Here is a 132,583-nt window from a genome sequence, read left to right as displayed (position 1 = left end):
AGGAAAAGATTAAAACGAGCGATAAAGGGCAAAATCGGAATACGAGATTTTTTCTCTTTCCTACTTTTTATTATTTTTCTTAGGTTATTATATAAAGTAAACATCATAAATAATGCCAACCCATATGAAGACCAAGCAAGGAGAGGAGAATATGATAGCTCCATGTAATAAAGAAACAAGGGCTTTGTCCCATGTCCATGTTGGTCTCACAAAACAAACCCTTTCCACCCTCCCACCTTTTTCCCTATACATTTCAATTATAATCTTCAAAAGGAGGGAAAGATTTCAATACAAAATGATTGAAATAAAACCAGAATTCATATATTTCTTGTTTTTTCAAGTATAAAGTGGAGTGGAGCCATGATCCTCTGAAAGGGACTCCACCCCATTGTCTATGAGGCCTTGCTCTCTAAATCCTTCAAAGGGTCAATTGGATCCATGATGTGGGTCATGATTGTCCATTATTAGGTGAAAAAGATGAAAAAAATTTGGAAAAATCACAGCGAAGATCACGCCCCAGCATGGAGGACATTGTAGAGGATGATCCCTCTTCTTCTGACTCTTCTCTGATATAAAATTTGTCTGAATCCGCCATTTTTGATTTGGAGCTCCATCGAAAAACACTCTCCCCTTCTCGATTCGATACTGGGTCTCACGTATTGTATCGTTTTAGGGATACCCTTTTGCGATACGATTGTTTGGCACTTGTTTTTGGTTGAAGAACTACTGAAGGAATCCCTTGTTTTCTTTTTTTTAGGGTTCTTTTTTTAAGATCCTTTGTGGGGTTTGGATTTTGGGGATGTGGGTTTGTGTGTTTGATGGAGCTTCTTCGTGGACATGGTGGAGTGACCCTTCTTTTGCTGGTTTCGTGTGGCTTTTTGATCGTTTCCAGGGTTTGATATCGTCTTGGCTTTTGGCTTAGTAATTTTGAGGTTTGTTTCTAGTTCTTCGTTTGATTTCTTACCTGTTCTTATGAGTTTTCTTTTGTTTGCATGATTGTTCATCAAATATCTCTCAAATTGTTGAGTATCCATGATGGTTTTGGACTGGCATGGGTTCGTACTTAACTCCGATTGATTGATACTTCTCTGGATAGTTAGTTCATCTTGATCTTGATATTAGTTTCATGATATTGTTGTGGATCACTGACCATAATCTGGATTTTAGTTTCATGATCTTCTGATCTTTTGTTGATTGTTTTGTTTGGTGGGAGTTTGGTAAGTTTTTCGTGCTCGGTCGAAATGAATGATGGGGTTATGAACATGTGCAGCCATCTTTCTATGTTCTTAGAGATGATATAATTCAGGATTTGAGTGGATTGGATGTCTCTGTAGCTGTGAGTTGTTCGTGCGTTGTTCGTTTGAACATGATGTTGATTGTTTCTAACAGGTGTGATTTACGTCGAAACTGAAAGGTATAATGGGTGTGAAGGATCGTCAAATTGCGACGAACTCGCCTAATGCGAAAGTAGAAGTAGGAGAGATCGACACTAGTGCACCGTTCCAGTCTGTTAAGGATGCTGTCAATTTGTTTGGTGAAGGTTCTTTCTCGGGGGAACGAGTGATTATGAGGAAGGCGAAACAACCTCATTCTGCAGAGGTGGTTATTTTCGTGCATTTTAAGTCGTTCGTCTAGTAGATTTTTGTTTGAGATTTTATTATCTTCCGAAAGTTTGGTGATTTTTTCGGGTTCTTGTTGGTTACAGAGAGTGTTTGCAAAAGAGACTCAACTTCACTTGGCCGAAAAAGAACTGAACAAACTAAAGAATCAGCTAAAGAATGCTGAAACGACCAAATCTGAAGCGCTCGTTGAGCTCGAAAATGCTAAAAGAGCTGTTGAGGACTTGACCAAGAAGCTACAATTGCTGAGGGAATCGAAAGAATCTGCCGTGAAGGATTCGGAAGCTGCCAAGGCTCGAGCGAAGCAGTTTGAGGAGGCGAATGGAAACAATCATTCGGGAAATGATTGTGGTTGGAAACAAGACTTGGAAACGACCCGAGATCGGTATATGGTTGTGATCGGAGAACTAGATGCTGCAAAGCAAGAATTGAGGAAAATCCATCAAGATTCTGATGCGTCGTTGGAAGCAAAAGTAGCTGCTTTGAAACAGGTGACGGAGGCCGAGGAATCGGTCGAAACACACAAGGTGAAAGCAAATGAACTTTCTAAGGAAATTTTAGCTGCACAGGAATCCATTGAAAAGCTCAAGCTAGCATCCCTTCAAGCACATAAAGAACAAGAACAGATATTTGTTGAGAAAGATGTCCAGAGAAAGTCTTATAAAGCAGCTCTTGAAGAGTCGGCGAAAAAATTGTTTTCGTTACAGAAGGAGATCGACCCTGATGTCACGAGGAATCTTGAATTGCAGTTGAGCGAGACGATGAATGAAATTGGGGAACTGCAGAAACAAATGGACGATAAAAAGGCGTCGGATTTAGATTCGGTGAAGAACGTCACATCGGAGCTTGATGATGCAAAAGAGTCCTTACAAAAAGTAGCTGAAGAGGAAAGATCTCTCCATAGCTTGGTTGAAGCTTTGAAGTTGGAACTCGAGAATGTGAAGAAAGAGCATTCCGAACTCAAGGAGAGAGAAGCGGAGGCCGAATCTACTGCTGGGAATTTGCATGTCGAGCTCCGAATGAGAAAATCTGAACTCGAAGCGTACCTCGCAGAAGAATCTAAAGCAAGAGGTGCTTGTGAAGATATGCTTTCAACTCTCAACCAGCTATCGTCGGAAACGGAAAATGCGAGACGGGAAGTGGTAGAGATGAAAAATAAAGCCGAAGAGTTGAGGAAGGAAGCGGAATCCACCAAAATAGCATTGGAAGCTGCTGGGAAGCAGCTGAGAGTTGCACTGGAAGAAGCTGAAGAAGCAAAAGCAGCCGAAGCTAGGGCCCTTGAGCAGATTAAGGTACTGTCGGAGAGAACCAATGCTGCACGAGCTTCGACTTCCGAGTCGGGGGCTAACATCACTATCTCCAGGGAAGAGTTCGAGTCGTTAAGCCGGAAAGTCGAGGAGTCCGACACCTTAACCGAAATGAAAGTAGCTGCTGCATTAGCTCAGGTTGAAGCTGTGAAGGCTAGCGAAAATGAAATTCTACAAAGGTTAGAAGCATCCCAGAAGGAAATTGAGGACATGAAGACAGCAACTGAGGAAGCTTCAAAGAAAGCAAAGATGGCTGAAGCAGCTAAGAAGGCCGTGGAAGGAGAGCTAAGACGGTGGCGCGAGCGAGAGCAGAAGAAAGCAATGGAAGCTGCATCAAGAATTTTGGCTCAAACGTCGGTGCCTTTGGAATCACCTCCAAGCCACAACATGATTCAAAAGCAGAGCACATCAATGAAAATGGTGTCGAAAGACAAAACCTTCTCAAAGAAGGTACTCTTACCAAACCTTAGCGGCTTATTTGTTAGGAAAAAGAACCAGGTCGACGGTGGATCGCCGTCGTACCTGCCCGGCGAGAAGTCTGTGTGACATTTTCTTAAAGTATTCAGGTGAGTAACATATAATCATTGTGTGTACATTTGTTGCCTGCAAATTTGTGTTCAGGTAACCAGAAATGATGGGTGATTTTGTATATGGGATGGTTTGTTAGATCATCGATCGAAGCATATCGTATCGAGATTGTCTATCAGCTATCATTCGCTTGGTTTGTTGTAAAATATCTTATCCTCTTGGACCATATGCACTTGGATGTTCGATTCATGAATCTTTTAGTTTGAGAAATCAAAATAAGAACTTCGAATATCATTTCATTATATGGCCATCTCGAACAAGACCGCTTAAGTGTGTCGGGGAACCAATGACAGGAGATGGTGTAAATAAACTTTACATTAGATATGTAGTAATAGCACAGCAAGTAGGGTTGTAGTTGCCATATTCATAATTCTCCATTGACTTGATGAAGGCCATTCATGGAATAGCTGAGTTCATTGTGATTTTCGAGCTTATGGAACTCTGTTTCTATGGTTTTGGCAATTTCTAGATCTCTTGGATCTGGTTCAGGGAAATCCACATGAAATGATCCTTGTTTGATTGGTACAAGCGGCTCCCTAACTGCACCTTGCTGCTGAATGTAACTGTAGAGCTGCTGATGAAATGCACTGTCTAAGGAGAAACAGTTTTCTGTATTTCCATTCTTGGCGTGTCGAGATGATCCCGACCTTCCTTTACGACAAAAATGTGGTAGTGAATCCATTACCTGCAGATAGTTGCAAACATTAAAAGAAAAAACATTGATGTAAAGGATGAAATTGCAAGCTTGTGTATTGACTGATGCTGACTGTAACATAAGGGAAAGGTATCGATGCAAAAAGATCATCAAGCCTCAATGGAATGGGTCTAGCAAAGTATGGGATAGTCGTTCCACTAGGCTTCCCCACCGTGTTGATGGGTGCCCCCATAGCTGCTTGGGGTGGGGTAGCATAAATCCTTTCCTGTGAAGGAGCGAGTTGTTCTTGAAGAACGAAACAACTTGAAAGGTATTGATGCAAAGATTATCGAGCCCCAATGGTGGGATAGCCGTTCCTCTAGGCTTCCCTTCCATGTTATGGGCATCTCCACAACTACTTGGGGTGGGATAGCGTAAGTCCTTTTCTGTGAAGGTGTGAGCTGTTCTCGAGGAACAAAGCAACTTGAAAGGCATTGATGATGCAAAGATCATCAAGCCTCAATGGAATGAGTCTAGCCAAGTATGGGATATAGTTGTTCCGCTAGTTCCCCGCAATGTTGATGGGCACTCCCACAGCTGCTTGAAGTGGGGTAGCATAAGTCCTTTCCTGTGAAGGAGTGAGCGGTTCTCGAGAAACAAATCAACTTAACTTATAGTTTACGAGGGGATATCCACAGTTGATGATCGAGAATATAGATCATGGAGTAAGAAATACTATGACGATCCATATCATAGTGGGGAAAAGTAAGAACAGAGAAAGCAAGCTTGCCTTTAGTAGTTCATCTCGCCCACAATTCTGTAGCACTTTGATTTTCCTCCTTGTTCTCTCTTGCAAAAGAGGTTTTACGACCTGTCAGCAAGGACAATAAATCATATTCATATTCCCTGCAGATGGCTTGATAATGCAAGTATATTGAGAATACTTCTACAATATGAATTAAAATAGGCACACACCGTCCAGCATGCAGAAAATACATATGGAACGTTTACGATGTAGTAAGCATCGGTCTTCTCGGGATAGTTTAAGTCGTCAATGGTCGATATGACAGTTAGAAGCTGCAGTCACCAAAAATAAAAAGAAACAGGTGCCTATATGTCAAACTTGTGAGCATTTGATTCCAAAAACAGTGCTGAAGGACCTAAGAAGTACCTTCACTTGATTTAATGCTGAAAGCTTTAACCCAGTCATATCCAAAACCTTGAGACAGGTGCCTATATGTCGTCCATGCTTCTTTGTCGCAGCCGGCTACAATAATCAGATTATGTTAGATTCTAATCTTGCCGGTATTTTTTAAAGGGTGTAACGACCCAAATCCATCGCTCACAGACATTGTCCTCTTTAGACTTTCCCTAAAGGTTTTTAAAACGCGTCTACTAGGTAGAAGTTTTCACACCCGTATAATGTTTTGTTCTCCTCACCAACCAATGTGAGATCTCACAATCCACCCCTATTTGAGACCCAGCGTCCTCGCTGGCACTCGTTTCCTTCTCCAATCGACGTGGGACGCTCCCAATCCAACCCCCTTCAGGTCTCAGCCTCCTCGTTGGTATATCGCCTGGTGTCTGGCTCTGATACCATTGTAACGTCCCAAGCCCACCACTAGCATATATTGACCTCTTTGGGCTTTCCCTTTCGAGTTTCTCCTCAATGTTTTAAAAACGAGTCTACTAGGAAGAGGTTTCACACCTTTATAAAGAATGCTTGTTCTCCTTCCCAACTGATTGTGAGATTTCACAAAGGACACCGAGCATGTGATATTAAAGAACATTTGTAAGTCACAAGAATGATTAAACGGTCTTAAACACTCACCAACACAACGCGATCCCTATATTCATTCATTTGGATGTGTGACTGCACATAATAATGAACCTAGAACAAAAGAACCCATGTAAATATCTTCCGCACATAATAACAGATGTTTTGATTATATGCACATCGCACAATGTAATGAATTTTGTCATACATGAACACAGTTACAAAAAGCTTCAAACCTGCAATCTGATGCATTTCATCTGAGCATATTATTTGATCATGTCTAAGAAGTTCAAGACTAGGATTTGTATTCTCAAAGCTTTAAGAAAAGGGCAGATAGAGATGGAACACAAAGAAAAGAAAATCCTTACAGATGCCTTGTCAAATGTGCTTTGACCAACACCAACAGCTATCACAGGAAGACCCTGGAAACAATATGTATATTAATGAGGAAGAAACAAGATAGCAGCTTGATCTAATTTTTGGAAGCAAAATATAATAATACGAAATATAAATGCATTAAGGATCAAATGATGAAGGACAACATGATTCTATTTATGAACCTCTTTTGAGTATCCACACAGTCCCACCAGCTGAGAGTCTCGCACTGATCTGTATAACTCGGGGGGAACTATCGGTTTCTGCAATAATACCAAATATAAATTAAACGTTGTAGCAAGTGCGAAAGCCAAGAGTAATGTTCAGATCTCAATACATAGTAGTGATGAGACATATTGTACCACCTCTGCTTGCTGTTGTCAGTATGGTTAATTAAGACTCGAGTTTAGATACTATTACTCGTCCATGGTTTATAGAGAGATATAGCTACAATACGAGCCTAGAGCATCAGAATTATCAAAAGATCAACTGAAATTTAGATTATTGCACGGTAAATGTAACAACTCAAGCCCACTGCCCACTGCTAACATATATTGTCCTCTTGTTGTTCCCCTCTCTAACCGATGTGGGATCTCACAATCCACTCCCTTCGAGGCCAGCATCCTCGCTGACACTTGTTCCTCACTCCAATCGATGTGGGATCTCACAATCTGACCTCTCTTTGGGGCCTAGCATCCTCGTTAGCACACTTCCTGGTGTCCACCCCTCTTCAGGGCTCTGCGTCCTCGCTGGCACACCACCTGGTGTCTGGCTCTAATGCCATTTGTAATAGCCCAAGCCCACCGCTAGCATATATTGTCCTCTTTGGGGTTTCCCTTTCGTCATGGTTTTTAAAACACGTCTGCTAAGGAGAGATTTCCATACCCTTATAAAGAATGCTTCGTTTTCCTCTCCAACCGATGTGTGTGGGATCTCCAAATCTTCGGGGCCAATATCCTCACTGGCACTCGTTCCTCTCTCCACTCGATGTGAGATCTTAACTTCAAAACAAAACAGGAAACAGACAGACTGCTATCACAAGTGCTAGCTTCTCCATTTTAAACTTATTGAATAGGGGCAAACAAGATGTACGACACCTCTCCTCCACCTTCCTGGCTTCTTTTTTATTCTATTTGTAATGATAATTTCCAGAAACATGACCACCTTTTAGCTCTTTATACATAGTTTATCATTGCCATATGAAGTTATAGAGGCATATCTTGTAATGGTTGTCTCTACGGAAAAGAAAGAAGCAGCAGCAGAAGAAGAAGAAACTCACTGCCAATATGTTGTCAATCTCATTTTGTATCCTCCAATTTAGACAATCCATTAACTGAAGATTCCAAAGCAAAACAAACAAATAGTGAGACAGAGACAAAATGTTAAGGGAATTTTAACCAAAATTTGAAACTAGTACACTGATCTAACCATTTTATGGGCTTTAGATACATTCCAGTCCCTCGCCTTCAGAAAGCGTTCCAAAGTTTCAGCTGGATGACCTTGATGCATATTCTGGAGATCATAAGACACTCAATTTAGTAAGTTATTCGATTGTAGTTGTAACGACTCAAGGTCACCGCTAGCAAATATTGTCCTCTTTGGGCTTTCCCTTCCCCTCAAGGTTTTTAAAGCACGTCTGTTAGGGAGAGATTTCCACACCCTTATAAAGGGTGTTTAAGGGTATTTCATTCTCCTCCCCAACCGATGTGGGATCTCACAATCCACCCCTCTTTGGGGCTCAACGTCCTTGCTGGCCCTCATTCCTTTCCCCAATCGACATGGGACCCCCACCAAATCCACCCTCTTTCGGAGCCCAGCATCCTTGCTGGCACATTGCCTCCTATCCACCCCCGTTCGGGACTCAGCCTCCTCACTGACACATCAACCGGTGTCTACCTCTGATACCATTTGTAACGGCTCAAGCCCACCACTAACAGATATTGTCCTCTTTGGGGTTTACCCTTTCGGGCTTTCCCTCAAGGTTTTTAAAATGCGTATGCTAGGGAGAGGTTCTCACACCTTTATAAAAAGTGTTTCGTTCTCCGCCCCAACCATTGTGGGATCTCACAGAAGTACAACAGAAGTACAACTAAATACAGAGAAATTAGCTTGTAAACCCACCCAGGAATCAACAAAACTTCATTGGTCCAGGCATTTAAACTAACAACAATTTGATTTTCAAACCAACTCATAAGACTTGATCTGAGATGGGAAGTTAATGACAGAGCAAATAAGTGAACATCCCATATCAAACGAATCATGATGATCTTGATTCAATAAAAGAAAAATAACAAACAATCGGCAGCCCCATTTTCTACCAACAATGATAATAAAATGTTACGAAATCTCAGTCTCCACAGCCAGAGAAAATAGATTCAAAATAGTGGCATCACAGAAACAGATCTAAGACACAGAGAAATTCTCATAATCCAATCGAAAAACAGATCCAGCAGTAAAGATCAAAATCGAAGAACAAACCTCAAATGAGTTCATCAGTGATCCATCGACTGTTGAGCATCACAACGGAATCAGAGAAAGAAAAATGTTAGCAAGCAAATACACATCAGAGAACAAGACGAAATCGCAAGTAAGTGAGATCACCATCATCCATTAGCAGCTGAAACTGCTTCAACGCCTCCCGATTGGCAATACCCATTTTCGATGAACACAAAATCAAGTTAACGAACACAGAAAAGAAATTGAAATATGAATCTCACTCCAAGTAATATTGAGATTCAGAGTTCACCCAAATGTGGGGCTGTGAAGGGAGGGAGAATCGGAGATGGAGGATCAAAGTAAGGGCAACATTTCTTGAATTGAAGATGAAGAAGAGTGTGAGAATAATGAGAGGGGAAATCAGTTCGAGTGAAAAGTTCTACAATTGGGTGTCTGTTCTAAGCTTAAAATTGAAATTTCAACAGCGGCGTTGGTTCAAGAATCTAAAATTAAACACCTAAATCCTCTGTCCACCAATGCTGGATTGCTCAAAACGGAAGCCGCTGAGATTTAAACAAATAATAGTAATTATTTATAACAATAAAAGATTTAAACAAATATATTTTCAATAGGTAAGAGTTGTAATTTTATAATTTTTTTTTGTTAAAAGATATCTATCGATATTAATACTGGGTGTACATCTAACCTGACATCCCGGACCAACCCAACCCAAATTATAGGGGTTGGGTTGTTTTTTCTGAACCCAAAGTAACTCAGTTCGGTTTCCGGTTTATAAGATAAAAAACTCGGGTTGACCCGAAATCGAATAAAACTTATAAATAACATTAAGAACACTGCTGTGTTTTAAGGTCTGTCAAGGTGCCAACCCAAGTATTACTAAAATACTCATGCTGTTCGACTTGAGCCGAAATCTTTCTTTTATAATTTTTTTTTATTACTTTATTATTTTTAATTTATTTATATTATATTATTTATTTCTATTCTAAATATAAAAAATTCCTAATTTTTTATTAATATTTTTTATCGAAGATTATATGGAATAATTATGAAGGGTGAATAAATACAAAACTTTAAAAAGAAGTTACCAAACAAGAGAACCCAACCCGAGAATAGAGGGTTGGGTTGGATTGTGAAAATTTTTGGTAAAATTAGCAACCAGAGAACCCAACCCGAACCCAACCCAAAAATAGAAGGTTGGGTTGGGTTGGATTGTGGAAATTTTTGGGTTGGGAACCAGAACTTTTGGGGTGGGTCAAAAAAATCTCCCAACCCAACCCGGACCATGTAAGTTAATTTTTTAATTGATATTTTCATAAAATCGAGACAATATTGACATTTAAACTTTATACGAGATGAGTCTCTTTATTTGTCAAGATAATAATTTACAAAATAATGATAAAAATAAATTTGAAAAATTAAAGTTTTAATTTTTATTTGATTTTTTTAGTTTTAAAATAATATAATTTTCGAGAAAAAGAAACACCAACAAACTCTTATTTCTAAACTATATAAAAAAGACACTTTAATCGTCGAAACGTCTTTCGTGTTTCTTTTGACTATTAATTGACCTAACAAGATGTTGACGTAAGTTTGTTGAATTTTAATGACATATAACAAATTTCTTTACGGGATTTTCGACGTTTCTTCTCCTTCTCTTTTCCTCACTTTTTCTTTAGCAAACTTCGTCGCCACCGTCATGTCTTAAGCTTCATGATTTCATTCTAAATTTGGAACGAACAAGTACGCATTTAGTTCCAAACTTGAAACCTCGAGACAGTGAGACAACGGTGAGATACATGGTCTATCTAAATAGGAAAAAGAGAGGTGGGAACCCACAGCTTAACTTTCCATAAGCTTTTGATTTTAGGATTTTAGAACTTTGACTCCCAATTCGGCTTTCATTAATTTGAGTCGTGGTATGTGTATTATACGTTTAGTTTAGGGGTAAGATAAGGAACGAAATTGCTGAAGAACTCGAGGGTGGAAGAGCTCTGTATCATTCCAACCAAGAGAGAATTGGAATTCGGAAACAGAGTAAGTATCATTATCGAGCAACCTACTTTGACTTATTATATCTCGCTCGATTATGAACTAAATGAGCTGAAACCAATCTTAAGTGATCCATGGTGTGTAGGACTATAACTTTCGTGGAAGAATCGAGTGGAAAAAGCCCCTGTATTGTGCAAGAGAGCTCGAGTTTCAAAGGGTGAAAATTGCGTTATTGCAAAAGGGAAAGGAGTAGAGGTTGAAAGACAATGACGTGGTGCCCTCTAAACCTTTGACCATTGTTTTGATTGGTTCAGTGGAGGCCAACTCCCTAGTTCTCAACTTAAAAGCAATGTGGGACAAAATTTCCTTTCCTTTTTTCTGTTCTAATTTTTTTTTTGTACCTTTACACGTGTTGTCTATGGCCGCATGTCAAATGTCCCGGTCATGCTTGACCATGACATGTTTCTATGGTCACATGCCTGTTCCAAACCCCTTCTACATGTTTTCATCTTAGATAAGTCTTTACTATTTCACGTTGTGTCAATATGAGAGTGTATACAAAATCATATCTACACCCTTCAAGGCTAAAATGCACCAAAATATACTATAAGAGGATATGACAAGTTGCCACTTCTTCCTACCCGAGTTATGTGCTATAAAATTCGTTGTTGCTACCTAATCGCTTTTATCTTATAACATTACTTTAAACGTATTTTCTCGTTCACGTTTTCTAAAACATTTCTTACAAACGTGACTCGAGACTCGAACATATGCCAACATTGTCTATGAATTTCAAATTTCTCACGGATGACTTATTCGCTAGATTAGAACAAGTGTCACACAATTATTGTCCTGCTGTCCCAAGAGTGTTATTCTGACACTTCACACGTATTATATTAACTAATATTTAATTTCAAATGAATTATAGAATTTATATTAAATTTATTTATATAATTACTCGATGGATATGATACATTATCAAAGATTTATCTACTAAATATATTTATATTAAGTGACAAATTTAAATAAGGTAACAATATTTGTTTATTTAAAAATAATTGCAAATATAATATTTTTTTAAATCGCAAATTCTAGAATACTTAATATTTTTAATTTTGACCTCTAAATCGAATATATATATATATTTAAGTATTTTATAATATTAATTTTGTTCGATCATTTTGTAATTAAATTTCAAATTAATTTCTAAGTTCTTTTTAATTAAATTAAGTAGTTTAAAAATTTTATCAATTAATTTTTTTTTAGTTCGATTAAATCTCACACGTCATTATATATATATATATATATATATCTATGTTTATTTACTGTACTTGCCCCTAAACTAGTAGTTAATACATTTCTAGATATATATATTTATTTATTTATTTATTTATTTATTTATTTATTGTACTTACCCCTAAATTAGTAGTTAATATATATATATATATAAATACATAAATATATAATTAAATAATTAATTAATTATTTATTGTACTTACCCCTAAATCAGTAGTTAATACATTTCTATATATATATATATATATATATATATATATATATATATATATATATATATATATATATATATATATATATATATATATATATATTATTTATTTATTTATTTATTTATTTATTTGTTTATTTATTTATTGTACTTACCCCTAAATTAGTAATTAATACATTTGTAGATATATATATATATATATATATATATATATATTTATTTATTTATTTATTTATTTGTTTATTTATTTACTGTACTTACCCCTAAATTAGTAGTTAATACATTTATATATATTTATTTATTTATTTATTTATTTATTTGTTGATTTATTTATTTATACTTTATTGTACTTACCCCTAAATTAGTAGCTAATACATTTCTAGATAGAAATTATGAATCCTTCATATAAAAACAAAAAGTTAAAACACGACCATATATGTTAAGGATTTGTTTTGTATTGCCTTTTCAAGCGTCGAAATAATAATAATAAAAAAAAGAATTATTTTTCTAAAATTTTCTTTATATGGCAACCATTAAAAATAATTTTTTAAGAATAAATAAGTTATTTGGAGGGTAAGACTTATAATCTAAATTATAAAAAATAAAAAAAAAAAAGTATTTTTGAAAATAACTTCTTTCCAAATTTTTATAATACATGAAAATGACAAAAATACCCTCACTCTACCTACACTTTTCAACCGAAACTATTACCAGAAATTGTTAATGATATTTAGTTATAAATTATAGTTTATCATATATATTATATTTAATCTTTATTATAGAAAAATATTTAGATATTTCCAGGTTGCAACTTAGGTATCATATTTACCAGGCGGACTGTTAGCTAGTGTGTATCACCCTACGAGAATCAAGTATGGTATAGATCAACTGAAAGAGGTATGCATAAAAGTATTTGCCGCAAGGATAAACTCTAGAATTCCGTCTGTTTTATGAGTTTGGAAAAGTGCTGGTTTTCCGAAAGAAAATCTTATGATATGTTGAGAATTTCTTATGATAATCATCCACATCGATGACCCTTCGGTAAGGATTATATTGCCTCCAATTTTTATAAAATACATTAAATAATACGAAACTAATCGACAACTCAAGTACGGAATGAATTAGACAATTTAGGGTAAAAGATTCAAATTTTTGAGCAATGAATTGGACATACAGCTCTTCATTTCCAAAACAGAGTAAGAACATTAATGAAGAAGAAGAATGAAAAGAATTATTAAGAGGATGAACTGTAAAACAGGCATTTTGGGTATGATTAGTAGTAACAACAAATGGGTATTCTAAAAATGGAAGAATCATGGTCAGCCATTACATGAATTTCTCCGAAAAGCTCTGGTTTTGTTAGGTACATAGAGAGTGGTATAAAAAAGAAGGCTCTGAATGGAACAATTTGGCAGTGAGGGAGATTTCCATTGAGACAAGGGTGGAGGAGGGGAAGAGATAGCATTTGGGTTTCAAAATTTGAGCGTTATGACCGTCGATGGGAAGAACAATTTTTCAAGTTTCTCCATTGGTAGCGGCGGTGCAGAGGAGGAAAACGACTGTCCGATCGAGGAGGTCCGGCTGACGGTTCCGATCACCGATGACCCGACGGAGGCGGCGTTGACGTTTAGAACATGGGTGTTGGGGCTGATGTCGTGTTGTCTTCTGGCGTTTGTGAATCAATTTTTTGGGTATCGGCAAAATCAGCTGTATATTTCGTCTGTGTCGGCTCAGATTGTGGCGCTGCCTCTTGGAAAGCTGATGGCGGCCACTTTGCCGACCAGGGTTTTTAAAGTTCCGATGTTGAATTGGTCGTTTACTTTGAATCCTGGGCCGTTCACGTTGAAGGAACATGTTCTTATTACCATCTTTGCTAGTTGTGGCGCCGGCGGTGTTTATGCTGTTAACATTGTTACCATTGTTAAGGCTTTCTACCGCAGGAAACTCCATCCTGCAGCTGCTTTGATGCTTTCTATGACTACTCAGGTCAGCCTCCTAATTCCCCTTTTTTATCCTCCTTTACTTTCAATTTTTTCGTTTCGGTTCCGGGTGTCAGTGTCCTTTACGGTATAAAATATATTTTTCATTCTTGTCCATGTGGTGGATCGGAGATCGGGAAGCTTTCTTCTGTCTCATTTATCTAACGGCCAAAATTCTCTCATCCCAGGGATCATCTCTAACCAATGCAAGATCTTAGAAATGAGTCGTTCTAGGGATCATCTCTGACCAATGCAAGATCTTAGACATGAGGGATCATCTCTGACCAATGCAAGATCTTAGACATGAGTCGTTCTAGGGATCATCTCTGACCAATGCAAGATCTTAGACATGAGTCGTTCTAGGGATCATCTCTGACCAATGCAAGATCTTAGACATGAGTCGTTCTAGGGATCATCTCTGACCAATGCAAGATCTTAGACATGAGGGATCATCTCTGACCAATGCAAGATCTTAGACATGAGGGATCATCTCTGACCAATGCAAGATCTTAGACATGAGTCGTTCTAGGGATCATCTCTGACCAATGCAAGATCTTAGACATGAGTCGTTCTAGGGATCATCTCTGACCAATGCAAGATCTTAGACATGAGTCGTTCTAGGGATCATCTCTGACCAATGCAAGATCTTAGACATGAGTCGTTCTAGGGATCATCTCTGACCAATGCAAGATCTTAGACATGAGTCGTTCTAGGGATCATCTCTGACCAATGCAAGATCTTAGACATGAGCCCGTTTACAAAAACAAGTTTCTACACCTTTTCATATAGACTGATTCGTTCTCCTCCTGAACCAATGGTGAGATCTTACACATGAGCCCTCCTAAAAAAGAGGTTTCTACACCCTTTCATATAAAATGATTCATTCTCCTGAATCATTCTCCTCTCAACCGATCTTACACATGAGCCCTCTTAAAAAGAATTATTAGTTCTCCTCGTCGACAGAATTGAGCCCTCCATAAATGGGATCTAATCTATTAGAGGTGGTGTCATTTGGTTCATATGAAAAGGGTAGGAATGGTCACGAGTCTTAACACTACCCTTATTTATTTCTTACTTTTTATTCTTTATATTATCATCATATTACCATTAAAACTCTAAATTGGTTCGGGTTAAGCGAAATCAACCTGAAGAACTCAACTCGACCCGACCCCTAACATAAAAATTTGGATGTAACAGATGCTTGGGTATGGATGGGCTGGAATATTCAGAAAATTCCTAGTTGATTCTCCATACATGTGGTGGCCTGCAAATTTGGTTCAAGTTTCTCTCTTCAGGTACTTCATGTTCCATGTTCCATGTTCCACCAACTTTGTACCCAATTGTGTGCTAAAGCTTGTCAAAAACCATGTCAAATCTTAACAGGGCCTTGCATGAGAAAGAGAAGAGGCCAAGAGGAGGACACACAAGGCTACAGTTCTTCCTCCTCATCTTCATCTCAAGCTTTGCTTACTACATCATCCCCAGCTATCTCTTCCCCTCCATAACTTGCATCTCTATTGTCTGTCTCATTTGGAAAAACTCCATCACTGCCCAACAAATCGGTTCCGGTTTCTACGGCCTCGGCATCGGCTCCTTCGGTCTCGACTGGTCGACCGTTGCCAGCTTCTTGGGCAGTCCCTTGGCCACTCCTGGCTTTGCCATTGTCAATATCTTAATTGGCTTCTTCTTGATTGTTTATGTTACCCTCCCTATTTCCTATTGGTCTAATTCCTTCGACGCCAAGCGTTTTCCGTTCATTTCTTCTCACACTTTCGACTCGTTAGGCAATAATTACAACATTTCTAGAGTTCTTAATAGCAAGACTTTTGATCTTGACCAAGTTGGGTATGATAATTATAGCAAGCTTTACTTGAGTGTCTTCTTTGCCTTTTCTTATGGCTTGAGCTTTGCCACTTTGACTGCCACTATTTCACATGTTGCTCTCTTCCATGGAAGGTAACTAACCATGCTTTCAATTTTTTGAGTCCATATAACATAACACGGATTCTTCTCTCACTCGACTTGCTTGTTTTTGTAGATCCATATGGCAACTATGGAAGAAGACTACGTCGGCGACCGAGCTCGGAGACGTGCATACGAGGATAATGAAGAGGAACTATAAAGAAGTGCCTCAATGGTGGTTTTCTAGTATTTTGGTTATAATGGTTGCTCTTGCCTTGCTTGCTTGTGAAGGTTTTGATAAACAGCTCCAATTGCCATGGTGGGGGATTATGCTTGCTTGTGGAATTGCACTCTTCTTCACTTTGCCTATTGGGATCATCCAAGCTACTACAAATATGGTATGTATAACGGCCCAACCCCATTGTTAACAAATATTCATCTTGTTAGGGAGAGGTTTTGTAACGGATCAAATTGATCGTTAGTAGATATTGTCCTATTTGGGTTTTCTCTTTCGGGCTTTCCCTCAAAATTTTTAAAACGTCTCTGTTAGGGAGATGTTTTGTAATTAGGCTTTACCTTTCGGGCTTCCCCTCAAAATTTTTAAAACGTGTTTGTTAGGGTGAGGTTTTTAACAGCTCAAATCCACCGCCAGTAGATATTGTCCCCTTTTGAGCTTCCCCTTTCGAGCTTCTCCTCAAGTTTTTTAAAACGCGTCAGTTAGGGCGAGGTTTGGTTTTGTAACAGCCTACATCCACCGTAGTCCATTACAGTGAGGTTTTCACACCCTTGTAAAGGGTATTCCGTTCTCCTCCTCAACTAATGTGGGATCTCATACTACGAGTTGGGGAGGGATTTGAGCTAACTTTTGAAATGATTCGGTGTTGCAGCAACCAGGATTGAATGTCATAACCGAGCTAATCATAGGGTATATCTACCCTGGAAAGCCCCTAGCAAATGTGGCTTTCAAGACATATGGTTACATCAGCATGTCACAAGCACTAAGCTTTGTTGGTGATTTCAAATTAGGACACTACATGAAGATCCCACCAAGAGCCATGTTCACAGTTCAGGTATTATTATACTCATATAATACTTTTATCGACTCGAATAAAAAACAACTCACACCGACCCCGCTCCAGCTCGTAGGAACGATAGTATCATCGAGCGTGTACTTCAGCACAGCATGGTGGCTACTAACAAGTGTGGAAAACATCTGCGACCTAAGTATGTTACCAGAAGGAAGTCCATGGACATGTCCAGGAGACGACGTGTTCTACAACGCATCGATCATATGGGGAGTCGTCGGACCGCTACGAATGTTCACAAAGTACGGGGTCTACGGAGCAATGAACTGGTTCTTCCTTGTAGGGTTGCTAGCCCCAGTGCCTGTGTGGCTTCTTTCTAGGCAGTTCCCTAATAAGAGATGGATCACACTCATAAACATGCCTATCATAATAGGAGCAACAGGAGGCATGCCACCAGCAAGATCAGTGAACTACATAACATGGGGAGTGGTTGGGATGTTCTTCAACTTCTATGTGTACAAGAAGTACAAGGGGTGGTGGGCGAGGCATAACTATATCTTGTCAGCCGCTTTGGATGCTGGGGTTGCATTTATGGGCATTGTTGTGTATTTCACTTTGCAATCTAAGGATATTATTGGACCAGACTGGTGGGGTTTGGCTAATGATGACCATTGCAGTTTGGCCAAGTGCCCGACAGCTCCAGGCGTCGTGGCTAAGGGATGTCCAGTTCTTTAGGATGAACCGTCAAGCACAACTTCGAACTTGTACAGTTTGTTAGGTATCTTATCATAATAACGTATTTCGGTTTAAGTTGTTAGTAAGATTAATTTGTTAGTTGAAGTTTTATCCTTTGCGTTCTAAAACTTCAAAAAAAAAAAAAAAAAAAAAAAAAAAGTTGCTTATGAGTTTCTTTCCATTTGATGAACTATGTTTAGATTAAATTATATTAATAAAATTTGATTTAAGATATAAATGTATGTTCATATTGTGGTGTTCTTAATATCAAATTTTCATTTTTAACGGTGGAATCAGCTAAATCCAGTTCAAAAAGTGTAAGAATATGATATTTATCTTGGTTAACTTATTTAATTGAAGTTGATATTGCTGAAGGTATTGCTCACGCCAAGACAATTCAAAAACTGTGGGTTGATCTTCTCAGTCAATTCTTACAAAAGAATACTCCAGCAATTTTTTGGATACAAAAGTTGATAGTGATGATGTCACACGGAATCATTATATTGTTAGCATATTTCACCAGTTCAAAGCACTCTGAGATGAATTGGAAGCGCACTGCATACCATATTGACCAAATGGTGAGATCTAACATATGGGTGATGACTCCATTACCTAATGTGAGACAAGCCTATTCACTACGAGCAACGCCAGGTAACTTCTAAATCTACTGTGAGTCGTTGTTGTTACTCTCTTGCTTTCTTATATAATGTCTCTTTAAAAAATCTCTCTTTTGAAAATCTCTCTTTGCCCTCGTTTTCTAGAAAAGAAATAGGAAATAATTTTTTTTAAGAGTTGAAAATTATATTTCATACCTACAATTATATATTGTGGGGGACTCTAACAGGGTCGTTCAATGGAAAAAGTAAGAATAAGAAAATGAGAGTGATCCAGATTTATCACAGCTATAATAGTCAGACTGTATGTACGATTTATCTGATCTTATAACTAGTTAGAATTTTTTTTTCTAGTAAATCATGAATTTGTCTCGGACAAACGATATTGATAGAAATATAATTTTGTCAATATCGTTCAACTGAATCATCATTTGCAAATACATCATCCTTCATTTTCTCGTTTTAAATTTTTAACTGATCAATTGTATCTTACTAGCGTTACTCTTTTTCATAACCATAATATTTGACATACAATCTCACAAATTCTTTATCAGGTGTGATGTTAAATTTTGTGAGATTTTCCTTTGATCAGTTTCACAAACTTTGACATTAACTTCCTCAACTCCCATTTTACAACTCTATGATTTTCTGTCTTTCGTCAAATTTCTTCACATTCTATTCATTCTCCAGATTCACCTACTAATTCTAATCCTATCTCACCTAATACATCAGTTTTACTCCGAGATTCTACTCGTACCAAACATACTCCAGCTTGACATAATGATTAGAAGATGTCTTCTGCAGCCAATCATTTAACCTCTAAGTCCCAGCACTGGCACCAAGTCTTCTCTTCATCATTATCTTTTATTCTATCGTTTTTCTTCTACTCAATATGCTTTTCTAGCTCTTATTATAACCTAAACAAAACTTAAAACCTATGATGAGGTAGTTGGCGACCCATTATGGCAGCAGACTATGAATTCTGAAATTGCAGCTTTGGAACGTAATCATACTTTCTCTCATTCCTCTACCAACTGGCCTTAAAAGCCATCGACTGTCGTTGGGTCTCCAGCTTGGCTGACAGCAAAGGGATATACTCAGGTTGAAGATATTGATTTCAAAGAGACATTTTCTCCTAGCGAAACTTACTAGACTTCGTTGCTTACTCACTATTGTTGTTCGAAAATGATTCACTCATCAGTTGGATGTTCAAATGATTCACTCATCACTATTACGAGAAAGTCTACATGTCCTTACCACCAGGTCTTCGACGATAGAGGGAGAATATAGTATGTTGGCTTCATAAGTCTCGTTATGGGTTAAAACAGGCTTCTCGTAATTGGTTCTCCATATTCTCTACCACTATACAAAATGCAGGCTACACTCAGTCAAAAGTCGATTACTCTTTATTTACTAAGAGTAGAGGTACTTATTTCACTACAGTTCTTATCTATGTTGATAATATTCTGTTGACAGACAATGATCTCAAAGAAGCTTTCTTTAAGACACAAGTCGTACCTCTACTCTTCAAGACATTCTTCAAGAATGTATTTTAGACATTCTTCAAGACACAAGTCGTACAGGACCACATACAAAAAAATTTCCTATGGAGCAAAATTTGAAGCTTTCTTTAATAGAAGGGGAGAAGTTGAATGTTCCAAGCAAAAACAGATAGATTTATTATTTAACTGTTACCATACTTGACATAGTGTATTCAATTCGTATGTTTAGTCAATTTATGCATGAACCAAGAAACCCATATTGGGAGACAGCTCTTCGAGTTCTAAGATACATCAAAAGTACTCCGAACCCTAAAGAAATGGTCTAATATAACTCTTCACCCTCCCTACGCACACTACAAACTTTTATCATCTAACTTCTTTCTCTTACTGTCTGATACATGAACTTGACCAATACATCAAAAAACTCGAAAATAATCAACATTAGATTTTATGTCACTCCAAGCCTCCTTAGAAGTTATGTCTTTTATTACCATTGTAGGACTTCTATTGAGCACGTGCATTGTCCAGTTTATTGCTTATGGCAAAAAATTCTTTGAAATTTTCTTCTCTAATAATATATTTCTAACCATGTTTATGATTGTTTTGTTCTTGTGCTCGTTCATGATTGTTTTATTCTTGTGCTCAGCTGCACCATTTTGTTGGGGAGTGTAGGCTACATTAAGCTGTCTACTGATACCATTAGTTTTGCAAAAAATATTGAACTCGTGAAAGGTGAACTCTCTGCCCCTATTTGTGCACAGACAACGAATAGAATCTCTAGTCTCTCTCAAAATTTTTTTTTGTAGTTCTTGAGGTTAGTAAAGGCTTTAGATTTTTCAGCAAGAAAATATATCCACACCTTGCGGCTCTAATCATCAATAAAACTTATGAAATATTTGTTCTCACCGTTGGAAATAGGTTTGATGGGTCCACAAATGTCTGCATGTACCAATTGCAACCTTGTGTTGCTCTCCATAAACTTCTCTTTGGAAATGCATCCCTATGCTTTCCCACCATGTAATCCTCCCACCATTTGCTTATGTTGCAATTTTCTCAAACATTTGAAACCTAGATACCTTATGTTGCAATGTTCTCAAACATTTGAAACCTAGATACCCCAGTGCCAAAGACAAGGGTTGTCTTCTATAATTGTTTGGAAACAAGTGGCTAGGGGTGTACACCCAACGTGAAAACCTGAGAACCCAACCCGAAAACTCGAGAACCAAACCCGACCCAACTCAAAATATAAGGGTTGGGTTAGGTTGTGTTGGATTTCGGATTTGGGTTGGGTCCATTTTTTTTAATCCGATCTGATTTGGGCTAGGTTCGGGTTTCAAAAGAAAATGATTGGGTCAACTCGACCGAACCCGAAAATATTGAAAAAAAAAAAAAGAAATTGAAGTCCAAAGGCCCAAAGTCAAAGCCTAATAATCCATTGCTACAATCTTGTCTTGTCTTTGACCCCTTTTACAAAGCGCAAGCAAAGCCCAATAATTACTCAATGGGTGTAAAGAAATTTAAAATAACAGCTTCAATTACCAAAAAAGCCTCGTTTCTCAAATTGTGAGTCAGCTGAAATTTCTCTCCCTCGTCCTCTTCATAGTCGAACTCTCTTTATGTGCTCTCTCCTCTCTCCGTCTCTCTATTCTCTCTCAGCCTCTTCTCTCTCTCTCTCCTTCTCTCTCAGCCATACAAATTTTTATCTTACCATCTCAGCCTCTTCTCTCTCACGGCCTCATTGCCTTTTTCTCTCTTTCGACACTTAGTCTCTCACAAGGAATTTGATCTCAATAGCATTCTCTCGCGTTCTTTGTCTTGTGTCTCTCTCGCACGTCGTTTTTTCTCTCTTTAGTCTCCTGGAACGCCATAACAGGTAAGTTTTTTCTCTTTTTGTTATATCCTCTTGCAAAGACTGATTGTATATTTTAACTTTGATGCATCCTATGGTAATTGCTCATATTGGGTTGAATGTTTGAATCATAATAGTTCTATTTTACTTTTTTATAGATGGAAAACAATAGTGCAACTAGATGTGCAAGTAGCTTTAGTAATTATAATACATCGAAGCCATCATTGGCTGCACAATCTGAATTTAAGAAGAAGAAACCTAGTAAATAACCGTGTGGGATCACTTTACAAAATTTAGAAACAATAACAAGAGGTCAAGTGCAACTATTGTTGTAAGGAGCATGCTTGTGATACTAATTCTTGTGGAACTAACACCTTATGGAAGCACTTAAAAAATCAGTGTAGAAATTACACATATAAGGTGGAGGACAAAGGACAAACCACCCTAAGTTTTCAACCTCCAATAGATGGAAATGGTGGTAATAATATTGTTACTTCATTATTTAGTCAAACATGATGTAGAGAGTTGTCATTTAAATTTGTAGAGAATGAGAGTTTCAAATTGCTTTGTAGTATTGCATGTCCTAAGTTTGACCCTCCGTCAAGATAACCACTGCTAGAGATATATTTCAACTCCATCCAGAAGTAAAAAAGAGGAGTTGAAAGATTTTTTAGTCCGTCATTCCAAGAGGGTTTGTCTTACCACCGACACATTGGACTTCATTACAAAACATTAATTACATGGTAATCACCCTACATTATTTAGAATCTAATTTGCATAAAAGAATTCTCAACTTTTGTCAAGTTGCTAACCACAAGGGAGAGACTATTGACAAGATTATTGAGAGTTGTTTATTAGAATGGAGAATCGATAATGTTTTCTCTATCACAATTGATAATGCAAGTTCCAATGATATAGCTATTTCATATATTATTAGAAGGCTTAAAAGTTGGAATTCACTTGTCTTAGATGGAGAAATATTACACCTGAGGTGTTGTGCTCACATAATTAACTTGATTGTGAATGGAGGGCTTAAGGAAATGCATGACTCCATTTATAGTGTTCGCAATGTCGTGAGGTATGTTAGATCATCCCCCAAGAGATTGACAGAATTTAAAGATCGTGTTGAACAAAAAAAAATTAAATGGAAAGCACTTGTTTGTTTGGATGTGGCAACTCGATGGAATTCCAATTATTTGATGTTTGATTATACCTTGAAATTTGAAAAAGATTTCAAAGTATTAGAGGAAGAAGAATTAGATTATGTTGATTACTTCAAATAGGGGATCATGGAAACAAAAGAATAGGGCCACCAACCATTGATGATTGAAAAAACGTTGCAATGTTTGTAAAGTTTTTGAAGGTTTTCTATGATGTCACTACGAAGATAAGTGGTTCTTTATAGTGAACTCTGTTTTAAGTAACATGAGTTGAAATATGAAAGTTAAGTATGACAAATATTGGGACTCAGGGGAAAGAATTAATAAGTTGATATTAACAGCAATAATACTCGATCCTCATTACAAATTGGATTACACATCATTTTGCATTTCGAATATTTATGAAGATGCTATGGCTGGAGTGATGGTGGATGACATAAATAATTATTTAATTCGTTTGTATGATTACTACAATTTTATGATAATGCTCAAGATCATCATCAATCTAAATAAAGACTCACTTCTAAGTCCATGAGTATGGGGATGGACACAATTGATGAAGTGAATTTGAGTGGTTCAATATTAGTATTATCAAGATACAAACGAAGAGAATAGCAAAATTCACTCGAGTTAAAGAATGATGTGAATCGATATTTATTTGACCTAATGAAGAACTTATGATAATTTTGATGTTTTTGCATGGTGGGAAGTAAATGAGTTTAAATATAGAGTTTTATCGAAAATTGCCCAAGATGTTTTGTCTTCTGTATCAACATTTAGTACGAGTAGGAGGATTCTTGATTCTCTTAGGAGGTCTAGAACAGTGAAAGCTTTGATATTTACACAAAATTGGAGATCAGTATGTTAGATCTTCCTCAACAACTTGAAAATTTGGAGATTTGTTCCAAGATTGAGACAAGTAACTCTAAATCTATTTATTATCTATTTGGTAAGATGTATTCTATATCATTATATCACAATTTATATTTTATTTTTCACCTGATTTAAGACCCTCAAGTTCCACCAATGTCATGCAAGAATAATATATAATTATTTTTTAACGTAATAAAATATTTGAAGTTACAATATACTTTCTCAAGCAATCTTAAAATCCTATGTAACTAACTTTCAAGATGTTATTTTTCTTTTGTAGGAATTAAGAAGGCAAGTGGGATAGTTTTAAATTTTTAGGCATTTTGTTGAATGTTGTAAGTTTGGAATTAATTTATTGAATATTCTTTATATATTTATAGATGAATTTTCAGACATTTTGTTGAATGATTATATATATTGTGAATATAGATAATTTAATTAGATGTAGTAACTTTGGAATTGATTCTTTGCATATTATTTACATATTTACCGGTGATAATATAAATGCAATAGAGAGTTTGATACTTTTAATCTACTAGCTTACTGGTGGTAATTGTTTTATTATTTTAGGTCATACAAATTAAATTTTTAAATTTTTTTTTGGACCAACCCGAACCCAACCTGAAAATAGAGGGTTGGGTTGGGTTGGGTCGGAAAATTTTTTGGGTTGAGTTGGGTTGCCAATCCAACCAACCCGAACTTTTGGGTTGGGTCAAAAAAATTAATCCTTCAACCCAACCCAACCCGAACCATGTACACCCAAGTGGCGGTTTGTGGCATGATCATCCTATTTGCAGACATTGTTGTTTGCATAATAAGCCCATTCTTGGGGAAAATAAATACACCTCTCTTTCTTGCAATTGTCCAAGACTTAATAGGTTATTTTTCAACCCAGTTTTTCAACTCAGGTATATAGAAAACACCACTAAAACTCAGGTATATAGAAAACACCAATTTTTCAACTCAGGTATATAGAAAACACCAGTGATTACCTGAGTGACTCCAGCAACTTGCAACCTAATATTACATTTTCCCAACACAAATTATTTCCAAGCTTCACAAATTATCGGAATTCCTCATCAAGATCTAAGAACCATTCTTTGTTTGTATACATATGATTGCTACACCCCGAATCAAGGAACCAAATATCTACCCTCCTTGATTGATTGAACTCCACATAATTTGTTTCCTTCTCCCATTGGACACTCATATCTAAAGTGTCCTTAACTGATGACACTTATAACACTCAACTCAACTGTAGTTTTGTTGACTGATGACACTTATAACACTCAACTCAACTGTAGTTTTGTTGAATGGATGTCTACCTCTTCCCCTTCCTCTACTTCTTCCTCAAAAAGCTTCACGAGCTCGATCCCCTCCTCTTCAACCGATTCTATTATTGTATGTCACCTTTAGTACTTGTTCATCACCTACAAGGTCCATTTAGTCTTTGCTCATGTACCAACAAGCTGTTTTGCTATTCAACGATAGTTAAAATGTCTAAGTTATAGAAATCTTGAGGTCATTGATCTTAAGATCTTTTCAATAATAACCACTTGTTTCATGTTTTCACCATTAATTTTCATCTTATTTTCAATGGTGAGAGTTCGAGCAAAATATGCATCAACACTCTCTCCCTCTTTCATCTATGGGACTTGTATGAAGTCTGTGCTCTTTTGACTTCATAAATTCCCAAATTTGTTTGAAGTATCTTGTTTGAAGTATCTTTATTAAGGATTGTTTCCATAACAGTTGGATGGATCGCGAACAAATAATTATTGACCAGTTTTTCACCTCTTGGTCTGCAATTATTTTTTGTTGTGCTTCAATAATCTCAAGTCTTTCACCTTCTGGTCTGCAATTGTTTTTTGTTGTGCTTCAATAATCTCCACTTTTTTTGTTGCGACAGGGGTTTCGGTATCCACCAAAGACCAAAATTTCTTTGAGCGAAGATAATTTTCCATGTATAGACCAATTATCATAATGGCCATCAAACTTAAGAATTATGACAGTTGAATGAAATTGGTTTCAGGTGCCATATTTTGAATCTCTTCCAACTCACGTTTCTTTTTCTTAAGAAAAAAAAAAAAAAAACTACCGTTTCTTTTCTTACAATCAGGCCTTGTGATGTTCTTTGATACCAAATGGTGTGAAAAGACACAAACTAACTCAAAATAAAACTCTTAACTCAATTGGATTGAATAACAAAATAACTTGGTTTGGCTATTATAGGCCTTACAACCAGATAAAAATAGCAAACTCCAAAAAATAAAAATTAACCACCCACCAAATGATTTGGTCGTTATGACATTCTTAAAAAAAAATGGTCTAAGCTAACCATTTTAACCTTAAAGAAACATGAGATTACATACAATGTTTTGCATCTTCTTGCAAAATTTAGTTATTTCTTGGAAGTCAAGAGCTAAGCAATTTATTTTTCACTCATATTTTAGTTTTAAGAGATATGAAGTTGGTAGACGATGTATAACTTATTCAATTGTTATATATTATAAAATTATATATGTAAAATATACCGTAAACAATTTATAATAAAAAGTTGGTAGAAAACTATAGGCTAGATATTTATGGGTTATATATGTTAAAACTATATATTATAGTAAACTGAAACCATTTATATACCCGCTTTGAAGATGTACTTTCTACCTCCTCTGTATTATCTCTTGGTGTACATACTTGAAGTCATCAATATAAACATTTAGCCCATATTCCTCTTTGCATTTTTTTTCTCTCTTGTTCTTTGTGTTACTCAAGATCGAGTGTGTGCAGTGTTGTGCAATTCTAACAACTGCTATCAAAACTAGGCGAAAGTCACCACGATCGGTGAAGATGGAAAGTTCAAAGATTGCAATTGAGAAGTTCAATGGATCCAATTTCGATTTCTGGAAGATGTAGATTGAAGATTATCCGTACCAGAAAGATTTTCACAAACCTCCGTTGGGGGTGAAGCCGGATACCATGACCACGGAGCAGTGGAAGCTTAAGGATCGATAAGCCTTAGGGTTGATCCGGTTGATGTTATCCAGAAACGTGGCGTTCAAAATCATCAAGGAGAAGACAACATCAGATTTGTTGAAGGTGTGGTCAAATATGTACGAAAAATTGCCAGCTATGAACAAGGTGTATTTGATGCTGTAACGACCCAAAATTTTCTACTTAATTTAAGGTCGCTACTATATACGTATCATAAACATTGAATGCGGAAGACTTCATTTAAATTCCATAAAACATAACATTTATCTTAAAACACAGCCATGAACTTGCATGTTTCGAAAATATCTTTAAAACGACACAACAAAAGACCCGAAATACAATAAATAAGCGTTTAAGTTTAAAACATCCTATTCTAGCCTAAGTCTAAGAAAATAAATACTACTAACCTATGCATGTGCCATGGTCTCGAGTTGCGATGTCGTCGTCAGTCGTACAGGAATGCCTTGCCTTAACCTGAAAAATGTAGTAGCACATGGCTTGAGTATTTAAAGAAATACTCACTCATGATCCCACTATTGGGGTTAAATGCAACAATCACATGCAAATGAGATGATGGGACCTATCTTTCAATCTGTCTTTCTACAGTGCTGTTCTAACGGGTAATTTGGACGTGTACCATATACTCTACACACAGCCCATACATGCGAGTATGGGCTCACCAGTCAGTTCGCACACCACTGGGCCACTTTTCTTGTCCGGCGAGCATACTCTGGGAGCTCCTTAGGCCGGACACCCGTTAGAACTAGTCACCGTCACGGCAGCGCTATGCAAACATAACGATCGTTGTCCTGCCATTGGATGTACGCGTCCGTACCCTCGTGATGGAATAGGGGTATCCCCCAAATGCATGAGCACACATAATGCATGCGGTCCCCAATATTTCTACTTTTATCATTAATGAATATAACCCCGCTATCATCTTTCATGCTTAACATGTCATTTCTCATTTTCAGTCTATGTATCATACATAATCCTAATGGGGTTACATTTCATTTCATTTGTCGTGATATCATGTCATTCATAACATGTTGTATACATACAATTTAGAAAACATAACATAACGCTCCATGCTTTTAACATGTCATTTCATAACATGCAATTCATACAACAATTACCTCAATGGTCACACAAAACAATCTAAACATGACACATCACATCACAATATATCGTATTATAAACATTGAATATCGTAAACACTCTGTGGTCATATCGTTCCCTAACTTATCATAGCCTTAACGTTCTTATACCTATCACAGTCATATCGTTACGTGAACGTACCTTAGTCATATCATCACAAGATCGTATTCTAACGCTATCGTTCTATCAATCTATCACAAACCTATCCCTTTCTACCCATACCCTAACCATATTCTTTCATCAATCTCCCCTATCCATAGCACTCCGGTATGTAACCTAACCTTAACGTTTCATAAACGTATCTTACTCCTATCGTTATATTTCGTTTTGTGCATCCTTCTCGTATCATATCTCAAACCTATCCTTGAACACATCGTACCATAATTATTATCATACAATTCACATATTATAACACAACATAAACATAATATAAGCATATCGATTAACAGATAATTCACACATATCAGTATATATGACACATGCAGAACCACGGGCATGTGTCAACATCAAATATAACCATGCCGATAGTAAGGCCACTTACCTGGTTAGCTTAAGTCGTTGTCACGAATATATCCTTAATGAAAGTTCGATTCCGTCCTTTGAAATCTAAGTCAATCTCTGTGAGCCCATGACATCAGTTTCAAGTTTGAACTCTATAAAATTATTTCTTTGATCTACATTCGCCATCTTAAAATTCTGATATGTCGTGTTTGACAAAATTTGACGGAGTTCATTGACCTCTGATATTTCTTATTCTATTGTTAAATTCTGTCCTCAACTAAAATTTTATTGAATCTAACTTATTTAGTATAACTTAAAATGCTAACAAAAATCTAATAGGATATGGGATCGGATTATTACGGTAAAATATGAAAGAAGATTTGATACTAAATTAATTTCTTATAACCATAGGAAAAGAAAATGTGAGGGACAAAAATCTCTAAATCTGCAATCTGCTTAGTTGAAAGCCATTTTACTTCTCCTCATATTTGACCATTGTTGTTTTTTTTGTTTCTTTTTCCAGTTGGACTAACCATGGGTTGAGGAAAGATAATTGTGGGAAGGGATGGGAGGTTAGTGGAGAGAGGCGGGAAAATGTGGTTTTTTTTGTTTATTTATTTATTTTTTATTATTATTGTTATTTAACTATTTTTTTAAATTTTTTTATTTGTTTATTTATGATTTTGTTGGGGGGCTATTACATATGGGGAGATTGTTCAATCTACAGATGTGTGAAGGTGGATCTGTTGCTGATCATCTAAATGAATTAAATAAGATTGTAAGTCAAGTGAGTTCGGCACAAATTAATTTCGAAGATGAAATTAAAGCATTGATTTTGATGTCATCTTTACCTGAGTCGTGGGATACTCTTGTTGCCTAGCAGTTTCTAAGAGTCTATGAAATTGAAGTTCAATGAAATCCTAGATGTAGTTAAGTATTGCAAATGAGAAATTGGGAATTCATCTGGTGGTACTCTCAGTGTTGCCCAAAGGGGAAGAAGTAAATCGAAGGGTCCAAACAAGGGTCGATCAAAATCAAAGAACAGAGAAAATTTTCCAAACAAACCAAACGTAACGTGTTGGAGTTTTGGAGAAAATGGTCATTCTCGGGCAGATTGTACAAGACCAAAGAGGAATAAAAATCACAAATCAGACATGACGATGATTTTATAAATTCAACAGAATACATTGGGATGCTCTAATCCTCATCATGGACAGTCCGATTGAATCCTTGATTTTGTATTTAGGTGCATCTATTCATTCGTCTCCAAATAAAGAGTTGTTTTAGAATCTCAAGTCTGGAAGATGTATCTTGCCGACAAAGATTTGGAGATTGAAGAAAAAGAGGATGTCTGCATAAAAATTTGGTAGGAAATAAGTCGATATTAAAGTATGTCAGATATAATTCTAGTCTCAAAAACATGATCTCTATTGGTCTGTTGGACAACACAAGTTGTGAAACAGAGTTTGAAAAGAGTTCGTGGAAGATTGTGAAGGGTGATATGGTGGTAGCACGTGGCACAAAATCTAGAACCTTATACACCATTGCAGGGTGTATGAACATGGTTGTTGTTTCTGAGAGTGTTTCAAATTCAAGTCAATGACACAATAGACTTGGACATATGAGCGTCAAAGGAACGAAGATGTTATCTGCGAAAGGAGTTTTGGAAGGCCTGAATTCTGTTGATATAAGTTCTTGTGAGAGCTGCGTTATGGGTAAACATAAACAAGTTAGCTTCACAAAGGCTGCTAGAGAACTGAAGAAAGTGCTTTGAAAATGATCCATACAGACGTTTGAGGACCATCTTCAGTTCCATACAGACGTTTGAGGACCATCTTCAGTTCCATAACTTAGAGGATCAAAGTTCTACGTCACCTTAATCGATGATTTCAGTAGGAAGGTACGAATTTATTTCCTGAAACACAAGTCAGATGTGTTTGCCACCTTCAAGAAGTTGAAAGCTGAAGTTGAAAATTAGACCGGCTTAAAGATCAAATGCATGAGGTTTGACAAGGGAGGACAAGTACGAAAAATCAGAATTTAAAACATTTTGTGCATATGAGGGAATTAGAATAATGAGAACAGCTCCCAGTAAGGCAAGACAAAATGATGTTAAAGAAAAGATGAACAGAACATTGAACGAGCGAGTAAGAAGTATGAGGATTCATTTTAGACTACCAAAGACCTTCGGTGATGTTGTGACACAGTAGCCTATTTGATCAATAGAGAACCATCAATACCCTTGGAGTTCAAATTGCCAGAAGAAGTGTGGATAGGAAAAGAACTCAAGTACTCTCACTTGAGAACTTTTAGTTGTACTATGTTCGTGTTGATCCAGAGAAGAGTGACAAGCTTGATGTTGAGCTTGTGAAGTGCTACCTCATAGACTATGGTTCTGGCATGTTCGAGGATAAGTGTTGGGATGACAAGAACTGAAAAGTCCTGAGACACTGTGGCGTGACTTTTGATGAAATATCTTGTACAAGGACAAAAAGAATAATGGTTTCGGGACAACGAAGCAAGTGGGAGTTGAGGTTGTTGCAAAACAATTCACTTAGTGATGTTGTAGCACATACTCAAAAAACTTCTGAGACTATTACTGAGGAACCAGAGGTGGAGCAAGTAACACCTGAGCAGGTGTTGAAAAGATCATCCAGACCTATCAGAGTAACAGATACGTATGTACCTTCATTACAATATCTATTGTTGACTGATGAAGGGGAACCAAAGCTCTTTGATGATGCCCTACCGTTAGAGGATACAACCAAAGGGAACAAGCCATGGATGATGAGATGAGTTGGATGTCTAGACTTCAGAATTGTGTTGCTCCTTCATCTATTGAGGCTGAGTACATGACAATAGCTGAAGCTGGAAAGGAGATGATATGGATGACGGACTATCAGGAAAAATTGGAGAAGAAGCTAGAAACACTAAAGACTAAAGACGATAACATTTCACTCCCAAGTTAGTGGAAGATGGGGATGTGTTTAGAGAAGATAGAGGGTGCAAAGAATCCGGCAAACATGTTGACAAAATGGGTTGATGTTGGAATATTGAGGTTGTGCAAAGCCTTAGTATGGTGCAATGAAGATTCTGATAATTGTTTGGGAAAAAAATTCATGGTTCACTAGATCCGTCTTCGAGTGAAAGAATAGTAACGACTATCTATAGTAAAAAAAGCCAAATATATGGTAAATATTTATATATTTATATATAATAGATAGTTATGTTCGAGTTATGTCTGATAACCAGCTTTAGTTGGGTTGAATTGTTTGAAAATTTAAAATTTGGGTCAATTCACGGGTTTACACTTTTTTTTTTTATTGTGTAAAACCAACCAACTTTAATAGGTTTATAACCTTAACTAACTTATAAATGTTTGATATTTTGAGTTTTATGAGATTTTAGTTATTAATGTAACTTTGGCCAGTAAAAATAACCTGCGATCTCTGTAAAATTGTATTGAGTATTACAAGAAAGATATTTGCATGACTCTTGGTTGATTGATTTGAGAACAAAAGATGAATCTACCATCAAACTAACCCAAAAAAAACTTCAAAAACTTGTAGAACTCAAGCTAGTTCAAGTGATTCATTCAATCTCTACACAGCAACATCAGAACTTTGTACATCCAACTTTGCAGCATCTTCTACAAGGCTGCTGTTTTCGGGCATCGGCATCGGCATCGGCATTGGCATCGGCAAGTTATGCTTTGGAAGTTGCTTGTTGTCGTGTTGTTGCTGCAGATTAAGGGATGTGTAAGCAGACATTCCGCCGAGAGCTGTGATCGCCCCACAAATGCTCACGAACCCGGGATCCGACCTGAAAATAAAATAACTTCCCAGCAGAAGCACACAAGTCTTGAACTGTCCCAGAACAACATGAGATGTTGCAGAGGTTGCACTGCACAAATTTGAACAACAACACTGCTATTGAAGTAAGAAGAGGCGCATCGAAACTCAAAAGATTAACACAAATTCAATGTAACAGCTCAAGCTCACTGTTAGTAGATATTGTCCTCTTTGGACTTTCCCTTATAGACTTCTTCTCAAAGTTTTAAAACACGCCTACTAGGGAGAGGTTTCCACACCCTTATAAGGAATGTTTCGTTCCCCTCTCCAACCGATGTAGGATCTCACACTCAACTACATTCCTTGTGATTAAAGACTGATCCATGCCCTTCTAGAATCAACAAGTTTTTCAACTTTTACGAGTTTAAGAGCTAGACAGACATAACGATCGAGTTCAAGCACTATAGGAAGAGGTTTCCACATCTTTATAAGGAATGCTTTTTGTTCCCCTCTCCAACTGATGTGGGATCTCACACTCAACCACATGATTAAAGACTGATCCATGTTCTTCTAGTTGAGGTGACATCCCACCAGAATCACACATTTTTCAACTTTTACGAGTTTAAGAGCTAAACAGACATAACGATCAAGTTCAAGTGCTCTACGGAGAAGTTTCGACACCCTTATAAAGAATTCTTCGTTCCCCTCTCCAACTGATGTGGGATCTCACACTCAATCACATTCCTTGTGATTAAAGACTGATCCATGCTCTTCTAGTTGATGTGACATCCCACCAGAATCAACATGTTTTTCAACTTTTACGAGTTTAAGAGCTAAACAAACGTAACGATCGAGTTCAAGCACTCTAGAGAGAGGTTACCACATCCAAATAAGTAAGAAATGCTTCGTTCCCCTCTCCAATTGATGTGGGATCTCACACTCAGACTGATCTGATACCCTTCTAGCTAGTTGATGTGACATCCCACCAGAATCACAGGTTTTTCAACTTTTACGAGTTTAAGAGCTAAACAAACGTAGCGATCGAGTTCAAGCACTCTAGAGAGAGGTTTCCACATCCTAATAAGTAATGTTTCGTTCCTCTCTCCAACTAATGTGGGATCTCACACTCAGACTGATTTGATGCCCTTCTAGCTAGTTGATGTGACATCCCACCAAAATCAACAGGTTTTTCAAATTTTACGAGTTCAAGAGATAAACAGACGCAACGATCGAGTTCAAGCACTACGAAAAGAAGAACATGAAAAAAGACAAGGGAAAAAGTAATGTTATGAGGGGTTTAGTCTCACCCTAGTGCCAAAGCTCCAGACCATTGCAAGAGAAAACCAAGCAGAGCTGATATCAAAATAGCAGTTGAACTACTGAGATCCCATCTAAAAGACAGAACTCCTGGTGGATCCAGCCAAGGCATGAGAGCAAGTAAGAAAAATATTGTAATTGGAGTAGTTTTCCACATCAACCTAACACATCACAAGTTTACTGCATTGGTTCCTCAATGGTTGAATCAAATTCATGCAAACTAACAAGAGCTTACGCTAACGCCGTCCAACTCGCTTGCTGCTGCAGATTCGACCACAAAATCTTGTTTATAGCACTCGGGATTATCCAAGAAATCGCAACCAAAGCGCCGAACAGGTTGAACTCTAAATCCGTTACCGTCGCGATCGCCACGCCAACAGAGACAACAGACAAAGCCATAACCTACACAAAACATGTCTGTGTCTGAAAACACATTATCATAACTAACAACAAAGGAAGTAGAAGTGTCATTGTTTTGGAACCTTTTTGAATGAAATGGTCTTCTTGAAAAGTATAAACTCTGAGAAAACAATGGTGGGTGTTACTGCAATCTTAGCCATCTGATAGAATCCAACACTGCACATAGAATTCAATGTAAGATATCAAGATAACACCCTCGTCCCCGTCCCCGTCCCCGTCCCTGTCCCCTGCCTGACCGACGTGTCGTAAAGGTAAAGAAAAGGGAAACCGAGCGGGATACCTGTTGTGCTTGAGACTAGTATTGGCAAGACCTGAAGCAAAAGCCATGACAACACCTAAGGAGAAAATGGAAGAGAAGGGAGTGGTTTTGCTAGGAGGAGAAACAGGAAGCAAAGAAAGTGCCTTGAAAATTGCTAGTAGAAACCAAGCAACTGTATAATGGATTAATGTAAGGAATATTGGGAAGTTAAATCCAACTCTTCCCATAACCTACAAAACAGCAAAACACAGCTGAAAATGAGCATAAAGAACATATGAACACTTTCAGCTCATCAAATGTAACATTGCTTACTAATTTGTTTGCCATAATGATTCCAACAGCAACCATGAAATTGAATGTCATCGCCACGACCGGACCGCAGTATCGTTGCTGTTGGCGTTTCGCCCCGTCTGAAGTTCGTAGTTCATTGTAGAGCGAACCTCTAATTTCTTCGAGCGCTCGGCCTGCGGATTTATAGAATATGAGAGGTTCTGTACATAAAACATGGATAACAAGACCAATGATCAATAGGAAACAGGCAACAATCTCATATTTTTAGTACATTCAATATAAGAATCTGCAGACCTTAGAAGAATTCAACGGATATCAACAATAAGATGCAAAAACAAAATCAATAAGAATCATGAATTCCTCAAATCCAAACCCATGAATGTAGAAACTAGCGAATATTCCCTTTCGGGCTTTCCCTCAAGGTTTTTAAAACGCGTCTGCTAGGGTGTGGAAAGAATGTTTCGTCCTCCCGAACCGATGTGGGATCTCACAATCCACTCCCCTTCAGTGCCTAGCATCCTAGCTGGCACTCGTTCCCTTCTCCCATTAATGTGGACCCCCCAATCCACCTCTTTGGGGCCCAGCGTCCTTGCTGGCACACCGTCTCGTGTTCACCCCCTTTGGGGTTCAGCCTCCTTACTAGCACATCGCCCGGTGTCTGGCTCTGATACCATTTGTAACAACCAAAGCAGAGCGCTAGCAGATATTGTCCTCTTTTGAGCTTTCACTTTCGGGCTTCCTACACTAGGGAGAGGTTTCCACACTCTTATACAGAATGTTTCGTCCTCTCCAACCGATGTGGGATCTCACAATTCACCCCCCTTCAGCACCCAACGTCCTCGCTGGCACTCGTTCCCTTCTCCCATCGATGCGGGACCCCCCATCCCCCATTTGGGGCCTAGCGTTTTTGCTGGCACACCACCTCGTGTTCACCTCCTTCGAGGCTCAGCCTCCTTGCTAGCACATCGCCCGGTGTCTGGCTCTAATACCATTTGTAATGGTTAAAGCCCACCGCTAGCAGATATTGTCCTCTTTGAATTCCCTCAAAGCTTTTAAAACGCGTCTGCTAGGGAGAGATTTCTACACCTTTATAAAGAATGTTTCGTCCTCCCCAACCCAGCCGATGCAGCTTATCACACTCTAGCTATCATTTGGGTTTATATACATCTTCAAATTGTCTCTCGGATCCAAAATTTAACGATTGATCAAGAACAGGAAAAAAAAACACAACCCCAGATGCCAGAAATCACAGAAATAAGCAGAGAATCAAACGAATCCTTTGAATGAAAAATAAAATAAACCAAACAGGATTGAAAAAACCTACCAGCTTCTCCTGCATCGCTGTCTTTTCGTTTGATAAACTTTCTTGAATCTCTATCCAACAAAGAATCAAGAAGCCCCATTTCTGTCCAAATAGATATCTATATTGAAATCACAAAGGGAAGGAAGAAATGGAGCAGCAACAATGGCGATGATAATCTCTGGTAATGGAAGATGGGGAGAAATGGTGAGAGAAAATCATTGGGGAAGAAAGAGAGAAGCTTAAAGGAAACAATGTTCAAAGATGATTGGGGAAATTTACCCAACAATCAAAACAAACAAGAAAGGAATGCATTGATTTGGTTATGTGTTTTTAAAGATGATTTTGATTATGTGGATTTATGGTGGTGGGGTCCTATGGATGATGCCACATGGCAGGTTTTGAGACGTCCACGTGTGGGTATAAAATCTGAAACCGACACTGGCTGTTTACGGAGAAGTTAAGGTTTCATGAATTCTATGTAAGGTAGAAAAGGTCAATGTCCTAAACACACTAACCACTTGCTTCTCATTAATGTCTAAAACTATTGTTATTATGGCAACCCATTGCCTAATATTGCCTAATATGAATGGACGGTCAATCTTCAAGTCTTCCTACTTCATATTTATTATAATGATGATGCAATATATTTATTACATATATTAACAAAGACTTGTGTAATAGCTCGAGCTCATCGTTAGTAGATATTGTCCACTTTGGACATTCCCTTTCGGGCTTCCTCTCAAGGTTTTTTAAACGCGTCTACTAAGTAGAGGTTTCCACACGCTTATAAAAAAACGTTTCGTTCTCCTCCCTGACTGATGTAAGATCTCACAATCCCCTAGCGTCCTTGCTGACACTTGTTCCCTTCTCCAATCTATGTGAGACCCCCCAATCCACCCACTTTTGAAACCCAACGTCCTTACTAGCACACCGGCTCATGTCCACCCCCTTCGGGGCCCAGCCTACTCACTGACACATCACTCGGGCTATGAGAAGACAATCCCTGCTAGTGGTAGACTTGAACGGTTACATATGTATTTTTTTTTTTTTTTCTTTCTAAGAACGTATTCCTTGATCATTATGGAAATTGAAGAATTCTGATGGTGGAAGAGATGTATCAAAATGTTAAGGGATGAGACATAGGACTGCTTACCCACCCAAGTTCCAATTGGGTAAGTAACTTGAAAAGCAAGGAACACCCAACCTTAAGAATGATGATGAATCTTCTATTTCAATACACAACTGAATCCACAATTAATGGCCAAAAGACAGAAGCTTGTTGCATAAGGCATCACAATCCAACTAATTAATGAAAAAAAACCCATTTAAGTAATAGCAGATGATGTCATTTGAACTGAATTGTTTCTCCTTTGCACTAGAATGTAATTGTTGCAATAAGCATGATTGATTTACACTAAACAAAAGAAATCCAGAAAACATTCTACATTTGGTCAATGTGTTTTTTATGGCAGAGATTTTGCTCTAGGCAACTATTTTCCCTCCTGATAGCATCCAGATCAGCTTGTAGTTTGTTAAAATCTAAACTTCGGGATGCCGAGGCCCCTATCTTCTTCTCGTATTCTGCAGTTTCTCTTCTTAATCTATCCGTGGACAGGATTTTGTTCGAGATCTCTCCGAAATTCTCATGGATACTAGTCAGGAGTTTGTGTGCTTTCTTGCCTATGCCTTCTTTTTTTGCTTCCCTACACAGGATATGAATCAGAGTCAGCTAGTTTCCTAAGCAAGATAAAAGGTCGATTTTTTTCGGTCGAGTATGAAACATAAATGAGGGACGAGATACGGGACGCTATTACTACATCATTGTCAACCAACTGATTAATACCACTTAAAACAATGATGTAATAGTTCTGTTTCAGTTCTCACTAGTTCTATGGTGCATACCTGAGAACTAGCTCATCCACAATTGCGTAGGTTCTATGGAGGCGTTCTTGAATATTGTTACTTTCTAGCTGAAGCGCTCTAGTTTCTTTAAGGATTCGGTCGATGTCAGCATCTTGTTTCCGACTATTTTTTGTGATCTCCTTCACCCTATCGATGTAGGATCGTCTCGGTGCCTGTTTTGGCTGCTTCTTAAGCTCTGTTGAGAGATTATAATTTTCTTCCTCCCTGAAGGATGTGTAACAATATTTGAGGAAAAATCATTAGTGTTCGACACAAGCAAGAGATAATAACAAGCCAACAGGACGCCCCACTGCTTATAATTTTTTGCGTTGCATATCATGTTTAGGAAGTTTTCTTCGAGTTGCCCCACCCACCCAAAAAGTAAAAATGATGAAATGTGTCAAGATTACAAGAGAAACCGGGAAGTGACTTTTGAATATAAATGCTAACATAACACGCAATAGATCCCCATAAACTCTCCACAAAAGTACAGATTACTCTTTGATACAGTAACATCAAATTTAATATGACAAACCCACCCACCCCAAAAGGAAGAGATCTAATTATGATATCACTTTATATAAAGACAGGTTAATAATGATTTTCAAAACCTAGCTTTCTCAAGAAACCACAAATGATTAAGATGTAAGATATTGATAATTGATAGTAAGTTCTGGATGATTTTTATTATAAAAAAATTAATTGGAGAACTTCTTCTACATGCAGTTTTGGAACAAAAACCAATTAAGTACTTCCTCTTGAGATACTACTGCTTTCAAGTACTATTTCAATTTTTAAGAGAACTTAAGTTTGTGTAATAAAATACCAACCAAGGCTGAAAACTGGCTAACATCAGGGCTGAAAACTTGCTAACATGAGAGCTTTCGCTGCCAGCTCAACATGGTGCAGTCAATAAGGACTAGTATAAAGGGGAGTGTTAAAATAACATCACTAACCCAATAGGGTCAAGCCCAATAATTGTATGAGCCCATTGTCTATGTATTTTAGGAAAAGTCTATGTATTTTAGAAAAATGATTTAGGTATTTTAGAAATAAATGGTTAGACATTATAGGAATAAATTGTCTAGCATCTGCTATAAATACCCCTCCACCCTATCAAATCACAGGGTGCAAGTAGTTTCTATAGAATGTCTTGTAATCTTTTCTCGATTGGTGTTAATGAAGAGTGCGAGTGTTTCCCACAGAGAGTTGTGTTCAACAAACAAAATTGTAGAAAGTGATTTTGATGAGCTGAAAGCACTTTCACCCTCCAAAAGTAATCCAAAATTCATTCTAAACCTAAGACGTTGGAGAGTATCTCCAAATTACTTCGTATCTAAAACATCTGTTTCCTGTGACAGTAGTTTTATTTTGAAAAATATAACTAGATATACTGCAAATATTTCAGAGATTTCAGTAAGGATTAATTTTCATTTCATATTTAATATTCAAAGAAGTAGCATACCGCCTCCTGATTTCCGACTCAATGAGCTGCTTTTCCAATTCAAACTCTCTCAATTTTTGCAGCTTTTCTTGAGCCTTCGGATTACTTACGCATAGTGATTCTTGAAGATTTCGCCTTTTATTTTCTAAAAGCTCCTTCTCTGCAGCCCTGTAGAGTCAATGATAAAGAAAAAGTAAATGAAATCTATATCTTTGTATTAGGACTTAACTTCTCTTTGAATTTGGGTTTTAAAATTCAAAATGAAGAAGCAGTATGAAAATTAATCCAGATATCAAACTGAAACGATGTCCCACCACCCCGACTTCACTGCAAGAAGATTCAGCTTTCTAGAATTGATTTGCTCCTCCAGTTCCTGAAGATGGACTTCAATCGAACGATTATCATCAAATACAATTCCGGTCGCTGCCTTCAACCTTTCTAACTCTACATGAAGATGCTCTAATTCAGAAGCTTTTGTACTGACCTCTTCCAATGGTCTGATCTCTTGATCCTGAAATTGCTCAGCCTCAATTCTCATTTAAAACAAGAATAGAAGATATACAATATTCTTTATATCATCTAATCAAATAACCTTTTCCCAAGCGGCTGACCATTTCATTCTTTTCTCTTATACACAACAGATTTTAATAATTGTTTGAAGTTAGAAGCCACAAGAAGAACTTACTTCATCATTCTTTTGAATGTAAGAACTAACTTCATGTCTGGAAATTGATACTTGTCCATTATTCCCCTGCACTGCAACTGATTCGTTTCCTGAAACCTCAGACTGATCTTTGGGAGCATTAACAAGGTTATCAAACATAGCTGCTTCACCGGAATCAGAGAATCGACCGACGCTGGAATCTGAAGATTTTGTCTCTTCAACAATAATATTAAGATCCGAAAGCTTGTTCTCAACCTTCTGATGGGTAAAAACGGAATCATCAGTGTCGATATCGTCTGATTGGCCCAACACATAGTGGCATTTGAGAGTGTCAGCTTTCGTTTCTTTTCTGCCATCACCATCTTCCAAAACCTTGGATTTTCCATCAGAAACTTCAGGAAGTCTCTCCACCAAGAATCTTATCAACTTATACAAGTCCTCTTCAGATGGATACAAGAACTGTTGTAAGCAACACATGTAGTCTGTTTCTAAGTACAACAGCAGATGGATATCCAAAACAAATGCCTTAGCTTTTGCTAATGTCCAAGAAGTTAAGTGGTCAAAAGAAATAGAACACATCCTATTTAGTTCCTAGACACTGAAAAGTTTCCAGTACTCATAAACTTTCGGGTATACTTCGATCACCAATAATAGAAACAGAACGCTCACAATGCATGTCTACAAAAATCAGAGCTGACTAAATAGACAAAATTCGAGTAAATTCATAAATGAACCAAATATAAACAACAACAGAATCGGTATGTTCGTCCATAAGCAAACAGATTTCTCGCAATCGCCCAAAATATTCCGAAATTCAAGCAGACAGAAAAGGGGACATACCTTGTGGAAGCTCATATCTCCTATGTAACCCAGATCCTTAATAGCGGAAGCGATTTCAGTACATATCTTGAACTGATCGGCGACGGAGTCCGGCAGAGAAGTGGCGTAGGGGATTTGAGTTTGGCCATGTATTCGATTCAAGACTTGAGCACAGATCGAGAACAAGAGCGGAGGAGTTAAGTTCCGAATCGAGGAAACATCTGGAGGGACTGAAACACCCGATTTTTGGAGGGAATTCAGTAGGATTTCCTGAGATTCCTCCATTGCCGCTGTTCGTATTTCTACACTTTTCCTTTTCGCTTCAGACTTCTGACGGGGAAAATGCATTCGTACACGAGAACAAAATAATTTTCGAGGCTAAATTAATAATAATAATAAAAAAAAAAATTCCAAACAAATACCCAATAGGTTAAATTAATTATAAAAAAAAATTAAAAACTTTTAAAAATTTTAAAAATACATCCGTTCCATTGATACCATCCCATTTTTTTAAAATGTTAAAAAATACATTTATCATGAGTACGTAGAATAGATCATATTACTGAGATAATCTAGTGATTTACTTGTTTATTATCCTGAATCAAGGAGAATCTATGATTTTCTAAATTATCTATGATTTCTTGGCTTTGGTAAAGGAGAATCTATGATTTTCTGAATTATCTATGATTTCTTGGCTTTGTTACCAAATCTATGATTTCATGATTTTCTGAATTATCTATGATTTCTTGGCTTTGTTACCAAATCTATGATTTCATGGTTTGTTACCATGTAATATTCATTACACATTGCATATATGTCTGTCTCATTCAACCTAATATGGTATATGTTTAAAAAATACCTATAAAATTTAAAAAATAACGTTAACACTCTTTACCGTCATAAATAAAAGTTTAAAAAAATGTAACGGCCCAGATTCACCCCTAGCCCTTGTAAATGTTGGTTTGTTCTCCTCACCAACCAATGTTGGGACATCACAAAAAATGAAGTAAAAAAGAGTTAAATTCATAATATAGATTTTTTTTTTTCTTAATGAATGCCTGAGAATTAAGATTTTAGTAAATTTGAAAATGGTTAAAATTAAAATCGAGAGTTTAGAGATTTTAATTTATACCGAGTGATAAATAATTTCAAAAGAAATAAGAAATAGTTAGACCATTTATAAGTCAGCCTAACGGGTAATTGATCCATGTATGTCATAAACCAAAACGAAGTTCATCTATTATATGTATCTCGATCGAACATTTTCCTATTTAAAATGAAACACTCTTTTTTATGTCTCTCGTTGTCAACTTCATATATAAAAGGTTCGTTTCAGTCGTTCTCTGTAAACTATACGAAATCTTCGCGTTCATAGTTAAATTTCCAAAGCAAACAAGTTTTTTAAGAATACTTTTTTTAATTTCCGTAACTTTTGTCGAATTTTGAAATCATTTGTTAAACTCATAGGTAAAAACAGCGTCTATGAACATACAAAGTGAAATAGTTATCGAGTAGTTCGAAGTTTAGATCGAGAAAGTTCATAGGGTTGGCATGGAGAGTTAGAAAAATCCTGAATATGATGGCACTTTATGTGTGTAAAATAGAAGCAAAACAGTAATAAAAATAAGCATGGGAAGGCTGTGGGTCACCAAGCAGCATCCTGCCATTGATATGTAGGCAAGTTTTGGGTCTGATACAGTTGAAAAACTTCTCTTCTTAATCCTCTCCCTCCCTTTCTCTCTCTAAACAACATGGAAATTAGGAGAGAGGATGAAATTCAAGACATTCCCTCACCCATGCAACTTCCAACCAAAAACATCCACTCTGAGGTTAACATTCAAATTGAGACGTGTGATGCGAATCGGAGTTCTCCGCTTCCGATTTTTCTCAAGGTAAAGATTTTGTCTACATGGGTTTCTCACTAGTTGAGTAGACAATGTCGTTCTTTGTTTTAGAATGTTGTGACAATAACCTCATCGTACTACTTTCTTCATTTTGATTTATGAACTTCATATATCTTCGATTGTAGTTTGAACATGTTTCAATTTTTCTCAAGGGAAAGATTTCGTCTAGATGGGGTTTTCACTGTTCGAGTAAACAATCTCGTTCTTTGTTTTAGGATCTCGTGATGATAACCTTAAGTTTTCGTCCTACTTTCTTCGATTTGGTTTATGAACTTTCGAACTTGTTTCATATATCTTCATTTGCAGTTTAAAGATGTTCCGTTTTTTCTCAAGGTAAAGATTTTGTCTAGACGGGCTTCTCATAAACAATGTCGTTCTTTGTTTTAGGTTCTCGTGACAATAACCCTAAGTTTTCATACTACTTTCTTCATTTTGGTTTATGAACTTTCGAACGTGTTTGTTTCATATATCTTCACTTGCAGTTTGAAGATATACCATTCTTTTTCCGTCAAAGTAAAGATTTCATCTAGACAAGTTTCCCACCGCTTGAGTAAACAATGTCGTTCTTTGTTGTAGGATCTTTGTGACGATAACCTTAAACTTTCGTACTACTTTCTTCATTTTGGCTTATAAACTTTCGGATGTATTGTTTCATATATCTTGACTTGTAGTTTGAAGATGTTCCGATTTTTCTAGAGGTAAGGATTTCGTCTAGACGGGTTTCTCACCGTTCGAGTAAACAATATCGTTCTTCGTTTTAAGATCTCATGACGATAACCTTGAACTCTCGTACTAATTTATTTCATTTTGGTTTATGAACTTTCGAACGTGACTTGCAGTTTGAAGATGTGGAATACAAAGTGAAGAACAAGCAAGGCTCCACCAAGAACAATCCATTAAAGGCAGTGTTATCAAGGGTTGGCTCACAAGGCAGGATGGACCAAGACAGCTACAAGAAGATCTTAAAGGGAATAACAGGAAGGGTTGGGCCAGGGGAAATACTTGCTTTGATGGGCGCTTCAGGCAGTGGAAAAACAACGCTATTGAAAGTGATTGGAGGAAGATTACTTGAAAATGTCAAAGGAAATATTACATATAATGACATTTCATACACTACTGCCCTTAAAAGAAGGTCACTTTCTCTGTTTATAAAGCAAACAAGTGCCTAATGTTGTTCTAAGTCCTAACCTCTTAGCCACTCTTTCGTAACAGGATTGGGTTTGTGACTCAAGACGACGTGCTGTTCCCACAATTAACAGTCGAAGAAACCTTACTCGTCTCTGCGTTTCTTCGGCTACCGAACAGTATGAACCGACAGCAAAAGTACGAGAGAGTCAACATGATAGTGAAGGAGCTAGGACTTGAAAGGTGTGTGTGTGTGTGTGTGTGTGTGTGTGTGTGTGTGTGTGTGTTATGGTAGCTAGTGATGTTCCATTCTTCAATTTTGACTCTTTTAAATGATGGTTTTCCTGCAGATGTCGCAACACAAAGATTGGTGGTAATTTTGGTAAAGGAATATCTGGAGGAGAAAGAAAGAGAACAAGCATAGGCTATGAAGTTCTTATCGATCCTTCGCTTCTATTACTCGATGAACCGACTTCTGGCCTTGACTCGAACTCGGCAAATAAGCTTCTTCTTGTTCTCAAAGGACTTGCCAAGGTACCATTAGGAAATTTTGAAGTACAAACATGGTTATATCTTGAGATTAAACATGAAACTCCACAGGCCGGACGGACAATAATCACTACCATACACCAGCCATCAAGCAGAATGTTTCACATGTTTGACAAACTCTTGCTGATATCAGAAGGATATCCTGTTTACTATGGGAAAGCTAAAGAATCAATGGAATACTTCTCATCTTTGAGATTTACACCACAAATTTCCATGAACCCTGCAGAGTTCTTGCTTGATCTAGCAACGGGACAAGTCGGTGACATAAGTCTTCCCGACGATCTATCGGCATCTCGAGGCTCGCTCGACACAGGCAAATCAATTATCAAGGTGGGTATCTCTTTAGATATTGTCATATTACTTCCAAAGGATTTGTTTTTTCATCCATTTTTCTTGATATGTGTGAATAGTATCTGCAAGTCAAGTACAAAACTCAGTTGGAGGTTCAAGAAAGAACAAAGAATGAAGCTGCAAAGGCACCAGAACATCTACAACAAGCTGTACAAGTTGGGAAGGATTGGACAATAAGCTGGTGGGAGCAATTTAGGATTGTTGCAAAGAGAACGTTCAAAGAAAGGAGCAAGGATTACTTTGATAAGCTAAGGCTACTTCAAGCTGTTGGAGTTGCACTGTTGTTAGGACTTCTTTGGTGGAAATCCAAGATCGACACTGAACCTCAGTTGCGAGATCAGGTCGTTGTTTCGGTTTTTTACATCATTCAACACAATATCAGTAAACTACCACTAAATCCAAAAGCTTAATCGTACAACTTTGAACTTGTTTTCAGATTGGCTTATTGTTCTACATTTGCATATTTTGGACATCTTCATCAATCTTTGGAGCGGTGTATGTGTTCCCATTTGAAAAGCTCTATCTAGTGAAAGAACAGAAAGCAGATATGTATCGACTAAGCGTGTACTACGTGAGCAGCACGCTCTGCGACATGATTGCACATGTGCTCTATCCAACACTGTTCATGCTCATTCTATACTTCATGGTTGATTTCAAGAGAACAGTTTCATGTTTCTTGCTAACATTGTTTGCAATACTATTGGTAGCTGTGACAAGCCAGGTGTTTAAAACTATTACAACATTGTCTTGTTTCATGAATGATTTGTGAACAGGGGAGATTAGATAGACTTAACATCTTCCTTTTATGTGATCAGGGGGCAGGAGAACTGTTTGGAGCTGCAGTTTTGAGTATCAGAAGGGCTGGGATGGTTGCCTCCTTGATACTCATGTTATTTCTTTTAACAGGAGGCTACTATGTACAGGTATCTAATCCCTTCTTTTCCATGTCAAGCATGAAAAATAATAAAATTTAACCAATCAATCTAGATTGTAAATGAACTTCTTAAACAAGTTGTCCTCTAAACACAACTTTGTTCTCTCGAGAACGATAATATCGATGAAAATATCAGTAAAATGTTGATGTGGATTCATGCGAGAACGGAAGTTGAAAACCCTATTAAGAACCCAGAAAAAAGCTCACAGATTATGTAAACTTTTATACTTTATGGCTGGGTTTGTTGCAGCATATACCAAAGTTCATGCGGTGGATGAAATACCTATCATTCATGTATTATGGGTTCAGACTACTTCTAAAAGTGCAGTACTCAGGAGACCAGTTATATGAGTGTCAAAGCACACAAGGCTGCAAGACTTTGCAGTCTTCTGCGTCCTTCGACACGGTCAGCCTCAACGGTGGCTTACAAGAAGTTTGGATTCTACTAGTCATGATCCTTGCCTACAGATTATGTGCCTACTTCTGCTTATATAAAAGAATCAGCCAATCTAATATTTGAACAAAAGCATCATTTCCATGTAAAATATGAGGTAAGACAGGTTCTTATGAAACCATTTTAATACTCATTCGTCCAATTGAAAACACAGACTAGATCATTTGATGCATGTTTAAGTTGCTATGATATGCGGATAAAACAAATGTCGAGTATTTTCAACGTGTTATGATACGTACACAGTTGTAGGGCTCACCTCACTCTAGATTTACATGGTCTTAGATTTTGATAACCATGTTACTTCATGTACTTATGCAAGAATTTTCGGTGGAAGTCATTCCTAATGGTGTCGTTTATAAAGCGCTTCGGAGTCTTTGTTTCACCACGGGCCTGATTCTTGAACACAACATCATCATCCCATCTGTCCCAAAAGTTACAAGGAAGTCCAATCATCAGAATGGAGTTTCACGTTAGATGAACCTAATAAACTAGTTAGGAAAATGGCTCAATCAGGCAACTAACCTTCTTTTGACACTAAAAGAGGCGGGCTGCTCATTCAGCAGCGGATTTCCTCGGAGTAACTCCGCTTCTTTGACTTTAAGCTCTTCCTCACGCTCCTGTCTTTCCTATACATTATAACGCAGATTAAACTAACTGAGGAAACAAAATTCAAACTCGGTTCATTTATCTTTACAGATTTGACCATTCGCCATTCAAACAATCCCAGTTAGTAATCACTCAACCGTGGTGCATTCTTCTAAAATCTTGGAGAAAAATAAAGGTACTGCAAAAGCACAAATTCACATCATGAAGCTATCTGGATGGACAAAAGGCTCACCTTCCGAAGCTTTTCCTCTGCTCTTTCCTTCTTTATTTGTTCCAGCTCAGCCAAAAGAGCTTCAGTATCATCCTCATCATCGTCTTCGTCGTCGTCATCACTACCATAAAAACAGATATTTCAATACTGAACCCCAAAAAAAACTAGATTAACAGGTCTTAGACCAAGGTTCAAATCATAAAAAACCTGAGTCATTGAGAAGTACAAAGGGAACAGGCTAGGCAACTAATACGATTAACGGAAAGCCAACTAACATACCTCTCACTGTCACTTTTGACATCCACGTCAGAATCGTCAGCATCTAAACTTCGTGGAATAATCCGATCTTCGATATCTCTCTTTCCACCTAATAATCATAAATAAAATCTGGTGAAGCAAACAATTACTGAATGTGTTATTAAATGAAAGCATAAAGGAGCTGATGAATTCACCTTCTAACAGAAGTTGGCTTCCTTTTCTATGTTCTCTATCATCTGCAAATTAAATAAAGGAAACACGACAGACTCATTGAAAACACGGTCAGACAACAAAACCGAAATAAGGATGTTTGACTGATATGAAAGGAAAAAAACAAAACAAAAAAACTCATTAAACATTTTTCTAAAGAATGGATGTCTTTACCATATGACTTATTCTTTGATGAAAAATGCCTCCTTTCACGATCTTCCAACTCGTCCCTGAGATTCCTCCTCTGCAATTCATCATGGGTATCTTGACCTTCCTTTCTACAAGCATCATTAATGACAAGTAATTAGAGACATAAAAATCTTGGAAGAAAAGTAACAGCGATGTATCCGAGGAAACATAAAACAAAGCAAAATGGGTGCCAATAACAAATATATAATGGAAGCTCAGAAGAACAGGGCTGATAAGGCTAATTTGTAATACTAGGTTAAAGCGCCGATTGGGAACTTGTTGATGGCACTCTCTTCTCCTATACGTAGACTTAAAACCCGTTCATAATGTTATAGTTGCTCCTGATTGGGAACTTGTTGATAGCACTCTCTTCTCCTATAGTGAATATCCTTAAACCTGATTTTTTTTTATAGTTGCTCCTGAGACTTATCTTCAAAATAGATTCATTACTCTTAGTCTTCAAAACTCTGAGACTTATCTTCCAAGTGAAAGCCTCAAGCAAGTGCTACCTAACCCCATATCCTTTAATCACTTTGTCTTTATAACAGGCACGCAAATCACAGGTTCTATCTTTATTGCCAATGCAATTGTAAAATATCTATCTTCAAAACTAAACTTTTTTTTTTTTTTAACAAGAAACAACTTCTTTTTCATAAATGAAAAGATACAAAATGTTAAAGGAAACAGGGGAAGAAGAAAAAAAACATCAACCAACCAAAACAACCGACCAAGAAAAAAAGGCCAAAACAGCAACTGCCAAGAAAGAATTACGAATTAGCTTCCACAAACAATAAGACTAACCAAAATCAAAACTATCCCATGATAAAGATCCCAAAAAACCAAAGAAAATGTTCAACTAGAGAAACCAGACAAAAATGACCACCCAGCTGCTCCTAATGCCTTCTGCAGACCAAACAAGAAGGAAGCTGCCACAAAGCTAAAAACACTTTGTACCAAATATCGCCAGGCAGGTATAAATAACCCAAAAAACTTCATCCAGTAACTGAAAATAAGGTTTAAATGGAAATAAACCCGATCCACCGAATCAAAAACTAAAGAAAAAAACCAACAAAAATCAATAAGGCACTAGAAAAACCACACAGCAGATTAGCCAAGTACTTCGAGAATACATAATCGAAAAAAACAAACAAACAGGATTCTATGTTTTTTTCTTCTTCTTTTTTCTTTGTTTTTTTTTTTTTTTTTTTTTTTTTCCTCTCCTTTTGAGTACCATGCGTGAGATCATGGAGATTTGAACCTCCGGCCATGAGGAAAGGAGTACATATCAATTACTATTGAGTTATGTCCATTTTGACATTGAGATCCCATGCTTCAATCTCGTAAAGCTCAAGGTCACAATCCTTTATGAAGGAAGAAAAATAACTTTTATCATTAAACGAACTCTTTGAAGGAGAGTTTGATTCTTTTTTGACATACTTTGGAACTGATCATCTTCGGCCGAGAAGAAAATAGACACTCACTAGAGAGAGAAAGATTCAACAAAGAACAAAAGAATGAAAGAATGAGCTATAAGAGAAGCTCCCAAAGCGGTGGGGACTCCAAACGCAATTGTCCCTCCTCCCCAACCTAAACTCAAACCTCTCGATCAAAGACAAAAGGATCCGGACATCTTTCCTGTGAGCTGTGATATATTTGCTTGGAACGCATTGGAAAGATAACCATTATTCAAATCTATGATTCTATAGTCCTTTCAAACATCACTTGGTGTATCAAGTCAAATATTAGTTTTAACTCTTCTTTGACTTCCATATACACAAATGGAAGAGGTTCTTGTAACTCCTTTAGAACCCCTTCAGTAATTTCTTTCATATCAATAAAAATTTATCTAAAAGGTTAGAAGATAATTACCAGCAGGAAGTCATTTAAAATCAGTTCAAACAACTCATTTGACAAGTGCCCACTGCCCACAATTGTTTGTGGCTAAGCATAAAATGGTCTATAAAAACTAAATCCCTACTTCGTTTCCTTTGGTTTCATTGTTTTTCCTTCTTTTTTTTTTCCCTTGTGCAGAAAAGGATAGATAAAACTATTTGAAAATGACAAAACAATTGCTTATAGGTCTCAAAGTGGGTTGACATTTAACCCCTTGATTTTTTATATTACCATTTTGGAATTATCCCTCCATTTTGTAACGAGTAGAAAAAGAGATTGCCAGTGGTAAGGAATTGTTGTGAAGTCCATTGTAGGAACAGTTAGATTCTTTTAGGACAGGATCAATACAGAAAGAAAGCCCAGCCCATAAACTTTCATGACTTAAATTCCCCAGCCTCCACCTCAATGTGTGTGACTGGGACAATTAATTAGGTATTAAATTGATCATTATCCTTGTGAATAAAAAATAAACGAGGATGAACTGCAGCAGAAGCCCAATTGATTAAAATCGTTCTACATTTCACATTGGCTAAACACCCAGAGAGATCATAGACAAGGACTCAGTAAGTTCGAGAGATTTTCCAAAGTTTTGAGTTCAAGCATCAAGTGGAAAGTTTAATATACTAAAAAATTTGTTGTCTCCAGGAGTTCTTGGAAGGGACAAAGTTTCTTGGGAATTAGTGGAAATGGACTATTAACCAAGTTCACCTCAGCTATGATCAAGGTAAACTGAATGAAAATTCTGTTCAACAGATCGCATCCACATTAAAACCAACTACCAAAAGATGTAATCATCACCTGAAAAGGTCTACCAGTAAACCAATTCAGTTCTTAGTAATCCAGTTAAAAACTCTACACTCACTAGAAAACTCAACGCACGTAGCAAACAAAACCCTAATGAATTCCTGTATGGATGTGCGATCATCATCTCTCAGAAGTCACAGCGCACGGACGATTATAATCAACCAAGAAAGAGAGACTTGGTACAAAGAACTCAACCAAAGGAAAACTAAAAGCGCTCTCTGCCCCATCTTCCTAGCACAAGAAACAGCTACATCTCTTAAATACACGCACCTGGGTTTCAAGGTCGTATGAGAAGCAATATCCCTGGATGAATATTTCTGGGATGGGCCGAAAATTCGAGTGCCACCTTGTTCATTTCCACCTTTAGCCGGTGCCCATGTTGGTCGAGCTGCAGTAGTCATCTCTAGATTTTTTCCTCGTCGCCTCGGGCCTTCAAATGCCAAGAAAATTGAAGAAGTTACACTTCAGATTCAGCATATAAAAACGAAACATTTCTATAACGTGAAAAGGGTACCCCACACAAACCAGAGAAAACCCTAACTCAATAAACTTGATTGGAATCGAATTCAAAGAACAAAAAAGGAAACTTGATGCGCTTGAACACATAAATACATGAAGAAACATAAGGAGATTTACCTCAGAAATCCCCCTTCTAATTGATTGATGATCGGTCTGCGAATTTGTAAGTCAGAACGAAGAAAAATCGTCGTGGGAGAGGTTACGAATCGGGTCCAACGCTCCTAATCCAAATGCCCAATGTCGGTTCCACGGCCGGTAAACCAAATTTGAATGCTAACATATATATTTTTTAAAATAAAAAACAATTAAAAATTCACTAAAATATTTTATTTAATATAAATATCTAAATGTTGTAATTAATATCTTTATCTAATTAACTAAATAACAAGACGAAATAATAACATTTTAATAATTATAATTATATTTTATGATTTTTATATTTTTATGATTTATAGATTACAAAATGTTTTTATGTTTACGAGTACCGTCGAGTTACAAAATAGACTAAATTAATAAAAATACTATTGAACTTTACACTTTATCTCAAAAATACCTCTAAAGTTTTAATAATACTTTTATATTCTAATTTCTATTTAACATTCTAATAGATTTCTACTTTGGATGTACTTTTGAAACATTTATGAAATGTCAAACCGTTGAGGATTGTCACGAATAATTGGTTCATAAATTTTTTGGGTTCTTAAATACTTTTGGTAAATTCTATCAAATTTATTGGATTCATCTAGTTCATCTCCCGTATCAGTACATGAATCAGATTAGATTAGTGTTACTACCTCTATATAAAAGTTTGTCTAATGTCATTTTGTGTTTAACTAAAGACAATTGGAGTATTTTTGTAAGTGCAACTTTATAGTGTGAGATACTTATAAACACTTTGCTAAACTACGTAAATCCGTGCATCATTGTGTGAGTGCAGTCAATTCTACTTCCGCTTTCGCTATAACACAAACGTAATATTTGCAATTATATATATATATATATATATATATATATATATATATATATATATATATATATATATATATATATATATATATATATATATATATATATATATATATAATCTAGATGTATTATCATTTAAAATTCTATTAATTTTATGTGTTATAATTCATTAAACTTATCCAACCATCATTTTTTTTAAACAAAAGTTTATCAAATGCTAAACTCAAATTAGAAGTACTTATTTTCGCTAATCACAACTTTAATGTGTTGGATGAAAGTATCCCACTTCGATTAATTTACAGAATGGTCATGAGTTCATAATAAAAAAAAATATACTCCCCATTGAAATGAAGCCTTCTGGGAAAGCCCAAAGCAAAATCACGAGAGCTTATACTCAAAGTGGAAAATATTCCAGGTCTTTTGGGGAAGCCCAAAGCAAAGCCACGAGAGATTATACTCAAAGTGGACAATATCATACCATTGTCGAGAGTCGTGATTCCTAACATCATGAACTAAAAAATGACTCAAACACCTCTAATATCATACCATTGTCGAGAGTCGTGATTCCTAACATCATGAACTAAAAAAGGACTCAAACACCTCTAAGAAATGAACTTTGTCGTACCAATAAATGAACAAAAATAGTCGGAAACAGGAAGCTAACATTTGTAAGTCTGATGTTTGTAATAACATAAATTTGTGAAGAGAGATATGCAAAAAGGTGACAGACACCCTGGCCATCTATTAATTTACCATGCCATCCCCCACAAGCCTTTCTTTACTTACACTCCTCCTTCTGCATACACTCAAATTGTCCCTTCCAAACCAAAGTGTCATCAAATCATCATCATCATCACCATCATCATAATACATATAACCCTATTGTTTCACACCACACTAAATATACACTTTAACAAATTACAACAAATTTTACTACATCTTACTATGTTAATTAAACAATTTTCACTTTCACCCCACCCCATCTTATTATTATTCCCCCGAGTTTCTTTCCTTTTCTTTTACTCTTTCGATCTCAGTACAACGAATCTAGGTAACTGTAATTTCTTCGTCTATGGTACTCGAGTAGGCTCCCGTATGTTCGATCCCATACTCCAATGAAAAGTGACTCTGTGTCTGGACTAAACGACACACCTGAGATCTCTCCAAAGAAGTCTATTTCTTGCTCTTTCTCGTACCCGCTTTTCACGTCGAACACGTGCACGAAGTCTGCTGGTTCTGCCATTGCCATGTACTGACCATCCGAGGAATAGCGGATGGATCGAATGGCTCCGAGGTTGCCTTTCAGAGCAGCTACTGACTTTGATAAGTTTCTTACATCCCAAATTCTGCAAGTTTTGTCCTGGTTTCCAGTGGCAAAGGTAATGCCATCTGAATGCCATGCCGATGCAAATGAAAAATCCAAGTGTCCACATAGAGGTGCAACGGTCTGCAAAAATAATGTACTTTATTAAGTCAGCAGATGATTTACCAAAACGACGATCCTGCTGACGCTATTACGAGTACCTTTCCAGTTTGAGAGTCCACCAATAAACCTTCAGGATTGTCACCAACAATCACAAGAAGTTTACCATCTGGGTTCAAGGCAGCATGCTGAAATATTGATACAACACAGTAATAAATGAGCCATTAGATCTGAATATGAGCCACAAGTATAAGATTATGTTACAAACATTTGCACACATACAAACAAGCTAAAATGAACATTTCAACAACACCAAGGTCGACCCTGTATCCTACATATAATCCGAGTATAGGCACACACTTGATGGTACCTAGAACGTAACTGGCGACCAATATGGGCCATGCAGGCGACCAAAATTGCAACACATTATCTTTCTACTCACTAAACTTATCGTAACTTTGCAACACATTATCTTTCTACTCACTAAACTTATCGTAACTTTCAGTACCATCGAAAAATGAACGATCCATGATTCCACCGCATTGCCATTAGTTCTTTAAGTAATTGGGAATAAAATATCATATAAACATGAGAAACTTAAGATAAGTATTAATCAACTGGAAAGGGGAAAACACAAGGGTGTTCCGTTTAGTTGTTTATAGAACAGAAAAGTAGAATTCAGAGGACTTACATTAACTGGCCAAGGAAAACAGAAGTGCTTGGAAAGCTGAAATTTCTCCATATCAAAATCTCTGACTCCAGAATCATTATTAGAAGCAGTGAAATGAACTGCACCACTGAAAATTTTGGAATACGTTCAAATAATGTTCATAGAAGGAAAGCTGTACAAATACCTGCTTAACCAAGAGAGCATGGATATATACCTAGCGCTGCTATATATCTCAACAGCATTAGTTATAGCATTATCATCGTAAGTTGTTCTGGAACAAAAACTAACACCTGGGCGGTCAAGATTCTGCAATAAAGCAAGGTAAAAACAAACATTAGCCACAATTATAATTATAATCACATAACTCAATGAAAAACCATCTTTATTTCTTTCTTTCTTCTTTTTTGGATTAAAAGCCAACTTTTATTGGGAATATGAGTTCAAGGACAACTAAAAAATAAAATACACCCAAAAGGAAGCATCCCAATAGGAAGGGACTTGAATCAAGAAAAATAAGACCTAACAAACAATTACAAAAAGAATTTGTCACTGATGCCAAGAGAGAAACATAGAACCTAAGAAGAGACCAAACAAAATAGTATCATTTCCTCCTCTGAATATTTTATTGTTCCTCTCCTCCAAGAGTCCCACAACAAAGCACACACCTGGGCTTGCCATAAATATCTCCTTTTCCTAAAGCAACAGATGGAGAATGAACTCCTCATTCATTTCACTAAAGACATTGTGACGATCTAGTTGAAAACCAAAACCCTAAAGAAAAGTAACTCCATACAGATAGCACACAGTTGCAGTTCCAAAGTAAATGATTCAAGCCTTCCTCTGCCCACCAAAATAAAATGTAACAAAATAGACCAACCAACGAAGGCATCTTTCTTAAAAGTCTATCAAGAGTATTAGCTCATTTTTTGGTATATTATGTAATACAAAATACGTGTTCTTTCCTTTATACATTCCATACATAACTCAATCATGCTACGTGTATGCATAACAACATTCAACACGTTCATAGCATGTAAAAATATCATAACATCCATAGCATTTCATAACATTGCCAGAAAAACACAATCAATGCATAACTTGGTCATATCATATCATAACATCCATAACATCCATAGCATTTCATAACATTGCCAGAAAAACACAATCAAGGCATAACTTGGTCATATCACATAAAATATGGTGCATGCAAAAGCCACATGACACACATCAACATACAACATAAAATAGGCTAACTCCAACAATAAAGTCACTTACCTCGATGGCCTTGGCCAAAGTTACTCATAGTAAACTAACTACTTCCTATAAGAACCACATAATATACTTAGAAACTTTCCATACCGTAACCAAACTAACCCTCAGTAAACTAACTACTTCCTATAAGAACCACATAATATACTTAGAAACTTTCCATACCGTAACCAAACTAACCCTCGTGTTAATTATCAAGGTAAGCCCCTAACATAATCTGTTTTTGACTATTAAGAGTCATACTGACCTCAGAACGCAAAAACAAGGGCAGAAAACGCTTCGTAAGGGCCGAAAACCTAGAAATCGATATATTATGAGTATACCGAGCCACCACCAAGCCAAGGAATCCGATGGAGTCAAGCCGACCGTTCGTACACGTGCGAGCCGAGCCGCAATTGTACATTCATGCGAAGCCGAATCCAGAGCCGCGATGTTGGGCCGAACGTGCACGCAGCCCACATTCTTGCCTGGGATGTGGGCTAGAGTGGGGATTAACAACAGGCTGTTGGGTCGCGGGTATACGAGGAGACCCGACCCGAATCCAACAACTTGTTTTTCTTACCCGAAAAACAACGAAACCCTAATGACTTCCACCTCGCCGATTCCGACGGCGCCGCAGCCTTCTCCGCTTCGTATTATCACGCAGCGTCCTCGATGCCGATTTTCGACGAGCACACAGCGATCCCTACACTGACAACCTTACTTCCACTCGGTTCTTCCTCCAGAAACTTGTGCGACGACTCCACCCAACTAACGATCCGAAACGCCGAATACCCAAGTTGGTCCACAAATCTTCACTAAAACAACCACTCAACTTCCCTTCGCAAAAACTCTCGATTTTCTGTTATCTCAAACACACTCAGCAAGTTCGGGAGAAAATCGTTTCAAGGGATGCTGAGAGGTTGTGCATAGAGATATAAAAAGTCTAAGAACGTTTCCCATTAAGGAAATAATTGTCTCGCCGGAAATCACGCATAGTTTCCGGCAAGAACAAATGCTACAATATATTATCATGTCATATTTGGAAGTAAAAATCTGGATCATTACATCTAGCTTCCAAATCCAATGACCTTTGGACGTGTCAATTAATCAATATTAAAATGACGCATGAGTGGAATCCACTCTTCAATCTCATCATCAGTGAGATTGCTTCTCAAGTTAAGATTTCAGCCACAATGATATTCATTCCATAAGCCCTGGATAGATTTGTCCTTGTTTAAGGACATAGAGTATATGTGAGGGTAATGTTCAGCTAGCGTTCCCTCTCACAGACGATGGTCATGCCAAAATGATGTACTAGCCCCACTCCCCAATTTTTTTGTAATCCTCTTGTGAACGAGGTTCAAATCCAACAAAATAGATCTCCAAGGCCCATTAATATATAATCTGGAAAACGGTTTGAATACAGTTTTTACTTAACCCTATCACCAAGAGATCTTTAATTTTCCTGATCTGTAGAACAGGAAAAGCTTTTTCTCCAACAGTTCGGTCAGTTGATCAGTCAGGAGGGGAGAGGGGAGAGGGGAGAGTTGGGCCGGGGGTTAGAGAGAGAGAGAGGGAGAGATCAATAATTCTTCCATGCAGAAGCTCACTAATAAGGTGTGGGCTAATAGACTTAGGCAAGTCCCCCAAATGTTGTTTTAACTCTCAAGGTGCTTTTATTATGAGCAAGAAAATTCTCGATGTCCTTATTGATGATGAAGTAATTGAAGATTTCTGGGCTTATAAGCTCAAAGATTGAAGGGCCTATTATTAGGTAATAGTATGGAAAGCTTATGATCATGCAGATTGAAACTTGTTGGATAAGGTATTGTGGAGGAAAGGAATTGGGTTTGGCGAAGATTTTGAGTCTAGAATTGCCTTTAGTCGATCAATTATTTCTATATAGTCAATGGTAAACCCAAGGGTAGGTCCAAGCGTTTAGGGATTTAAGATAGGGCAATCCAGGTTCAACGGGTAGGAATCATTGAGAAATTTCATGTGGGGAGGGAAAGAAATCCATCTAATACAATGCTTTAACCAATTGATGTTTGGTTAGGTGAGCTAAATTTAATAATATTTTAGTTGTGTTTGAGCTCATACTCAAACTCAAAATTAACAGAGCAAGGATTTGACGGTTGGCATCAATTGCAACTTGTCTATTGGTTAGATGAGTGTGAGTTGGGTATGAAGCTGCCACTTAGGCATACTCATGGGTGTTAACCCCTCCTATTTGTCATTTGGGATCCCAAGGGCATAAAATTTTAAAAAAAAATCCTATAGTGGAGAAAAAAAGCATTATACTTTAAGGTGGTAGGTTACCTCTTATTCAGTTCGTGTAATGAGAGATCCCTATATATTTCTTGTTCGAGTTTAAGATCCCCTCATCTATTAGATTGAATTTTGATTCAAGGGAATCGAAAGGAAGCCAAGTTTCAAGACCAGTTGAATAAGATCAGTTGAGTATAGTTAAGTTGAGAGTTTATATTGAGACCCTTTGAGCTAAATGGTTATGGCCTTTTCTTTAGTCAAGGGATGGATTGTTAGACAAGGGAGTCCCTCCTCTATCTACTCTTCCTTCACCTTTATTTCCAATCTTTATTGATACTTTCTCCTACAAATCATTGTCCTCCGCCTTCCAAGGATTTTGTTTCTCAATATTTTAGTTTGGCCACTTGCTTTCAAAAGGGAAGTCTCTGAGGTCACTTCTTCAAACTCTTTATTATTGGCCCTTTTTTTTCACCTTGGATCAAAGATAACCATCAGAAGAAGAAGAGGAGGACTAACTACATAAAAGCAAGATCCAGTCAATCAGAGGCAGATTTCTAATGTCTCAAGACTTCATTCTTTTCAGCAAGCAAGAAGGACAAAATGCAATTTTCTTTCAGTTTCTTTTTTCTTTTCCCCTCTTGTGCGGTTCTCCCCCTCCGAAGTCTTCTTTGCTCTCTTCATTGTGGAAGATTAGAGCTCCAAAGAACGTTAGCTTCTGTCTAACAAAATTCCAACGATCGTTTATTCCTGTCTAACAATTGGAGGACTAACACTATTAATTTCATGCAGAGGACTTCCATTTCCTCCTACATGCTAATAGGCCCGCAATGCTGTGCTTTGTGTAAATGTGCTTTACAGAATTTGGACCACGTGGTCTAGAGGGGGACACTTATAGTGACTTCCAGTGTTCTCTTGGCACATAATAGTTCTGGTCACACAGCAGTAGTAGTGGAACATCTGACTCGAGAAAGATGAGGATTGTAAGGAGATGCTTTGAGAGGAGGTTCAAAATACAGTTAGGTTCAAGTTCTATGCCTCTCTCAATATGTTCGTGACCAAAGACTTTAACAATCAAATTGTGTTCATCATCCTTAACATCTCGAACCCCTTTGCTCAAAGTCTTCTTTTTTTCTTTAGCTTTTGCTTTTGTTTGTTTCAGCTCCCTGTTTCTTTGGTTGCTTGCTTTGATAAATGAAAATGTTGCCTCTCAGGAAGCGGAACAGAACATTCAATATAAAATCAAAAAAGAAAATCAGATATCTATGCTGACTATAAAATTGGAGGGGAAACATAAAGGCCTATTTGATAGGCAATCAGGAATATGTTTTATGTTCTCAAATGCACCAAGTCAAATAGATTCAGTGAATACTCGTTTGGAAGATTTGTTTTTTTAAAACTAATTTTGGATTATGTGATCCAAATAGTAGAAATCCTAAAAATGACATTTTTAAAGTTTTTGTTGTATCCAAATTTTGAATTTGAATAATATAATATATTTTAAATTAATACAGATTTTGTTGCATTCAGATTTTGAATTTGATAAACATAAATACATTTCATTTTTGCTAAATTAGAATATGTATAAAATAATATTTTAAATTATATAATACTGTAAAATAATAACCATACAAAATTTATAAAATAGAATATGATCATAAATTAATTAATAATAGTTGATATTGAACATAAAATTTAATTGGTAACTACAAATATTTTTATAGTTTATAAATATATTATCAAAAGCATATTAAACAACTATTTAAACTGGGATCCCGTTTCCAAATCGGCTCCCAATCACTTGTTCAAAAACATTAAAAGCATGAAAAGCTATTCATGGAACCTCTTATTTTCAAATTCCTGTTTTCAAATCACTAACCAATGCACTGTAAACCACCCCTTCATTCTTTCTAATACACGAGGTGCTAAAACTTCTTGTGTAAGCTTTGGGATGACTTAGCTACAATCCAATGAGAATTTCTTTCTAAAATCATTCTCTGGGTTATTTGGATACAGAGGAGCAACAAGATTCTTCAGGATGGGCATTAAGTTTTTTGGCAACATTTTTCTAACAACGCTCATTAACAGCCCCGAGTTAAAGTGCTTTACTTGGGCTTTGTACACCTAATTTTTCTCATCAAACCTTCACGAGGCTAGGAAGATGCCTTACGTCCCGCCCCTCTTTTTGTACCTTCTGATATTGATAGCAATAAAATATGCTTTTCTTGTCAAGAATAAAAGAAGATGAATAACTTACCTTGCAAATAAGCTCTCCCTGAAATCCCCCAGCAACAAGTAGATTATCTTTCACTGCAAGTGTACTGACTTGTGTCTGTGTAAATCCCTCTAATAAGCTCCCAGGGTGCTTCTGTATTACATCAGACTCAAAAGGTTAAACTTTAAAGCAACACAAGTGAGTATTAATAATATGGAAAGCTAATCATGCAGTCAATACACTAACCTCTGTAGGTGCCACATGGCCCGAAACATTGAGTACTTCAGACTTGGTGCACGATAATGATGACCAATGAATTACAGAAAAATGTGATAGAAGGTATGCATCATGCTTTGATGTTGCCCATACTAAGTTCCTCAACTATTATCCAACAACAAAAAGTTTGATTCAGCCACATGCATCAAATTCAAATAAACATTACAACATATGGCATACAAATGAAGGATATTACGCCATGGCATGCACCAAGAATTATTCCATCTAAAATGATTTCTGCAATTGTGATCAATTCTGCTTTTCGGGACAAAGGGAGAGTTGTGGCATGCTTGTTGTTTCGGTATAATGTGGGAGTGTGATTCAGAGAGAAATAGTAGAACTTTTAGAGGGGTGGAGCGATCACAGGAGGTGTGGGAGGTAGTGAGATTTAACACATTTTTATGGTCCGTTAATCGGATTTTTTTCATTATTAACTTGGTTGTATTCTTTTGAATTGGAGTCATTTCCTCTAATTCAGGATTCCTTTTGTATGCTTTTTTTTTCGGGTATGTACTTGTATATTCTATCATTTCTCTCAATCAAAGCTAGATTTCTTGTACAAAAAATATATATTTCATGCTATGACATCCAAGAGAACACTGCAATCACAAATGTCATACATAAATCTTGGTGACAACAGTGAAATCCACCTCTACAGGAGGCTATAAATTAGTCACAATAAGAACACTAAAGAATAATAATAAGAAACAAATATGTTCCCAAGCAAAACAGAAGAAAACTCCCAACCTAAACAAGTTATGAAAAGGTCTTCCAATTGGCACAAAGAAAGGATAAGTTTAAAATATTGAAAGGCGCACAAAATTTACACCAACAGAGACTAATAAGAATCAAGTAGATTTCACAGAAGACTTGATTAAGTATACCTGAAAATGAAGAATGGTCGATTTCACAGATCTTGAATTTCGATAAAAGTCATAGTATGAATGTGCTTTCCCCGTAACCTTGCAATCCTATTCACATCATATTGTAGAAGTCACAAATAAGATATTGGAATTACCAGTGTAAAATATAGCTCACAACTTGGGGGGAGGAGGGCATAGATTGCAGAGATCATTTACCTTCTCTGACCCTTCTCCTGAATTTGGGATATTTTCATAGTTCTTGTACTGTTCAAGCCTAGTTTTCCTGTACTTCTCTCTAGTAATGCTAAGCCTCTCCCAAGGAATCCCTTGAATGTCTATTCCTCTTCTCGCTTGAGCTGCAGTGGTATCAACTATTCTACTACTCTGTATATTATGTCATTTAGAATTCAAATATTCAATAAGGCCAACATTAAGAATTGGTACAAACTAGACAACAGAGTAACTTTGACATATAATGCATTAATGCAAAATTGACGATCACGTAGAGATCACTATGAGTAAATCTAAATCCAATAATTTATCAGTGCATCACAAACCGAGTGGAATTCATCAGCATCAGAATCTGAGCCTTCCACTTCTCTATCATGATACTCATCATCCATATCATCATCTATGTCTTCCATTTCGTACTCATCAGCCATGTAATCAGTATCATCCCCATGATAACTGGACATATTGGGTACAAAAGTTTACACCCGCACCTACAAAAGTTCAAGTAATTACTTCAACATCAACTAAAAAGGAGAAGGGCGGGGTCTTCTGAACTCCACATACAACAAAAGAGAATCAAGAACATTAAGTTCAATCATCTTCACTTATTAGAATCAAAGATCTCTAAAACTGTCCCTAAAAAGAAAAGGCAATCACTATGCATAAAGGTATCATTCGTATTTGCCCCTCCAAATGTAAGTTTACATTAAATGTACAATGAGATCATCCAACATGCAACTGCCTCCAAGTTCCATGATAGAAATTACTCAATTCTCGTGCAGCAGAATGGAATAGTTCAAGACATCAAATCTGTATCAAAAAGGTCAAGATTTCTTAGTTGTAAAAGCCAAACACTTGAATACTCCCCACATTCAAGATGACAGGGTGTTTATATCTGTAAACTTTTTGTCAATTTCCAACTCCTTCCTCAGTAACAACCATTACAGGGGTTGAAAGGCATGTGGGTGAGTGTTTGAATTTATCCTTCAACCCCATCTATTACATTTCATTTCTTACTTCTGAACCCAATTCGATGAACTTAACTTTCTCTACTAATTTAATGGGAAGAATGAAAACTCTCTTTGAAATTTCCAAAAAGGAGGAATTTTTATTATCTATTGTCTTTGGTTTTAGAACTATTGCAAAATATATCTTCTATTTTCGTTTTTTTTTTTTTTTTCATTCCCAATTAGAAGTAATGAATATGTACATCAACTTGATCACAACTCGACCAATTAACGTTGATCCCCAATTAAAAAGTCAAAAGTTCAAATTTTCACCAATGTTTTAAAATGTTAAAGAACCATGAGGTTTTTCCTCTTGAAGAAGCAAGGCATAAGCCTCAAATTTAACTTAACACATTTAACAAATCGTAAAAATTGGTATGACCAAGTATTACTAAACATAATAGTCATATAAAAGAATAAAAAAAGCCCACCCCATTTAGTTATCACTTAAACAAAATATTCTAAGAGGATATCACTAACCTCACTACTGTTATTATTTATAGGATTGACTTATACTATAAAGTTGTCTTCAATACTTTTAAAGTCACAACAGCAAAAGTAGTAATAGTTCAAGTTTTGAAGAATGATGCAAAATAATACTATTCTTCTAATCATTACAAAGGCATAAGCCTCTTCTATGAGAGGCCAAACTCTCAAAGCTAAAAGTTAGAGTCTTTCCTCAAAGGCGAGCCTCAAATCATGAACCTAAACAGCCTTTTAAGACATCTTCACCCCATGTAGTTGAACTCAAGGGGGGGGGGGGGGGGGGGGGGGGCGAAGTTATGAGTGTACCTAATAAATTTAGCACAACATGAAACAAGTAAAATACTTCTTTTTTGTTCCAAAAACTAACCTGCCAAATGTGTGCTTAACATCAAATTTTATTTTTGTCTTGGAAAAAGGTTTCTAAACATGAATTCAAGACAACAAAAAAAAATATACTATCAAGAACTGGTCTCTACTTGCTAGGAAGAAAAAAAGATGATGGAGTTAGTTGATCACTAACGTGTGACGGCCTAAGACATATTGATTGACAAGTTAGAATACAAGGGCATAAAAAATAATAAATAAATAAATAAACTGAATAGTAGAGTAGAGAACATTCAACATAGGTTGGAATGAGTTCCTTGTTAGAGGATGCTACCCCTTAATATAGGGCGTTTTTAGTTGAAAGTCTTGTCACACATGTTGTATGTCTACCCCAAGTTCAAGAATACTGCTAGTGATGCAAGGTACCAAACCGTACTCCACATTAGTGGATGGGGAAAACAAGATCAACATCGAGTCATAATCCCTACAATGATGAGCCATACTCTCTAATGAGGGTGTATTCAATATATGGTTAAGGTGGAAGCTTGTCCGGGAGTTGGCTAAGTAAATTCTACGCTAAGCTGATAAATACAATTTTCCCTCCAAAAATTGAGAATTTAAGACCGAATTAGGCGAATTTCCTTTATTGAGCATTGCAGGTTAGATTGGCCATGCATACCCCAAACTAGTAAATTCATTTACAAAGTCAAAATTCAGCCCGTCCATATACAATTAAGCGAGTTTTAACGGAGGTTTGGGGAATACGGTGTGGATTGGCTAAATTCATGAGGCGTCATTGAGTTTTTTACCTTCAAATTGAGAAAACGTATGGAACCTAAAGCAAGATAGCAATACATGCTATCTTAGTCCTTCGACCATTGTGGAGAAATGGAAGAAGATACTTCAGATTCAGCATATAAGAATTGAAGTATGCCTAAAAATGTGAAAAAGGGCACCCACAAACACCGTAGAAAACCCTAGCTCGATAAACTCGATTGGAACCGAATTCAACGAAGAAACAGAGAAGCTTGATGTGCTTGAATGCAGAAAATGTAAGAAGGAATAGTAAGAGATTTACCTCAGAAGTCCCGGTTCTAATTGATTGACGATCTGCCTGCGAAATTGGGAGTCAGAAGGAAGGAAAAAACGTCGTGGGTGAGATTGTTTGTTCTTAGACTATCTTACGAATCGGGTCCCACACTCTAAATCCAAATGCCCGATGTCGGCTCGGTCGGTGAACCGGCGGTCAATATTACGACAACTTTCAATAGTAATTTTTTTTTTTTTTTTTTCAAGTGAAAATTAAAAAATGGGTTATAGTTTCATGGCTCGTCTTTACCTGATATATAAAAGTAACATACGGCTTGAGTATTTTAAGAAATATTGTTGGGGTTCGAGAGATGCAAACATATGCAACATAGTGAGAAATATCATTTAAAAACAACCCAGCATCCTCTTAGGCAAGACTGGATGTATAGTACTTCTCTACATACAGCTCACTCGTGCAAGCATTGGGCTCACACACCCCCTGGGTCTAGCTTATCGGCCTAGCCGTCGCTACACCATGGAGAGATAGGGCCCACATAACATCATGGCAAACATGAATGTCATAAGTCGTAAGTCATAAGGTACGCATTCGCATAACAGGGAAATATCTCGATGCATATGACACACAAAAATGCATGAGGTCCACGTCGCTTAAAATCATGACATAAACTAATTATGCAAGTCAAATCTTCATTCATCTATAACATAGTATAATGAGTGTGAATTATGCATACATTTTTTCATACATCGCATATCTTATGTGGCATGGTCCGTAAAGGTTTATGCAACATAGATATCTTCATCATAACATATTGCAACAGCATGACATGTCACACATAGGTTTATAATCATAGATTATCATCATCATGGCATATTGCAACAACATAGCTTAACACAACATAACATGACGTGACGTGACGTGACGTGACATAACATAGTACAACATAGCATGACATGACATAACATAGTACAATTTAGTCGAACAAGGCATAATATAGTATGACATAACAATCATAGTTATGGCACATGCAAGGGTTACCAGACACGCGTCATCATATATAATATAATTCATCCAACCAAGCCAACTCACTTACACACATTTATGGATCAATGCACAACACCAAATGATTCTTTAAAATGCAGTATTGCTCGATCAAATTCTTGCATATTAAGTCATCTCTACCTTGATGTCGTCTATCATTGGCCTGAAATCTTCAGTCAACTCATTAAAAAGTTTCAACATGGTCTTATGTGACATGTCTAGCTCTTCGACACGCTCTTCTATGTGTGCGACAAAACTTTCAGAGCTACCTTCACGTTCTAAGCTACTCAGTTGTGTAGCTCTCTTTTTTAGAGAGTCAACCTTATATAAAGCTTTTAATTGGCAACCCATCCCGTTGGACACTCGTGGCGTTAGTTCCACCGACTTTCCCATCCAATTTAACTAGTTAGTTTTCTAAGGAACAAGTAATATCGAGAATTTCCTTCAAGAACATCATATCTTCTTCCATCTCAGTTAGTTGGTCGACTTGTGACTTGACCATCTATTTATTGTTGACATTGTTTCAGTCTCAACGAGGAAGAAGTTAACTTGTCACAATTGTACTCTTTTGGTAGCGGGTGAACTAGTCACTCATGTAAAAATCGAACTTAGCGGACAATTTTGACATATGGTCGAGTCTCGTTACATGTTTCGAGATAAAATGTTGTTATAAGCAAGGAAATGAATTGAAAAATGGTTTGAAAGAAATCATTGTAGATGTCAATTGCAACGAAAACATGTGAGCAAGAGAGATATAACACTTTTTCGGTAGGAGGTTTAATGACTACCTGGTCCCCACTATAGTATATTTTGAGGCATTTCATGTCAAACGGGAGTAAACACGATTTTGCCGAAATGTCATACACAAAAAAACAATAGAACAGGAAAACAAGATAAAAGAGGTCTGACAAGGCATGGACATGCGACCACAGGCAGCACGTCCTGAACAAACATGATCGTGGTACAACATACCCCAAATAGACATACTAAACAGGTACTCATAGAACAAGCGATCATGGGACTCATCCATGACGTTACAAAGACCTACTAAAGGGGTACTCGTAGGAGACAGAGGTTCATGTGTCACCATTCACTCAGCTACTAAGCTTGTTAAGCTTTCTTAGTCATCCTTGTCGTGGAGGTTTACTAGGTTATTAACGCGTTTAGGAAGTTTGAATTTCATCTCGTATTTTCAAGACGATTGGGACTAACTCCTTAAGCTAATCCAATTTCTAGGAGCACTAACGTTTAGGCCTTTGATTATCGCTCACAGTCCTATGGTACTCGGTCTATTGAAAATGTCCTAACCTTAGTCAATGTGAACGAAACGACTCTAGCTCTAGCTTTCCCATCTTAATTTGGTTCACTCACGCATACTTGTTAGAGAGATAATCCTACCGATCACCTAAAATACAGAAATCATATATATACGAGGGTCATGCATAGTGATTGCTCTCATAATCGTTTTGTAATTTTCATTAACAAAGAATAATTATTTCCAACCCTTCAATTACCTTCCAGACTAGAATTAAAGTATTAAAGAGAATTATCTTGCTCTGTTTCTTTCGAATAAGAGAAACAACTATGTATAAAAACATGTAGATTACTAATAACAACTCTTATGCTTTAACTACATAAAAATCTCTTGTCTCGTCTCCTATGAGACTAGATATTGCATTCGTGGTGACAGAAATCTCGCACGGACCACCGCGCTCATGTGTCCCTAGGTTTTTTCTATCGCAACTTCTCAAAAGACCAAGGGAGAGATTGTATCGGTTTAGCTCTCCATACACACTGATTTTCACAGAGAAATCAACATCTTAGTCATACAAAATCAATAGAATAAGAAAAGAGAGTAAGGGACTAGAGAGTTATCAAGTTTTCTGCTCTCCTTCAATGGAAGTTTCTCTTCCTTGAGCTCTCTCGTCCAAACCACTAATGGTCATTGAGGAGTGATTGTTAAAAATGGTTTTTATGGGTAGTTTACATGTTTTTGGGTAATCAACCACTAGGATCCCTCGATTTTGATCGATGAACTATATGATGGTTTGCATATATGATCCCAATAGGGGAGTGCTTTATTGAGTTTTATTAATACTCACCCTATTTACATGAGTGTCAGAATTCACGATGGGATTGTGCCGAGAAAAGCCACCGAGGACCATGACTACTTTAAGTAGGGGAGAATGTGACAACCATACTATGAAGAGAGTAGATTGCGACCCTCACGTGCAGACAAGACAAGGTGGTGACATGGTAGTGGCACCCAATCAGCCACACGAGGGTTGAGACAAAGTGAGTGCCATGATGCGACCGAGGAGGATGGTGCATCATCTAACACTCTATAGAGATGTGCATGAAAGTTAAGCCGAGACATAGGCAAGATAGAGGCAACATGTCGACATGAGTGTTAGAGATAGACTTGTTGAAGAGTCTGGTAGGACCTCGAGCCTTAACCTCGAAAGTCAAGGTTCTAAAGAGAATTTGGCCATGCGATTATAGAGTCAAGTCCGTCCATATGAAATATAAAGCCCTCAAATTTGGTGTCGATCGGACACCAGATGAACGTTTTACAACATTGTATGCCTGTTAGCTAAAATTATGTCTACACCTGTCTAATTAGAAATGCCTCAAAATGTATATTGGAAGAGGCATGATGTCAACTCTCTATCACCCCTAGACCCTATGGCCTAAGCGAGCTACCCAGTGGCAGTGAGCGCGAGCACTACGAGACGAGTGTCTCAAACAACTTTCTTTGAAAATAGTATTTCAATGACAGTGTTGATGGCACGAGTGTGCCGATATTGCGCCCCCGCCCATATGTTAAAGGTTTGATTATACACTTGTAAATGAACTAGCATGGACACGAGAGGGTCCAATGTCTTGATATAACCTGAATGGATGGATGTTCTGGATATCTCAATGTTATTAACGACTCATGGACCCATTTTTGTAACAGCCCAAGCTCACCCTTAACAAATATTGTCCGCTCTGGCCCGTTACGTATCTTCATCAGTCTCACAATTTTAAAACTCGTCTACTAGGTCTACACCCTTACAAAGAATCTTTCATTCCATTCTCCAACCAACGTGGGATCTAACGGTTTGAGTCTTGTGATTAAAATATTACATTCATACGTTAAAATATGTTCCATTTGGGAACGCATTAGTTCAGGAAACGTGCACTATATAAAACATAAAATTGCCCCAAGAAAAACACATAGACTTTTGGGTAAACAAATCACGTAATCATATCGTGAGTTCAAGAACGAAAACGAGAAGTAATTGTGAAAAAGAACCATTGCAATAACAATAATACACAACAACTCACAAAACCCATGTTCTAACCCCATTAGAAATGCAAAGTTTGGTATACAAACCACAATAATCCATGAAGAACAAGAATATGACTAGAAGAACTTAGGATCATAGCCATTGCTAGAGGTAGCCAAGATATAATAAGCAACAATATGGCCAATAGAGCCCCAAGCAAGAACATCAACAATATTAAACCCAACAGGGTCATTAGATTTCAAGAGGCTAACATATTCCTTAGCCCTCACATCGCCTGCCTCAAAATGGGTCACTCCATTCTGCTCCGGCACTTGCTTGCTCACATTCTCCCTCTGAAATTTGAAGAACACGAACCTCCCCAAGAACAGGGACAGCCCTGTGCTTAGGCTTATCACAACAGATGGCTCCAGCGCTGCCTTCACCACCGTGGATCTCCTTGTGCCAGAGCTGGTGAGCTTGCGGCTAGATTTGATGGTTGGGAGTAGGCGGAGGCCTTGGAATGATAGGGCGGAGGGGCTTCGCTGCTGCCTCCTGGCAGCAGCGGAGAAGGTTGGGGCGGTGATGACGGCAGAGGAGGAGGCGGCGGCGGCGGCGGCCATGGGTGACGGTGGTTGACAGAATTGGAGTGGATAATTGAAGGAGGATGAGGTTGAGGATCATATAATATAGATTGTGAGGATGAGATGGAGGGAAGGGTGGATTTTGGGAGGTGACGTGGAGGAGTTTGATTGGCTAGTTCTAGATTAGAGATTCTTGGATCCAAATTCTTTTTACCATTTTTTTAATTAATAATAATTTGACTATGGAATTGGAATATATATAATATCTATTTAATCAAATCGAATCTAATTTAAAAAAAAATTAAAAATGAAAAACGTCATCTGTTGGAGAAGAGAACGAAACATTACTTATTAACGTGTGAAATTTTCTCCATAACAGACGGGTTTTAAAACTGTGACAACCACCGTATAACCATCTAAATAGAAAGATAGATCTAAAATTAAATAAACAATAATTTTTTTTAGTTTAAAGGTACTGTATATAATAAAAATAAAAAATATATAAAAATATTTTAATTGAAATATGCGCTTAAGATATAATAATGTTGCAACAAATAGATAATAAATACATTAAAATTCGGGCGGGCGTGGGTCTCACTACACCAGTCAAAGTACCAACATTATAATTTATATATTTTTATTTAGATCGTGTCGCTCGGGTCAACCTGAGAATTTTGTCCCATGAACCTGAAACCGACCGATTCAATTCGTTTTCAGAAAAATGAACCCAATCCTACCCCTACCCAAAATGCTAATTCGAGTTGGGTTGGTCCGGTAGGTCGAATGTACACCCTAATAGCAATAAAATCATTTCTTTATCTGAAATATTTTATAAGGTTACTCTAATTTGGTGGATTCACTGGTTTACACGTGTCAGCTGACTCATCCGTCCACGTCAGTCATCCACACCTGACTCTCCACAAGTCGTCTATGGCCAAATTCAGTGTCCAATCCCTCCTCCAGATACCCCAAATCCCCTTTTTCACTTTTCTCTGTTTTCGTTGGGTGATCTCTTTGGAATTCAAAATTATGGTTTCGTTTCACTAATTTGCTTCTACCATACAATACTCTGAACTTGTTCTTCCTTCTTCTCAATTTCCCAATGGCTACGCTGCTGAGAAAAGTTTGGGGATCCGTGTCGACTCGCTCGGGATTGCACTCGGAAACGTCGTCTACCGATCGCCGTGGGTTTGAAGAGCCGCCGTCGTTGGGTGAATTCGATCGGATTCCGATGGATATACTGATGCAAATACTCAAATTAGCTGGCCCTAAGACCTCAGCTAAAATGGGTATGCTCTGTAAGTCTTGGAGATCTCTTGTTTCTGACAATACTCTTTGGATTTTCTTCCTTCATAACCAATTGGAGCCTTGGGATTCTGTTTTGTTTGGAGAAACTAAGTTGGCTTCCGGATACCCTCTTGAGTAAGTTTGGGAATTGTTTATTTCGTCATGAAATTGGGAAATGAATATAATGTTGCGTTGTTGTGAAGTTATTTGAAGGTGTCACTATGAATTTGTGGTTACAGAACATTTTCCAGTCGGATGATGCCATTGTCGTTCATGAAAGTGTATAGCAAAAGGGCAGAAGTGCCGGGCTCTGTTATCATTGATGGTGAGTTTGTGTAACCTATTTTAAATTTATCATTATATGATGTTATTCACTGAACATATGGCCATTTATTTCCATTTTTGTTTCATCATTGAAATCCGTTCATTTTCTTGGTAGAGTTATATTCAATGAGTTGAATGAACATATGATTTCCACGATATCATGTTGGGACAAGTTTGATAACTAAAGCCCTCATCATTCTCAAACTCAAAGCATTTGGAAAGTTTTCCATTCTTCAGTTTTTTTCTCAAAAGTTACTTCGAATGGTTCATGGGTTTTTGAAGATATTAGATACTCATTCGAATGATGCATGTCTAGTATGATTATCAACAAAAGATAACTTATGAATCTCCAGTAATATTCTGAACTCTGACCCAGATGTTGCTATGCGTAGAGTACTTGTTTGATAAGCTTTACCTTTGTGAGATCCCACATCGGTTGGGGAGAAGAACGAAACACCATTTATGAGGGTGTGTGGAAACCTCTTCCTAGTAGACGCCTTTTAAAAATTTTGAGGGAAAGTCCGAAAGGGAAATCCCAAAGAGGACAATATCTGCTAGCGATGGGCTTGGACCCTTACAACCTTTATCAATTGGCCTTGATTAATTAGCCCTCATTTTGGTTTCTGATTATGAGGCTTTTCCAGCTTGTGGCCTTAATGTGACTTATCTTTCTACTGTGTTTGCACTGATTTTTGATGTTGCGGGTTCAATTGGAGTACTTTTCTTTGTATGAATTTTGGCAAACATTTCCAGAGTATTTAGAGTCGATCCTTCTAGTTCAATAGAAGTTCTTAACTCAAGTATCAGCCTCTTTTGGCTTTCAAGGGAATGAATTTGATTTCTTTGGGTTTGTTGCCTTCCACATAGCCAACATCAAAGTAGGCTTGTAACGGCTCAAGCCAACGGCTTGTAGATATTGTCCTCTTTGAGTTTTTCCTTTCGGGCTTCCTCTCAAGGTTTTTGAAACGCGTATGCTAGGGAGAAGTTTTCACACCCTTATAAAGAATGTTCCGTTCTCTTCCCCAACCGATGTGTGATCTCACATTGTTAGTGTTGGATGAGCATCCGAACATAGAATAGCACGTGCAATTACCAGTACCTTATAGTTTCTGGAAATTTGTATCAGTGTGAAGGCACTCTCACTATCTCTTGTTTGTTATTGAGAAGGTGGTTCTGGTTATTGCAAATTTGGTTGGAGCAAATACACTTGTCCATCTGGGCGTTCTCCAACATTTTTGGTGAGTGCTTTCTGTCAACTTCCTGTCCCTGTTTGTCAAAATCTTTCCATTTGGAATATTGCATACAGCTGCTAGATAGCCTTGATTTCGGGCCTCTTATTAAGTCCAGTAATTGAATTTTTTCGTTTTGTCTACAGGAATTTGGGAACATCGAATCTCCTATGTATTCTAGACTACGCCATTTTTTTGCTACTATTTATAGCAGGCCTGTTCTTTTCTTTTTCTTTTTTATATCTGATATTTGAACTCCCCTCTCTATAACGACGAATCACTAGTCTTCTCATCAGTTGCAGTTTGTATTGACAAGTCCACTGCACCTAATTTCAGGATGCGGGTTAAACCATCGTTCCATCCAGTGGTAGTGTCATTACCAATCTGCCATTATGATGGTCAGTTTCTTATTTTAACTTTGTTAGTGTTGTGATGCTTTTTAACATATTATCCATGTTTTTCCTTTTTGACATGATAATGCCTCCATACTTTTTTTTTTCGTAACCGGGAGTCGGAGCTTTGCTCTCCTACAACCAGGGGCACCCACACCCGCCCAAGGGGCGGGCTTGGGAGATATCAAAGGCTTTTAGTATTAAGTTCACTCGAAGGTTCGAACATGGGACTTCTAAGCCAATATGACTAAGAGACCCCAAGCCCTTGCCAATGAGGTTGCCCCCTTAGGGGCAATTTTAGATAATACTTTTCAGGATAGCTAATGAAATATCATCAATATTATATTATAAATGTTTTCTTACCAAACGAAAAAAATATCATAAATGTTCCTCACAATACGTTATAATTATGAATGAAATGATACAACGATAATGTAATTTATGCTACATAAAAATGAACAATAACATAGTGCTGATACTATTATTAACTTAAAGCTTTAAACTCTTTCAAAATTTCACTTATTAGAAAAATAAATAAATTGATAAATGCATCACTCATGGTTTAGGTTTAAATTTCTATATACCTGACTATATTGTCATCAATCTTTTTGAACTTCAAAATAGATTTTAATTTTTTTTATATTAATTATGAATTATTGTTAACTTATGATAATTTTGTACCTTCAATATGTAGGTAATTATGTGTATTATGAGTAAATATGTTTGCATTACTTTTCTCCTTCAGATACTGAGTCAGCGAAAGCATCGAGACAGCAACTCAAAGAAGCCATCCATTCAGTGTTATTTGACATGAATGTCCCGTCTGTTTGTGCCGTTAATCAGGTTTTATGCTTGAGACATGTCCTTTTCTTTTTTTCCCTCTCCTCCTCCTCCTCTCTTTCTCTCTTGGTGACTGATATGATTACAAGTCCATATATAAAAAAACCTCGATACCTATTTGTATGAAGTTTTATCTGTTCCCGTTCCCACAACACTCCCTAGTGGGTTGCTTAAGTTTGAAGGAAGAAAGGAAATTGGTCCGGTTGAGGGTTTGGAGCTTTTAAAGAAAAGAAGGGTTCTGTTGGTTTGATAGTGATAAGAAGAATTATATTAAGGGTTTGTTATCACGAGAGGCTGATGAAGATAGAGAATCGGAAAGAGATTTGGTGGAGAAACCACTCTTGTCAAGGTTCTATAACCAAAGTCTTCCTATCTGTGATATCAACAGAATAAAGGGCAGTGGATAAGCTATCCCATTCATCAATTTCGTTCTCTGTATAGGTTCCAAGAGGTAGAATCAATGGGATAAAAAATCAGCAATGGCAGAGTCCTTATTGAGAGATAGAGCAAATAAGTGTGAGTAAACTTTGAAGGGATTAATTCCCAGCCAAAGATCTTTCGAGAAGCCGGTTGTTTACCATTCCCCACGTTATACATGACGTTATTGTAGAGTAACCCCTTGTTTTATCGATATTTCTCCAAGGACCCTTTGATAATGAAATCATAATATAATGGCCCAGGCCCACCGCTAGCAGATATTATCTGCTTTGGCCCGTTACGTATTGCCGTCAGTCTCACGATTTTTAAAACGCGTTTGTTAGGAAGAGGTTTCCACACCCTTAGGAATGCTTCGTTCCCCTCTCTAACCGATGTGGGATCTCACAATTCACCCCTCTTGGGGGCCTAGCGTCCTCGTTGGCACACATTTCGGTGTCTGGCTCTTATACCATTTATAATTAGCCAAGCCTACTGCTAGCAGATATTGTTTGCTTTGCCTCGTTACGTATCGCCGTCAGCCTTATGGTTTTAAACGCGTCTGTTGGGGAGAGGTTTTCACGTCCTTTATAAGGAATGCTTTGTTCCCCTCTAACCGATGTGAGATCTCACAGATAATCTGACCTGGTTTAAGATCAAAGTGTGTGGAGCCGTATTTAGATGCACTCAATCTTCTCCATAAAGCTGTCTTTTCCTCATGAAATCTCCAAATCCATTTAGCCAAGAGGGATTTATTTTTATGTTGGATGCCAATGATGCCAAGACCTCTCTCATCAATGGGGAGAATAACTCTCCCATTTTATATCGTGAGAACAATTTTTCCCTGCTGTCTTTCTGCAGGAAATTGTGAACCCAACTTTTTTTTTTTTTTTGGCAAGTGACAATTTCATTGATGTTTGAAACTTAATAAATAGATGTGTTATCCATAATGTTTACAAAAAAAAAAAAAAACTTCCCAATTTACAATGAGAGATGTACGACTATAGCACCAAGAAATGACATGGTAAACAACATTATTGAAGAGCCCAGTATAAGTACGTGTCTTCGCCATGAATACTCTTTGATTTTTTTTCTTTCCATAGATTCCAAAAGAAAGCCATAATGAGGATTGTCCATAGTAGAACTTTTTCATTTTTGAAGGGGTGGTACACTAAGACCATGTCCAGTAACTCCTTTACCTCCCTAGGAAAAGTGAACATGTCGTTTTGTGACTTGTTCTCTTGAATGAATTGGGAACTTTCAAAATTGTCATCTTAAATAATTGCATGTACCATCTGTTTTTTAATATGCAGGCAACACTGGCCTTGTATGCTGCAAGAAGAACTTCGGGAATTGTTGTCAATGTTGGTTTCCAGGTGACTTCAATCGTCCCAAGTAAGCTAACTTAACTTTATATGATCTCTATTTCAACTTTTATCTAATGTGTATAAATCAAGTGTTCTGAAGAAACGCACCTTAATGACTCATTATGTCTCTTTCTGTTGACTGGTTAATGCCCATCAAATTGTCACATTCTCTCATTATTTTTGTACCATTTTTATAGTTTTAAATGGCAAAGTAATGCGGAAAGTGGGGGTTGAAGTTGTGGGGCTGGGAGCTTTAAAGCTTACAGGGTACCTCCGAGAGCTGATGCAACAGAATAATATACATTTTGAATCGATGTACACTGTTCGAACATTGAAAGAGGTACCATTAAAGCTTTCATTGTTTAAGATTTATTTCATAAGCAAGTTTGTCTGGTGTATAATCAAGTTGTTTCCTAGGAGCTGAAATATAATAAATTATTGTTCGTTTTACTCGTTTGGGCTTCTCATTAACTCAATACTTCGTGTCCATATTGATGCAAGCAAGATGATATTTTTCCTTCTAGCTTTAGCATTTTTGTTGTTCATAGTGAGATCCCACGTCGATTGGAGAGAGGAACGAGTTCCAACAAGGATGCTGGGCCTCGAAGGGGGTGGAATGTGAGATCCCAGGGGAACGAGTGCCAGCGAGTACACTGGGCCCCGAAGGGGGTGGATTGTGAGATCCCACATCGGTTGGGGAGGAGAACGAAGCATTCTTTATATGGGTGTGGAAACCTCTCCCTATCAGACGCGTTTTAAAAACCTTGAGGGGAAGCTCGAAAGGGAAAGCTCAAAGAGGACAATATCTGCTAGCGGTGGGCTTGGGTTGTTACAAATGGTATCAGAGCTAGATACTGGGTGATGTGCTAGCAAGGAGGCTGAGCCTCGAAGGGGGGTGAACACGAGGTGGTGTGCCAGCAAGGACGCTGGCCTCAAAGGGGTGGATTGGGGGCTCCCACATCGATGGGAGAAGGGAACGAGTGCCAACGACGATGCTGGGCGCTGAAGGGGGGTGGATTGTGAGATCCCACATCGGTTGGGAAGGACGAAACATTCTTTATAAGGGTGTGGAAACCTCTCCCTAGCAAATGCATTTTAAAAACCTTGAGGGGAATCCCGAAAGGGAAAGTCCAAAGAAGACAATATCTGCTAGCGGTGGACTGTTACACATGTGTAGTTCATTTTAGTTCCAAACTCATGCCTATTTGTCTTGCTGTCTAAACTTTCAAGTAGTTTATGTTAGTCTCTCAAGTTTCAATTAGTTTAGTTCCTTTTAACTTGGGATATTGTCTAATATCTGTAAATTTTTAACCTCAGAATCTATGTTATGTCGCTGAAGACTACGAAGCCGAGTTGTGTAAAGATACTCAAGCATCCTATCAAGCTGCTGGGGAAGGTTGGTTTACTCTTTCGAAAGAGCGATTTCAAACCGGAGAGGTCTTATTCCAACCACGTATGGGAGGAGTGTAAGTCTGACCCAGCATAGTGTATCAATTTCAGCTTCTCTTAGTAGCAAAAGATATAATTTGAAGCAACTGATATGATATGGTGTTCACATTTGTGGCAGACGAACAATGGGCCTGCAGGAGGCTGTGGCACTTTGCATGGATCACTGCCATGCTGCGGAACTAACATGGGATGATTCTTGGTTCAAGACTGTGGTTTTGTCTGGTGGCAGTGCTTGTCTTCCAGGACTTGCAGGTTTTCTTCTTCAATTTTCCTTTTCTTTACATCTTTGAGGTTTTTCTTTTTTCTATTTTTTGCTTTCAAAGTTTTAATAATACCTTTTTAACTTTAAAAAAGGGTTAAAAAATGCTCTTGCCATTCATAATACCCTCTCCAATTGATAGCTCCCTTATGGTTTCATTATTATTATTTTTTTTCTTGCTATAGCAGGTATACCTTGGGTAGTTGTAGTTAAAAGAGATTGAGGAAGGAAAGAATGAGAGTAAGAGGAGAGGTAAAAAAGAGAAAAGAGAAGTGATAGGTGATAGATCGAAGTAAAGGAGATAAAAGGAAAATGGAAGAGGGAGGTGATGAGGTGTAGATAAATGGTCTCCAATCATATACTAACGATAAGGTCATAGTGCAGAAATCCTTGAAAGATTTACTAAAAACGTTCATAAAAATTCATTTAAACCAATAATGATGTCAACAAGCAGTAGAATCGAAATACAAGAAAAGCAATGCAACGCCTTGATCTAACCTAAGGGCTACTATATCAGATGTAAATGTGACTACATTGACTTCGCTTCCATGACCTCCACAGCGACGTCGTCATCCGTACATGGGTGTCTTACCTTTACCTAAAAAAGAATGACACATGACTTGAGTATTTAAGAATACTCAGTAAGTAGCCCTACTTTTGGGGTCGAAAAATGCAATCATGGTGGGACATCTTTTCATAAAATAACTTAGCCCTGACTACTTTCTGGTCTGATCAGGGTTGGATGTGTAGTACTTCTCTACACATAGTCCACACACGCGAACATGGAACCATCAGGTGAGCTCGTATATGTACCCCTTGGACCTGACTACGAGTTAGTGCATGCTCACGTTGCTAGAAACTACCAAGGGAAAGGAGTGCATATAATATCATGGTGTACGCGTCTACACTAAGCATAACGGGAAAGTATCCCGATGCTCATGGTATACAAAATGCATGAGGTTCCATGGTGTCAATCGTGGTGCATACTTATGATGCAAGTCATACTTGCCTTTCTTTTCATGAGACAACTTTCCTATGAGACATGCATACATATATTGGATATACTTTCCATGGTTAACATACATGACATCAATGTCACATAGACATAGTATAAACATGCAACATAATATACGTGACATAACATATAGAAGTTCATGTATCATATACGTGACATAACATATACGTGACATAACATATAGAAGTTCATGTATCATATAACTTTTATATCATAGCATAATATAACTTATATCATAGTAATCCGTCACATAACATATGACGCATCATAGACCATAACACCACAGAATATGACACGTACATAGGTCACAAGGTACGTGTCATTCATACAACATACTTGACTAAGCCTGTGGGCGTCCATAAGTAGAATCACTTACTTGGTTGACCTAAGCCGAAGTCACTATGCTTCCCTGATGCTAGCTTAAAACTACTTTTTGAAATCTAATTCCACTGGAGGAGTTCTATAGTCAAAATTTAGGATTCCATTATGAAAATTGGCTATCTAATTGTATAAGATAATCCAAACTTGGCTTCAAATAATTTAAATCAACTAAACAGTAGCTATACTAACCTCAAATTTCTTTGGAAGCATAAAAAAAACGGCTTTGGAAGGGTTGAAAATGGTTGAAGTGGTCCGAAAACGTTAAACCTGAGTCAAAATGAGCCAAGAAGCCAACCTGGAGATGCTAGAGCATGGATTTTCCAACTAGTTCTGGATCCCCAAAGTAGGATAAAAATAGAGTAGCTATTGTGACTCAGTAAACTGAAGAACCACTCTTTTATATTAGCGTCCTAACTCCTACTTTCTCAATCTAATCGATGTGAGACAATTTATTTATTTTAATTTTTGGTTGTTACGTCATGCACATCTAAAAGAATTTTTCATCCCGAAAGTACCTTAAGCTTGGAACAATTCAGGGTACTTCTACTTCATCTCATCCTCCCATTCCCACGTGGCTTTTTCCGCTTGGTAGTTTTGTCACAGTTCCTTGACAAAGATTATTTTGATCCTTCCATAGGCATGTTTGACCCTTTCAATGATGTTAGGATGACTACTGTTTAACTAATTTAAATTATTTGGAGACAAGTTTGGATTATTTTATGAAATAGAATTCTAAATTTTGATGGTCGAACTTCTTAGGTGGAATTAGATTTTAGGGATCAGTTTAAGCTAGCATCAAGGGAGTATAATGACTTTAGCTTAGACGAACCAAGTAAGTGGTTCTACTGTTAGACGCCCATGACTTGGTTAGATGACTTGTATGTTGTATGAATGACATGTACCACGTGACCCCTGTTCATGTAATATTTTGTGATGCTATGGTGTATGATGTGTTATGTGATGATCTAAGCTAGGATAGGAATTATAATATGATATGAAATATGTTATGCATGATACAAGAACCTCCATGTGTTATACCGCATATATTATGTTGCATGTTCACACTATGAAATATTGATATGCCATGTATCTTAACAATGGAAGATATGTCAAGTATATTTATGCATGTCTCATTGGAACATTATGGCATGAAAAGAAATGGAGGTATGACTTGCATCATAAGTATGTACCATGATTTGATACTATAAGACTTCATACATTTTGTATGTCATGTGCATCGAGATACTTCTCCATTATAACTAGTATGGACGCATATACTATGATAGTATATGCATTTCTTCTCTTCCGTGGCTTCCGGTAGCGTGAGTGTGCGCTAGCTCGTAGTCAGGCCCAGGGGTACTATACGAGCCCGCCTGCTGGATCCATGTGCGCTTGTGTGGGCTTTGTGTAGAGAATACTACACATCCAACACTATTCGGATTGAAAAGTGGAGACCAAGACCAAGTTATTTATGAAAAGATAAGTCTCATCGTGATTGCATTTTTCAACCCCAACAGTGGGGCTACTTACGGAGTATCTTTAGATACTCAAGCGATAAGCTATTTTTTTTAGGTAAAAATAAGCCACCAATGTATGAATAACGGCGTTGTTGTGGAGGCCATGAAAGCAAAACTAGGGTAGTCACATTTGCATTTGATATACTAGTCCTTAGATTAGATTAGAGTATTGCATTATTTTAAATTCTTGTTATTTCAATTTCGTAGTTTGTTGACATCATTGTTGGTTTAAATGATTTTTTATTAATCGTTAAGTCGATGACAACATTTTAGTAAACTGTTTTAAAGGGTTTCTGCGGTTAGTAACCATGACATACAACTTAAACGTCTAATTTGAAAATGATAGGACGTTATTGATAACGAAATTATGTGTGAACTAACTCTGGTACATGAACTTTATGGACGTTATTGATAACGAAATTATGTGTGAACTAACTCTGGTACATGTGCTACAAATGTTGTGGTTCAGTAAGGTTGCAGAAGGAACTTTATGGACTTCTTCCTTCACCAATGTCCGATGGAATCAGAGTCATTCCTCCACCATATGGTACAGACACAGCTTGGTTTGGGGCAAGGCTTATTAGCAATGTAAGTTCCCTGCTAATCATTTCATTTCTTTCATTTCCAACCAACCTTTTGGGGCTGTTTCTTAGGTTAGGTTAATTGTGTTAGATGAACACGACTCTCGACAATGATATGATATTGTCCACTTTGAGTATAAGCTCTCATGGCTTTGCTTTGGGCTTTCCCAAAAGGCCTCGTACCAATGGAGATAGTATTCCTTGATTATAAACCCATGATCATTCTCTAAATTAGCCGATGTGGGACTTTCATCCAACACCTCTTCCGAACAAAGTATGTCTTCTCTTAATCGAGGCTTGACTCCTTCTTTTGAAGTCTTCGAACAAAGTACACCTTTGTTCGATACTTTAGTCACTTTTTGACTATGCCTTCGAGGCTCACAATACTTTGTTCGACATTTGAGGATTCAATTGACATGACTAAGTTTAGGGCATGACTCTTCACAATGGTATGATATTGTCTACTTTGAGCATAAGCTCTTATGGTTTTGCTTTGGGCTTTTCAAAAGGCCTCATGCCAATGGAGATAGTATTCCTTATTTATAAACCCATGATTATTCCTTAAATTAGCCGATGTGGGATGTTCATCCAATAAACTGGAGAAAACATCCTCTAAAACAACACCTTCCTCTCTAACTTTAACCCACGACTAACGATTTAGGGAGGAAAAATCAATTCATACCTCTAAACTTTAGGTAAGGCTAAATTAATAAAAATACTCCTAAAGTTTGTGCGGTGTCTCAAAAATACTTTTAGACTTTCAGAATAAAAAAAATCTAAAAAGTACCTTTACCATTAGTTTGGTTGGAAACTCTTAGTATTTTGTTTCAAAAATATCTTTGAACTTTTAATATTGTTTAAAAAATACCCCGTTAGTTTTGGTGGTGGGAGACTCTTAGTAAAATACCCCGTTAGTTTTGGTGGGAGACTCTTAGTAAAATACCCCGTTAGTTTTGGTGGGAGACTCTTAGTATTTTGTTTCTAAAAATATCTTTAAACTTTTAACACTGTTCAAAAATACCGTTGAACTTTAAAAAGTTTTTTTAATACCCTTCAACTTTTTTAAAAAGTTCAAAATACCCTTACGGTTTTAAAAGTAGTATCAGCACATTTTACCTTTATAAAAAAAAGTTCTAAAAAGTTCTTACCTTCGATATATAGACAAAAATGTCTATCGATACCCTATAGATTATCTCCAAACTTTTAAATGTTACTTTTGAAAGTTAAGTATTTTTGAAACGTGGTACTACTAGTAATTTAAAATGTTTTAAAGGTGTTTTTGAAGTTTTTAAAAATAGTTGAGGTATTAGTGCATCTTTTGAAAACTCAAGGGTATTTTTGAAACACTCTTGAACTTTCAAGAGTATTTTTGAAACAAAGTATTAACGCGGTTTCCATAAACTAATAGTAATGATATTTTTGAACTCTTTTGAAAGTTTGAAGGGTATTTTAAAGATTTTTTGAAAGTAACTAAATAATAATATTAGTCGTAATCCAAAACTTTTTTTATTTTTTTTATTTTTTATGATTTTAGGAGAACAATAAATTTATATTAATGATTTAAAGTTGATATGAAGTATTCTCGAAAATCTAAATTGTTGATGATTTGTATAATTTGACTATGTCAAGATTTTTATATGTTACAAATACCTAGGACTAATATTTTTTTTATATGGTTTTGAATGATTTATGTCGGTACACAGCTAAGTACCTTCCCTAGTCATTGGTGTGTTACGAAGAAGCAATTCCGACGAAAGTCCAAACTCAACCTTCTTTGGTGAGCACTGTTCCTGTCGGGTTATTTATTCGATACTGAAAATTCATTGATAGAGTTCAAGGTATCGATAAAGTAAAAATGTAGAGTGTATATACTTCTCCTTTACACAAGTGACTTTGGTCGATAATAAATGAAATACGTAGAGAGTGTAATAAGATATCTGTGTTAGGTTACTTTGTTATCAAATGATATAGCATTCTTTGTCAATTGTCTTGTAATTCATATCCTTTCTCATGTATTGTTTACAACCTTTAGTGGGTTTGATGTTTATGCTGATGTATAAGAATCTCCTGTAAATGCAATCTTTTGCAGGCATCCTTGAATTTGCATCTAGTACTAGTTATATCGTATTTTTTCGACATGTTTTTTCTGATTATATTTAGCTGATTGGAGATGTCTACAGGGTTGAGCGGGGACAAAGTTTAACAATAAGTACTTGTTTTGTTATGTGGATTAAACGTTCCCACACTGTGTGTTGCAGCTGACGACTAGTCCATATGCTTATGGGACTAAGTTGAGATGGATACTTGCACTAGCTTGACGCTCTATTAATCACATTGGAATGAGCTATAATAAGTGTCACGTTTATTTTTGTCATAATCTATGATGCTTAAAGTATTCGACTTTATTGAATTCGGAATTTTTTGAATTTTTTAAAATCTTCGACTTTAGCTAGAGAGTAGTTGTATTAGTAGTTGAAAATTTACATTCGAAAGTCTATACAATTAAAAGGATTCTAGTTGGGTTTAAAGGATTTCAAGTCAAATATCCTCTTATAATAGGATGATGGTATGCGTGCACACTCATAAGTCGATTATAAAGTGAGTCGTTGAAATTCTCGCAATTTCTAACAATTTATGCATGAATTGAATTGGGTCGTTCACCATTCAGATCAATGCTTTGAATGCTCTAAACAACTTGAATCTGGCCGTTTACCAAATTGGAATGATACGGAGAAGATTAACATGATTCCTGTGCAAGAATGACTTGATTGTTGTATGAACAACACATGCCTTGTGACCCTACACGTGTCGTATTTTATAATTGGATGACGTGTACTATCTTACGTTTACGCTATATTTATGCTATTTTATTTTATTCTGTGTCACGCTATGCTATGATATTTTATAAAAGAGGATGTAGCTAAAATGATCTAGAGATTGATACCTCTCCTAGTAAGATGGGTTCGAGGACAACCCAAGGTAGAAGCTAGTAGACATGTGACACCTAAGTAAAGGAGAGATACATGAATGAACTGAGATTAAATCCGAATAAGAGTGATCAGAAGGACTAAGAAAAGCTTAAAAGAATTGAAAGTCACTATTTATACCAAAATCATAGAAACTCCACGGTTAAGTGTGCTTTGCTTGAAGCAAATCTTTATTCTTAGCAGTGAGGAGTAAGTAACGTGATCGTAGGAGAATGTGAGGCCATCAGGTGCCGAATCTAGAAGAATGTGAGGCCATCCGGTATCGAATCTAGATTCCGAATCTTGATCCAATATGTATCCTAGGCATGGTTCGTGACACAAACCCTAAAAATATGTCACAATGACAATTAATTATTCCCCACACAATGGGTCTTCGCATGGAACCAAAATCCGTCTGGATCGCTGGATTTGAAATCGTTCCATTCCAGGAGGACATGGAGGAATCAGGGCCAGCTTTCAAGAATCTTCGCAGCAGAGAGTATGAAGGTCACAAGAAGAAGGTCTTTATCTTATCCCTTGATTAGATAGTTTCTATGCCGATTTCATTCTGCGTTTCAATCTTAAATTAATCTTCTCTTGTAACTGTGAAAGGTACATTCTCTGGCATGGAATTGCACGGCCATGAAGCTTGCTTCTGGTTCTGTCGATCAAACTGCTCGAGTTTCGCATATTGAGTATCACGAACATGTATGTTTTCTTTTTGCGCCGGGTTTTATAAGTTCTTTGTTTCTCCTGTGGAATCTTGTTCTCAAATTGCGACACTGATAGTGTAGATCAGCTATGCTGGGACCATAAACATTCTGATCTTATAGCCACTGCATCTGGAGACAACGCTGTTCGTCTATGAGATGCTCGTAGTAAGTGTTTGAAACTGAGATTTTAGAATAACTTATCCAATTGAAGTTTAGAATATGGTTCATCATTTTTCATTTTGTTCCATATAGATGGGAAATGCTCACAGCAAGATGAGCTCAGTGGGGGAAAATATCAATAGCAATATCACCTACAAACCTGATGGCACGCACATAGCTGTTGGGAATAGGGTATGTTCTTGGGTGAAATTTGTGCATTATAAAGCCAAATCTACTTGGGCTTTCCCTTTCGCGCTTTCGCGCAAGCGCTTCCACTCAAGGTTTTTAAAACGCGTCTGCTAGGAGAGGTTTTCACACTCTTATAAAAGATGTTCGTTCTCCTCCCCAACCAATGTGGGATCTCACAATCCACACCCTTCAGGGCCCAATGTCCTCACCGACGCTTGTTCCTTTCTACAATCGATGTGAGACTCCCCAATCCACTCCCTTTCGGGCCCAACGTCCTTGCTGGCACACCGCCTTTTGTCCACTCTCCTTCGAGGCTTAGCCTCCTCGCTAGCACAATGCTCAGTGTCTGGCTCTGATACCGTTTGTAATGGTCGAAGCCCGCCGCTAGGTGATATTGTCCTCTTTGGACTTTCCCTTTCGTGCTTCCACACCCTTATAAATAATGTTTCGTTCTCCTCCCCAATCGAAGTGGGATCGCGCACTCACTGTTTTCTCACATTTTTGCAGGATGATGAACTTACAATTCTGGATGTTAGGAAGTTTAAACCAGTTCACAAGCGCAAGTTCAATTATGAGGTAATGCTTATCTACAATAATCAACGGTAACTCAACCATTGGACCATTTATGGAAACTTTAAAGGAGGATTGTGTTAACTGTGAAGAAATTTAACAAATCACCATAGAACATTAAAGAATCTGACTGCTTTCACATGTTGACGTTGGTCTTACCTTGAAAATTATAAGTTCAATTTTATCAGAGGTTGTCTTTGATCTGTTTGTGGGAGCTGTTCGTGGGAGCCCTTTAGGCATCGTTATTAATGTGTATTACAGCCACTAATACTTTCATGTCACTAATGTTAGGATCGCACAACAACGCATGCACTCGATCAAGATGAATACAAAGAACAAGAGAGAGAAAATGCAAGAATATTGGCTAAAAGTTTTATATTGATGACTTCAGGATGAAGAAACGAGTATGTACATGGGCTATATATATGGTTTCAGTATATATATAGTTTTAATAGATATAACCACTTACTATATATATAAATATCTACCAAATTAAGTTCAACCACACAGGAGAAATACATTGCTTTCTGCCAGTGAGGACTTGTTTCATTGATATAGTAAGGATTTTAGTGCCTCTCCTTTCCTATTATGTCTGATCTCTGATCTATGAAAGCCCTAGAATCTTCCCTCCTTGTCTTTGGGTGAAGAGGATTAATGGCGTGGTTTATGGATGGTTTGTTTCTTCTTTTGCTTGCAGTCGACGAATGTCCAAACGGGACGAACAGTTCACCAGATTCCTTGTCGGGGTGCGATGAACAGTATGGAGTGGGATCCAAAGCATAATTTACTTGCTTATGGCTGGGGATGACAAGAACAAGTATCAGGCTGATGAAGGCAAGTATCTGTGCATATTGATGTTTCCCACTAATCTGTTTAATTTGATGCACAGGAGGGTTTACTTTCAGTTTTATCTTCATTTTCTTGTTGCAGGTATTTTTAGGATCTTTGTGCTGGAAGTGCATGATTAATAGATGGCTAGCAAAAACCGGTAGAGATATATATATGGTAGATATTTATATATAGAAACTGCTTATATGTGTTAAAAGCTATATATAGTAGCAAACTAAAATCGTATATATATATAAGTGCTTTGAATATGTATTTACTCTATGTATTCTTCTCTCCTGTTGTACGTACCTGTTCTTTATGTTCATCTTAAAACTTTAGCCAATATTTCACTTTACATTTTCTCTCCCTTGTTCTTTATGTTAATCTAGATCGTGTGTGCGTTATTGATCCTAACAAATTGTCTTCTCCGGCAAATGTATTGAATTCCCCTTATTGATGGTCAAATTTTCCTTTGAAACAACAAACAATCTAGTTGGTTTAGCAACGCCGGGTGGGTTTGAAATGTCTTTTTTTTGTCAAGTGTGTTCGAACACGACTCTCCAGAATGGTATGATATTGTCCACTTTGAGCCTAAGCTCTCGTGGCTTTGCTTTGGGCTTCCCCAAAAGGCCTCATACCTATGGAGTTAGTATTCCTCACTTATAAACCCATGATCATTCCCTAAATTAGTAGATGTGGGACTTCCGTCATCCAACAAAGTGTTCAAAACCCATTCCAAACCGACCTTAAAAACTAAACGACATGAAAAGGGTCCAAAGGAACTAGTCTCTTCAATACCATAACAGATAAACAAGCACAGGTCTCCAGTAAAAAGTATCTATATGTCATCAAAATCTAAGATCTTTCTATTGATGATGTGAAGAATTACAAACGGGAGCTCCTTCTAGAAAGAAAATTATGAATAGACATTAAGCCACAAAAGTTACTAAATATGGCCAACTTCCCCTAATCATGCCTCTACAACACAACGTGCACCACAAGCAGTGTTGCTTATAATCAACCACTCATCAGTTTGGTTCACTTCAAACACAACACTATTCTTGTTGCTTCACCAACCTGCATCATTACAACACAAAATCCATGGTTAAGCAACAAATTCATCACAAATCAAAACCTTAATCTTATAAATGCAATTAACAATGGTAATTAGGAGCTTATACCTGGCAGCTGCAGCAATTGAACTTGGAAGCACTTCAAAGGCCACAGAGTATGAACTTAGAAGCACCAAAAACAATGCCAGAAAAGCACAGAAGAACAATGGTGACGAAATTCCTAGACAACCAAGTAAGAGGCCCCCATTTAATCTCCACACTAGAGCTCTTCATCCTATGCCCAATTTGAGGCTCTTTAGACAAATTAAAACACGACCCTTTCATCCTCAGCTCTTGAACACATCTTGTAAGTGCTCTGTTCTCACTCTTCTCCCTTTGCAGCTGCGCTGATGCCTTCCAATACAGCCACAATTTCAGCTGCACCACGATCACGAACACGCCCGATGTCGCCCCCATTGCCACTCCCGGAACCCACCATTTGTGGCACACATTGGGGTCCGACGAAGTGAACAAGAGAGTCAGAGACAGGGCATGGAACAGGAAGAAGTAGCAGCAGAGTTGGAAGATCTGTTGCTTTAGAGACTCCATTTTGGTCTCTCGCCGCCCGACTCGGAGGCCGAATAGATGCTCCTCTCGTTGCCAGAGCTTTAAAAGCAATAAATGGCCGGAGCTTTCGGAGATTTGCCTCAATGGGTGTTGTTCTATTACAGAGATCATAACGTTCTGATTCTCTGCTGGGATTTCGACTACGTGGGCGGCGCCGGAATCTCTCGTTTCGGTCGCCATGGTAAGTCTTTTCTTTCTGGTTTGAGTTGCAATGGAAGAAAATGGGGATCGGAATTTTGTAGGAGCGGTGAAGGAAGCAGAAGCGAAACGGGAATGAACTCTCTACTTAAAAGGGTTGTTTGTTGAATAACGCCTGATGGGTGGTGATGAATGTGGTTTCCCAACGGATATATTTCTTTAGACTCCAACGGTCGAATTGTTGACTTTTTATATATTATTATATTCAGTTGAAACGGTATTTCTTTTTGTTGAGGGAGTTTTGGTTTGGGCCTTAACGTTTCGGCCCATTTTGGCCCAACTTCTTTTATTTATTTATTTATTTATTTATTTTTTTATTTATAGATTTAGATGATTATAACGGTCTATTAAAGAAAAATCCGTATTTATTTCAAACTAAAAATATTTGAGATGCTATAAAAAAAAGTATATATATATATATAGCTAGTAGAATAAAAAATTAAAATACTAATATTATTATGGAAGAAATATATAATTGGTTAAATAGACATTTATAAATTATTTACTATAGTATCTTTATTAATTATTTAATTTTAATTTACACATATATATAATTGGTTAAATAGACATTTATTATATAAAATATTTAAAAACTAAAAATTTAATATAAATATTAATAAAAGAATATATTTGATAAAGACAAAATTTTGCAAAAGCATCACATTAAATTGTGCAGGCATGACATGGAAATTTATGTGTATGATATGGTGTTCTTGGCACAATTATTATATTGGTGTCACATCAAGAATTAAAAAGAAATAAATAAATAATTATCCATTGGGTATCACTCTAAAGCCAACGCCCACTCTCCACCTCTACGCTCTAAATCTCTACTAAATCTCGTGGATTGAATTGATTGAGACATTTTTAGATTCAACCAAATTATTCGAGTTATAAAATTTTAAATCATAAAATGCATATAAATGTGAGTTATGAGTATATTGATGAGTGTCAACGCGTGAAGTAATAGAAAAAGTTCACATGAATTCAAGGGATTGATACTCTTTCTAGAGTTCAAAGTTGAGTAAGCGGAGATAGGTCCATGAGCATCAATAGCATAGTGTAATTTAAACTATGAGTAGAGCAAATAATCTCATGTTCTTTTAGTGAACATAAGATAGAACACTTCTCATATTACCTTAATAGCACGGGATAGCACACTAGTCTCCTCATGTTATCTTTATACTCAAACTAATCATCTTCTTAGTATATCATTACCATTTACTAACATTCACATATACTCATGAACGTCTTACTATAAGAGTCACGGTCAGAAATTTTGTAACTTTTGAAAGCTCTTCTCACTGTCTTCGTTGTAAGTGCAAGTTAATACCCATGTGAGCCGATTGAGTCAAACTTTGTTGAAATCAACATTTCGGGCCGATACTAATGCTGAAAAATCTAAAATAATAAATTCAACCTTAATTTCAACTTTCTTACTTTTGAACATCAACTAGATCAATGGTTTAATTAGTTTCAGGTATTCTTTTGCTCTCTTTACTCATACATTCCTCAAGGTCATTTTAGTAATTTTCCTATAACCATGACTTAAATGTAGAAATCTAACTATTGTCCCTTTGTTTCCATGACCTCCTTAACTGACACAGTCATCCATACATGAGAGCCTTACCTTTACCTGAAAAATAGCAAACGTGTATGAGTATTTAAAAATACTTAGTAAGTAGCTCAACTATTAGGGTTGGAAAATACAATCACATGCAATCATAGTACATATTATGACCCATCTTTTCGTGACTATTCCTTGACTCTTCATTCTTTTCTGAGTAGGGTTGAATGCATGTTGCTTCTCTATGCACGATTCACTCATAAGCGTATGAACTCACTAGGCGGGCTCGTATACGTAGCCCTAGGCTTGACTACGAGCTAGCACATGATCACGCTGCTAGAAACTAACGAAAAGAAAGGAACATGTATCATATCATGATGTACGCGTCTATACAAAACAGGTTCCACTCTTTTCATGTCATAACTTCCCTATGAGATATGCATATGTGTACATGGTACTTATTTCGTTCATACCTGACTCAACAATGTCTCATAGGCATAATTGTGAATATGGTATCATACATACATGGGCTAACATACTTGATATACATGCATCACATAACATTCATCAACATAACATAGTCATAATGTAACATATCATAACATCATAAAATAACATGTAAATAGGCTCCAGGGTATTGTCATTCATACAACACTCAATTCATCCAACATAGTTCCAAGGAGTTCCAACACATTTACCTTGTTGGCCTAAGCCAAAGTTACTAAATTTTATGAGTTGTTGTTCGTTTGATCTTACTCATCGAGGTCTAGTTCTAAAACTGAGGTTCAGTTTTTTTTAAAGAACAACCCTTTACTTCAACCCAAGGTTGTAAGCTCTATTCGGATTGCTCGGGTCATCAACACAAATTTTCGGATTGGTCCAAAAGATTTTCTCAACCCAACTAGTGAACCATCCTAAAATTTCTACGATCTTCAAATTAACGCTTTAAAAACTATAATTGAATGCGAATTTTACACAAAATTAGTTTCGACATCTTTTTCTATATAAGGTGAGATTCAAACCCTAAAGCTTCCATTTTGTTGTGAACATTTAGGATGAAAAGTTGATGCATCTTTAAACCTTATAGCTATGAATTTAGTAATGATTTTGGATAATAATAAGAGTTGATTTAGGTTAGTTGTTGGGTCATTTTCAAAATCAAACTCAATTTTTTCTCAATTTTGCTAACAATTTATAATTAAGTATCCAATGGATGTTAAAAATTTGAAGGTCAAATCAAAACTTTGGAATTATTTTGTTGGGATTTTGTTTAAGACATTATATTTTAAAAATTAGAAAATGTTGTATGAAAATACAATACATTAACTATTATCTGATTTTAATAAAATTACATAAGTTTTAAATGTAAGTAATAAGTAACAAATACTAGGTAAATTATTTTAAATGAGATAATTTTATAAAAAAATTATTAATAAGATGGTAAAAAAAAAGTAATTAAAAAATAATACATATGATAAAAACTAAAAATTAGAAAAAAAAAAAAAATTATCCTACATCTATTAGATTGAGAAAGTGGGGAGTTCATGTTATGATTAATAGAGACTCATACCTTATGTTATTTATGTACAGTATGATATTATGTGGGTTAGCAGCGTGAACATGTGCTAGTCGAAGGCTAGACCTAGGGGTATGTATACGAGACCGCTTGGTGGGTCCATGTACACATGCATGACTCATGTGTAGAGAAATATTACCTATCCAATTTTGCTCCAGACTCAAAAGACATACCGGAGTGCTATGGATAGGAGAGATTGATGAAAGAATATGGTTAGAATATGGGTAGAAAGAGATAGGTTTGTGATAAATTGATAGAACGATAGCGTTAGGATACGTTCCTGTGATGATATGATTAAGGTACGTTCACGTAACGATATGACTGTGATAGGTATAAGAACGTTAAGGCTATGATAAGTTAGGGAACGATATGACCACGAAGTGTTTACGATACTCAATGTTTATGATACGATATATTGTGATGTGATGTATCATGTTTAGATTGTTTTGTGTGACAATTGAGGTAATTGTTTTATGAATTGCACGTTATGAAATGACATGTTAAAAGCATGGAGCATTATGTTATATTTTCTAAATTGTATGTGTACAGCATGCTATGAATGACATAATATCACGACAAATGAAATGAAATGTAAACCCGTTAGGATTATGTATGATACGTAGATTGAAAATAAGAAATGACATGTTAAGCATGAAAGATGATAACGGGGTTATATTCATTAATGATAAAAGTAGAAGTATTGGGGACCTCATGCATTATGTGTGCTCATGCATTTGGGGGATACCTCTATTCCATCACGAGGGTACGGACACGTACATCCAATGACAGGACAACGATCGTTATGTTTGCATAGCGCTGCCGTGACGGTGACTAGTTATAACAGGTGTCCGGCCTAAGTTGCTCTCAGAGTATGCTCGCCGGACAAGAAAAGTGGGCCAGCTGTGTGCGAACTGACTGGTGAGCCCATACTCGCATGTATAGGCTGTGTGTAGAGTATATGGTACACGTCCAAATTACCCGTTAGAACAGCACCGTTGGAAGACAGATTGAACGATAGGTCCCATCGTCTCGTTTGCATGTGATTGTTGCATTTAACCTCAATAGTGGGGTCACTACAAGCCTATTACATTTTCCAAGTTAAGGCAAGGAGAAATACTCTAGCCATGTGCTACTACATTTTTCAGGTTAAGATAAGACATTCATGTGCTACTACATTTTTCAGGTTAAGACAAGACATTCATGTGCTACTCCATTTTTCTGGTTAAGACAAGACATTCATGTGCTACTACATTTTTCAGGTTAAGGCCATGTGCTACTACATTTTTCAAGTTAAGGCAAGACATTCATGTGCTACTACCATTCATGTGCTACTACATTTTTCTGGTTAAGGCAAGGCATTCATGTACGGAGAATTTCTTTAAATACTCAAACTTAAGGCAAGACATTTCTTTAAATACTCAAGTCATGTGCTACTACATTTACTACATTTTTTAGGTTAAGGCAAGACATTCTTGTACAGCTGACGACGACATCGTAACTCGAGACGCACATGCATAGGACAGTGGTATTTATTTTTTTAGACTTGGGCTAGAATAGAATGTTTTTAACTAAACTCTTATTTATTTGATTTAGTCGTTTGTTGTGTGGTTTTAAGATGTTTTCGAAACACGTAAGTTCATGGATGTGTTTTAAGATAAAAGATTATGTTCTATGGATGAATGTTATGTTTTATGGAATTTATGGAATTTATGTTACATTTCCACCATTTTATCCTTAAATTAACAAAAACTTTTAACCAAAAATTTCGGGTCGATTTCCATTGTTGTTGCTAACGGGCTTAAATGAATTTCTTATATGAATTTTTATATATGATTAAGTTCATAATGTCATTTATGAAATGTGTTAAAAGTCGATTATTATTACAATACAAAGTTTAATTAATTTCAATTATTACTAGAAGTAATGTTTGATAATTAATTAATAATTTTAGTAAATAAATAATTTCATTCATTCATTTAATACAATACACATCAACCGTTGGAATGGACACCAAGTTTGAATGAACCATTTGGCTTTTGCTGTCAATTCTTTGGCACCTACTTCACATGATTTCACCTTACAATTGTTGTCTTCAAGGCAACATATAATATCATCTTCTTGTACCATTCGATCATACCCATTTTGTTAATGATGTCATTTTAGAGTTAAATCTCGAAATAGAGTCGATCTCGTTTGGTTCATTTTGTCCATGGTGCTCCTCGTTGTCATGGATAGAACTTCCCGAAGAAAGTTGATTGGACAAGGCCTCATCAACAATCCCAATAGTTTGATCGACTTGTTGACCTTGTGACTCATTCAACAATATTGCTTGAACAGATTAGTTGAAGCTCTTGTCACTATTGGACGAAAGTCTCACATCGTCTAGAAGCTCTTGTCACTATTGGATGAAAGTCTTACATCGTCTAATGGGTACGACGCTGTTTGGGGAAGCCCAAATCTCAAAATGGACAATATCATACTACGATTTTCGAAACTTCAATCTCACACCCATGGTTGGTTCCATTCAACCCAATATAATTTAGGAGAACCCATGAACTTAACCTAGTAACCCAATTCATTTGAACTTAACCCAGTAACCCAACCTCGGTACCCCAATTCATTTGAACTTAACCCAGTAACACAACTTCGGTACCCTCAATTAATTTGAACTTAACCCAGCAACACAACCTCGGTACCCCCAATTCATTTGAACTTAACCCAGTATCCCAACCTCGACCTCGATACCGATTGAGTTGATCATATTTTTATTAGATCATCAAACTTTTTAAGCATTCCTACATCAATAGATGTTAAACAACAAACATTTACAAAATCTTAATTTAGGTTGAGATCCGATCTTTAAAGTTATCAAATTTTAAAGATATTTTTGTACTTAAAAATTTTGACTTCAAAATTTCCTCCCATCAAGCCTTTTGAATAGCCCACTCTCCTACTCTTTCTCTGACTAAACCCAACTTTCACTCTCCCCATTTTACCCCTCACCAAAATTAAATAATCCAAAATCATTAATTACACAAGAAAATAAAAATTAAATCTTTTTTTTTTTTTTTTTTAAGGAACAAGTGGTTTCTTGTCTTGGGTCAAATGGATAAAATGTTCTTAAAAATACATAAAATTAAAAGAAAAAAAAGCCTTTTAATTTGTGAATCACAACAAACAATCCAACGGCTCAGGTTTTTTTATGATCATTTTAATGAAAAAAAGAGACAAAAATAATGAAGTGAGTCTGTTCTGTCACTGGGAGAGTTGCAGGTTGCCGACATGTGTGGTTTTGTTGTGAGTTTTTTTCTTGGTTTTTCCGAATTTTGGTTAGAAGGGTGAATTTGTAATTCCGGAAATGAAAAAATCTTGTTTCAGTTACAGTCCAGTTCGATATTCAAGCAAAAATTATTGCCTCATTTCACCCTGTTTCAAATAATTGTGGCTGTAATTTTCATGTATAAAAGGAAAGCTAAGCAGCTTCAAGTTTTCCAAATTCAAATTACTCAGTTCAAAAACTATGTAAGTGTCTTTTTATTTTCATCTTTTCATCAATTTAATTACGAATTCGTTCCTTTTTCTGGCTTCTGTTCTTCTCATGAACTGTTCTTCATCACAGAGATTCAAAAAGAAAATTCGAGTTTGGTTTTTTTTCTGTATAAATCTCCCAGATTTGGTACTTTTTGCACTTTTTTTTTTTTGAAGATTTTTGTAGTTTAATCCGATTGTTGTGATGTTTTTTCAAATGGGTTTTCTGAAGTTTGCTTCTTTTTTTTTTGGTTTTTTTGAAAAAATTCTAAAGAATTCTATGTTTTTTTTGAAGATTTTTCTGGTTTAATCCAATTGTTGTGATGTTTTTTCAAATGGGTTTTCAAAAGTTTGCATCTTTTTTTGGTTTTTTGAAAAATTTCTAAAGAATTTTATGTTTTTGTGAAGATTTTTCTGGTTTAATCCGATTCTTATGATGTTTTTTCAAATGGGTTTTCTGAAGTTTACTTCTTTTTTTAAAAAATTTCTGAAGAATTCTATGTTTTTTTTGAAGATTTTTCTGGTTTAATCCAATTGTTATGATGTTTTTTCAAATGGGTTTTCAAAAGTTTGCTTCTTTTTTTGATTTTTTGAAAAATTTCTAAAGAATTTTATGTTTTTGTGAAGATTTTTCTGGTTTAATCCGATTTTTATGTGTTTTTTCAAATGGGTTTTCAAAAATTTGTATCTTTTTTTGGTTTTTTGAAAAATTTCTAAAGAATCCTATGTTTTTTTGAAGATTTTTGTAGTTTAATCCGATTGTTATGATGTTTTTTCAAATGGGTTTTCAAAAATTTCTAAAGAATTCTATGAAATTGAGACAAAACACCGAAGAACAAGCGATTTTTTTTTTTTTTTTTTTTTTTAAGAAATTAGTGTTTTTTCTTTGTTTAGAACAAATTATGGAATGTGATTATGATTTTTCCATCTTGGGTTCGATTCATTTCTCTGCCATTCTTTCGCATTTAATTCGTTTTTTTTATTTCATTGTAGTGTTGAATCCATATGGAGTTTTCGGAGTACAGAAGAATTGTATTCCATCGAATCAGTAAAATAGATCCAGACAATGTTGAGGACATCATTTGTTTTATACTTCTTCATGATCATCATGATCAAGAAATGGCTCGCTTAGCACTAGCCCCTGACCATCATATCCAACAACTTGTTCAGCTAGTCAAGACTCAGCTGCATCTATTAGCTTTAAGATCGATGCCGCCCCCGTCCCCGCCCCCGCCCCCGCCCCCGCCTCCGTCCCCGTCCCCATCCCCGGGAGCTTTTCCTCCTTTTGCCATTAGAGACAGTCACATACCCTCAGTATACCCTGATTCTATGTATGAACTACAAAATCCAGCTCAGTTCTTTTGTTTAGACGATCATATCGAACCGCCGAACCATGGTCTCTCGAGCTATGATTGTAGCTATGTTGAGAATGCTGCAATGGTTAACAAGTTCAGTTCGAGAACTGCCCGACATTACTCGACCGTGGTCGAGTATCAGCCGAGGATATGTCACTATTACAGCAAAGGAAATTGCAAGCATGGTAATAGTTGTAGGTATCTTCATAGCAGCCAAATGCTGCCTGGGAGCTTTTCTCAGATGTATAATGTCAATGATGATCATGTTTTTCGGCCTGGTTCGCTCGAGCGGTTGGAGTTTGAAATCGTTGAGCTTCTTAGATCGAGACGAGGTAGTCCTATATCAATTGCTTCACTGCCAATGATTTACTATGAAAAGTATGGTAAAGTTCTTCAAGCAGAAGGATACTTGACTGAGAGTCAGAGGCATGGTAAATCGGGTTTTAGCTTAACAAAACTCCTCACTCGTTTGAAAAGCAGCATTCAGGTGATCGACAGGTCGGTTTCGGTTTCGGTTTCGACTTGATTTTAGTAGTGACGGGTTTGTATATGCTTATCTTTCGTTTGTAATTTCCATGTCATTCAGGCCTCATGGGCAACATTCTGTCATTTTAGCAGAAGATGCTTTGAAATTCATCGACCATCGGAAGGACAAGAACGACACGAGTCCGACCGTTAGCAGCGCACGGCAGATATATATGACATTTCCAGCTGATAGCAGCTTCACTGAAGATGATGTTTCTGATTACTTCAGGCAAAATGCTAAATGCTTGTGTTTATTATGTCTCTGCCTTTTGGCTTATTACTGTCTCAAATTCGCACTTAACCTTGTTTGTGTCAATGTAGTATCCATTATGGACTAGTTGAAGATGTAAGAATCCCTTGTCAACAAAGAAGGATGTTCGGGTTCGTGACGTTTCACAGCGTCGAGACAGTGAAACTAATCTTGTCTGAGGACAGCGAGCATTTAATTTGCGGGGCTCGAGTTCTCGTGAAACCTTATAGGGAAAAGTCCAAGCTTTTGGAAAGGTTTTACTCACTACCTTCGATCCCGAGCACGTATGATTGCCTTCGATTTTTAATACATGGTTTCATTTGATTCAGGAAGAACCAAGATAGGATTGAACAACAACAACAGCAAGCTTATTTTTCTTCACACTATAACAACCTCGAACCCGAGCAGCTTCACTCGAGTAAGTACGAGAGATTCGATTTGTCGCTTGTCTCGTTTATTCTTATCATATCGTTTATAACACAATCATTCTAGATTATGATTCTGCCTCCACAATGCTGAGGCTAAGAATCGAAGAACAACAACGACGACAACAACAACAACACGCACTCGAAGTCGAACGGAGCTTTACCGAGATGACGTTAATGCCGAAATCTGCTACGAATTGTTCGTACTTCAGCTATCAGATGAAAGAACTAAGACTTCCAGTTCCAGAAGGTTAATCACAACAAGCTTTCTCCTCTCTCAATTCTTCATGTTTATAATGATTCTTACACAGAATTTCACTTTCCCAAGAACAGAGAGTTTTGATCGTATGATGAACATTATGAAAAGTTTCTCCGGCCCGGGATCTGGCTCTAGTTCGGGGTGTAGCTCGATAGTCGATGAACAAAAACCACCCCGGAATGCGGCGGCTTGGAATCACCCCGAGCTGAACCTCGACGACAGGTAACAGGCGAAACCGAGATGAGGTTGATGGTGAAGAAATGGATGATGATGATGTTAATTGGCATTGTTTGTTTGTTGGCAGCGAAGGATACAATCTACCAGACAGCCCATTTGAGTCTGGAACAGGAAACAACAACACATAGGAACATCAGTAAGTGACAGTGACACAAACATAGGATTGTCAAATCAGCTCATGATAATAAAATGTAATGCACTAATTTTACATGTACGAAGATTCTAAGGTTTTAGTTTTTTTTTTTTTTTTTTTTTTTTTTTTTTTTTTTGTTTTTTTTAAGAATAATTTTAGTTATAGAAGAAGAGAGGAGAGAAATAGGAACATAGAATGTTGTGGTTTTTAAGGATTAAGGAACCACAGAACATCAATCTTCTCAAAGATTGTGAAATGTTGTTGGAATCTTCATGCAATGAATAAATAAAACTCTAATTCTTTGTTTAAGATTATTGCCTTTTAATTTTTTCATAAAATAGTAAGCCCGTTGTCAAGTAGTCGGAATTCCTCGAACTCGTATTAACGGTCTTCTATTGATCAAGTAGACTGTCGTATTTACAACATTGGCCCAAAATGTGTTTGGTAATCCAGAATGAATTCTCGTACTCTTTGACCACTCAGCTCATTCATGTTAGGTTCATCCTTTCAGTAACATCATTTTGTCTTGTTTTACTGGGACCTGTTTTGAATTCCGACTTGTTGTACTCTCCTCTATTGTTAAACCTCAAGCATTTGATCTTCAAGTTTCAATCTCAGCTTTTCATGTAAAATTTTGATTTGTTAAGTGATGGAACATCTATATAGACCATTTCCATAGATTTTAGAGTGGATCATTTTCAACGATATACCAAGCGAATCATTTTTTATGAAGAGAATGATTCGGAGTTCTTGTAGAGTGGAAACATGTGACACGATATAGATCTTCCAACGAACACAACTTTTTCCGAATAAGCCAATTCATTTGGGATCCTGATCTACTATTTTTTCTATTCAAAGATCGGTATTCAAAGATCGGTTCCTTTTGTCTCTGTGCTTTTGCATCTACCACCTTCCCAATCTTCAACGAACTCTTCCCAAACTTTGTTGCATACTATCCGACCAATAGAGATTAGGTTCTTTTTGAGACAAAGAATATATCTAACATTTTTTTTACTGTCCACTGATGACTTATGCAAACATCTCTCTTTCCTTTCCTTCGATTTCTAGGATTCAATCGGACTATCCACACTCTTTGTTCTTGTACACTTGTACATTCGAGGATTAGACATCCTCAATGTCTTCGGCTGAATTTAGAACATCATCGTCATCATCGTCTTGTATATTCTATCATCTAATTATATTCTATCATCTAATTTGAATTTAGTGATCTTTTTCGATCTTTTTCTCCACACACCTACGTTGTTAGGAAAATTTAGACCATTCAATTTATTTCTTTCCCTTTGGTCAACACTAATTTTGATTTACTTCATTTGGGTCATTCGAACCTAAGCGAAAACTAGCTGGTTTGCATGAGAGGTTAAGAGGAAAGACTCAAGATCTTTTGCACATAAGTGTGCATGGGTTTGAACTCCATAGCCAGCATGTCCTTGAATTTCTTTATAAATGTATGTTATTTCTCACTTTTTCTGTGTTATTTCTTTATAAGCGTCTGTTACGACTCACTTTTTCTGTGTAAAAGTACTCCCCACATCTCCTGGGAGTACGACCCAAAATACATTTATTATCCATACTCTGGAGTACGACCCAAATGCAGTATTACCTATACTCTGGAGAGTACGACCCAAAATGCAGTATTACCCACCAGCCCCAAATGCAGTATTACCCACCCCAGGTACCACACAGTACCCACACAGTTTTCCATACTATGAAGTATTACTGCTCTTAATTTATAGTAAAAGATTTTTTGGATCAGATGCTTTCTAAGTAATACTTCATAGTATGGAAAACTGTGTGGGTACTGTGTGGTACCTGGGGTGGGTAATACTGCATTTGGGGCTGGTGGGTAATACTGCATTTTGGGTCGTACTCTCCAGAGTATGGGTAATACTGCATTTGGGTCGTACTCCAGAGTATGGATAATAAATGTATTTTGGGTCGTACTCCCAGGAGATGTGGGGAGTACTTTTTGTAATTTTTTTTAGTTAAACATATTGTGTTGTAATTTTTGTTAGCTAAACGTGTTGTAATTTTGGTTAGCTAAACTAACTAGTTTGTAGTTTGCATGTTGGCTTTTTAGCCCTTGATCTCATTTTAATTAATTTCAATCAATTTTGATTGATATTTTGACGATAACAAACCTACTTTTAATTATTAACTATTTTTAGAATAACTATTTCAGCTACTTTCAATTACTCAAAATGATGGACAAATCAAAGTATATTTAATTTTGGAATAACATATCCAAGGTGATGATGTGGCAACAAAATAAATATGATGGACAAATAAAAGTTATAATTTTGGAAGAATAATAAATGGTGAAATTTTTCTTATTATTATATTTCTAAATAAAATTATTTTTACAAAATATAAATTTGAATTTAACCGTTACTCCCATCGATTTTTATTATAACTATATTATATTATTATATTTTAAAATTTGGTAGGTACTCATTTTATTATTATTATATTATTATATTTATAATAAATTTTGAATTTTTTTATTCAACTGTTACTCACATTTCTTTTTATTATTATTATATTAAAAAATTTTAAAAAATGAATTTTGAAAATTTTCTTATTTATTTACTTTTAATCTCCAATTTCCATTATTCCTAACACAATCCAATGTCAAAATTAATTCCTACATTTTGCCACTTTTCTTCCCCGTATAAACTCATCTCCTCCACATTTTAAATACACAACTTCTATAAATTCTCGCATCCTCATTTGTTCAAAGTATCTATTGTTTGTTTCTCTCTCCAAGCTTCCAATTTTATTTTTATTCATCTTATTCTTGAGAGAGATTTTTTATTGTATGGTGAGAAAATAGTTGTGAATGCTTCAAATTGTAAATTTATTCTTTGATAGAGTTGTGGTGTGTTACTACCAAAATTCAAATACTTGTACCGGTTTGATCCTGCGCTGTGGAAAGGATTGAGTCTACTCTTGAACTCGTACAAAGAGCGGTGTAGCGGTTTGGCTCTGATCCGTAGAAAGAGTCGAGAAAGTTCTTTATTCAAATTTTCAAGAGGCGCTTGGGGAGTGAAGTAGGTCGAGTTTGACCGAAGCACTATAAAACTACGGTGTCATATTTTCGAACTCTTTTCTATTTAATATCAAAATTATTATTGTGATTTTTTTGCATGTTCTACTTGAAAATTGTTTTGACTTGAGTTATTTTGTTCTAGTAATTATCATCTTCTACTTATTTGTAAAAAATTTCATCATTAGAAAAATTAATCACGTTTAAATACTTTTGTCTTTAAAACCCTATTCACCCCCCTCTAGGGTTGCCATACCGATCCAACAGTTAAGGGGGAATACTTTTGTCTTTAAAACCCTATTCACCCCCCTCTAGGGTTGCCATACCGATCCAACAGTTAAGGGGGAAGCCTTAAGATCTTCTGCACATAAGTGCCCACCCCATAGCCAACATGTCCTTGAATTTCTTTATAAACATACGTTACGACTGACTTTTTCTGTGTTGTAATTTTTGTTAGCTAAACAAGTTGGTTTGCCTGAGAGGTTAAGGGGGAAGACTTAAGATCTTCTGCACATAAGTGCGCATGGGTTCGAACCCCATAGCCAACATGTTTTTGAATTTCTCTACAAACGTATCGTACAATTGACCTTTACTGTGTTGTAATTTTTGTTAGCTAAACTTTACTGTGTTGTAATTTTTGTTAGCTAAACAAGCTGGTTTGCCCGAGAGGTTAAGGGGGAAGACTTAAGATCTTCTGCACATAAGTGCGCATGGGTTCGAACCCCATAGCCAGCATGTTCTTGAATTTCTCTACAAACATATCGTACAATTGACCGTGTTATAATTTTAGTTAGCTAAGCAACCTCGTTTGCCCGAGAGGTTAAGGGGGGAAGACTTAAGAACATAAGTGCGAACCCCATAGCCAGCATGTCATTGAATTACTTTATAAACGTATCTTACCACTGACTTTTACTCTGTTGTAATTTTTGTTAGCTAAGCAAGCTTGTTTGCCCGAGAGGTTAAGGGGGAAGACTTAAGATCTTCTGCACATAAGTGCGCATGGGTTTGAACCCCATAGCCAGCATGTTCTTGAATTTCTCTACAAACATATCGTACAATTGACTGTGTTGTGATTTTTGTGTTAGCTAAGCAAGCTGGTTTGCCCGAGAGGTTAAGGGGGAAGACTTAAGATCTTCTGCACGTAAGTGCGCATGGGTTTCAATTTTTGTGTTAGCTAAGCAAGCTGGTTTGCCCGAGAGGTTAAGGGGGAAGACTTAAGATCTTCTGCACGTAAGTGCGCATGGGTTTGAAACCCATAGCCAGCATGTTTTTGAATTTCTCTACAAACGTATCGTACAATTGACCTTTACAGTGTTGTAATTTTTGTTAGCTAAACTTTACTGTGTTGTAATTTTTGTTAGCTAAACAAGCTGGTTTGCCTGAGAGGTTAAGGGGGAAGGCTTAAGATCTTCTGCACATAAGTGCGCATGGGTTCGAACCCCATAGCCAACATGTTTTTGAATTTCTCTACAAACGTATCGTACAATTGACCTTTACTGTGTTGTAATTTTTGTTAGCTAAACTTTACTGTGTTTGTAATTTTTGTTAGCTAAACAAGCTGGTTTGCCCGAGAGGTTAAGGGGGAAGACTTAAGATCTTCTGCACATAAGTGCGCATGGGTTCGAACCCCATAGCCAGCATGTTTTTGAATTTCTCTATAAACGTATCCTACCACTGACTTTTATTGTGTTGTAATTTTTGTTAGCGAAGCAAGCTCGTTTTCCCGAGAGGTTCAAGGGGGAAAACTTAAGATCTTCTGCACATAAGTGCGCATGGGTTTGAACCCCATAGCCAGCATGTCCTTGAATTTCTCTACAAACATATCGTACAATTGACTGTGTTGTAATTTTTGTTAGCTAAACAAGCTGGTTTGCCCGAGAGGTTAAGGGGGAAAACTAATTCAATGAATCCCTGAAGCAAGGTTTGAAAAAGAATAACACCAAACCTTTGAAAAAGATTGTGTCTGTATTCAACCCATTCATCCAAACATGAATATTACATGCCTTTAAATAGAAAACACAAAGGTTTTGTCTGTATTCAATCATTCATCCAAAAATGAATATTACATGCCTTTAAATAGGCTCAAAAGATAACCCTAACATAATAAGGTTCAGCCACCAACTACAAATCACTAATGGTTTTGTCTGTATTCAATCATTCATCCAAACATGAATATTACATGCCTTTAAACACAAAGGTTTTGTCTGTATTCAATCATTCATCCAAACATGAATATTACATGCCTTTAAATAGGCTCAAAAGATAACCCTAACATAATAAGGTTCAGCCACCAACTACAAATCACTAATAAATGCTATTAAATATAAATTGAAGAAAATAAGGCATTCATAAATTGTCTTAATTGGTAGTTCAACTACCAATCTTCTTTGTATTGCTTCTTGTAATTGCTCGTTCGGGTACATGGAAGTGATTAGTTGTTGGATTCATATCATCCCCCCTTTATTTAAAAGGATTTGTCCTCAAATCAAATTCTTCGTTCTTTCCGGACAAGAACTGAATATTGTTTTTTTTTTCTCACCTTTACCTTAGTTTCTTCTCTCCACTGTTGTTCTTCATATTCTTTTCTTTTCTTTTTTAATTTCAATTGGTCACAATGTACTTCATATGGAGATAACGAAAGTAAAGTAAATTTCTTCCCACACAAAGTAAAAGTATACTTGTTCATCAAACCATTACATGTTACCTTTCTATTATATTACCAAGGTCGGCCGAACAAGATGTCCCCTGCATGCATTGGTACGACATCACAAAGGACTTCATCTTTATATCTTCCAAGAGTAAAAAAAATAAGAGCTTGGGAGTTCACCTTAATTTCTTCTTTGTTTGTTAACCAACGAAGTTTGTATGGTTTTGGATGGAGATGGACAGAAAGTTGAAGTCTCTTTACAAGGAAACTGCTTACCACATTTGTGCAACTTCCACTATCAATCACTAAGCTGCATGGGCTTATTTTGATCAAACATCTTGTGTGGAACAAGTTTTCCCTTTGATTTTCAAATTTCTCTTCCTTGATTTGAACATTGAGTACCCTTCTTGTGATCAAAGATATGGAATTACCTTCTTCAACATACTCATCATCATATGCTGCAATTTCTTCCACAAGCTGTGAATTATGATCCTCACATTCATCATCTGAATCAAGTATACCATTCCTTATCACCATAACTTTTTTATTAACACACTCTTTGCTCATGTGTCCAAACCCTTTGCACTTCCAACATTGAATAGAACTAGACTTCTCCTTTACCGTCTTTGAAGCTTCATTCTTTTTACCATTGGAACTCTCAGCCTCCACTCTTTTAGCAGCCACAAACTTTTCTTTAGGTGACATTAATTCATTTCTATTCACAAAACTATAATTGTTCCAAGTTTTAGAATTTGAAAAGATGTTAGTTCGTGATGTGTACCTTTTTTAATGCTCTTTTTCTTCCTTCAATTGATCTTCAATTTTGAGAGCATAATGATACATGTCTTCCAGATATGGTAGTGGATTTCTGTCAACAAAATGAGCAATTTCTCTATTCAAACCTCCAAGGAACCTAGACATGGTAGCTTCTTCTTCTTCTCTAACATTTTCTCTTTTCATCATAGTTTCCATCTCTTGATAATATTCTGCCACACTTTTTGTTCCTTGCCTCAAACCTTGCAATTTAGTTTTCAAATTTCTTTCATAATGTTTTGGAACATACCTTTTTCTCATGGCTTCTTTAAGTTCTTCCCATGTCTCTATCGGATCCTCCTCTTTTCTTCTTCTCTCGGATTTGAGATGTTGGTACCAATCACAAGCATGATTGGTAAATTCGGCAATAGCAAGTCTCATCTTCTTATTTTCACTATAGGTGTTGCAATCAAACACATGCTCTATCTTTCTTTCCCACTGCAAGTATGCCTCAGAATCTGTCGTTCTACAAAAGGGTGGGATTTTGAGTTTAACTCCCCCATCTCTATCTTCATATACTCTTTCCATCCTTCTAGGTTGCATAATAGTTGCATAATAGTTGCATGGTTATTTCTTCCTCTCCATCTACCATCAACTTGTCTTTCTTGTACTACTATACCTTCATCTTCTTGTAATGTTCGTTCTTGTCTTTGTTGTTGTGCCCTTCTTTCTTGTCTATCTTCCATCATACCTTGAATTGCTTGAAGAATGGTTGTATTAAGATCTGGTACTGGTGGTACTGCTTCTCCATTATGTGACATTTTGTTATCAAGGGACCTCTCCACACTTCTCACAAAAATTTCATTGAGGGACACTCGTGTTTAACACTCAAAGATTGGCTTTTTTTTTTTTTTTTTTTTTTTTTTTTTTTTTTTGGGTGCAATCTTGCTTTAAGCTTGATTATAACCAATTCAACAATCAATTCTAACAAGCTAAGACTAGTATCTCAAGGATCAAAAACTTGAAAATAAATGATAAGAACTGAATATATATATATATATATATATATATATATATATATATTTTTTTTTTTTTTTTTTTTTTTTTTATCAGAACTGATTTTTTTTTCTTTTTCTTTTTTTTCGATAACCTGAGAGAGAAAAAAAAAATTGATAAAAAAAAAATAACAATAAAAATATTTCACCTCTAGAGAGGCCAAAGAACGTCGACCAAAAGCTCTGATACCAAATGATAAGCGCCAACAATGCTAGATTTTTGCAAAGCTAGAGGTCCTTCTAGAATCCTTGCAAAACGTTGACAGAGAAAACTAACTTAACGGATTGATTCCAACCGAGAGCTGGTTAGAAGATGAATCTCTTAGATCGAACTTGGAATCTATGATGGTCACTCTTAGATACCAAGACAATTCGCTCCAGAATTAGCTTGGTCAAAACTAATTCAATGAATCGGTTTAAACATCAAACCTAAAGCAAGGTTTGAAAAAGAATAACACCAAAAGGGTATCAAAAAAACACAAAAGTTTTGTCTATATTCAACCATTGATCCAAACATGAATATTACATGTCTTTAAATAGGCCCAAAAGATAACCCTAACATAATAAGGTTCAGCCACCAACTACAAATCACTAATAAATGCTATTAAATATAAATTGAAGAAAATAAGGCATTCATAAATTTTCTTAATTGGTAGTTCAACTACCAATGACAAGTCTTCTAATCACTTTCCAATATCAGCCACTCCATTATTTTCTTGATTTGATCCTTGAATCTTCTTTGTATTGCTTCTTGTAATTACTCATTCGGGTACAGGGAGGTGATCAATTGTTGGATTCATATCAATTGACTTTTACTGTGTTGTAATTTTTGTTAGCTATACTTTACTGTGTTGTAATTTTTGTTAGCTAAACAAGCTGGTTTGCCCGAGAGGTTAAGGGGGAAGACTTAAGATCTTCTGCACATAAGTGCGCATGGGTTCGAACCCCATAGCCAGCATGTTCTTGAATTTCTCTACAAATATATCGTACAATTGACCGTGTTGTAATTTTTGTTTGCCCGAGAGGTTAAGGGGGAAGACTTAGGATCTTTTGCACATAAGTGCGAACCCCATAGCCAGCATGTCCTTGAATTATTCTATAAACGTATCTTACCACTGACTTTTACTGTGTTGTAATTTTTGTTAGCTAAGCAAGCTCGTTTGCCCGACAGGTTAAGGGGGAAGACTTAGGATCTCCTGCACATAAGTGCGCATGGGTTCGAACCCCATAGCTAGCATGTTCTTGAATTTCTCTACAAACATATCGTACAATTGACCGTGTTGTAATATTTGTTAGCTAAGCAAGCTCGTTTGCCCGAGAGGTTAAGGGGGAAGACTTAAGATCTTCTGCACATAAGTGCGCATGGGTTCGAACCCCATAGCTAGCATGTTCTTGAATTTCTCTACAAACGTATCTTACCACTGACATTTACTGTATTGTAATTTTTGTTAGCGAAGCAAGCTCGTTTGCCCGAGAGGTTAGGTGGAAGACTTAGGATCTTCTGCACATAAGTGCGCATGGGTTTGAACCCCATAGCGAGCATGTTCTTGAATTTCTCTACAAACATATCGTATAATTGACCGTTTTGTAATTTTTGTTAGCAAAACAAGTTGGTTTGCCCGAGAGGTTAAGGGGGAAGACTTAAGATCTTCTGCACATAAGTGCGCATGGGTTCGAACCCCATAGCCAACATGTCCTTGAAATTACTCTATAAACGTATCTTACAATTGACTGTGTTGTAATTTTTTATAGCTAAGCAAGCTCGTTTGCCCGAGAGGTTAAGGGGGAAGGCTTAAGATCTTCTGCACGTAAGTGCGCATGGGTTTGAACCCCATAGCCAGCATGTTCTTGAATTTCTCTACAAACATATCGTACAATTGACCGTGTTGTAATTTTTGTTAGCTAAACAAGCTGGTTTCTGGTTTTTCTGAGAGGTTAAGGGGAAAGACTTAAGTTCTTCTGCGCATGGGTTCGAACGTTGTAATTTTTGTTAGCTAAACAAGCTGGTTTGCACGAGAGGTTAAGGGGGAAGACTTAAGATCTTCTGCACATAAGTGCGCATGGGTTCGAACCCCATCGCCAGCATGTCCTTGAATTTCTCTATAAACGTATCTTACCACTGACTTTTACTGTGTTGTAATTTTTGTTAGCGAAGCAAGCTCGATTGCTCGAGAGGTTAAGGGGAAAAACTTAAGATCTTCTGCACATAAGTGTGCATGGGTTCGAACCCCATAGCCAGCATGTACTGTAATTTCTCTACAAACATATCGTACAATTGACCGTGTTGTAATTTTTGTTAGCCAAACAAGCTGGTTTGCCCGAGAGGTTAAGCGGGAAGACTTAAGATCTTCTGCACATAAGTGCGCATGGGTTTGAACCCCATAGCCAGCATGTCCATAAATTTCTCTATAAACTTATCTTACCACTCACTTTTATTGTGTTGTAATTTTTGTTAGCGAAGCAAGCTCGTTTTCCCAAGAGGTTAATGGGGAAGACTTAAGATCTTCTGCACATAAGTGCGCATGGGTTTGAACCCCATAGCCAGCATGTTCTTGAATTTCTCTACAAACATATCGTACAATTGACCGTGTTGTAATTTTTGTTAGCTAAACAAGCTGGTTTGCACGAGAGGTTAAGGGGGAAGACTTAAGATCTTCTGCACATAAGTGCGCATGGGTTCGAACCCTATAGCCAGCATGTCCTTGAATTACTTTCTAAACGAATCTTACCACTGACTTTTACTGTGTTGTAATTTTTGTTAGCTAAGCAAGCTCGTTTGCCGACAGGTTAAGGGGGAAGACTTAGGATCTTCTGCACATAAGTGCGCATGTGTTTGAACCCCATAGCCAGCATGTTCTTGAATTTCTCTACAAACATATCGTACAATTGACCGTGTTGTAATTTTTGTTAGCTAAGCAAGCTCGTTTGCCCGAGAGGTTAAGGGGGAAGACTTAGGATCTTCTGCACATAAGTGCGCATGGGTTCGAACCCCATAGCCAGCGTATTCTTGAATTTCTCTACAAACATATCGTACAATTGACTGTGTTGTAATTTTTGTTAACTAAACAAGCTGGTTTGCCCGAGAGGTTAAGGGGGAAGACTTAAGATCTTCTGCACATAAGTGCGCATGGGTTCGAACCCCATAGCCAACATGTCCTTGAATTTCTCTATAAATGTATTTTACCACTGACTTTTATTGTGTTGTAATTTTTGTTAGCGAAGCAAGCTCGTTTTCTCGAGGGGTTAAGGGGGAAGACTTAAGATCTTCTGCACATAAGTGCCGCATGGGTTTGATCCCCATAGCCAGCATGTTCTTGAATTTCTCTACAAACATATCGTACAATTGACTGTGTTGTAATTTTTGTTAGCTAAACAAGTTGGTTTGCCCGAGAGGTTAAGGGTGAAGACTTAAGATCATTTGCACGTAAGTGCGCATGGGTTTGAACCCCATAGCCAGCATGTTCTTGAATATCTCTACAAACAGATCGTACAATTGACTGTGTTGTAATTTTTTGTTAGCTAAACAAGTTGGTTTGCCCGAGAGGTTAAGGGGGAAGACTTAAGATCTTCTGCACATAAGTGCGCATGGGTTCGAACCCCATAGCCAGCATGTCTTTGAATTACTTTATAAACGTATCTTACCACTGACTTTTACTGTGTTGTAATTTTTGTTAGCTAAGCAAGCTCGTTTGCCCGAGAGGTTAAGGGGGAAGACTTAGGATCTTCTGCACGTAAGTGCGCATGGGTTCGAACCCCATAGCCAGCATGTCCTTGAATTTCTGTATAAACGTGGCTCGAACCCTATAGCCAGCATGTCCTTGAATTTCTCTATAAACGTATCTTACCACTGACTTTTACTGTGTTATAAGTTTTGTTAGCGAAGCAAGCTCGATTGCCCGAGAGGTTAAGGGGAAAGACTTAAGATCTTCTACACATAAGTGCGCATGGGTTCGAACCCCATAGCCAGCATGTTCTGTTATTTCTCTACAAACATATCGTACAATTGACCCTGTTGTAATTTTTGTTAGCTAAACAAGCTCGTTTGCCCGAGAGGTTAAGGGGGAAGACTTAAGATCTTCTGCCATGGGTTCAAACCCCATAGCCAGCATGGCTAAACAAGCTCGTTTGCCCGAGAGGTTAAGGGGGAAGACTTAAGATCTTCTGCCATGGGTTCAAACCCCATAGCCAGCATGTCCTTGAATTACTCTATAAACGTATCTTACCATTGACTTTTACTGTGTTGTATTTTTTGTTAGCTAAGCAAGCTCATTTGCCCGAGATGTTAAGGGGGAAGACTTAGGATCTTCTGCACATAAGTGCGCATGGGTTTGAACCCCATAGCCAGCGTGTTCTTGAATTTCTCTACAAACATATCGTACAATTGACTGTGTTGTAATTTTTGTTAGCTAAACAAGCTGGTTTGCTCGAGAGGTTAAGGGGGAAGACTTAAGATCTTCTGCACATAAGTGCACATGGGTTCGAACCCCATAGCTAGCATGTCCTTGAATTTCTCTATAAATGTATCTTACCACTGACTTTTATTGTGTTGTAATTTTTGTTAGCGAAGCAAGCTCGTTTTCGCGAGGGGTTAAGGGGGAAGACTTAAGATCTTCTGCACATAAGTGCGCATGGGTTTGAACCCCATAGCCAGCATGTTCTTGAATTTCTCTACAAACATATCGTACAATTGACTGTGTTGTAATTTTTGATAGCTAAACAAGTTGGTTTGCCCGAGAGGTTAAGGGGGAAAACTTAAGATCTTCTGCACATAAGTGCGCATGGGTTTGAACCCCACATATCGTACAATTGACTGTGTTGTAATTTTTGTCAGCTAAACAAGTTGGTTTGCCCGAGAGGTTAAGGGGAAAGACTTAAGATCTTCTGCACATAAGTGCGCATGGGTTCGAACCCCATAGCCAGCATGTCCTTGAATTTCTCTATAAACGTATCTTACCACTGACTTTTATTGTGTTGTAATTTTTGTTAGCGAAGCAAGCTCGTTTTCCCGAGAGGTTAAGGGGGAAAACTTAAGATCTTGCGCATGGGTTTGAACCCCATAGCCAGCATATTCTTGAATTTCTCTACAAACATATCGTACAATTGACTGTGTTGTAATTGTTGTTAGCTAAACAAGCTGGTTTGCCCGAGAGGTTTAGGGGGAAGACTTAAGATCTTCTGCACATAAGTGCGCATGGGTTCGAACCCCATAGCCAGCATGTCCTTGAATTTCTCTATAAACGTATCTTATCACTGACTTTTACTGTGTTGTAATTTTTCCCAGCTAAGCAAGCTTGTTTGCCCGAGGGGTTAAGGGGGAAGACTTGAGATCTTTTGCACATAAGTGTGCATGGGTTCGAACCCCATAGCCAACACATCCTTGAATTACTTGAGATCTTTTGCACATAAGTGTGCATGGGTTCGAACCCCATAGCCAACACATCCTTGAATTTCTCTATAAACGTAATGAACTTTTTTTGTGTTAAAATTTTTGTTAGTAATCTAGTTGGTTTGCTCGTGAGGTTAAGGGGGAAGACTTAAGATCTATTTTTGTATTTTAATCACAAAATGTTAACATAAGATTCATTCCTCACTTACAAAAGAGACCGGGGCAGGGGGCAAACTTATTCGTTTGAGCTCCTTGGCGCGACTTGCGCCGATTTTGGTTTAGGCATTAGAGGGGGCACAAATGCTCCCCTCGGCACAAAAAGTTTGTAAACACGTTCACGGGTCATTTGATATTTAGGCATCGACAATGATCCTTCCGCAGGTTCACCTATAGAAACCTTGTTACGACTTCTCCTTCCTCTAAAGGATAAGGTTTAGTGGACTTCTCGTGACGTCGTAGGCAGCGAACCGCCCACGCTGCCACGATCCGAACACTTCACGAACCATGCACCGCCCACATTACATTTTATCTTCAATATATTAAAAATTCTCAGAGGATGGAGAGTCATCAAACTTATTTCGTTTAAATATTTTGAACTTACACGAACCAGTATTATTTTAATATAAGAAGATAACTGTATACTAACATATGTATAATTCTATCTATAAATTTTAATTGGCCTCAACTTAAGTTTATGATCATTTGAACCGACCCGAACCTAAAACAAGGGAGAATTATTTTGAACATTCGTTAACTCAAACTCGTCCTAATCATCCATTGACTTTTAACTCTCAATTCGTTCAAGAATATTCTAAGTCGAAAACTTACCTAAAATTTTATTCATTCGATTAACTTGATCCAAGCCTCCTCAACCCTCGATTATTTCATGAATTTTGTTCCACATATTGAAGTGAAGCTAATGGTGTAAAAACTTCTTCCGTCAAGCTCGATACAAGCTCAAATTTGAGGAACAATTTTAACCTAAACGCACTTTTGCAAGCTCGAACGAGAACTTATGATCCACTAGGTATTATCTCTCGAATCCTTTATGAAAGTTGCTCAAAATTCCCTCAAAAGGTTGTAGGAACAAGAACGGAGTCGTTTAGTGCCATGTGGAGAAAGAATTTCTCGATTTATAGTCGTGAGGCTTACTCGAGAGGATTGTTGCTTATGGTTTCGAGTATTTTATTCACGTAGTAAATTCAATTTCATATTAAAATATTATAATTAAGATCCGTCTAAAATCTCTTTTAGGGTTTAAAGATTTTTATGAAAAAAGTTGAAAAATCTTCAAAGTATCAAACTTGAAGACATCGATTGAATTTTCAAGAAGACGAATAATCGAGCCACGCCCTTATTCAAAAACGTTACTCAGTAGAATGTCAATAATTCAATACTCATCTAAACATATCAACGAACTAAAGGCCGAACCAAAAATATCAATAAGAGCGAAGTTAAAAATTCAACCTCGAAATCAAGACCTACTACACGTCCGAGAAAGAAGAATTAGCTTATCGATACAAATTCAATTTCATTTTTACAAACTAAAATTTTCAAACAATATGAATATCAACGTATTATCGATATTTTATCGACATTTTAAGAAATTAATATATTTACGTCGACGTTTAAACCTTGGAATTAAAATAAAAAAACATTAATAATTACAACAACATGACATAACTGCTTACGACAGTAATCTACCGACGTTGGTCCTAAAAGAATTTTGGTGTGAATTTGGAACAAAACAGCGAGAAATTTGCAGACAAACAAAAGCAAAAGACGTTTGACTTTGACTAACTTGAACAATTCTTCCAACCAAAAAGAAACCAATGCTACGTGGAAGTTTATTGGCTTCAAACGTGGATGGTCGGAAAAACAGGACAAAATGTCAACCATCTCTAATATTACTAATTGAGTTACAATAAATATATTTAATGACCCCAAAATTTGATCGACTCGATCCAATTTATATAGTTTGGACGTTGTTGGAATTAATGCCTTGTACGTGTAGCTGCAATGCATATGAGGCTTTAATAAGACTTTGGTTTGCTCGAATGTTTCAAGCAAAATTGTTGCTATGGTATTGTTTCTCTTAGAAAGCAGCTTATTCACACGTGGGAACTAGTTGTTTAAATTGGGACCACAGACAAGTATTCATAATCGACACGTGGAAAAATAGTCCATTTCAGCCCAACATTCAAGGAAGAACATGAGAAGAAGGAACATCTTATCTTTTACTTCATCTTGTATCGTTATCTTGAGTAGAAAATGTTATATGTGTGTAGGAATCAACGTTCTAGGCTAAACCCATCTCATTTTTCCATCCACGCTCATGCAAGTGTCACCACTTATCTCGTTTGTACGGCCTTTACTTAGTAAGAGATTTGAAACTAACATAACTTCTTTGTCTACTTTGCACATCTTGCACCGACTCGCTAATTATTTAGACGACATCCTTTTATGGCTTGAACCAGCTTCGGTCCTTACAACTAGTACTCTCCTAGCTTGTCTTAGTAAACAGGGTACCTACACCTTCGTCAATATTGAGCTGCAAACAGCGTCATGCCAATAGTTGTTTGGTAACTATTGTTATAGATATTTCCTCTCACTTCCATCGTGGTGCACCAAATGGCTATAAGAAAGGTCACATAGACCTGCTATGTCTCTTTTCATATTACGTCATCACTAATTTTTCCTCATATCGTGATACATATTTGTTCCACATGGATGTATTGAGAATGGTGCATCGTGAGCCTCAATCAAAATTTCATCCCTTGACTACTTACGTGTTCTTTTACAAAGGTGTTTAGGCATGCATAAACACCCTTGTAGACAACCATCTAAGGAATGAAATAACTCATCTATTGGCCCCGACATTAGCCGGCTAAAAAATCTAGATGAGTTAGAATCTCTTTATTGAAATGAAACAACTCCCCCTACTAGTTCTTCTATCTCGACATGCTCCAAATCGACATATATGTGGGTTTCATCCATGGTTAAAGCTGATGTATGAGTTATTTTTCTACTTAAGAGATCTATCGTTACATCTTCCTTCCTCGAGTGATATAATATGTCCACATCATAATTTTACACCAACACAGGCCACCTACATTGTCCCATATTCAACCGAGGCTACCCTGGAGAAGTCTAACCCAAACTCTTGATAATATCCAATCAAACCTAAGAAACTACCCATCTCGGTGATACTGTAGCCTTAGCTTGATATCACTTGGTTACTACTTTCGTTCATATATATATATATATATTTCAACATATCTTCAATGTTCACTTTGCGTGGTGGTGTGTTGGATGATGCATCGTCCTCCTCAATTGCATCATGACACTCTTCTATATTGGCCTGCATATGGCCGGATGAGGGACGCCACTTTGCTTGTCATGGCGTGAGGGTCACAACCTACTCTCTTCATAGTATGGTTGTGACATTCTCCCCCACATAACTTAGTCATCGTCCTCGATGACTTACTCGGGTCACAATCATATTGCAGATTGTGACATTTATATATGTAATTTAAACCTCAAAAAAAAGGAAAAAGAATAAGCTGTCCAATATATAATGAATAATTAAAGAATGGGAAAAGGGAAAAAAAGAGGGATAGGTTAACACTTTTATTGCTGTAAAAGACATAATAAACGTGTGGACCAATTTCGGATGTCGGGGTGAGACATCAGATATGATGTTTGTTTAAGGAAAAAAAAAAACACGACACCTTACTTTCTAACTTTTGCGAAGCCTCGGCTTTGTATTTCGGATTTGTCAGACATCAGATACAATTGGTCGGGTCAATAATAACATACAAATCATCTAAATTTCGGATTTTCCAAAAGTTTAACCTAATCTATAACTCAATAGTTTAGATTGGTTAGTCTGAATTGGTTGAGTTATCGAGTCATATGAATATCCTTACTTAAATTTTCATTTCCATGATTATGAATTGTGATAAAGTCTAAAAATTTGTTAATAAATATTAAATTCGTTATGACAATAAAAAAGAATAGTTTCTATAAGTTTTTTCGTTATAAATTTTAGATAAATATTGTCCTCGCATTTTTTATTAATGGAAATTTTTATTATAATTTTATCAATTTTGAAAAAAAAAATAAAAATTTCAACCCTTAAAAATAAAATATAATATAATATTAAATTTATTTAAAAATAAGTTTTGATATGATCTCGACCCGCTAACAAAGAATTCTCGTCATTAGTTTATATCTATTTGATTCATAAACTTTTAAACGTGTCTAATAATTTCCTAAACTTTCAATTTGTCTGCTTAAATATAAATTTAAAATTTATGTTGTTTAAGATGGTGGTCCATTAATTTTAAAATTTTCAAAATTTATTGAATTTTAAAATTAAAAGACTAAATTTATAATAAAAAAAATAGATTGGAATTAAAAAAAAAAAAAAAAAAAAAAAAAAAAAAAAAAAAATTGTGGTGGTTGTAAATGGGTGTGTGAGTGGCAAAAATGTAATAATCTAAAATGGTAAGGGTAATAGTGAAGCGGGCAATTGGTGAATGGTCTTCCTTAAACATCATCTAATGGCGAAACGATTCCGTTTGGTAATAAATGGGTTCCACCGCTTTCGTTGATAATATCTGAAATTTCCATCCCAATTTATGAACTCAACTACCCTTCTCTTCGGCCATGCCTTCTTCTGGGTATTGTTTTTCTTCCCCTTTTTCTTTACGGCTACTGATGTTCCTACTTTACTGTGCATTAGGGTACCCTTTTTGCTAATTATCAGCTGTTTCTCTTGTTTTTGAGGTGAAATCCTCTTGATTCTTCACTTTTTAGCTGTTTTAATCGCCCCCTTCACCCTTCTTTTTGTTGCTTTGCTTGAGAATATGCGGATCTTGCCCTTGCTTTCGATTCCATAAGCTTGTTCTTCACTGTTTCTATGTCTGTTCTATGCTTTTTTACTTGGATTAATGTTCATGGATTCAGGGTTTTGTGTATGAGAAAAGAGGGAAAGGGTATGTCCTGCTTGTTCATATCTGTGTGGAGAGTGAGCTTAAGGGAATCCATTGATATCTGTTTGAAGGTTAAGCATTAGGACAGCGGGGGTTTTTCTTGTAATGTTTTGATTGTTTTCTGTTTTAGAACAAATCATCTGTATGTCAATTTCCTCTAGGGTCTGTGGTTTATATGATAGACTAAAGCTGTTTGAGCTTTTGGTTTTCGTTTATATTCTGTGAAATCCCACGTTGGTTTGAGAGGGGAACGAAGCATTCCTTATAAGGGTGTGGAAACTTCTCCATGGCAGACGTGTTTTAAAATCTTGAGGAGAAGCTTGAAAGGGAAAGTCTGAAGAGGACAATATTTGCTAGTAGAGAGCTTGAGCTGTTACAAATGGTATCAGAACTAGATATTGGGTGGTGTGCCAATGAGGATGTTGGGCCCTCAAGAGGGGTGGATTGTGAGATCCCACCTCGGTTGGAGAGGGGAATGAAGCATTCCTTATAAGGGTGTGGAAATCTCTCCTTGGTAGATGCGTTTTAAAACCTTGAGGGGAAGCCCGAAAGGGAAAGCCCAAAGAGGACAATATCTGCTAACGGTGAGTTTGAGCTGTTACAAATGATGTCAGAGTCAAACACCAAGCAATGTGCCAGCGAGGATGCTGGGCCTTCAAGGGGGGTGGATTGTGAGATACCACATCGATTGGAGAGAGGAACGAAACATACCTTATAAGGGTGTGGAAACCTCTCCCTGGCAGACGAGTTTCCAAACCTTGAGGAAAAGTCCAAAGAGGACAATATTTGCTAACGGTGAGCTTGAGCTATTACAAATGGTATCAAAGCCAGACATCAGGTAGTGTGCCAGCGAGGACGCTAGGCCCCCAAGGGGGGTGAATTGTGAGATCCCACATCGGTTGGAGGGGAATGAAGCATTCCTTAAAAGGGTGTGGAAACCTCTCCCTGGCATACGCGTTTTAAAACCTTGAGGGGAAGCCTGAAAGGAAAATCCCAAAAAGGACAATATCTGCTAGCGATGAGCTTGAGCTGTTACATATTCATTTACATACAGAGTTTGATTTGTGTAGACCGGGCTGATTAAACATGATCATTAAAACTATATGTGTTCATGGATAAGAACAGTAGCCTAATGAGTAATTTCGTAGGCGAATTAAGTTCAAACGAAACTGTTCTTGGGTTTTTCTTTTCACAATACATAGTTTAGGACTCTTTAATGCTTCGAAATCAAATCGTTCTCTATAGTTTACGACTCTCATTTCGTGTTAGGCTGCTTTTTCTCAGAATCTCGCAACGATTGATCCTGAAGCATTGAAGTAACACGGGTTATTTTGCTGACGAAAGGAGAGAGCCTGTAATAAGTTTTGGATCATTTTTGTTTTCCACAAGTGTCCTGTTGTTGCTCTGGGTCAATCTCCAATGCAGGAATCGTCAAGAAAGAAAGTTCCGAACCAATCTCATAGGTTCTATGAACAGCCACCGCAAGAACCTGGGTCGTGTTACTGGCCTCCTATGAACCATGGAGGTGGCTTGTACTCTGATGATGTATTCGAACAAAATCACTTACCATCTGAGGCTTTCAAACAGTACTGCAACCTCGAGTCATCCTCGGGAACTAGTGGTTACCTTCCTCAAAATTCTTCCTCGACTGCTAGCTTCACGTCGAATGGAAGCCCTTCTTCACACCAAGAGTGCCATTCGTACTCGTTAGACCCGTATTATTCTCCCGACAATAACTGTGGCTCACCTATCAGTAGATCTTGTTTAACAGATGATGCTGCTGATGACTTAAGGCACAAAATCAGGGAATTGGAGACTGCAATGCTTGGACCAGATACCGATGGGTTTGACATCTACTCGGTCGCTAATCCAGTCGATCCTGTATTGCCTGTGCAAGAAGCAGGGTGGAAAGATGTGGCTGAGATAATGTCGAGAAAGGATTTGAAAGAGATGCTTTGTGCTTGTGCACGAGCAATAGGGGAAAACGATATGTTGACTGGTGAATGGTTGGTGTCGGAGCTACGTGGAATGGTCTCGGTTTCGGGTGAGCCAATCCAGCGTTTAGGAGCTTACTTGTTAGAGGCACTTATTGCAAGGACAGCCTCTTCAGGCAATTCTATCTGCAAAGCCTTAAGATGTAAAGAGCCTATAGGTACTGAGATGCTCTCATACATGCACATTCTCTATGAAATTTGCCCTTATTTCAAGTTTGGATACCTTTCAGCAAATGGGGCAATTGCTGAAGCCATTAAAGGTGAAAATAGAGTTCACATAATTGATTTTCAGATAGCACAGGGAAATCAATGGATTACATTGATGCAAGCTCTTGCAAATCGACCCGGAGGACCCCCGAAAGTTACCATTACAGGCATAGATGATTCCGCTTCCGCTTTTGCTCGAGGAGGGGGGCTCGAGATTGTAGGGAAAAGGTTGTCGCTTTTGGCGGAGTCGTTAATGGTACCCTTCGAGTTCCGTGGAATTGCAGGCTCTGGTTCTGAAATTCAACGTGAAGATCTTAAAGTTCAACCAGGTGAAGCCATTGCTGTGAGTTTTACCTTGGTGCTGCATCATATGCCTGACGAAAGCGTTGGCAGTCAGAATCACCGGGATCGAATCTTGCGGCTGGTCAAGAGCTTGTCTCCAAAAGTTGTGACAGTCGTCGAGCATGAGTCGAACAACAATACAGCTCCCTTTTATTCCCGTTTCCTCCAGACATTAAAATATTACACAGCTATCTTCGAATCCATAGATGTTACCCTCCCAAGAGATCACAAGGAGCGAATCAACGTGGAGCAGCACTGTTTAGCTCGCGACATCGTAAACATAGTTGCCTGTGAAGGAGCCGAAAGAGTCGAACGTCATGAACTTCTCGGAAAATGGAGATCACGGTTCCTCATGGCGGGGTTTAAGCCACACCCTTTAAGCCCTTTTGTCAATGCTACCATTGAGGCACTGCTAAAGAACTACAGTGATAAGTACACGCTTGAAGAAAGGGATGGGGCTCTATATCTCGGCTGGTTGAATCAAAATTTGGTTACCTCTAGTGCTTGGATATGATACCCACCTAGTTGTAAAAGACATCTTCCCACTTCAAAACTATGAACTTATGAACTTTTGATGATTTCATTAGAACTGATATCTGTATTCACTAGAAGAGTTGTTGCTAATTAATACTTATATTTCAAGTATTTGAATTACATTGTAAAGATACATCCTGTGTAACAAATAAAACCAAGTGGTTCATATCATATTTGTACATGTATTGACGGCGACGTTAGAACGAACGCGGTTAACGCCAGAATAAGATCATAAACAACAAAGGGCAAACATATGGAAAGAAAGCAACTGGTGGCGTCTCGTTCTCATGGCTATGGCCCTGTTAGTATTCTCCCGACGCTCGGCGGATATGGGTGAGACGAATGGTTTAGCGGAACAACATCCACGCTTCGGCTCTCACTCAAGCTCTCTCTTGGTCCATGCTGGTTCATACCTCTATTGTGAACACTGAAATATGTTGGGGCTGAGTTTTCTTGAACTACTTCGAAGTTGAAATTGCCATTTGGAGCGAGAGCCTGCTGCCTGTACTCGTTTGATCTATTTTCACCAATGCCAACGCCAAGATCAAGGCTTACGGTGTCCCTGTCTTCGAGTCTATACCTCAATGGTGCGGTTCTCAATGGGCCTGCAGCGTCATGGCTACTGGTTTTTGCAGTGGGGACATCGTGATTATGTTTCCCTTCATATGTAGTTATAACAGCTTTTGGGTCATGAGATGCTCTTTCGACATGTTTTCTGACCGGACATCCAACATTTGTGCACTTGTAATAACTCCTGCATTTTTGGAATTGATAAATAGGTAAATATTGACATCAGAACACAGAACCTTCAATGGAAGGGCACAACAGTATGATTGTAGCTAATTTTTAGAGTATAATTGTAGCTAAAATTTGGATACAAAAGCAAAAGCGAGCTAAGTACTAATATATCGGTTTCTTCAACGTATTTAGGCAGGCAAGCTCCAAAGAATTTCATCAATAATATCACCGGAGCAATAAATATGGACAACATTATGCTTGAATTGTATATTATATGTAACAGCCCAAACCCACCGCTAGCAGATATTGTCCTATTCAGGCTTTCCCTTTCGGGCTTCCTCTCGTGGTTTTTAAAACGTGTCTATTAAGAAGAGGTTTCTACACCCTTATAAGAAATGTTAAAGATATTTGGCAATGCATCCGATCATCATTAGAAAAAAAGAACTTACCTTGGGTTCGGGTTTCCTCTCACTACCTTCTGGCCATATTTGCGCCAGCGATACCCATCATCCAGTATATCAACCTCACTTAAGGTTTGAACCACGACACGCGGTTCCCTAATTGGCCTAACCATTGGGCATGCCTCAAAACCACCAAGTTCCATTTTCCTGATGAATTTGATTAAAACAGAACTCACAAACAGTACAACAAAACAGTGTGCTGCCTTTTCTCATGCACAATACTCGGAGAACATGTTAACTTGTAAACAAGTATACCTCCGCTTCAAGATTATGTCATCGTCATCAAGCTCATCAGGGTTCTTGCATGGCAGAGTTGTTCCTGCACCTTCGGTATTGCTATCATTTGCAGCCAGTCGTTCGGGAGTTCCATTTGGCTCAATGGAATGCACTGTCTGAGTGTATATGCTGCACGACCTGTCTAAAATGGAATATAATAGATTAAACAACCATGCTTAACACCCTGTAAATGGATTGAACTTATGAAATATTAAAGATGGAAACTAAATACACAGGTTTATTTCTCTACCATCTTGGCCAGTTAAAGGTGAAGGCTTATCAGGACCATCTTTCACAGAAGCACTGGCAGAATATCGCCGACTTGGCTGAAGCTTAGGATGATCATGAGTACCCTTATAGACAATATCGGTTATTTGTCCATCGTGAGAGCGCTCAAAGAGCTTTTTCACTTCACAGTTAGGATGTGTACATTTATAATAACTACGGGGAAATTCGCTCCCTTTAACATGCTTCTGTCCATACTTCCGCCAGTTATATCCATCATCTGATATCCTATCTGAAACTACTGGACTGCCACTGCCTTTTGGATCAGATTGTGCGGCCTGAGCCCTGGTATTTGTGTTCAGACTATGATTGAAATCGTCTCCATCAATATCAGGAACAGCAGCCCCTGAGGCAACTGGATCCATCTGGGTTGACCGATTCGAATCATTTGAAATGACATTGATCTCACTTTTAGTCATGGGTGGAGCAGTAAATGGTTGAGGTTGGCCTTGAACTTGAAGTCCACAAGATTGTTCATCTTTTCTATGACTCATATCTGCAGGAACCTTGGAGCAAACGAAAATCATTAGGAAACAAGCACCTAAATTGGGGGAACATCACCACTCAAATCATAGGCTAAACTATAATTCTAGTCTCTACACCAAGTACATTCTTGAAACAAAGAACTTACAGGACATGAGGAAGCTGACATGATAAGACTTCAACTTTATATCTGACATTACAAAGGTAATGTCAACTTTCATACGATGACACGTGACCTTTTAGTTACTGTTTTAATTGGGGAGTGAAAATCTGAAGCTAAATTGATAAATTTTCAAAGTATAGTTTTTGAAATGAAACAAATGAGTAAAGGACAGAAATGTTAACACTAGTAATGTCCAAAGACTTAAATTGACAGGAAGACTGGAAATAGTAGGAAAAAAAAGTTCAAAGCAAAGAAGAATTAGATGTTAAAAAAAAAAAAAGTTAGTCTAAACTAGTTTTTGCTTGTATGTCCTGATATTCTTTCATTCCTTTACAGCAAATTAGATTTGTACCAAGAATAATAAGTGACATAAAATAAAACATTTCGGTTCGTACAGTCAGAAAACTACTGGATGAAAGTAACAAGAGCCAATACAAATGTTTTAAGTTTGTGCTTCGCAATGAATCACGCAAAATATTTTCTTAAAAATCGAGATAAAACAAGAATGGAGACCTCAAGAATCAAACGGCTAATATTTACTCTAATATCTACAACTAAGATGGACTCCCTATCATGTTGTTTGATGTTAAAGATCCCTGTCCAAATCAAAGACCTGTTATGTCGTCTAATGAAAAGTAAAAGTTTTAATGAAGAACATTCCTTGCAGACTCCTACCAATCTATTCTTGCCATGACCAGGTCACTTAGCCATACCACTTGAAAAAATATGGATTGGTGAGTTGAGTTTCATGTCATAAGTGATATTTGATTGGCATGTTCATGTGTCTAAACATGTTATCAAAACAATAATTTAATAATACAAAAACTTTTTGTTCACAGATCTCAATAATTTTTTTGAAGGACCTAGTATTTTTGGACTAGAGATCATTTGTAATATTTAGGGTTAAAGTACCCTTGTGGTCCTTGTATTTTAGGACTCGTCTCATTTTAGTCCTTGTACTTTCTATAGATCTTAAAATTAGTCCACATTGTTAGTTTGAAGTTCATTTTTATCAAAATTGGTGAAAAACTAATAATAATTTTCATTCAAGAAAAGACACAAGGTGAAATATGTTCCAAAATTTAGAGACTAATCTGCTTTTAGAAAAGTTGACCATAAACTAGTAGTAGAGACTAAATTTAAGATTAATAGCAACTAGGTGAACTAAATTGCAAGTACCAACTTTCAGAGACCAAAATAGTGTTTGAACCAATATTTAGCCAATAATTAAACAACTGAAAAGTTCCTATGGAATTACCATATTTGGTCCAACATATGGCTTGAACTCGAAGTAGTTGGAGTTTCCTTCATCTGAGGCATTAGCATTTGAGCAAGCCATGGTGGTCATCGGATAAATAGCCAAGCTAGAAGAGTCATGTGCCATTGGCAGCTTGGTAAAGGACCCAGTTGTCGGAGAAGGCTCTACCTGCACAAGACAGTTATTTTTCACATGAATAATTCAAGCAAGAAACATAAATTTCTCCTTTCACTATCACTGGAAGCTTAAAAGCCAATAAACATGCAGCAACACGGACAATTCCACATACGTTCTTTACTTACGTATAAAAATATTTCAATATAATTCAACGGTCACCTAACAGAAGAAAGGAAACCACAGAAACTATGATCTCTAACTATCCTTAATCGTACAAAGCTAATAAAATCGAAACGCTCGTAATATTAGGGTGGAGGCAAGGTGGAGTGCTTACAGATAACAGCATAAAATAGATCCATAAGCTCCAAATGAAGGACGATAATTATCTCTTAAATGTCTATGTCCAAGCTCATCTTATTCTTCACCATGTCTATCTCTTTTATATGCCATTGTAGGATATTGAACAAAAGCAACACACTTCTCATAGCAGATTCATTTACTTCTAATTCCATATATATAGACAAATAGAAAAAGTTCGGGTTCATACAAAGATGAAGAAAAAGCTAAAGCACCACTGAAAAGGTAGATTCATTATGTGAAAAACCCACATAGATTAGAGGTAGAAAGAGCACGCAATTATTCTCTCAAACTTGCAACAACATTATTCCCTAAAGCAATTTTATGGAATAACCCACACGGGCATAAAGGAGCCACCCAATTTAGTGGACTGCTCTAAGAACAGGAATCAGAATCAACAGGTCCCAGCAACTCCAGCACCCAATTAAAATATATAATGGTGTTAAAATCGCATCAGTCAGGTCCTTTAAAACTCCCAAATTAAGTATATGCCAAGAACAAAATGGTGAAATAAGTTCACCCTCTGTTCGATCAGAGGAAAAAACTGGGTTAGATATTCTCATTACAAACGACAACATAAATTAGAAGAATTCAACACAACCTGAGAGAAAAAAATGAAGAACAGTAGAAGAATTCAAGCACAAACTCATTTCAGATCTCAACCCTCGTCCCCAAATTGAAAATCAAAACAACAAAAATACAAGAGAAAAGGAAAGGAACCTTGAAGTTAGTAAGCAAAACAGGAGAGTCAAGAAAGGAAGAGGGACTGAGGCCGGGAGGGATGGTAATGCAAGGGGACCGGAAGATCGGAAGCTTAGCCGGAGACATGAGCTTGTACTTGGCGCCGGCAGCGGCGGTGGAGGCAGGTTCAGTGGGGTCCATGAGGAGAGAGAGAGGAGGAGGTGGAAGAAGAGGAGGGCAGAAAGGTCATTAAGGAGGAGGAAGCTCCAGGAGTTCAGGGATTTGGATTCAGACTATTTAGGGTAAGCTCTGTAAAAGAGAGAGAGAGAGGAGTGTGAAGAGAGCTTTTGGGTGCGCCGTTGCTTTTTTATTTATTTATTTATTTTTATTTATTTTATTTATTTATTTTAATTCCATTTTTTTAAAATATTTTCCCTCTAAAGTCATTAAAGCAATATTTTTCTTTTTTTTTTTTACTTTAATGGAAATTAAATTTCCATCCGTTCATATAAGGAATGGATTAAAATGTCCAACAAACTTATTTAATAACTCCAAATTTTATATTCATAGATTTTATCCTAATTATTTTTGTCTATATCCTTTTAATTTTGTAATAAAATTTAATTACGTAACTATTTTGGGATTTCCAGGTACGATGTATACTCGGTGTTCATATAAACTTATTTTATTTTTAATATTATTATAAAAAGTTGTTAGGATCGATACCAGTTGTTAGCTCTAATACCAATTGTTAGGATGGTTCAACAACGCACACATTCGATCAAGATGAACCACAAAGAACAAGAGAGAGAAAATGAGGAATATTGGCTAAAGGTTTTATGTTGATGACTTCAGGTATTATACAACAGTAGAGAATGAGAATGGAGAAAGTACATCGGAAAGTACTGCATGAGTATATATATGTAGCATTAGGCTCCATATCCCAACAAACGTAAAGAATATTTGACGTTTGTAACACAAGTTAGTGATGCACTGTGAACTATGAATGTTTGATATTTGAGATTTACGAGATTTTATATATTAATGTTACATGATTTGTGGATAATTATAATTTTTTTTAAAAAAAAAAAAAAAAAACAAGCTAAACGAGTAAGGAACACACGGAAGAAAGTTTGTTAGGGGTGAGATGCATTGAGCGACGACCCCAATTTGTAGAAAAAAAAACCTGCAACCCCTTGACTTTTCAGATTTTGATTCTTTCGTATCTTCATTGAAAAAATTGTGAAATCTCTGCTTGGTACATTTTATAAAAAAATTGTTGGCATATTATTAAAAAAATATACTGTTTGATCCCTTAACTAGCTTCAACGGGTTGACCAAAATGAGGCTAAGGGGTCATTCGGTGAGATGCATTGAGCGACGAAAGCAAAGAAAGATGGGTTCTCATTACTATGGATATATGCTCACCATTCCATTTTTATTGTATCCTTTGATCAATCTTGGGTCTTAGGTATGGGTTGGATCATGGTAACGAAGGTTCAGTAGTTGTATAATTCCTAAGAAGAAAGTTGTCTACTTGCAAAGTCGATAGGGCGTGTTAGACTCAACAGAAGTATAAGATGTATGTCAATAGGATATAAGAAGAGATTCAATTTGTCCTTTAGCCTAGCCTATGTCTATAGTTGGCGTCCGTTGCACGCCTTCGTTACTTGAGGCTTACGCCCCATAGAAACTGTCTACCTGCATTTTCTTGTTTACTCTCTCGTGCTAATATTTCATCCTTTTTCTTGCCGTTTTCCACCATTTCATCTTATTCACCGAAGTAAAAAGGTGAAGGAGTGAAGATTTAGATATGTATAGCATATATCTAGCCTTTCGACTTGTCTTTTACCAGTAGTGGTCTATGTTTCCTTCCTACCGTCACTCGCCCACCAGAATTCTTCCTTGGTTCTGCACGAAGCCCAAAAGAAAATTTTTATCTTCTTCACATCGATGTTCTAGTGGACAATACCGCTAGACATGGGATGCTCTCCTCTATGGATAGGAAAAGCTCTATTGCGATTTTGCGAGACATTCTACCATATCGATGTAATGAAATTGAAATGTGACTTCATAAGATATAATTAAAACAACCCGACGACGAAAAAAAAAAAAAAAAAAAAAAAACAACTAGACAACCTAATCCAATCCAATCCGAAAATATAGAGCTGAGTTGGATTGGGTTGTGAACTCTATTCATGTTGTTCACGTCACCAACCCAACCAACCTTTGAACTTTAGAATTGATCTAAAAGATTTTTCTACATCCGGACCCCTACAACCAACAATAGGTTCACTTCTCTTTTTCCAGGCTTGACAAATTATCAACTCCAACTAAAATCTTACACAAACAACACATCATCGTTATTTCTTTTAATTGCTTGACTTGAGTTGTTCAATACAAAGAGAAATATCGGCCAGAAGTTTATTGATGATTTATGCACTCCCAGAAGAATATATACACGGTTCAATTTATTATCAATAACTTTAGTTTTATAGTCCTCTAGTATATATAATCATTTACGACGTATAACCATTGAATGAGCTATAAGTATACATTAGACTCCATAACCTAACATTCATACATGTCCCCACTCCTTATCGATGTCCTTGAGTCCATTGAGGATAAATAGGATTACTCGAATTGTTTAGCATTTTATAAGAGTGGATAGCTAACGTTGTGACATCTAAGCGAGAGAAGAGAAATAGAAGCTATATATTCAAGGAAGTTACGGACTAAATCAGAGATTGGATGGACATCTCGAACATCTGAAACATATGATCACTTTTTCGTCGTTATGTGCTGATTGGATGCATACTCATGTGATTGATAGACAGAGAAATTACGTAACTGACGAGACCGACTTAACCAAAAGTTGTCGACTCTCCCCTCTCTTGATGGCAAATCTTTGTTAACCGACACTTGAAAACATATGTACAAGCACATACATTCCCAATTGCTCCGACATGGATAATGTTCTGTAGTATATGGATAATGTTGAATGCTTATATTAGTAACGCTATTGATACAACCCACTTTGTAATTGTTACAAATATTTTGATTCAAATTGTTTAGGAGGAGACCGGTAAGTGGGGTATCCTATATAAGGCCGACTTTCGTCCCTGCTCAACGGGTGGGTCTTGTAGTCAAGCTCCCATCAACTAGCTAAGATTTCCGAGATGCTAGCACAATTGACCTTCAATTGGTATTTTTTCACGAAAAACAAACATGAGATAACAAATCCAGTATTTCACTAAGATTTCGAAAACCTATCCCGAATTCAAGTTGATTATGTTTTGTCTCTCCCTCGGAGAAAGACGATCAAACAATTCTCAATCATGGTCCTTACGGGGCTCAACGAGAAGAGAGTTGTAACATGAGAGAAGCACGAAAGTCGGAAAGCTGAATCGAGGAAAAACTTATATCTATATATATATATATATATGCCCCACCTAGATTTGTCCAATATAATATTTAATGGGCTTAACCCTCTTTCGCCCAATCCTCCATTTTATTTTATTTTATTTTATTTTATTTATTTATTTATTTATTATTATTAATCTAGACAATTACTCAAATTTAAACTTTATGAAATGGTTAAATTTGGTTATATTATATGCTATCACTTGAATTAAATTATATATTTTTTAAAAAATATAATACGTGACATCATTTACGTAATTGACTTACGAGCTGATGTGTACAAATTAATTATATAAATAATTTTAACGATATATTTTAAAATTAAATAAATGCACGGTAATTTTCTATGTAATTCAGCTACTTTTTAAAATACTTTTCAACTATTTGGAAGTAATTTTTCAAAAGATGTATTGAAATTGAATCGTAAATTTTAATTAAATATTTAAAAATAAACAAGTAGATGTTTTGCCACTAAAATTTTACTTTTATTAAAAATAAAATTTGATTAAATGATGTGAACAGCTAAAAGCTATCCAACCGAGAAAAATTATGATTGGGTTGAATTGGATTGAGTTCATTATTTAACAGTCGTTTAGTCCGAAACTGTTACTTATTTAGAAAGAAACTGTTTATGATCGAGATTTCAAAAGGTAACTTAAACCTTAAATATTGCATCACACCTAAGATCTAAAGTATGACTAATATATTATATCGAGCTATAGGTCAATTAGTTCATGTATTAATAATGTTTTAGAACTTAGAAGTTTGAATCCCGAGTCCTACACGTTATCTAAACTAAAATAATATTAAAATAAAAACGAAGATCAAACCCTTTGCAATATAGAACTAAGTCTCTAATTTTTTTTCTCGAGTTTTTAGTTTTTGAAAATTAAATTTATAAATCAAGTTTTAAAAACTAAAAAATATCCACCGCTAGGAGATATTGTTCGCTTTGGTTTGTTACATATCGTCGTCAGTCTCATGGTTTTAAAACGCGGTCTGTTAAGGAGAAGTTTTCACACCCTCGTAAGGAATGTTTCGTTCCCCTCTCTAACCAATGTGGGATCTAACAATCTACCCCCTTCGGGCCTTAGTGTCCTCGTTGGCACACCACCCAGAACCTGGTTCTGATACCATTTGTAACAGCCCAAGCCCACTGCTAGCAGATATTGTTCGCTTTGACCCATTACGTATCGCCGTCAGCCTCACGATTTTAATACACATCTACAATGGAGAGGGTCTTGCCCTACTCTGACCAGAGCCAGACACTGGTTGGAGTAGTGCTATAGACGCGTTTTAAAACCGTGAGGCTAACGACGATACGAAATAGGAAAAAACGGACCATATCTACTAGCGGTGAGTTTGAGCGATTACCGTTTTAGTTTTAGAAATTTGACTCGGATTAAATAAAAGTTATCAAATGAGGCTTAAATTAACTATCTGATCAAAATAGAAATTTCCACACAGATATGTATGAATGATTATATTGAAGCAAGATTAGTTCCAGAAACCTTTTTTTAAGTAGAATTTGAACATCTGATTTTTTAATCAATAGTATATATTGAATCAATCGAACTATACTCAAATGTTGACAAGTGCGAAACAATTGTTTCATAGGAGAAAGCGAAGATATTTGTTAGCTTTAAATTTATGTTGGGACGTATCGATTAATGATTACGAGTCATCACATGGTTCAACACGTCTAGTGTACTAGTCTAGTACACTTGCAAGTTCAACAAAGTAAGAAAACGGTCACATGCATCCTTATGGATACATTAACTCGTTGGTTAACCCGAACCATCATTTAACGACACTAATAAATATTTTTCGATATAATTCTATTTCTTTTTTTAAGTGAATTTAGTTATATTTACAATAAAATAAAATAATGTTAAAATAGTGAAAAAAAAAGAAAGAAGAGGTTTTCACACTATTACAAGGAATGTTTGATTCTCCTCTCGAGTCGATGTGGAATCTCAAAAACCAGGTCGTGGGATTTTTGTCTTCACCAATCACGATCATATTAACGTGTCTACTAGGGATAGAAACTTGTGTCTTCACCAATGACGACCATAGATTTGAAGTTTCAAAAATCAAGTCGTTTCAAAAATCAGGTCATGACAATCATATATCGTTTAAGATTATATTAACTGCCTTAGATATATATTAGATAATATTAAATTACAAATAAAGTCATTGAGACACGTATCCTATTATTTTAAACTACATAACCAAATGAAATGACTTAAGCCGATATAAACAATAAAAACTTATGAGCTCCATCGAAACGAAAAGGGAGAGGACACCATACATCCACATTAATAAGACGAGACGTAGACATAACAAAGTTAACCTAACACGAAACAAATTTGACCTAACATATGTTTAATTACAACGTTTGATGTGTCGAACCAAACATGTAGAAATATGGCAAGTTCTCAACTCTTGAAAACACCAAAAACACTTTTGTCTTCATTAAAAATCTAGTTTAAACAAACATGAAAGAAAGGAACACTTCCTTTTGTTTGGTAACTTCGTGGAGATTAAGGAATGGTTCATTAAATAGAAGGTAGGCCAATTCATAAATTGAGTATACATAGAGTACATGTAATCCAAACATTGTTTTGCCTCATTAAAAACATCAAACTTGGTTGAAATTATCCCAAATAATCATAATACCTAGAATTTTTATAGCGTTTTTCGTACGTCGTGGCAACTCATGTTATTCAACTAGATCTATATGAGAATATTAGGCTCGTCACAGTTCCACAATTTTCGAATCAATTCCTCCCCGCTCAATACAAAATAAATAGAACAGAAACTCACGATCCACAATATGTAACGTTCTTGATTTTTATAAAATCAAGTCTACTAACCATAGAAGGTATTGGAATAGGCATCAATATCTTTATTGTTGAGGCTGATTGCGTCGACATATCTTTATTTCTACCAACGTTGCATATTGTATCGGGATGTATGCGGATGTATACATGTTTTTGTTGAAAAAACTTATCCCGTAAGTGTTATATCGATGTTTTCTTCCGATGCTAGTTTTCATTGAGTTTTATTTACGTTGATATTTTGGTTGGTTGTGTGAACGTTTATTTGGATTTTTTAAAGCCAAAACCTGTGAGATCCCACATTGATTGGGAAGGAGAACAAAACACCCTTTATAAGGGCGTGAAAACCTCTCTCTAGCAGATGCGTTTTAAAAACCTTAATGGGAAGTCCGAAAGGGAAAGTCCAAAGAGAACAATATCTATTAGCAATGCACTTGGGCTGTTACAAATGGTATCAGAGCCAAATACCGAACGATGTGTTAGTGAGGATGTTGGGTCCCAAAGGGGTGTAGATTTTAAGATCCCACATCGGTTGGAGAGGAGAACGAAACACCCTTATAAGGGTGTGGAAACCTCAATGTTTAAAAACCTTGAAGGGAAGCCCGAAAGGGAAAGTTCAAAGAGGACAATATCCTCTTCCTAGCAGATACGATCCCGAAAGACAATAGACTTGAACGGTTACAAAACATGTTAATTGAATTAAAAGCCCCTAACATCAAATTATGAGTATTCAACCCTATTATAAATGCAACATGATTTTAGATAAATATAGATGAACTCATATACATATTCCTAGGTCTGATAACGGATTAGGACACGCTCACATTGTTGGATACCAATAAAAAGAAAGGAGCACAGATCAAAACATACCAGAGAAGTAACATACATGACGTCCCGAGACATGCATGTACCTGACATATCGTGAGACGAGTCAAAATTGTCCAAAGCATGGCCCACACATGGTTGAATTATATTAACCCATGTGGATCGAACGCGATTCGTTGACTTTTTTTAATTTATATTTTCTTCAAACCCAAATAACATGAAACTGCCAGGTCATTTCCACTTTCCTTTTTCTAATTTTATATTTATTATTATTATTATTATTATTTATTTTTCTTTTTTTCCAAGAATCAATTTTGCAATAATTCCCACTAAGAAAATAAAAAAGTTATTCACAGCGAACATATTCTTAAAATAAATAAATAAATTAATTCTCATTATAAATTATTATTATTATTATTATAAATTAGAAATAAATAAATAAATAAATAAATTTCTAAGTACACCCACCAAACGTCTCTTTAACACCACCAACCCAACCTTTTCAACGCCAATAAATCGCCGACTTCCGAACCCTTCACCTCTCCCACTTTTCATGTTCTTCTCTCAAGATTTCAATTCATTTTCCCTTCAACTTCATCACCCACTTCTTCATGGTACCAAATTTCAATCGGGTTAGGCGTTCGAATTCTCAACTTTTCTTGTTCTTGAATTTCTCGTGATATTTGAATCTTTTATTTCAGATGCCTAGTGTAACGACGGAGTCGTCCGAGAAGGACTCGGAGCCATTTGTCGAAGTGAATCCAACGGGTCGATATGGGCGATACGGCGAGCTTCTAGGGTCGGGAGCGGTGAAGAAAGTGTACCGAGCGTTTGATCAAGAAGAAGGAATTGAGGTGGCTTGGAATCAAGTGAAATTAAGAAGCTTTTCAAATGATCCATCCATGATTGATAGGCTTTACTCGGAGGTGACATTGCTAAGAACCTTAAAGAACAATAACATCATTGCTTTGTACGATGTATGGCTTGACAAACTTCATGGAACCTTAAATTTCATTACCGAGGTTTGTACAAGTGGGAATCTTAGAGAATATAGGAAGATACATAGGCAAGTTTCTTTGAAAGCCTTGAAGAAATGGTGTAAGCAAGTTCTTAAGGGTTTGCATTATTTGCATACTCATGAGCCTTGTGTTATTCATAGAGATCTCAATTGTAGCAACCTCTTTGTCAATGGCAATGTTGGTCAGGTACTCATTCATGAACTTGGGCTAATCTTGAGCTTAATAATTGGCTTCATTTTAGGGTTTTCTCATGATTTTGGCTACCAATTTGTTGTCATGGTAGGTGAAGATTGGTGATTTGGGTATGGCTGCAACGGTGGGGAAGAATCACTCAGCTCATTCAGTGCTTGGGACACCGGAATTCATGGCACCTGAGCTATATGAAGAGCATTACACCGAGCTTGTGGACATATATTCATTTGGCATGTGTTTGCTTGAATTGGTCACCTTGGAAATTCCCTATAGTGAATGTGATAACGTTGCCAAGATCTATAAGAAAGTATGCTCGGGCATCAAGCCGTTGGCGCTCGACAAGGTCAAGGACCTTGAGGTGAAGGGTTTCATTGAGAATTGCCTTGCTCCGTCCCAAGATCGGCCCTCGGCTGCTGACCTCCTCCACCACCCGTTTTTCAGTGAAATTGATGATGACGATGACGACGATAGTAATGATCGTTAGTGTATTGCGATTGAATAAGAATTTATATGTGGTTTGTATGTATGATGAATGAAATTAGTGTTTGTTTTCTCATTAAAGTTGTTTTTTTTTTCAATTCTTTCATTATTTTAAGAGAGATAGCAAGTGGGTTTGAAATGCTTTTCCCATATTGTAAGGTGGAATTGGATAAGCATTATTGACCTTTTAGGTTTTATTTTTATTTATTTTTATTTATTGTATATAGAAACATTTGATTTTTATGAGTGTTCTTCCTTGTCAAAGAAAATCAATTCAATAAAGGTAATAAATTAGAAAATAGGAATGAAATGGAAAAAAAAAAAAAAAAGGAAAATAAAGAAGGATGTGCGTGGGGCTTGCTCGTGAGTGCACGTGCACGGTGTCACAATTGCACTTTGATGGCAACAGACTTGCGATTGTGTGACACTCACTTCCCAGCAACAAGTGAGTTAAGTCTATTTGTTCTTGCGTCGCTTACGACCAAGCGACGTATGCTCCAGTCTCTGGCCCCAGTTCAAGAAGAAAGTTTTAGAAACGGGGGCAGAGAGATTTCGAATTCGAGTTTTGAAAGCAAGATTTGAGAAATTGGAGATGGTGTTGAATGTAAGCAAAAAGGCAACAAAAACGACTTACTGCATATAACTATCGAGTAGGAAGAAGTTGACAACTAGTCATATCCCATATAGTACATTTTGGGGCATTTTAGCTCTTGCAGGTGTAGACACGTTTTTGGTGAACGGTCATACACCCTCATACTGACCCAATATGGAATGGTAAAGACCTATATAGGATGAAAGCATGTAAAAGGGGTTTGGAACGGGCATGCAACCATGGACAACATGTCCTGGACAAGCAAGACCGGGATATCTGTCATGCGGCCATTGACAACAAGCCTTGGACATGCATGACCGTGATACACGGCCCCACGCGTGGGGGATCGTAGAATGTGGGACAAATCCATTTGGTCCCATTTGACTTGTATTGGTTTGTTTTTCGATTCAATTTTAATATCGTACATAATTTTATTATGTTAGATCTATGGAGTATCCAACTATTTTCTAATAGTGATGTCAAATAATTTGGGTTTAATTGATGATTAATCTCCACGACACAAA

At 36.9% G+C, this 132,583-nt stretch overlaps 15 protein-coding genes, 17 non-coding genes and 1 pseudogene across 51 annotated transcripts; 25 read left to right on the top strand and 8 right to left on the bottom strand.

Annotated features, from left to right (window-relative positions):
• The first annotated feature begins 315 nt into the window (after positions 1-315).
• LOC111810781 (WEB family protein At5g55860) lies at positions 316-3,703 on the top strand. 2 transcript variants are annotated; one of them, XM_087117432.1, is made up of 3 exons: positions 316-932; positions 1,415-1,599; positions 1,706-3,703. In XM_087117432.1, the coding sequence occupies exons 2-3, from the start codon at positions 1,420-1,422 to the stop codon at positions 3,470-3,472; spliced, it is 1,947 nt and encodes a 648-aa protein (XP_086973558.1). In that variant the 5' UTR covers positions 316-932; positions 1,415-1,419; the 3' UTR covers positions 3,473-3,703. The 2 variants fall into 2 exon arrangements, with proteins under 2 accessions (XP_086973558.1, XP_023553331.1); XM_023697563.2 differs by having other exon boundaries at positions 321-932; positions 1,390-1,599.
• A 27-nt stretch (positions 3,704-3,730) lies between these two features.
• On the bottom strand, positions 3,731-9,253 carry LOC111810803 (Sec14p-like phosphatidylinositol transfer family protein). The gene is made up of 11 exons (XM_023697603.2): positions 8,902-9,253; positions 8,779-8,807; positions 7,729-7,812; positions 7,580-7,633; positions 6,486-6,563; positions 6,294-6,347; positions 5,980-6,039; positions 5,320-5,415; positions 5,124-5,225; positions 4,939-5,019; positions 3,731-4,199 (listed from the first exon to the last, which is right to left on the bottom strand). The coding sequence occupies exons 1-11, from the start codon at positions 8,954-8,956 to the stop codon at positions 3,879-3,881; spliced, it is 1,014 nt and encodes a 337-aa protein (XP_023553371.2). The 5' UTR covers positions 8,957-9,253; the 3' UTR covers positions 3,731-3,878.
• A 4,345-nt stretch (positions 9,254-13,598) lies between these two features.
• LOC111810768 (oligopeptide transporter 1) lies at positions 13,599-18,132 on the top strand. Its single transcript, XM_023697547.2, has 6 exons — positions 13,599-14,239; positions 15,430-15,527; positions 15,616-16,188; positions 16,271-16,532; positions 17,022-17,204; positions 17,274-18,132. The coding sequence occupies exons 1-6, from the start codon at positions 13,742-13,744 to the stop codon at positions 17,892-17,894; spliced, it is 2,235 nt and encodes a 744-aa protein (XP_023553315.2). The 5' UTR covers positions 13,599-13,741; the 3' UTR covers positions 17,895-18,132.
• Positions 18,133-31,972: 13,840 nt separating this feature from the next.
• LOC111810799 (Nucleotide/sugar transporter family protein) lies at positions 31,973-36,234 on the bottom strand. Of its 4 annotated transcripts, none has more exons than XM_023697593.2 (7): positions 35,945-36,232; positions 34,642-34,820; positions 34,351-34,559; positions 34,133-34,226; positions 33,886-34,052; positions 33,641-33,811; positions 31,973-32,445 (listed from the first exon to the last, which is right to left on the bottom strand). In XM_023697593.2, the coding sequence occupies exons 1-7, from the start codon at positions 36,021-36,023 to the stop codon at positions 32,145-32,147; spliced, it is 1,200 nt and encodes a 399-aa protein (XP_023553361.2). In that variant the 5' UTR covers positions 36,024-36,232; the 3' UTR covers positions 31,973-32,144. The 4 variants fall into 4 exon arrangements, with proteins under 4 accessions (XP_023553361.2, XP_023553362.2, XP_023553363.1 ...); XM_023697594.2 differs by having other exon boundaries at positions 34,642-34,793; XM_023697595.2 differs by having other exon boundaries at positions 32,192-32,468; positions 35,945-36,234.
• A 1,013-nt stretch (positions 36,235-37,247) lies between these two features.
• On the bottom strand, positions 37,248-41,115 carry LOC111810789 (coiled-coil protein). 3 transcript variants are annotated; one of them, XM_023697580.2, is made up of 6 exons: positions 40,774-41,115; positions 39,955-40,421; positions 39,584-39,780; positions 39,291-39,437; positions 37,826-38,050; positions 37,248-37,626 (listed from the first exon to the last, which is right to left on the bottom strand). In XM_023697580.2, the coding sequence occupies exons 2-6, from the start codon at positions 40,408-40,410 to the stop codon at positions 37,365-37,367; spliced, it is 1,287 nt and encodes a 428-aa protein (XP_023553348.2). In that variant the 5' UTR covers positions 40,411-40,421; positions 40,774-41,115; the 3' UTR covers positions 37,248-37,364. The 3 variants fall into 3 exon arrangements, with proteins under 3 accessions (XP_023553348.2, XP_023553349.2, XP_023553347.2); XM_023697581.2 differs by having other exon boundaries at positions 39,955-40,415; XM_023697579.2 differs by having other exon boundaries at positions 39,955-40,392.
• Positions 41,116-42,231: 1,116 nt separating this feature from the next.
• Positions 42,232-46,241, top strand: ABCG26 (ABC-2 type transporter family protein). 2 transcript variants are annotated; one of them, XM_023697561.2, is made up of 9 exons: positions 42,477-42,644; positions 43,496-43,788; positions 43,869-44,024; positions 44,132-44,315; positions 44,382-44,660; positions 44,741-45,022; positions 45,118-45,402; positions 45,497-45,604; positions 45,866-46,241. In XM_023697561.2, the coding sequence occupies exons 1-9, from the start codon at positions 42,504-42,506 to the stop codon at positions 46,133-46,135; spliced, it is 1,998 nt and encodes a 665-aa protein (XP_023553329.2). In that variant the 5' UTR covers positions 42,477-42,503; the 3' UTR covers positions 46,136-46,241. The 2 variants fall into 2 exon arrangements, with proteins under 2 accessions (XP_086973719.1, XP_023553329.2); XM_087117593.1 differs by having other exon boundaries at positions 42,232-42,644; positions 44,132-44,660.
• On the bottom strand, positions 46,177-51,032 carry LOC111810812 (uncharacterized). The gene is made up of 8 exons (XM_023697616.2): positions 50,877-51,032; positions 50,511-50,670; positions 47,529-47,632; positions 47,339-47,380; positions 47,166-47,253; positions 46,908-47,007; positions 46,592-46,695; positions 46,177-46,490 (listed from the first exon to the last, which is right to left on the bottom strand). Exons 2-8 carry the CDS (start codon positions 50,639-50,641, stop codon positions 46,367-46,369), a joined length of 693 nt encoding a protein of 230 aa, XP_023553384.1. The 5' UTR covers positions 50,642-50,670; positions 50,877-51,032; the 3' UTR covers positions 46,177-46,366.
• A 1,405-nt stretch (positions 51,033-52,437) lies between these two features.
• LOC111810795 (putative WD repeat-containing protein C2A9.03) lies at positions 52,438-63,972 on the bottom strand. Its single transcript, XM_023697587.2, has 10 exons — positions 63,815-63,972; positions 61,246-61,410; positions 60,905-61,072; positions 60,710-60,796; positions 59,796-59,930; positions 59,592-59,702; positions 54,033-54,124; positions 53,840-53,945; positions 53,250-53,336; positions 52,438-53,172 (listed from the first exon to the last, which is right to left on the bottom strand). Exons 2-10 carry the CDS (start codon positions 61,381-61,383, stop codon positions 52,759-52,761), a joined length of 1,338 nt encoding a protein of 445 aa, XP_023553355.2. The 5' UTR covers positions 61,384-61,410; positions 63,815-63,972; the 3' UTR covers positions 52,438-52,758.
• Positions 63,973-68,106: 4,134 nt separating this feature from the next.
• On the bottom strand, positions 68,107-68,749 carry LOC111810821 (photosystem I reaction center subunit V, chloroplastic). The gene has a single exon (XM_023697627.2). The coding sequence runs from the start codon at positions 68,715-68,717 to the stop codon at positions 68,235-68,237; it is 483 nt and encodes a 160-aa protein (XP_023553395.2). The 5' UTR covers positions 68,718-68,749; the 3' UTR covers positions 68,107-68,234.
• Positions 68,750-69,614: 865 nt separating this feature from the next.
• On the top strand, positions 69,615-81,825 carry LOC111810794 (actin-related protein 8). Of its 2 annotated transcripts, XM_023697585.2 has the most exons (12): positions 69,615-70,100; positions 70,205-70,290; positions 71,457-71,527; positions 71,665-71,732; positions 71,855-71,916; positions 72,656-72,753; positions 74,478-74,559; positions 74,729-74,871; positions 75,849-75,997; positions 76,099-76,232; positions 79,622-79,740; positions 81,437-81,825. In XM_023697585.2, exons 1-12 carry the CDS (start codon positions 69,781-69,783, stop codon positions 81,512-81,514), a joined length of 1,410 nt encoding a protein of 469 aa, XP_023553353.2. In that variant the 5' UTR covers positions 69,615-69,780; the 3' UTR covers positions 81,515-81,825. The 2 variants fall into 2 exon arrangements, with proteins under 2 accessions (XP_023553353.2, XP_086973672.1); XM_087117546.1 differs by lacking the exons at positions 79,622-79,740; positions 81,437-81,825 and adding an exon at positions 78,922-79,319.
• Positions 81,826-82,423: 598 nt separating this feature from the next.
• LOC147789547 (U6 spliceosomal RNA) lies at positions 82,424-82,528 on the top strand. Its single transcript, XR_015411873.1, has one exon. It is a non-coding gene; the product is annotated as a U6 spliceosomal RNA (small nuclear RNA).
• A 348-nt stretch (positions 82,529-82,876) lies between these two features.
• On the top strand, positions 82,877-85,427 carry LOC111810834 (THO complex subunit 3-like). Of its 7 annotated transcripts, none has more exons than XR_015411625.1 (8): positions 82,877-83,220; positions 83,312-83,407; positions 83,499-83,577; positions 83,665-83,763; positions 83,875-84,148; positions 84,268-84,336; positions 85,028-85,164; positions 85,261-85,427. XR_015411625.1 is itself a non-coding variant. In XM_087117211.1 (7 exons), the coding sequence occupies exons 3-6, from the start codon at positions 83,569-83,571 to the stop codon at positions 85,136-85,138; spliced, it is 288 nt and encodes a 95-aa protein (XP_086973337.1). In that variant the 5' UTR covers positions 82,889-83,220; positions 83,312-83,407; positions 83,499-83,568; the 3' UTR covers positions 85,139-85,164; positions 85,261-85,427. The 7 variants fall into 7 exon arrangements, 3 of the variants coding, with proteins under 3 accessions (XP_086973337.1, XP_086973336.1, XP_086973335.1); XR_015411624.1 differs by lacking the exon at positions 83,875-84,148 and adding an exon at positions 84,622-84,734 and having other exon boundaries at positions 82,878-83,220; XR_015411626.1 differs by lacking the exon at positions 83,875-84,148 and adding an exon at positions 84,622-84,734 and having other exon boundaries at positions 82,881-83,220; positions 83,494-83,577.
• Positions 85,428-85,997: 570 nt separating this feature from the next.
• On the bottom strand, positions 85,998-87,017 carry LOC111810817 (uncharacterized). The gene is made up of 2 exons (XM_023697620.2): positions 86,340-87,017; positions 85,998-86,235 (listed from the first exon to the last, which is right to left on the bottom strand). The coding sequence occupies exon 1, from the start codon at positions 87,015-87,017 to the stop codon at positions 86,373-86,375; it is 645 nt and encodes a 214-aa protein (XP_023553388.1). The 3' UTR covers positions 85,998-86,235; positions 86,340-86,372.
• A 6,488-nt stretch (positions 87,018-93,505) lies between these two features.
• LOC111810784 (zinc finger CCCH domain-containing protein 18) lies at positions 93,506-97,012 on the top strand. The gene is made up of 8 exons (XM_023697567.2): positions 93,506-93,700; positions 94,700-95,559; positions 95,648-95,815; positions 95,908-96,090; positions 96,166-96,254; positions 96,329-96,511; positions 96,595-96,742; positions 96,825-97,012. Exons 2-8 carry the CDS (start codon positions 94,712-94,714, stop codon positions 96,883-96,885), a joined length of 1,680 nt encoding a protein of 559 aa, XP_023553335.2. The 5' UTR covers positions 93,506-93,700; positions 94,700-94,711; the 3' UTR covers positions 96,886-97,012.
• A 3,407-nt stretch (positions 97,013-100,419) lies between these two features.
• On the top strand, positions 100,420-100,502 carry TRNAL-UAA (transfer RNA leucine (anticodon UAA)). The gene has a single exon. It is a non-coding gene; the product is annotated as a tRNA-Leu (tRNA).
• Positions 100,503-100,606: 104 nt separating this feature from the next.
• On the top strand, positions 100,607-100,689 carry TRNAL-UAA (transfer RNA leucine (anticodon UAA)). The gene has a single exon. It is a non-coding gene; the product is annotated as a tRNA-Leu (tRNA).
• Positions 100,690-101,136: 447 nt separating this feature from the next.
• TRNAL-UAA (transfer RNA leucine (anticodon UAA)) lies at positions 101,137-101,219 on the top strand. The gene has a single exon. It is a non-coding gene; the product is annotated as a tRNA-Leu (tRNA).
• A 292-nt stretch (positions 101,220-101,511) lies between these two features.
• TRNAL-UAA (transfer RNA leucine (anticodon UAA)) lies at positions 101,512-101,594 on the top strand. Its single transcript has one exon. It is a non-coding gene; the product is annotated as a tRNA-Leu (tRNA).
• A 3,690-nt stretch (positions 101,595-105,284) lies between these two features.
• On the top strand, positions 105,285-105,367 carry TRNAL-UAA (transfer RNA leucine (anticodon UAA)). Its single transcript has one exon. It is a non-coding gene; the product is annotated as a tRNA-Leu (tRNA).
• Positions 105,368-105,713: 346 nt separating this feature from the next.
• Positions 105,714-105,796, top strand: TRNAL-UAA (transfer RNA leucine (anticodon UAA)). The gene has a single exon. It is a non-coding gene; the product is annotated as a tRNA-Leu (tRNA).
• A 222-nt stretch (positions 105,797-106,018) lies between these two features.
• TRNAL-UAA (transfer RNA leucine (anticodon UAA)) lies at positions 106,019-106,101 on the top strand. The gene has a single exon. It is a non-coding gene; the product is annotated as a tRNA-Leu (tRNA).
• A 1,227-nt stretch (positions 106,102-107,328) lies between these two features.
• Positions 107,329-107,411, top strand: TRNAL-UAG (transfer RNA leucine (anticodon UAG)). The gene has a single exon. It is a non-coding gene; the product is annotated as a tRNA-Leu (tRNA).
• A 67-nt stretch (positions 107,412-107,478) lies between these two features.
• Positions 107,479-107,561, top strand: TRNAL-UAA (transfer RNA leucine (anticodon UAA)). Its single transcript has one exon. It is a non-coding gene; the product is annotated as a tRNA-Leu (tRNA).
• A 375-nt stretch (positions 107,562-107,936) lies between these two features.
• On the top strand, positions 107,937-108,019 carry TRNAL-UAA (transfer RNA leucine (anticodon UAA)). Its single transcript has one exon. It is a non-coding gene; the product is annotated as a tRNA-Leu (tRNA).
• Positions 108,020-108,092: 73 nt separating this feature from the next.
• On the top strand, positions 108,093-108,175 carry TRNAL-UAG (transfer RNA leucine (anticodon UAG)). Its single transcript has one exon. It is a non-coding gene; the product is annotated as a tRNA-Leu (tRNA).
• A 270-nt stretch (positions 108,176-108,445) lies between these two features.
• On the top strand, positions 108,446-108,517 carry TRNAL-UAA (transfer RNA leucine (anticodon UAA)). The gene has a single exon. It is a non-coding gene; the product is annotated as a tRNA-Leu (tRNA).
• An 11-nt stretch (positions 108,518-108,528) lies between these two features.
• Positions 108,529-108,600, top strand: TRNAL-UAA (transfer RNA leucine (anticodon UAA)). The gene has a single exon. It is a non-coding gene; the product is annotated as a tRNA-Leu (tRNA).
• A 223-nt stretch (positions 108,601-108,823) lies between these two features.
• Positions 108,824-108,906, top strand: TRNAL-UAA (transfer RNA leucine (anticodon UAA)). Its single transcript has one exon. It is a non-coding gene; the product is annotated as a tRNA-Leu (tRNA).
• Positions 108,907-109,248: 342 nt separating this feature from the next.
• On the top strand, positions 109,249-109,331 carry TRNAL-UAA (transfer RNA leucine (anticodon UAA)). Its single transcript has one exon. It is a non-coding gene; the product is annotated as a tRNA-Leu (tRNA).
• A 211-nt stretch (positions 109,332-109,542) lies between these two features.
• TRNAL-UAA (transfer RNA leucine (anticodon UAA)) lies at positions 109,543-109,625 on the top strand. The gene has a single exon. It is a non-coding gene; the product is annotated as a tRNA-Leu (tRNA).
• Positions 109,626-114,347: 4,722 nt separating this feature from the next.
• On the top strand, positions 114,348-118,040 carry LOC111810788 (scarecrow-like transcription factor PAT1 pseudogene; annotated as a pseudogene). 3 transcript variants are annotated; one of them, XR_015411701.1, is made up of 2 exons: positions 114,348-114,480; positions 116,077-118,040. The product of XR_015411701.1 is annotated as a scarecrow-like transcription factor PAT1 pseudogene, transcript variant X1 (transcript). The 3 variants fall into 3 exon arrangements; XR_015411702.1 differs by having other exon boundaries at positions 114,355-114,480; positions 116,062-118,040; XR_015411703.1 differs by having other exon boundaries at positions 114,446-114,586.
• LOC111810785 (putative WRKY transcription factor 20) lies at positions 117,937-123,029 on the bottom strand. 2 transcript variants are annotated; one of them, XM_023697568.2, is made up of 6 exons: positions 122,728-123,029; positions 121,534-121,701; positions 119,595-120,135; positions 119,324-119,486; positions 119,057-119,215; positions 117,937-118,623 (listed from the first exon to the last, which is right to left on the bottom strand). In XM_023697568.2, the coding sequence occupies exons 1-6, from the start codon at positions 122,887-122,889 to the stop codon at positions 118,161-118,163; spliced, it is 1,656 nt and encodes a 551-aa protein (XP_023553336.2). In that variant the 5' UTR covers positions 122,890-123,029; the 3' UTR covers positions 117,937-118,160. The 2 variants fall into 2 exon arrangements, with proteins under 2 accessions (XP_023553336.2, XP_023553337.2); XM_023697569.2 differs by lacking the exon at positions 122,728-123,029 and adding an exon at positions 121,985-122,136.
• Positions 123,030-130,230: 7,201 nt separating this feature from the next.
• Positions 130,231-131,710, top strand: LOC111810804 (putative serine/threonine-protein kinase WNK11). 2 transcript variants are annotated; one of them, XM_023697605.2, is made up of 3 exons: positions 130,231-130,390; positions 130,478-130,981; positions 131,079-131,710. In XM_023697605.2, exons 1-3 carry the CDS (start codon positions 130,388-130,390, stop codon positions 131,469-131,471), a joined length of 900 nt encoding a protein of 299 aa, XP_023553373.2. In that variant the 5' UTR covers positions 130,231-130,387; the 3' UTR covers positions 131,472-131,710. The 2 variants fall into 2 exon arrangements, with proteins under 2 accessions (XP_023553373.2, XP_023553372.2); XM_023697604.2 differs by having other exon boundaries at positions 130,260-130,408.
• The last annotated feature ends 873 nt before the right edge of the window (positions 131,711-132,583 follow it).

Source organism: Cucurbita pepo, chromosome 14 (genome assembly GCF_057944985.1).
Source record: "Cucurbita pepo subsp. pepo isolate OVF chromosome 14, ASM5794498v1, whole genome shotgun sequence".
NCBI classification, from domain to species: Eukaryota; Viridiplantae; Streptophyta; class Magnoliopsida; order Cucurbitales; family Cucurbitaceae; genus Cucurbita; species Cucurbita pepo.
The sequence above is the reverse complement of the archived record's forward strand: the minus strand, read 5'-3'. Positions and strand labels throughout refer to the sequence as shown.

Coding starts and splice junctions, on each gene's coding strand:
- LOC111810781 (XM_087117432.1), top strand. CDS start 1,420: ATGGGTGTGAAGGATCGTCAAATTGCGACGAACTCGCCTAATGCGAAA. Junction 1,600..1,705: donor AACAACCTCATTCTGCAGAG/GTGGTTATTTTC, acceptor TGTTGGTTACAG/AGAGTGTTTGCAAAAGAGAC.
- LOC111810803 (XM_023697603.2), bottom strand. CDS start 8,956: ATGGGTATTGCCAATCGGGAGGCGTTGAAGCAGTTTCAGCTGCTAATG. Junction 7,634..7,728: donor TATCTAAAGCCCATAAAATG/GTTAGATCAGTG, acceptor TGGAATCTTCAG/TTAATGGATTGTCTAAATTG. Junction 5,226..5,319: donor CAGCATTAAATCAAGTGAAG/GTACTTCTTAGG, acceptor TGGTGACTGCAG/CTTCTAACTGTCATATCGAC.
- LOC111810768 (XM_023697547.2), top strand. CDS start 13,742: ATGACCGTCGATGGGAAGAACAATTTTTCAAGTTTCTCCATTGGTAGC. Junction 15,528..15,615: donor GTTCAAGTTTCTCTCTTCAG/GTACTTCATGTT, acceptor AAATCTTAACAG/GGCCTTGCATGAGAAAGAGA. Junction 16,533..17,021: donor TCCAAGCTACTACAAATATG/GTATGTATAACG, acceptor TCGGTGTTGCAG/CAACCAGGATTGAATGTCAT.
- LOC111810799 (XM_023697593.2), bottom strand. CDS start 36,023: ATGGGGCTTCTTGATTCTTTGTTGGATAGAGATTCAAGAAAGTTTATC. Junction 34,053..34,132: donor AGACCATTTCATTCAAAAAG/GTTCCAAAACAA, acceptor TGTTTTGTGTAG/GTTATGGCTTTGTCTGTTGT. Junction 33,812..33,885: donor GCGAGTTGGACGGCGTTAGC/GTAAGCTCTTGT, acceptor GTGATGTGTTAG/GTTGATGTGGAAAACTACTC.
- LOC111810789 (XM_023697579.2), bottom strand. CDS start 41,100: ATGCATTTTCCCCGTCAGAAGTCTGAAGCGAAAAGGAAAAGTGTAGAA. Junction 38,051..39,290: donor GAGTCGGAAATCAGGAGGCG/GTATGCTACTTC, acceptor CACATCCTTCAG/GGAGGAAGAAAATTATAATC. Junction 37,627..37,825: donor GTGGATGAGCTAGTTCTCAG/GTATGCACCATA, acceptor TATCCTGTGTAG/GGAAGCAAAAAAAGAAGGCA.
- ABCG26 (XM_087117593.1), top strand. CDS start 42,504: ATGGAAATTAGGAGAGAGGATGAAATTCAAGACATTCCCTCACCCATG. Junction 43,789..43,868: donor ACTACTGCCCTTAAAAGAAG/GTCACTTTCTCT, acceptor CTTTCGTAACAG/GATTGGGTTTGTGACTCAAG. Junction 44,661..44,740: donor CAGGCAAATCAATTATCAAG/GTGGGTATCTCT, acceptor ATGTGTGAATAG/TATCTGCAAGTCAAGTACAA.
- LOC111810812 (XM_023697616.2), bottom strand. CDS start 50,641: ATGACTACTGCAGCTCGACCAACATGGGCACCGGCTAAAGGTGGAAAT. Junction 47,633..50,510: donor CATACGACCTTGAAACCCAG/GTGCGTGTATTT, acceptor TGATGCTTGTAG/AAAGGAAGGTCAAGATACCC. Junction 46,696..46,907: donor CAGAGGAAAAGCTTCGGAAG/GTGAGCCTTTTG, acceptor TATAATGTATAG/GAAAGACAGGAGCGTGAGGA.
- LOC111810795 (XM_023697587.2), bottom strand. CDS start 61,383: ATGTCCAGTTATCATGGGGATGATACTGATTACATGGCTGATGAGTAC. Junction 61,073..61,245: donor ATGCTGATGAATTCCACTCG/GTTTGTGATGCA, acceptor CATAATATACAG/AGTAGTAGAATAGTTGATAC. Junction 60,797..60,904: donor CAGGAGAAGGGTCAGAGAAG/GTAAATGATCTC, acceptor TGATGTGAATAG/GATTGCAAGGTTACGGGGAA.
- LOC111810821 (XM_023697627.2), bottom strand. CDS start 68,717: ATGGCCGCCGCCGCCGCCGCCTCCTCCTCTGCCGTCATCACCGCCCCA.
- LOC111810794 (XM_023697585.2), top strand. CDS start 69,781: ATGGCTACGCTGCTGAGAAAAGTTTGGGGATCCGTGTCGACTCGCTCG. Junction 70,101..70,204: donor GCTTCCGGATACCCTCTTGA/GTAAGTTTGGGA, acceptor TTGTGGTTACAG/AACATTTTCCAGTCGGATGA. Junction 74,872..75,848: donor CTGTTCGAACATTGAAAGAG/GTACCATTAAAG, acceptor TTTTAACCTCAG/AATCTATGTTATGTCGCTGA.
- LOC111810834 (XM_087117211.1), top strand. Junction 83,764..84,267: donor ACATAGCTGTTGGGAATAGG/GTATGTTCTTGG, acceptor ACATTTTTGCAG/GATGATGAACTTACAATTCT. Junction 84,337..85,027: donor AGCGCAAGTTCAATTATGAG/GTAATGCTTATC, acceptor TTTTGCTTGCAG/TCGACGAATGTCCAAACGGG.
- LOC111810817 (XM_023697620.2), bottom strand. CDS start 87,017: ATGGCGACCGAAACGAGAGATTCCGGCGCCGCCCACGTAGTCGAAATC.
- LOC111810784 (XM_023697567.2), top strand. CDS start 94,712: ATGGAGTTTTCGGAGTACAGAAGAATTGTATTCCATCGAATCAGTAAA. Junction 95,560..95,647: donor AGCATTCAGGTGATCGACAG/GTCGGTTTCGGT, acceptor CATGTCATTCAG/GCCTCATGGGCAACATTCTG. Junction 96,091..96,165: donor AAGTCCAAGCTTTTGGAAAG/GTTTTACTCACT, acceptor CATTTGATTCAG/GAAGAACCAAGATAGGATTG.
- LOC111810785 (XM_023697568.2), bottom strand. CDS start 122,889: ATGGACCCCACTGAACCTGCCTCCACCGCCGCTGCCGGCGCCAAGTAC. Junction 119,487..119,594: donor ACCTTTAACTGGCCAAGATG/GTAGAGAAATAA, acceptor ATTCCATTTTAG/ACAGGTCGTGCAGCATATAC. Junction 119,216..119,323: donor GACATAATCTTGAAGCGGAG/GTATACTTGTTT, acceptor CAAATTCATCAG/GAAAATGGAACTTGGTGGTT.
- LOC111810804 (XM_023697604.2), top strand. CDS start 130,388: ATGGTACCAAATTTCAATCGG. Junction 130,409..130,477: donor TGGTACCAAATTTCAATCGG/GTTAGGCGTTCG, acceptor CTTTTATTTCAG/ATGCCTAGTGTAACGACGGA. Junction 130,982..131,078: donor TCAATGGCAATGTTGGTCAG/GTACTCATTCAT, acceptor TTGTCATGGTAG/GTGAAGATTGGTGATTTGGG.